Here is a 121,466-nt window from a genome sequence, read left to right on the forward strand (position 1 = left end):
TCTTCCATGCATATTTCAGTTTTTCAATTTTCGGAATTCATTAAATTTATGATTTTCCATTTTTTTTTCATTTTCGATTTTCCAGTTTTTCGATGTTTCGATTTTTCAATTATACGATTGTTCAATTTCTCGATTTCTAAATTTTTAGATTTTCCAATTTTAATTTTTTTTTTTTTTTCATTATTTGAACTATTTATTATTGCTAAAAGTAAAAGTAAAAAATAACTACCAAAATTGTGACTAAAAATATGTAAAAATTAATAGAAAATAGAACACATTGCTGCTAAAACATAAAAATAACTGTACTTTCCCAAAAAAATCTATTGCATGATTACTGTTCCACTAGTATTGCTAATTTAGGACGTTAGTATCAAACGCAATGAAAGTATTAATTCTTAGTTAAACAAAAAAATTGTTGAGTGTCAAAATCGAGTGAAACATGTGAGACGTGTGTAAACAAAATCATCTAAATAATAACTATTTCCCGCAGAATTTCTGGAGGCTTATAGAGTCGACATTGGCCTGAGCGCGCTCCGATCTGTGGATCATACAAGTTCTCGGGCGATGATGTATCTAACGAGGGAGTTGAAATACCTGAAAAATTGTACAATTAAAATTTTTTATTTGCATTCGCGTCATGTGTAGTTCATATGTATAAATCTTTTGCCCTTCTAGTATAAACACACACAGGAATAAATAGTAATATTGGAATAGGTTTACTGAAGATATCACATGAAAAACGTGCTTATAATACTCTACCTCATTGGTGGTGCGGAAAAGAGTATCAAAAAATTAAATTTAAATAAATATGATTGTTCAGGTAAATAAGTGGTTAGTGAAGTGACGAGAATCTAAATCTTGTCAGTTTTGTGTATTGATTAATATATAAAATGACAGATTAATAAAAAATATTTGAATAATTTTTTCAAAGAAAATATTTTAGTAGAATATATAAAATTATAAAAATTTGCATATTTTTAAATCAAATTATGTCAGCAATGAAAGAAGTCGACTTGTAAAAGAGTTTCAACAATGTTGGTCAGCTAAGAGTATTTATGAGTTTTATGACCTAAATTACCTGGACTGATTATTACCTGGAAGGGTCGGTCGGCAAGGCTCCCTGCTGTGTAAAACTCAGCCATTTATTGAAACGGAAAACTTTAAAATAGGGTTGCCTAGTTTCACTTTATTTTCATTAGTCAGTATTTTTTTAAAAAGCAAATATTTTGATAAATATAAATTTTAAACAAAAATGACCGGGTCTTCCCCATAGAGCTCAATGTTGTCTTTGCACTGATATAAAAGTTGAAGCGAAAAATGCTCTCTCCTCGTCTAAAAATGCAATATCCTTCGAAGAGTGAACGATTAATTAAACACTAAACAATCACTTATTTTAAAAAATATTGTGTCTTCCCCAGAGATTTAGACATAATCCATCAATTGAAATGTCGATCTTTTTTTCCAAGTTGAAATTACGCCCGTAAAATGAAAATCTATTTAGCTCATTTTTTGGTCGGCTACTGGGCACCCTTAAGAAAAAAAAGGCAAAATATAGAGGCGGAATAGTTGGATAAGTAAGTTTTATTTCGTTAAATAATACTCCTAATGTACAATTTTTTATTCCACAGGTTTGTCCTACCACACCACATATAACTTTATATAATGGAAATAACACAATATTGTAATCTATTCATTAAATAATTGTTTCATCAATTCTTGACGCTTAATTTTTCCCAAATAAGTTCTGGGGATATTTTCAACAAATCGAACCCCTCCATGTAAACGTTTCTCGTCACTAACAAACCCTGCCAAGTATTCACAAATTTCTTTTTCTGTAACTTCGGCACCTTCTTCCTTCACAACAACCGCAGTTGGTAATTCCCCGAAGCGTGGATCAGCTTTACCGATAACAGCGACGTCCTTAATCCCTTCGAATTTAACTAAAATTTGCTCCAGTTCGGCTGGAGGTACCTGCCAAGTTTTGTATTTAATAAGTTCTTTAATCCTTCCACTTATATAAAAGCACCCATCGTCGTCATAATAGCCAACGTCTCCGCTATGAAGAAAGCCTTCCGAGTCGATTATTTCTTTGGTTTTTTCAGCATTTTTGAAATATCTTTTCATAATTTGGCCTTTGATGCAAATTTCTCCGTTTTGAAAAGGTGGAAGAGCGTGTCCTTTTTCCAGATCAACGACTTTCATTTGATAACCGCAAAGAAGTTTGCCACAGCTGTTGGTCTTGAAAGGACTGCATAAAACTATACCTGCTTCCGTCATTCCGTAACCGTGTTGCAGTCTTTGCAAATTCAACCTGAAACAATTTTCAATTGGAAACAAAATCTTCAAAAAAAAAAAACAGAATGTACCTATTTTGAAACAGTCGCGCATCTTCTTCAGACAGACAATTTCCTCCACATATAACAGATTTAAGACTCGACAGATCGTACCTTTCAACTAGTGGACTGTTAACGAAAAAGTTAACCAAAGTCGGCACCAGAATCAGAAGCTTTACTTTATAGTTTTGAATTGTTTTCAGAAAAAGGTCCGGTTGGAAAGCGTCAAGTGGTATTATGGTTGTTCCGGTATATAAAGCGGCATTGAGGGCACACATGCCGTAAATATGGAAGAAGGGCATTATTAAAAGATTTCTGTCTCCAGTTTTCATGTCAAAAATATCTGGGCTCCTGCAATAATTTTAGCATTTTGGTAATTCCCGAAAATATTTGTTACCTTCCATTAGTAAAGTGTAATCGCAACATCTCGTGGTTAATCATGACGCATTTTGGGAAACCGGTGGTTCCCGACGAGTTGCAAATCACTGCAATGTGTTCTTCTGTGTCAAAATTATCTTCGACTTGAAAGCCACTTTCGTGTGAGCACGCAGACAACATTTTTTCCACGTCCAAACAAATTAGCGTTTTAATGTAGTCTAAATCTTTTGCGACTTCTCTAACATTGTGGTGGGTTTTTTTCGTACAAATTAACAAACACGGTTGCGATAAACTCAAAATATTTCCTAATTCGTCTGAAATTGATATCAGTATATGTAGAAGTGATAGTTCGTGGAATTAAAACCTACATGGTGTGAACTTAGAGTTGATCAGATGTACGGGTACCGCGATAAATAAACTTGCCAGATAAGCAATCATGAACTCTGTAGAGTTTTCAGCCACCAGTCCAACTATATCACCTTTCGATACTCCCAAAAGTCGAAGACTCGTTGCTAGATTTTTACTCATTTAGCACAATTGTGGGTATGTGAGGGAAGCCCCAGTGGTCGCACTCACCTAAATTCATTGTAGAAAATTCAAAATGGGGCGTGAGATTTCTTACCACAGCGATGGCGTTTTTGTCGAAAGTACTAAAAGCATCAATGAGTAGTTTTCCGATGGGTTTATGTGGGATTCCCGAAGTGTCTTGGGGTCCGTTTACCACGAACTTGTTCATTATAGTGCTTTTTTTGGTAGTGATTTTCAAAAATCTCTCTTTTTTGTATTAAAAATGAAACAATTTCACACGGAATGATGTTCTCGTGACAACTGCCTCGGAAAGGAATTGGAAAATGAGTAGTCGTTGCTTAGACTAGCACAGAAATGAGCACTGTATTCATTTTGAGTTTGAGGGATTTAATTTCAACTGCGCATGACATTTTCTAAATTGCTAGCTGTGTTAGTCTAGCTTTTGAAACATGATTTTTTGGGGGGGATGAGAATGTGCATCTTGTTGCCCACGGAAGCAGCTAAAAAGGCCTTTCTTAACATCTTCCACTAATAATTTTCTCTTATGCTGTTAGGGATGATTTGAAAATTTAACATTTTAGGAAACTGACAACGTGCCAAATGTTTTCAGTCATATAAACAACAAGTTAAAAAATCCCTAACGAATGACGCACAGGCATCCAACATTATCCTAAATTTGGCAGGGTTACTGCAAAGTGAATTAAGTTTAAATACATAAGTATATATAGCATAATCGCACGTACAACCTATAAAACGATGCGTAACAAGTGGCAGTTCACATTATGTTAAAAGTAAATTATAAATTACCTATTATTATCAAATCTTAACATCTATTAAGCTGAAAGCTTTTGACTTTGCACCTACTATTTTTAGAAATAAAACATAAATTTAAATTTAAAATCGTCGAAAAAGATCTGCATGCAAATAAAACGCAAAGAGAGGATCTACGTTGTGTTCTAAGAATACTACTGCTTTGATATCGTCATCAGGCATTTCTAACTTGGAGAAAAAAATTGTACCGAGTGACTATTAATCTTTGTGAAATTGATATAACTGTAGAAGTAATAGTTACAATGCGGCGCAAAATTTCTTACCACAGCGATGGCGTTTTTGTCTAAAGCACTAAAAGCACCCATGAGTAGTGTTCCGATGGGTTTATGGGGGATTCCTGAAGTGTCTTGGGGTCCACTTACCACGAACTTATCCATAATGATGATTTTTCGTGCAACTAATTACCAAAAATCTCGATTTTTTATTAAAAATAAAAACGATTTCACTCGTTAAACGCTTTATAATATTTTAAATTAAGGGCCGGTTGGATAAACGCAAATCAAATTTAATCTCTGATTAACCCCATAGTAACGATTGTTATTATCATAGTTACAATTGTTCTTAATCAGAGATTAAATTTGATTTGCGTTTATGCAACCGGCCCTAAGAGTAGAAATACTTACCACGGAATGATGTTTTTCTGAGAACTACCTCACAACGGAAATGAAAAATAAGTAATCGTAACAAAAATGAGGAATGGTCTTTTATGGATTCATTTTTATTAATATTATTTCCAACTGCGCATGACATTTTCTAAATTGCTGGCTCTATTACATTCACTTGTAGGTTTTTAAAAGCATATTGATATTTTTTTCTTCATAAAAAAAATAAATTATTTATATAAGCGATAATATTTGCACTAAAAGGAAATTTTTGTTAATTTATAGGTGGTAAATAAATGACAATTTTCTGGGAAATTGATTGAATACTGTAAGATGCTATCACTGTCTTTCTCATGGTGGTATCTTCACAACAGGAAAAGGGAAATACATCAGGAAATCCAACGCCAACTGGAATACCATTTTTTATCACACGTTTTTAACTAAATGTCTGGAAAAAACAACAGTATGAATTTTTAAGGTCGTGTCGGTCCTACTTAAATTATCCCAACACTTGACATATGAATATATTGTTACGAAATAAACCCATACGCCACCCCAGTACGACGCCTATGGGTTTTCTCGAGGGCTTTCTAGTATGTACAGCGATGAACTCATCACCGGTGACGGCAGCCGGACGGCGTTCGCTAAAGAAAAGCCTGGAAGCGGAAGTCGCGATGGGTACTCAAGAAAAGCTCGATCGCGGAATATCTAGTAAGGAAGTGCGTGTTTAAATAGAGACCACCTTCGGGAGCGATCCATTGAGTGAAGAAGACGAATCCAGTCGATGTTGAGCGACTTCAGTCAAGTATTTTAATCGTCACCTTACGCAAATTTGTATACGCTTTTTTTTAAGTTTTGTTGTGTCACATATTATTTAACAGTTAATATTTGCAGAAAAATAATTCAACCGAGATCACATTGTGTACATGGTATTTAAAATAAAATGTAAAGGTACGACAGACAATAATGAATTTTTGGAGTGAAGACTCCAACTTAATGTAAACTTAGTTCACGTTGCATCGACCCTTTCAAGGTCACACATTTATATTTTTTAGCAGTGTGACTGTGGCTTCTCTTTTTCTTCACCTGTGTACCTAACACACAAGGGTCGATTTAGTGACCATGTTAATCATTATGTGACTGATGGTTATGTTTGAAATTGTCAAATGAAGGCGTGTTTGGCTACAATATTTGTTGGTATTATCTACTTCACTACTTTTTTCTGTCAGGCATGATTTGAAAATTTAACGTTTGAAAAAACTGACAACGTGTCAAATATATTCATATAAACGTGACGATAAAAAATCCCTAAGGAATGACGCACAGGCATTCAATATTATCCTGAATTTGACAGGTTATTGCAAAGTGAAGTAAGTTTACATATTTATATTATTCTCGTACATACCTACATCGTGTAAAACTTTGCTTAACAGGTGACAGTTTAGATTATTTTAAATGGAAAATGAAAATTACCTAGTGTTAAATCTTATCATCTAATTACTGGACAGTGTCGAATAAATAAAAAAGGCATTTCTAAATTTGTGAAGAAAAATGTACGGAATGCCTTAATATTTGTGTCTTTTTTTTGTCAGGATGGCCACATATTTAAAATTTTATAATGAATAATGAGTGACATACCTGTCACATCAAAAAGTGACGGTTATTGAAAATTTAACAACAAAATACTGTTAGTCTAGAAAATATTTCCTCATGTTAGTGCAAAATCTGCTTAACACAGAATATTGAAATATAATTAATAAATAATTACGTTATTATTACACCCACAAATTATCTGCTAGCCGACACCTTTTCGTCAACATAAGCATTTGAAAAATGTTGTTGGTAGCACTATTTCAAAATTCATTTATTTTTAAAAATGCAAGTGTTGAGTTGACAAGTTACTTTTGAAGTATAATGTATTACCCCTGGCCTAGTTAATTATGCTATCCCGCATTATTCTGCCCACGTATTGCACTGACCGATCAGTTTTACTTAATCGGTGAATATGGAAGAAAATATTTTGTGAGGTTATGTTGCGAGTACCGATAGATTGTAGTAAATTTTTATTACTAAAATCTCATTAAAATGCTATGTTCTCCTACGATTACGTGAAAAAGCGAGGGCCTTCTTGTTCTTCAATGGTTAATTTAATCAGTGAGTAATAACTTGCAACAATTTTTTCAGTATTGTACTTTACTCCGGCGTAATGTAGTCGTATTTACAATGTAATGTCATGTACATTGAGTAATTATCTTTAACAAGAGGCAATTCAGATTACGTTAAAAGTAATAATATTACTTACTACTATTTTTAGAAAATGACGATTGTCTGACAGGTAGTTTTATTTTATTAACTAACGTACACTCTTGACCCAAAGATTAACATGAGATAATTTTCTATTCTATATTGTTGTACCATAACACCAAATAATAACGTACTTTAATCTAGTCATTAAAAAGCTGTTTTCGTCAATTCTTGACGCTTAATTTTTCCCAAATTAGTTTTGGGGATAGATTCAACAAATCGAACCCCTCCATGTAAACGTTTTTCGTCACCAACAAACTTTGCCAAGTAGTCACAGACGTCTTTTTCCGTAATTTCAAAACCTTCTTCCTTCACAACAACCGCTGCAGGTAATTCCCCGAACCGTGAATCAGGTTTGCCAACAACAGCAACTTCTTTGATCCCTTTGAATTTCATTAAAATTTGCTCCAATTCTACTGGAGCTACCTGCCAAGATTTGTATTTAATGAGTTCCTTAATCCTTCCGCTTATATAAAAACACCCATTGTCGTCATAATATCCAACGTCCCCACTATGCAGGAAGCCTTCCGAGTCGATTATTTCTTTGGTTTTTTCAGCATTTTTGAGATACCCTTTCATGATGTGACCTTTGATGCAAATTTCTCCATTTTGAAAGGGAGGAAGGGCGTGTCCTTTTTCCAAATCAACGACTTTCATTTGATAACCGCAGAGAACTTTACCAATGCTGTTGGCGTTGTCTGGATTACATAAAACTATACCTGATTCAGTCATTCCGTAACCGTTTTGCAGTTTCTGTAAACTTAACCTAAAACAGTTTTAAATTGCAAGCAACATTTTCAGAAACAAAAAATGTTTGTACCTATTTTTCAACAGGACCACATCTTCTTCAGGCAGACAACTTCCTGCACATATAACGCGTTTAACACTCGAGAGATCATACCTTTCGACTAACGGACTTTTAGCGAAAAAGTTAACCAAAGTCGGCACAAGAAGAAGCAGTTCTATTCTGTGGTTTTGAACTGTTTTCAGAAAAAGATCCGGCTCGAAAGCGTCAAGTGGTATTATGGTTGTTCCAGTAAACAAAGCAGCGTTAATGACACCCAGTCCATAAATATGGAAGAAAGGCAGAATTAGGAGGCATTTGTCTCCAGTTTTCATGGCAAAGACTTGCGGGTTTCTAGAATAATCTTGAAATATTGGCAAATTTAAAAAATATCGGTTACCTTCCGAGAGTTAAGTGCAATCGCAACATCTCGTGGTTAATCATGACCCCTTTTGGCAAACCGGTGGTTCCCGACGAGTTGCAAATCAATGCAATTTGTTCTTCAGGGTCAAAATTGTCTTCGACTTGAAAGTTACTTTCATGCACGCACGCAGACAACATTTTTTCCACGTCTAAACAAAGGACAGCTGTAACGTAGTTTAAATCTTTTACAGCTTTTCTAGCATTTTGGTGGGTTTTTTTCGTACAAATTAATACGCTGGGTTCAGATAAACCCAAAATATGTTCTAATTCGTCTGAAATTAATATAGGTAGCTATAGAAGTGACAGTTTGTGGTATTAAAACCTACAGGACGTGTGCTTAGAGTTGATTAGATGTACGGGGACTGCGATAAATAAACCTGCTAGATACGCAACCAAGAACTCCGGAGAGTTTTCAGCCATCAAGCCAACGATATCACCTTTCGATACTCCCAAAAGTCGAAGACTCGTTGCTAGATTTTTACTCATTTGGCACAACTGTGAGTAAGTGAGGGAATCCCCAGTGGTGGCATTCACCTAAATTATTTTTAGAAAATTCAAAATCTGTCGTGAGATTTCTTACCACAGCGATAACGTTTTTGTCGAAAGTACTAAAAGCATCCATGAGTAGTTTTCCGATGGATTTATGGGGGATTCCCGAAGTGTCTTGTGGTCCACTTACCACGAACTTATCCATGATAATGATCTTTCGTCCAGCCAATTTCGAAAAATCTCGATTTTTTATTAACAATAAAAATTATTTCACTCGTTAAACGCTTTATAATATTTTAAATTAAGGTTAGAAATACTTACCACGGAATGATGTTTTTCGAAGAACTACCTCACAACGGAAATGAAAAATAAGTAATCGTAACAGAAATGAGGAATGGTCGTTTATGGATTCATTTTTATTAATATAATTTGCAACTGCGCATGACATTTTCTAAATTGCTGGCTCTATTACATTCACTTGTGGGTTTTTAAAAGCATATTGATGTATTTTTCTTCATAAAAAAAAGAAATTAATTATACAAGCGATAATATTTGCACTAAAAGGAAACTTTTGTTGGTTTATAGGTGGTAAATAAATGACAATTTTCTGTGAAATGTGTAAGATGTAATCACTGTCTTTCTCATAGTGTTATATTCACAAAAGGAAAAGGGAAATACATCTGAAAACCCAACGCTAACTGGAATTCTATTTTTTATCATACGTTTTTAACTAAATGTCTGGAAAAAACAACAGTATGAATTTTAAGGTGGCGTCGGTACTACTTAAATTATCCCAACACTTGACATATGAATATATTGTTATGAAATAAACCCAACCACCACCCCAGTACGACGCCTATGGGTTTTCTCGAGAGCTTTCTAGTATGTACAGCGATGAACTCATCACCGGTGACGGCGGCCGGGCGGCGTTCGCTAAAGAAAAACCTGGAAGCGGAAGTCGCGATGGGTACTCAAGAAAAGCTCGAGCCGAATCCAGTCAATGTTGAGAAACTCCAGTCAAGTTGTGCCGGAATTATTTTGCACAAAATCGCGGTGTAATTACTCAATTAATCTTGTAAAAGTTTTTTATTTTAATCGTTATTTTACGCAAATTTTTTATACGCTTTTTTTTAAGTTTTGTTGTGTCACAAATATTATTTAAAAGTTAATATTTGTAGAAAAATAATTCAACCGAAATCACATTGTATACACGACATTTACAAATATAGGTATAGGTACGACAGACAATAATGAATTTTTGAAGTGAAGACTCCAACTTATGTAAACTTGGTTCACGTTGCATCGACCCTTTCAAGGTCACACATTTATATTTTTAGCAGTGTGACTGTGACTTCTCTTTTTCTTCCCCTGTGTACGTAACACACAAGGGTCGATTTAGTGACCATGTTAAACATTATGTCACTGATGGTTATGTTTGAAATTGTCAAATGAAGGCGTGTTTGGCTACAATATTTGTTGGTATTATCGACTTCACTACTTTTTTCTGTCAGACATGATTTAAAAATTTAACGTTTTGAAAAAACTGACAACGTATCAAATATTTTCATATAAACATGAAGATAAAAAATTCCTAAAGAATGACACACAGGCATCCAACATTATCCTGAATTTGACAGGTTATTGCAAAGTGAAGTAAGTTTACATATTTATATTATTCTCGTACATACCTACATCGTGTAAAACCATGGTGCTTAACAGGTGACAGTTTAGATTATTTTAAATGGAAATCTTATCATCTAATTACTGGACAGTGTCGAATAAATTAAAAAAGCCGTTTCTAAATTTGTACAAAAAAATGTACCGAGTGCCTTAATATTTGTGTCTTTTTTGTCAGGTTGGCCACATTTATAATGAATTAATGACATATCTGACTTACAGCAGTCTGTAAAAATTCCATTGTTTAAGCCTTTTTTAGAATACAGAAAAAAATTGTCACATGAAAAACTGACGATTACTGAAAATTCAACAATAAAAGACTGTTAGGTTAGAAAACATTTCTAATGGCAGTGCAAAATCTGCTTAACACAGAATATTGAAATATAATTAATAAATAATTACGTTATTATTAGACCCACAAATTATCTGCTAACCGACACCTTCTCGTCAACATAAGGAACACCACCCCCAAGCATTTGAAAAATTTTGTTGGTAGCACTGCTTCAGAATTCATTTAGTTTTAAAAAACCAAGTGTTTTGAGTTGACAAGTTACTTTTGAAATATTATATATTACCCTTGACCTAGTTAATTATGCTAGCCCGCATTATTCTGCCCACGTATTGCACTAACCGATCAATTTTATTTAACCCGTGAATTTGGAATATCTCCCCAGATTACATGTTGCACCGCGCCCAAGCCCAATCACTGTAAAAGGCTTTAAAATTCAAATTTTGAAACTAGCGTTCGGTCCGATGTGTCGCGAAACGTTCCGTCTCAGTTCGACGCGTTTTTGGACTAGGCATGGAAAATACAAATGTCAAAGTGAATTTAGGAATTACGACGTACCAAATGTTTTCATATAACCTCGAAGACAAAAAATCCCTATCGAATGACGTATCCACATTCACTAAATTTGACAAGGTTGCTGCTAAGTGCGCCAAGTTTACATATCTATACAATATATTATACTCATACGTACCTATATCGTGTAAAACTATGCTTAACAAGCGGCAGTTTAGATTATTTTAAACCGAAAATGTAAATTACTTATTGTTAAATCTTATCATCTATTACTGCACTGTGTCGAATAAGTTTGAAAAAGAATTTCTAAATTTGATAAAAAAATTGTACCGAGTTACCATTAATATTTGTGACTTTTTTCAAGTTGACCACATATCTAAAATTTTATAACGACATTCCTGATGTCAAATTTAAGTTTTGGGCACCGATTCCGTAGCTACCATCTTCTTATTGGTTTTTAGGCTCAGTCATTGCCAATAATTCAGAATTGCCAACCCAAAAATTTGCTTCACGCGGTATTTACGAGAGTTGAATATGGGGTGTCAACAAGTTTTCGCAGATCGGTGTTAGTGTACTTTCTTTGTTATATTTGGAACAGGCGGTAAAAATTCAATTGTTTGAGGCTTTTTTATAGTGTAGAAAGAGTCGCATCAAAAACTGACGGTTATTGAAAATTTAACAACAAAATAATGTTAGGTTAGAAAATATTTTCTCCTGTTTAATAATTACGTTATTATTACACCCACAAATTATCTGCTAGCCGACAACTTCTCATCAACATAAGGAACACCACCATCGAGCATTTGAAAAACTTTTGTTGGTAGCACTGCTTCAATCTTCATTTGATTTTAAAAAAGCAAGTGACAAGTGTATTGTGCCCACAAGTTACTATTGAAATAAAAAAAAATAAATGGAATTAATCACACTCTAACGGTTATTAGAAGGATCACTTCACGACAACAGTTCTCTAAGGCAATTTTTTGTTTGTTTGGAAAATAAAAGAAAATTTAAGAAAACATCACTTTTCTGAAATTTTTGTAGCAACAATACGAAAATATTCTGCGTAATTCAGTCGGAAACAATTGAACTCATTTGAATTGAGAATTCACATAAAAGAGGACCTACGTTGTGCTTTAAGAATATTAGTGCTTCTGGAATCGTCGTCGAGCGTTTAATATGGTAAATCGGTGTTGCAGTGCTTTTAGTATATCCTATCCGTATTTCGAATGCACTTATGTTAAAGATTGTAGACATTTGTCATGAATAAATTTTATTTAATTAATTAACTTACACCCTTGAACCAAAGACTAACCAGACATAATTTTCTAATCTACTGTTTTGTTCTACCATACACATGTAAATAAAACCGTACTTTAATCTACTCATTAAACAGCTGCTTCATCAATTCCTGGCGCCTAATTTTCCCCAAATTAGTTCTGGGGATGTCATCAACAAATCGAACCCCCCCATGCAAACGTTTTTCATCACAAACAAATTTCGCTAAGTATTCACAGATTTCTATTTCTGTAATTTCGACACCTTGTTCCTTCACAACAGCGGCTGTCGGTAATTCCCCGAACCGTGAATCAGGTTTACCAATGACAGCGACGTCCTTAATCCCTTCGAATTTGCTTAAAATTTGCTCCAGTTCGACTGGAGCCACCTGACAAGATTTGTGTTTAATAAGGTCCTTCATTCTTCCACTAATATAAAAATAGCCTTCATCATCATAATAACCAACGTCCCCGCTATGAAGGAAGCCTTCCGAGTCGAGCATTTCTTTGGTTTTTTCGGAATTTTTGAGATAACCTTTCATAATTTGACCTTTGATGCATATTTCTCCATTTTGGAAAGGAGGAAGCGAATGTCCTTTTTCTAAATCGACAACTTTCATTTGATAACCGCAAAGCACTTTACCAATGCTGCTGGGGTTGTCATGACTACATGCAGCTATACCGGATTCCGTCAGTCCGTAACCGATTTCCAGTTTCTGTAAACTTAACCTAAAACAATTGTAAATTGCAAGCGAAATTAAAAAAAAAACATACTTATTTATCAGTTGGCGCGCATCTTCTTCAGGGAGACAATCTCCAGCAGATACAACACGCTTGACACTCGACAGATCGTATTTTCCGACTAACGGACTTTTAATGAAAAAATTAACCAAAGTTGGCACTAGAAGTAGCGTCTCAGTTTTATAGTTTTGAACTGTTTTCAAAAAAAGGTCCGGTTCAAAAGCGTCAACTGGTATTATGGTTGTTCCAGTAAACAAGGCAGCATTAATCATACCCATTCCGTAAATGTGGAAAAAAGGCACAATTACGACCAACCTATCTCCAATTTTTAAGTTAAGGAGATCTGGGTGCCTAAAATAATTGTGATACTTTGGCAATTTTCAAAATATCCGTTACCTTCCGATGGTGAAGTGTAATCTCAACATCTCGTGGTTAATCATTACCCCTTTTGGCAAGCCGGTGGTTCCCGACGAGTTGCAAATCAATGCAATTTGTTCTTCAGGGTCAAAATTGTCTTCGACTTGAAAATTACTTTCATGCACGCACGCAGACAACATTTTTTCCACGTCTAAACAAAGGACAGTTGTAACGTAGTTTAAATCTTTTACAGCTTTTCTAGCATTTTGGTGGGTTTTTTTCGTACAAATTAATACACTGGGTTCAGATAAACCCAAAATATGTTCTAATTCGTCTGAAATTAATATAGGTAACTATAGAAGTGACAGTTTGTGGTATTAAAACCTACAGGGTGTGTGCTTAGAGTTGATTAGATGTACGGGGACTGCGATAAATAAACCTGCTAGATACGTAACCAAGAACTCCGCAGAGTTTTCAGCCATCAAGCCAACGATATCACCTTTCGATACTCCCAAAAGTCGAAGACTCGTTGCTAGATTTTTACTCATTTGGCACAACTGTGAGTAAGTGAGGGAATCCCCAGTGGTGGCATTCACCTGAATTAATTTTTGAAAATTCAAAATGTGGCGTGAGATTTCTTACCACAGCGATGAGGTTTTTGTCGAAAGTACTAAAAGCATCCATGAGTAGTTTTCCGATGGGTTTATGGGGGATTCCCGAAGTGTCTTGGGGTCCATTTACCACGAACTTGTTCATCGTAGTGATTTTTGTGCTAGTGATTTTCAAAAATCTCTGCCTTGGAAAGGAATTGAAAAATGAGTAGTCGTTGCTTAGACTAGCACAGAAATGAGCATTGTATTCACTTTGAGGGAATTAATTTCAGCTGCGCATGACAGTTTCTAAACTACTAGCTTTTAGTCTAGCTTTTCTTTTTTGAGGGGGATGAGAATGAGCATCTTGTTGCTCACCGAAGCAGCTAAGAAGGCCTTTCTTAAAATCTTCCCCTATAATTTTCTCTTATGCTGTTAGGGATGATTTGAAAATTTAACATTTTAAGAAACTGACAACGTGCCAAATGTTTTCAGTCATATAAACAACAAGTTAAAAAATCCCTAACGAATGACGCACAGGCAACCAACATTATCCTAAATTTGGCAAGGTTACTGCAAAGTAAATTAAGTTTAGATACATAAGTATATACTTATAGTATAATCGCACGTACAACCTATAAAACGATGTGTAACAAGTGGCAGTTCACATTATGTTAAAAGTAAAATATAAATTACCTATTATTATCAAATCTTAACATCTATTAAGCTAAAAGCTTTTGACTTTGCACCTACTATTTTTAGAAATAAAACATATATTTAAATTTAAACTCGTCGAAAAAGATCTGCAAACAAATAAAATGCAAAGAGAGGATCTACGTTGTGTTCTAAGAATACTACTGCTTTGATATCGTCATCAGGCATTTCTAACTTGGAGAAAAAAATTGTACAGAGTGACTATTAATCTTTGTGAGATTGATATAACTGTAGAAGTAATATTTACAATGCGGCGCAAAATTTCGTACCACAGCGATGGAGTTTTTGTCGAAAGCACTAAAAGCACCCATGAGTAGTGTTCCAATGGGTTTATGGGGGATTCCTGAAGTGTCTTGGGGTCCACTTACCACGAACTTATCCGTAATGACGATTTTTCGTGCAACTAATTACCAAAAATCTCGATTTTTTATTAAAAATAAAAACGATTTTACTCGTTAAACGCTTTATAATATTTTAAATTAAGAGTAGAAACACTTACCACGGAATCATGTTTTTCTGAGAACTACCTCACCACGGAAACGAAAAATAAGCAAAAATGAGGAATGGTCTTTTATGGATTCATTTTTATTAATATTACGTATTTCCAACTGCGCATGACATTTTCTAAATTGCTGGCTCTATTACATTCACTTGTAGGTTTTTAAAAGCATATTGATATTTTTTTCTACATAAAAAAATAAATTATTTATATAAGCGATAATATTTGCACTAAAAGGAAACTTTTGTTAATTTATAGGTGGTAAATAAATGACAATTTTCTGGGAAATTGATTGAATAAGATGCGATCACTGTCTTCCTCATGGTGATATCTTCACAACAGGAAAAGGGAAATACATCTGAAAATCCAACGCCAACTGGAATACCATTTTTTATCACACGTTTTTAACTAAATGTCTGGAAAAAACAATAGTATGAATTTTGAAGGTCGTGTCGGTCCTACTTAAATTATCCCAACACTTGACATATGAAAATATTGTTACAAAATAAACCCATACGCCACCCCAGTACGACGCCTATGGGTTTTCTCGAGGGCTTTCTAGTATGTACAGCGATGGGTACTCAAGAAAAGTTCGATCGCGGAATATCTAGAAAGGAAGTGCGTGTTTAAATAGAGACCACCTTCGGGAACGATCCCTTGAGTGAAGAAGACGAATCCAGTCGATGTTGAGCGACTTCAGTCAAGTATTTTAATCGTCACCTTACGCAAATTTGTATACGCTTTTTTTTAAGTTTTGTTGTGTTACAGATATTATTTAACAGTTAATATTTGCAGAAAAATAATTCAACCGAGATCACATTGTATACACAGTATTTAAAATAAAATATGTAGGTAGGACAGACAATAATGAATTTTTGGTTTAGATTATTTTAAATGGAAAATCAAAATTACCTGTTGTTAAATCTTATCATCTAATTACTGGACAGTGTCGAATAAATTAAAAAAGGCGTTTCTATATTTGTGAAAAAAAATGTACCGTGTGCCTTAATATTTCTGCCTTTTTTGTCAAGTTGTCCGCATATTTAAGTAGGTCGTGGAAGCGTGCCGCCTATCACTTTATATGTATTTTACTAATGGTAAATTTACTAATTATTTTAGAACAACAACTTAAAGACAAAAGTTGTAAAGAGCAAGAAACTGTACTATATGTACTTGTTAATTTGTAGTATGTACGTTTTTATTAATCACTAATTTGAATCCATTCGTCGACGTTCCGAGCCGTGACGTCAAAAAAACTCCGCAATCTCATAATTTTGTACCACTTTAATTCATCAATAAATGAAAATGTTTATTATTGCACACCTAATTTGTGCATAAATCTTGTTTTACATGTTTTTTTTTTGGTTGTATTTATTAAGTGATAATTTGTTTATATGTATTTTTGTTTTAACATGCAAAATACCTATGTTCGAAAAACAATTGTACACCGGGTATGAAGTATTGAAAAAACATGGATAGTATTGCACTTTACACCAACTAATCTATTTATACTGTGGTATCACGAACAATTAACTACGTTTAACAAGCGGCAATTCAGGTTATGTTAAAAGTAAAAATAAATTGTGTTTGTATTATCACTTCAAAGTCACTTCGTTCAGTCTTTTACCAAAATCAGCTTTATCTTAAGAAATACTAGCCCCGCCCGCCCACCCTTTATTTTCTTAGGGATTAAGTCATTTACCAAAGTCAGTCCTATCTTGTCAGGTACTGGTGCCGCCCACTCGCGTTGTTCTCATTCTATCGGTTTTATTTTAGTTAATTATATGGTCTTTTGTAAAGTGAGAATGGGAACTAATAAAATTTAGACCGTTAAAAAAAGCGCTAATTATAATTTTAAAAATTATACACTTTTATCTTGGATGAATAAGTTTTATTTTCTTAACTGACTTACACCTTTGAACCAAAGATAACTACACATAGTTTTCGGCAGCAGTTGGTAATTCCCCGAACCGCGAATCAGGTTTACCAGCACCAGCCACGTCCTTAACGCCTTTGAATTTCATTAAAATTTGTTCCAGTTGGACTGGAGCTACCTGCCAAGACTTGTATTTAATAAGGTCTTTAATCCTTCCAGTTATATAAAAACAGCCATCGTCGTCATAATAACCAACGTCTCCGCTATGAAGAAATCCTCCCGAATCGATTATTTCTTGGGTTTTTTCAACATTTTTCAGATACCCTTTCATAATCTGACCTTTAATACGAATTTCTCCATGTTGAAAAGGAGGAAGAGCGTGTCCTTTTTCCATTATTTCGCTATGAAAATCTGTATCATCACCGTCATTTTCAAATTCAGATTCTGAATCAGATTCACCTAGCGAAATAATGAAAGGAGGTATAGATTCGTACGAAAGATTTCCCATATTTTTTCCCAATCTGCCAAAATAAGTTTTTCACGATGTTTACAAAAATTTTGCCACATGCTTGGAGTACCTTTGGAAAGCGCCTCAAGCCATAAATTCTCCACCCTATTTTTTAATGAAGGTTGAGAATTTATATGCTTGTTGTAATAGTTCTTACAAAATTCTCACGCCATTTCAAATGGATTATATTGACAATGGTACGGAGGTAATCTAAGAACTTCATGGCCACTTTCTCTTAATGTCTCGTCTACCAAATATCTTTTTTTTCTATTGTTTCTGAAGGGTTTAATTACATCCCACAACTGTTTCTTCAAAAATTTTTTGGCAAATTCAACACTATATTTAAAGAGCCATTCCTGCATTTCACATTTTTGGTTCAACTTTGCCAAAGCAGGAATGAGCTGATTAACCACCCAATTTTGAAAAATTGTCCCGTCCATCGTTTTATGATAGTCTCTATCGTTATTTTTTGAATTTAAAAAATTGTCACAACCATCCAAGAACCCCGTTGAACAACCCGCGTGGAGAATAGTAAACCTTGATCCTTCACTTTTAATTTTGGTGGGATTGCTTTTTAGATCAGTATCGTGCACCCAGCGACGAATGGACGAACCATTTTGATAGATCCATACACGAAAGTCAAATTTTCACAAGAATTTAGAAACTGTAAATATGTTCTCAAAAAAATAATTTTGGCTGCAACGACATGCTGTGCCCTCTGATAAAATAGAGAGGGCGTAAAGACAGTTATATTGCAATTAGTGTATTTAGTTTTAATTTTTTTCTAAAAATTCTGGATGTCCAGGGTGAAAATTCGACACGGATCCACACACCACAAGTACAAGAGTATCTTATCTTATAAAATTAGAAATACTTTTAATTATAAATTTTGGAGGTGACGTCATCAAGTTGTTGGTGGGGATGATTAGCCAAATTTTGGTTAGTATTTAACCATCTCATGATATTTCAAACTACTTCAAAATCTAACAAAAGGATTTCCCGAGATTCTTTCGAACTACTCCAAAAATAAAACAAAAGTAGTGTCCGAGATTTTTTCAAACTACTTTAAATACCAGACACAAAAGGGGTCCTCGAGATTCTTTTAAACTACTTCAAAAAAAAAAAACAAAAGTGACCCCCGAGATTCTTTCAAACTACTTTAAAAACTAGACATAAAAGATCGCCGAGATTCTATCAAACAACTTCAAATTCTAACAAAAAGGGTCCCCAAGATTCTTTAGAACTACCTACTTCAAAGACCAGACACAAAAGTTCCCCAAGATTTTATTAAACTACTTCAAAAATAAAACAGAAGTGACCCCCGAGATTATTTCAAACTACTTTAAAAAACCAGACACAAAAGATCCCCGAGATTCTATCAAACAACTTCAAAATCTAACAAAAAGGGTCCCCGAGATTCTTTAGAACTACCTACTTCAAAAACAAAACAAAAGTGGTCCCCGAGATTTTTCAAACTGCATACTTCAAAAACCAGACACAAAAGTTCCCCAAGATTTTATTAAACTTCTTCAAAATCTAAACAAAAGGGGTCCTCGAGATTCTTTTAAACTACTTCAAAAATAAAACAAAAGTGACCCCCAAGATTCTTTCAAACTACTTCAAAAACCAGACACAAAAGATCCCCGAGATTTTTTTCAAACTACTTCAAAAAGCAGACACAAAAGTTCCTCAAGATTTTATCAAACTACTTCGAAAACCAGACACGAAAGACCACCGAGATTCTATTTCAAAAACAAAACTAAAGTGACTCCCCAGATTCTTTCAAACTACTTCAAAATCTAAACAAAAGGGGTCCCAGAGATTCTTTCCAACTACTCCAAAAACAAAACAAAAGTGACCCCGAGATTCTTTCAAACTACTTTAAAAACCAGACATAAAAGATCCCCGAGATTCTATCAAACAACTTCAAAATCTAACAAAAAGGGTCCCCGAGATTCTTTAGAACTACCTACTTCAAAAACAAAACAAAAATGGTCCCCGTGATTTTTTCAAACTACATACTTCAAAAACCAGACACAAAAGTTCCCCAAGATTTACCAAACTACTTCGAAAACCAGACACAAAAGATTCCCCAGATTCTACTTCAAAAACAAAAGTGACACCCGAGATTCTTTCAAACTACTTCAAAATCTAAACAAAAGGGGTCCCCGAGATTCTTTCAAACTACTTCAAAAACCAGACACAAGAGATCTCCGAGATTCTTTCAAACAACTTCAAAATCTAACAGAAAGGGTCCCCGAGATTCTTTAGAACTACCTACTTCAAAAACAAAACAAAAGTGGTCCCCGAGATTTTTTCAAACTACATACTTCAAAAACCAGACACAAAAGTTCCCAGTATCAAAACAAAAGGAACCCCCGAGATTCTATCAAACTACTTCAAAATCTAACAAAAGGGGTCCCCGAGATTCTACTAGACTACTTCAAATAACTGACACAAGGGGCCCCCAAGATTCTTTCAAACTACTTCAAAAACCAGACACAAACGGTCCCCGAGTTTCTTTCAAACTACTTCAAAAACAATACACATAAACATCCCCGAGATTTTTTCAAACTGCTTCAAAAACAAGGCAAGAGATCTCTGAAATTCTTTCAAATTATGTACTTCAAAAACAAAACGAAACGTATCCCCCAGATTTTTTCAAACTACTTCAAAAACCGGACACAAAAGGTTTTATTTTACCACACCACAACAGTATACAACAAATAATATAAATCCAAACAACACAATCTTCTAATTTAATCAATAAACAGTTGTTTTATCAATTCCTGGCGCTTTATTTTTCCCAAATTATTTTTGGGAATGTCTTCAACAAATCGGACGCCTCCATGTAAACGCTTCTCTTCACTGACAAACTTTGCCAAGTAGTCACAGATTTCTTTCTCTGTAACTTCAACACCGTCTTCCTTTACAACCGCGGCAGTTGGTAATTCCCCGAATCGCGAATCAGGCTTACCAACTACAGCGACATCTTTAATCCCTTTCAATTTGCTTAAAATTTGCTCCAGTTCGACTGGAGCTACCTGCCAAGATTTGTATTTAATAAGTTCTTTAATCCTTCCACTAATGTAAACATAGCCATCGTCGTCATAATAACCCACGTCCCCGCTATGAAGGAAGCCTTCCGAGTCAATAATTTCCTTGGTTTTTTCAGGATTTTTGAGATATCCTTTCATAATACGACCTTTGAAGCAAAGCTCTCCGTTTTGAAGAGGAGGAAGAGCGTGACCTTTTTCCAAATCAACGATTTTGGTTTGGTAGCCGCAGAGAACTTTGCCAACACTGGTGGGGTTATCGTAGGCAAATAAAGTAATCCCTATTTCGGTCATTCCATAACCGTTCCCTAGTCGCTCTAAATTGAACCTAAAATAGTGTCAAATAACAACTAAATTAAAAAAATAATAATTATGTACCTATTTTTTAAAACGGTTGCGTCCTCTTCGGGTAAACACGACCCTCCACAGTAAACGCGTCTAAGACTCGACAAATCATATCTTGTAATTAATGGACTCCTAACAAAAAAGTTAACCAAAGTGGGGACTAGCAACAACGCTTCCACTTTATAGTTCTGGACCGTTTTCAAAAAAAGATCCGGCTCAAAAGTGTCAAATGGGATTATAATCGTCCCGATAAACAAACTCCCGTTGACAATACTCAACCCGTAGCTGTGGCTAAATGGCAGAATTAGGGGAAATTTGTCTCCAGTTTTCATATCAAAAAAATCCGGGTTCCTTCCATTGATAAAGTGCAATCGCAACATCTCGTGGTTAACCATGACCCCTTTTGGCAAACTGGTGGTCCCCGACGAGTTGCAAATCACCGCGATGTGTTCTTCAGTGTCAAAGTTGTCTTCGACCTGAAAGTCGCTTTCGTGTGAGCACGCAGACGAGATTTTTTCTACGTCCAAACAAATCAGCGTTTTGATGTAGTCTAAATCTTTCACGACCTCTCTGGCTTTGTGGTGGGTTTTTTTCGTACAAATTAACACACTCGGCTCGGATAAACCCAAAACGTGGCTTAATTCGTCTGAAATTTTTATAACTATAGAAGTGATAAATAGTTTGTGGGATTAATAAAACCTACACGGTGTGAACTTAGAATTGATTAGATGTACAGGTGCTGCGATAAATAAACTTGCCAGATATGCAACCAAGAACTCCGCCGAGTTTTCAGCCACCAGACCGACGATATCACCCTTCGAAACTCCCAAAATTCGAAGACTCGTCGCTAGATTTTTACTCATTTGGCACAACTGGGTGTACGTGAGGGAAACCCCGGTGGCGGCATTCACCTAAATTCATTTTGCAAAATTGAAAACGCGGCGTTAGATTTCTTACCACAGCGATGGCGTTTTTGTCGAAGGTACTAAAGGCGTCCAGGAGTAATTTTCCGATGGGTTTATGCGGGATTCCCCAAGTGTCTTCGGGTCCATTTAGCACGAACTTGTCCATCGAAGCGACTTTTATTCAAACTGAATTATATTTACATTTTACTTGATATTTGTTACGTTATTATTGGCATTTTTGTATTTATAAAAGCGTTTCTATGTTTGTTATTGCAATAATAATTTAATCAAAAAATGAGATAAACAGCGTGTATAAAATAAAAGGAAAACTCTGTTATTTTGTAATATTGCAAACGAGTGGTAATTATTGTTAACTTATAGACACATCACTTAAACCCACTTAACTTAATTCAAAATCACTTTTAAAAATTACTACGATAGAAGTTTACAAAGTATTTAGTTTTATCTTAAACGTGTTGTGGCTTTCTTGTGAAAAAGTGCATTTTGAGCTTGTAAGTATAACGGTATCTTTGCACTTTTGGACTTAGGTCATCGTTAATTTTGAACACTATTTTCGGACTCTCCTCTCATAGCGAAGTGTACAGTACTAAGAAATAGGTCTCCCGTTTCCGTCTGTGTGTCTGTTCGTCTGTCCGTCTGTCCGTAGGCCCCTGCGCAAGATAAAATGGGCTCCGTCAAGGTCCGTCGGTATTCAGCGTTTACAAATAAAACAACAATAAACATTGCGTAAACAAATTTATTCTATTTTATAAATTCATTATCACAGAACCGTCTCATTTTTTTTAATACTACAACATAAAGCTAGTTTAGATAATCTAAAGCCATCCGTCCAAACTGATCACGCGTATCTTCTTTACACCCTAAACGAATCAAAAGCTCGTAAGTCCCCCTTTGTCCCTTCCTAGCGGCACAATGCAGCCCTGTAAACCCATTACAATTCTTCACATTGACGTCAAACCCCAATTCCTTAACAATGAATTCAACCACATCGCTATAACCCGCACTACTCGCTAAATGCAATAAACTAAAATCAACATTATTCGTACAATGTAAGTCAGCCCCATTTTCAATCAATCTTCGACACACTTCCACGTGCCTCCCTAGTACCCCTTCATGCAGCGGCGTGTTCCCGCAATTGTCTCTCGCATTGACATCCAACCCCACTTTCAACAAAACCTCCACTACTTCAAGACTTCCATGTAAAGCCGCTACATGTAACACACTCCTTCCATTATTAGTACGAACTCCACAGTCGCCCCCTTTCTCCACTAACAACCCAAAAATGGCACCGCTGCCTTCACGCGCCGCCAAATGCATGCACGTCCACCCGTCTTTGTTACAGTAGTTGATTAAGCCCCCATTTTCCACCAAAACGCGTACAGTCTCGAGACACTTTTTCGTGCAAGCTAGCATCAAGGGGGTCCAATCGGCCCGCTTGAGCGCGTTAATTTGCGCCCCTTTTTCGAGCAGGAGCCGCACGACCGCCGGCTGGGAGAACTGAGCGGCTTCATGGAGGGCTGTCTTGTCGTCGTTGTTCTTGCAGTCGACGCCTGAGGGGGTGTACGATAGCAAGTACTCGACGGTGGAGAGGTGCCCCAAACGGGCGGCACAGTGCAAGAGGGTGTCCCCCGAATCCTGGTACTTGAGGGAGCTCCAGTGAAAATGGGGGCTGCGCTGCTGCAGGGCCGTGATTGTTGTGAGGTCGCCAGATTGGGCTTGTTTGAGGATTTTGGCGATTTCGCGGCGAGAAGGCGCTGACTCGGGCATCTGGGCACAAATCGGGGCTACGCGGTAACAAAAAGTAGGTTTGAGGTTATGTGGCGCGATTTCGAGGTTATGTAAAGCGCGCCTTTTTCAAAAATATTACGAGCTGAAAACTGACTGCTGATAATGCAAATTTTACAATACAAGACAATTAATAATTAAAATGCTTAAATAAGTTACATTAATATTTTAAAACATTTTAAAAGTTTTCCAATTTTTGTTACGAAACCAAAGCCTTTTTTGTTATCGCTGCATTTATTGGCTTTTATGTATGTGTAAAAGCAAAGTAATGACGCTTGTTATCGCTAATGAGTACACTTTTATTTTTACAAATGTTTAACATATAATCTTCACCTTATCAGGTATTGAGTGTACAGTTGGTTGCATAACGTCACAGATCCGGTTATCGCCGCACGAAATCCACGTATCTCTAAATTATCTTTGCGTGTTTTATGAGGTCTTTCCCCTCATGTACTCTAAACCGCAACCCCTAAATTCGATGATTCACTTATAAAATATTTAATCGATTTTTTCCGGTGGCGCCCTAACCTCACGATCACGTCCTCCGCTTAATGTCGCCGAAACCGGTTCTAAAAAATTCTGTTTCGTAAAAATTCCACTCGTTCGTTATCGCTTTGCCCTCACCTGATAGTTTTTGCAAATTCGGTGACTCACAATTCCTCTTCATCGCAAACAAATTTTTTGTCTGAGTGTCACGCGTCATAATCACAGTACGCGATCAAAATGACATGAGTAATTCGAGGGTGTTGTCTGTTTTCCGTTTAAATTCCAAATTAAAACATTGCCGGCTGTAGACCAGCTCGTATAGGTTAAGTTAAGAATATGTTCTTTTAGTATTTAGTGAATATCCAGTGAATTGAACGCGAAAAGAATGGCAGGGCTGTACCGAACGGTGATGGATACTTTTTGGAGCGAGTACATTTGGCTGCCCCCGAACACCACATGGCAGGACATAGCCCCCGACTCCAGCTCCCACATCCAGCACGCGGACTACAGGCACCTCCTGTACCCCCTGCCCATGGCGCTAATCATGCTCAGCCTGCGCTACGTGCTCGAGAAGTAATTTGAGGTTATGTCGCTCCGCCCCACAAAACTCCCCAATTCGCTTGCAGGTACTGGTTCGCGCCCGTCGGCATCTCGCTCGGGATCAAAAACACGAAACCAAAGAAAGCCCCCCCGAACCACGTGCTGGAGAAGGCGTACACCACTTCGAAGAAGTGGAAGCACAAACAGGTAGGCCCCATTTCTCCCCGGCGCCCTCACGCCTTCTTTCACGTTGCAGCTGCAGGGTCTGGCTAAGCAAGTGGACATGTCGGAGCGCCAGGTGGAGCGCTGGCTGCGGCTCCGCAAGGGCCAGAACAAGCCCTCGACCCTGACCAAGTTCTGCGAGAACTCGTGGAGGTGCCTCTACTACACCTCCAGCTTCGTGTACGGCGTCGTCGTGCTCTGGAACAAGCCCTGGTTGTGGAGCATCAACGAGTGCTGGTGAGTCAACACTAACCGTGTCAAGGCTAAACAATCACTCTGGGAAAACAGATTTTATTGTCAGGTTATTTGCTATTACATTCAGTCTTTTTGCGGCGCACTCGGAAGGAGAGGCTGCGGTTTTTGCGGACGGGTTTCTTGTCGGGCGCCGGGGGCGGCTGCAGGTTCTCGTTGGAGGCGACTCTGGTGGGCCGCCGCAGGTGGGACGCGTCGCCCTGGTCGTAGATGTCGGGGGGCGGCTTCGGCCGGACGATGAAGGATTTCGCACGCTGGAGCATGGCGGCAGACGGCGATTTTTCGGTTTTTATCGTAACTAATGTTATCTGGGTTTGTTTGATATAATCTTAAATTGGCGAGTTTTGTTGCGGATAGTTGCGATTGATAAGGTCAGGTGACGGTACGATTCGTACGATTTCACGATGATTCACTTTCGTGGATTATTGTTTTGACGGAGATAAATATTTAGCATTCAAGATTCTCATTCCCTATAAAAGTCGATGACGTCACAATCTGTCACTACACTCTGACCAGTGGCGTAGCAATAATGAAACTCAGGATTTAGATTACTAGATTAATAAAGTTTCCTTCCCCTAAATTCGCAAGTGGACGGACCCGGACGGTTTTATGTTAACGGCGACGTTTCATTGGCGCGTTCGTCTTAAAGTAAGTTTATTTTAACAATCTGTGACTAGATACAGTACATATCAGTCAACATGTTAATATAAAGTAAATACTTGATTGGTATAAAACATACGTTCGCACGACCTCCGTTATATTTGCGAAATATTAGTTTTAAGCGTTTTAACCTCGTGTTTTGGCTAATGCAAGTACCAATCGCAAGAAAAAAAATATATATTTCGACGTTATCATTGTTGTTATGTTTCAATGTCTTTCCAAATGGATGAAAGCGGCTTACAGACATGTAATTATAGACTAGGTTGAGTATACGCTTTTAAGCGTCTAAAAATAGGTAGGGGGTCATTAAGCACCCATACAATGGTAGAAATTGTTTTTAATATTTGTACATTTTTTTGTACATTCATCTGTTTTTACTTAAATTACAGTAATTTGTTATAGGGTTGTTAACCCATTTACAAATAATGGTGTTTTTTACTGTTGTTGCTACACTTAAGTCACATCGACGTGCTCTTAATTAGATATTGTATTATTCGTAAATTACGCCATTTGTCGTCGAAAGATACGTTATCTGAAAAAGTGTTTGTATGAAACGACTAATTAACTTTTATTGCGTAACCCAGACGCAAATTATGGGTTCATGTGGGCTAATAACATCTTAATGTGGGACTTAATATTGTACACTTCCGATGAATAAATTGATAATTTTTTCGTTTTTTACTGGTTTTGCTTAACGAGCGCTGATTTTATGGTTACGTGTTTAATTATAACCAAGTCATAGTGGGTGATTACCCGCTTCTACTTTTAACCGAATATTAAGAAGTAAAAGAACTACCCTAACTGGAAACAAAGTTGCCAAATACTCTCCCTAGACACGTAGAAGCCGGTCCTGCTTCCTGATTTGGGGGTGCTTGGCTCATTTTGCGAAAACGAACCTAAAGAAAAGGTAACGTATGGACAGTACGCCTACGGGCATGGAGAGAGGGTGGAGAAGGTCAGTTCGCCCCACAGCGTACGAAGAAATTCCGCCATTACGTCATTCTGAACTGTCAACGTAACGTCAACGGAGGCAAAGCTTGCTTTGTTTTTATTTTTGATGCAGGGGCGGCTCGTCGAATTTTATAAAAGCGAAATAAAGAGTATTTTATCGTAGGGTTCAGTTTCATAAAAACGTGCATCAATGTTAAAATAAGTGTCACAGTGATGTAGATATTGACAGTTTTTGTTGATAGATTTCGGACGCAACTTGATAATTTTTGGGAGGATTTGAAAAGAAGATAAATTAAAAATGTCAAAACAAGTAGCTTAAGTAATTTCGACTTAAGTAAAACAACTTAAAGAACTGAAGTACGTTATTATAACTTAGGTAATTATTATTAATATAGATATATAGCTATTAATATAATGACTATCATAAGATTTGTAGTAGTCGAGAGCATGTCAGGATACAAAGCGTTAACCACCTCGATGAAAAGTAAACTTGACATTGAGGTTATGTTGTCAACGTGCGCTTCCCTAAAGGTCGATTTATAAACTTGCCGCTGACGTTGCTGTTCGCCGTTACGTTGACGTTGGGTGTTCAACCAATGAAATTGCGGTAGTGTGCGGTGCTGCCAACTTGAAGAAAAATCTCCTGAAGTACATTTTTCCGTTCACGGAAACCCTAATATTTTAAATAGCTGCCATCACATTCGAGCTTGGGATGGATATGGGTGGAGCTTAATTTTTGGTTTCTCTTTGCCTACTCAAAGACATGTTTTTTATTTCTTGTAGAGAAATAAGGATTTTGGAGTTAACCTCCGCCCCCTTGGCTCACGACAAAAAAAAATCATCACAATTGAGATAGGGCGGGTGGGCGGGGCTTACTTTTTCCCTTGTTTTTAATATGTATAGTCATCTTTTCACAACAAGAAACTTAAAACATGCTCAAGATGGTAAATTTGTATAGAGAAATACCGATCTTCCAATTACGCTCCGCCCCTCGATCTGACAACGAATGAAAAATTCATCACGATTGAGATCGAGACGGATGGGTGGTGGTTCTCTTTTAGTTTTCTTTGCATAACACGATTACTTAAGAACATTTCACATGGTAATTTCTCATAGAAAAATAAGGATTTTACAATTACGCTCCGCCTCTCGGCTTACGACGAATAAAAAAAAAATTAGAATTCAGATAGGGCGGGGCTTATATTTTGCTTTTTTTTTATAATATATGTAGCCATCTTTTCACAACAAGAATTTTAAAACATGGTTAAAATGGTACATTTTTGCAAGGACATATGGATGTTGCAGTTATGGGGCGGAGCCTAATTGCTAATATATTTCCTTATACAAATTTCCCATTTTAAACATCTTTTCAGTTTCATGTTGTGAAAGGAAGTGTACACATATTAAAACAAAAAGGCAAAATGTAAGCCCGCCCACCCACCCTGTCTCTATTGTGATGATTTTTTTTATTCACCGTGAACCAAAAGGGCGAAGCTTAACTGCAAAGTACTCATTTTTTTCCAAGAAATTAAGAACATGTTTTTGAGTATCATGTTGTACTAAGAATACTATGTATATTAAGAAAACAAGGCAAAATATGAACCCCGCCCACCCACCCCATCCCAATTGTGATGATTTTTTTTATTCTTAGAAACTTGAGACAGGTTTAAAATGGTAATTTTTTGTAAGGAATTTATGGATTTTGCAATTAGGCTCCGCCCCTAGATCTGCCAACGAATAAAAACTTCATTACTTTTTAGATTAGGACAGGAATGGGTGGGGCTTAATCTTTGGCTTTAATTTCTTCTTAACGTATTCTTGTTGTACACTTTGAATAACACGATACTCAAAAACAGGTCTTACATTGTAATTTCTTGTAGAGAAATAATAAGGATTTTGCAATTAATTTCCGCTCCTTTGGCTCTCGACGATTAAAAAAATCATCACAATTGAGATAGGGCGGGTGGGCGGGGCTTATATTTTGCCTTTTTTCTTAATATACGTAGTCGTCTTTTCAGAACAAGAAACTTAAAACATGTTTAAAATGGTAAATTCTTGTACACAAATATGGATCTTGCAATTAAGCCCCGCCCTTCGATCTGACAACTAATGAAAAATTCATCAGAATTGAGAATTGAGTTCGGGGCGGCTGTGGGTGGAGCCTAATATTTGGCTTCACCTTTTTTCTTGATATACATAGTATTCTTTGAACAACACGATGCTCAAAAACATGTTTTTAATTTTTCGTAGAGAAATAGGTATTTTGCAGTTAAGCTCCGCCCTCTTGGCTCACGACGAATAAAAAAATCATCACAATTGAGACAGGGTGGGTGGGCGGGGCAATATTTTGCCTTTTTTTCTTAATATGTGTAGTCATCTTTTCACAACAAGAAACTTAAAACATATTTAAAATGGTAAATTTGTATTGGGAAATACCGATTTTGCAATTACGCTCCACCCTTCGGTCTGACAACGAATGAAAAATTCATCAAGATTGAGATCGACACGGTTGGGTGGGGCTTCTTTTTTGGTTTTCGTCTTTAATTAATACATTTAGTTTTCTTTGTATAACACGAGGACTTAAGAACAAACATATTTCACATGGTCATTTCTCGTAGAAAAATAAGGATTTTATAATTAAACCCCGTCCCCTTGGCTTACGACGAATAAAAAAAATCATCAGAATTGAGATAGGGTGGGCGGGCGGGGCTTATATTTTGCCTTTTTTTTAATATACATAGCCATCTTTTCATAACAAGGAACTTAAAACATGATTAAAATGCTACATTTTTGCAAGGAAATATGGATTTCGCAATTATGGAGCGGAGTCTAATTACAAAATGAATATTTCCTTATACAAATTTTCCATTTTAAACATGTTTTCAGTTTCATGTTATGAAAAGAAGTGTACACATATTAAAACAAAAAGGCAAAATGTAAGCCCGCCCACCCACCCTGTCTCTATTGTGATTATTTTTTTATTCATCGTGAACCAAGAGGGCGGAGCTTAACTGCAAAATACATGTTTTTGAGTATCGTGTTGTTCAAAGAATGCTATATTTAAAAAAAAGCCAAACTATTAAAACATCTCAATTGTGATGATTTTTTTCATTCTTAAAAACTTAAGACACGTTTAAAATGGTAATTTTTTGTAAGGAATTGTGGATTTTACAATTAAGCCCCGCCCCTCGATCTGGCAACGAATGAAAAATTCATCACAATTGAGAATTGATATCGGGGCGGGTATGGGTGGGGCCTAATCTTTGGCTTTATTTTTTTTCTATTATACATAGCCTTCTTTGAACAATCCGAGACTCAAAACCATGTTTTTAATTTCATTTCTTGTAAAGAAATCCGGATTTTGCAGTTAAGCTTGGCTGACGACTAAAAGAAAAATCATCACAATTAAGATAGGGCGGGTGGGCGGGGCTACATTTTGTCTTTTTTTTTCTCAATATGTGTAGTCATCTTTTCACAACAAGAAACTTTTTAGAGAAGAAAATGGTAAATTTGTATAGGGAAATACCGATTTTGCAATTACGCTCCACCCCTCGGTCTGACAACGAATGAAAAATTCATCACGATTGAGATCGACACGGATGGGTGGGGATTCTCTTTTGGTTTTCTTTTTTAATTAATACATTTAGTTTTCTTATACGATCACTTAAGAACATATTTCACATGGTTATTTCTCGTAGAAAAATAAGGATTTTACAATTACGCTCCGCCTCTCGGCTTACGACGAATAAAAAAAAATTATTAGAATTGAGATTGGGCGGGGCTTATATTTTGCTTTTTTTCATCATTTATATAGCCATCTTTTCACAACAAAAAATTTAAAACATGGTTAAAATCGTACATTTTTGCAAGGAAGTATGGATTTTGCATTTTTGGGGCGGAGCCTAATTGCTAATTGATATTTCCTTACACAAATTTTCTATTTTAAACATGCTTTCAGTTTCATGTTGTGAAAAGAAGTCTACACATATTAAAACAAAAAGGCAAAATATATGCCCGCCCACCCACCCTGTCTCTATTGTGATGATTTTTTTTATTCACCATGAAGCAAGAGGGCGGAGCTTAACTGCAAAATACTTATTTCTTTACAAGAAATTAAAAACATGTTTTTTAGTATCGTGTTGTTCAAAGAATACTATGTATATTAGGAAAAAAAGCCAAAATATTAACTCCGCCCACCCACCCTATCTCAATTGTGATGATTTTTTCATTCTTAAAAATTTAAGACACGTTTAAAATGGTAATTTTTTGTAAGGAATTATGGGGCAGGTATGGGTAGGGCTTAATCTTTGCCTTGAGTTTTTTCTTAATATACATAGTGTTCTTTGAATAATACGATACCCAAAAACATGTCTTACATGGTAATTTCTTGTAGAGAAATAACAAAGATTTTGCAATTTAATTCCGCTCCTTTGGATCTCGACAATTAAAAAAAATCATCACAATTGAGATAAGGTGGGTGGGCGGGGCTTATATTTTGCCTTTTTTCTTGATATACGTAGTCGCCTTTTCAGAACAACAAACTCAAAACATGTTTGAAATGGTAAATTCTTCTAAACAAATGTGGAGCTTGCAATTAAGCCCCGCCCCTCGATCTGACAACGAATGAAAAATTTATCACAATTGATAATTGAGATCGGGGCGGGTATGGGTGGGGCCTGATCTTTGGCTATATTTTTTTCTATTATACATAGTATTCTTTGAACAACCCGATACTCAAAAACATGCTTTTAATTTCTCCTAGAGAAATAAGGATTTTGCAGTTAAGCTCCACCCCCTTGGCTGACGACGAATAAAGAAATCAACACAATTGAGACAGGGTGGGTGGGCGGGGCATATATTTTGCCTTTTTTTCCTTAATATGTGTAGTCATCTTTTCACAACAAGAAACTTAAAACACGTTTAAAATGGCAAATTTGTATAGGGAAATACCGATTTTGAATTACGCTCCGCCCCTCGGTCTGACAACGAATGAAAAATTCGTCACAATTGAGAATTGAGATCGGGGCGGGTATGGGTGGGGCCTAATCTTTGGCTATATTTTTTTCTATTATACATAGTATTCTTTGAACAACCCGATACTCAAAAACATGTTTTTAATTTCTCCTAGAGAAATCAGGATTTTGCAGTTAAGCTCCACCCCCTTGGCTGACGACGAATAAAAAAATCAACACAATTGAGACAGGGTGGGTGGGCGGGGCATATATTTTGCATTTACATAGTATTCTTTGAACAACCCGATACTCAAAAACATGTTTTTGATTTCTCCTAGAGAAATAAGGATTTTGCAGTTAAGCTCCACCCCCTTGGCTGACGACGAATAAAAAAATCATCACAATTGCGACAGGGTGGGTGGGCGAGGCATATATTTTGCCTTTTTTCCTTAATATGTGTAGTCATCTTTTCACAACAAGAAACTCTGTCTAACGTTAGATGTACCGGAAAAAATTTCACATTTTAATAAAGTTCATCAGAATCCGAAAAACTTGAGTTCAATATTATTTACTGATCGAGAAGAAAAAAGGAAAAAAACGGTTATTTCTCGTAGAAAAATAAGGATTGTACAATTAAGCTCCGCCCCTCGACTTAAGACGAATAAAAAAATCATCAGAATTGAGATAGGGTGGGTGGGCGGGGCTTATATTTGCGGGTGTTTTTTTTTACTTAATATACATAGCCATCTTTTCACAATAAGAAACTTAAAACATGGTTAAAATGCTACATTTTTGCAAGGAAATATGGATTTTGTGATTATGGGGCGGAGTCTAATTGCAAAATCGATATTTCCTTATACAAATTTTCCAATTTAAACATGTTTGAAGTTTCATGTTGTGAAAAGAAGTCTACACATAAAACAAAAAGGCAAAATGTAAGCCCGCCCACCCGCCCTATCTAAATTGTGATAATTTTTTTTATTCACCGTGAACCAAGAGGGCGGAGCTTAACTGCAAAATACTCATTTCTTTCCAAGGAATTAAGAACATGTTTTTGAGTATCGTGTTGTTCAAAGAATACTATGTATACATATTAGGAAAAAAGCCAAAATATTAACCCCGCCCATCCACCCCATCTCAATTGTGATAATTTTTTTAATTCTTAAAAACTTAAGACACGTTTAAAATGGTAATTTTTTGTAAGAAATTATGGATTTTGCAATTAGGCTCCGCCCCTAGGTCTGTCAACGAATGAAAACTTCATTACTATTTAAATCAGCGCAGGTATGGGTAGGGCTTAATCTTTGGCTTGAATTTTTGTTAATATACACAGTATTCTTTGAATAATACGATACTCAAAAACATGTCTTACATGGTAATTTCTTGTAGAGAAATAATAAGGATTTTGCAATTCAGATAGGGCGGGTGGGCGGGGCTTATATTTTACCTTTTTTCTTGATATACGTAGTCGTCTTTTCAGGACAAGAAACTTAAAACATGTTTAAAATGGTAAATTCTTGTAGACAAATATGGATCTTGCAATTAAGCTCCGCCCCTCGATCTGACAACGAATGAAAAACTCATAACAATTGAGAATTGAAATCGGGACGGGTATGGGTGGGGCCTAATCTTTGGCTTTATTTTTTCCTATTATACATAGTCTTCCTTGAACAACACGATACTCAAAAACAAGTTTTTAATATCTCCGAGATAAATAAGGATCTGGAGTTAAGCTCCGCCTCCTTGGCTGCTGACGAATAATAATAAAAATCATCACAATTGATATTGGGCGGGGTGTCAGTTTGCCTTTTTTTTTCTTAATATATATAGCCATCTTTTCATAACAACAAATTTAAAACATGGTTAAAATGGTACATTTTTCCAAGGAAAAATCCAATTATGGGGCGGAGTCTAAATTGCAAAATCGATATTTCCGTATACAAATTTACCATTTTAAACATGTTTTAACTTTTATGTTGTGAAAACAATTCTACACATATTAAAACAAAAATGCAAAATGTAAGCCGCCCGCCCACCCTATCTCAATTGTGATGATTTTTTTTATTCGCCTTGAACCAAGGGGGCGAAGCTTTAAGTCTATTGTTGTTGAAACAAGTCTACACATATTAAGAAAAAAAAAAGGCAAAATATATGTCCCGCCCACCCACCCTATCTCAATTGTGATGATTTTTTTATTCGTCGTAAGCCAAGAGGGTGAAGCTTGACTGCAACATACTTATTTCTTTACAAGAAATTAAAAACAGGGTTTTGAGTTCGTGTTGTACAAAGAATACAATGTATATTAAGAAGTAAAGCCAAAATATTAACCCCGCCCACCCACCCCATCTCAATTGTGATGCTTTTTTTTATTCTTAGATACTTAAAACACGTTTAAAATGGTAATTTCTTGTAGAGAAATAATAAAGATTTTGCAATTAAAATCCGTTCCTTTGGCTCTCGATGATTAAAAAAAAAAAATCACCGCAATTTAGATAGGGCGGGTGGGCGGGGCTTATAATTTGCCTATTTTCTTAGTATATGTAGTCGTCTTTTCGGAACAAAAAACTTAAAACATGTTTCTTGTATATAAATATGGATCTCAGAATTGAGGATTGAGATCGGGGCGGGTATGGGTGGAGCCTAATCTTTGGCTTCATTTTTTTCTTGATATATATTGTATTCTTTGAACAACACGATTCTCAAAAACATGTTTTTAATTTCTCGTAGAGAAATAAGGATTTTGCAGTTAAGCTACGCCCCCTTGGCTCACGACGAATACAAAAAAATCATCACAATTGAGATAGGGTGGGTGGGCGGGGCTACATTTTGCCTTTGTTTCTTAATTTGTGTAGACTTTTTTAGACAACAAGAAACCTAAAACATGTCTTAAATGGTAAATTTTTCTAGTAATCCACGTTTCTTCTACAACCCCTTTAAATACGGCAAAAGCTCTAAAAGCAACGTCAGCGGGAACCGCAACACAAATAAATAATAAACAACGAATATCACTAGGTGAAATTTTCCAATAAAAAATAAAACCTGTGTTTTGCTTAGCTTAAGTAAAATATTGTTGTGTCAATAAACGTTTAAATCTCGCATTGTTTTGTTTTGTTTTTTGTGTTTAGGAACGGTTTTCCGCACCAGTCCGTCACGAGCGACATTTGGTGGTACTACATGATCTCGATGTCTTTCTACTGGTCCCTCTGCGTCAGCCAGTTCTTCGACGTAAAACGCAAAGACTTCTGGCAGATGTTCATCCATCACATCGCCACCATCGTCCTAATGTGTCTTTCCTGGGTGGTGAACGTTTTCCGTATAGGTAGCCTCGTCCTAGTCGTCCACGACAGCGCCGACATTTTCCTCGAAGCGGCAAAAATGGCCAAGTATTCCGGATACCAAAAGGTGTGCGACACCATCTTCGGTATATTCACGGTCCTGTGGATCGTGACGAGACTGGGGATTTATCCGTTCTGGATAATAAAAAAGTGAGCGAAAAGGGGGTCGTGGGCGCCGTTTTTAACGCTTTTTTTGCAGTACTTCGATCGACGCGCCGAAGATCGTCCCGATGTTCCCTGCCTACTACATTTTTAACAGTCTGTTGTGTCTTCTGCTAGTTCTTCACTGTTTTTGGACGTACTTGATACTGAAAATCGTTGCGAATTCGCTCAACGCAGGCAAGATGGAGGGGGATATAAGGTCCAGCAGCGACGACTACAGTGCAGATTCTAAATCTCAATGATACATCGTAGGAAATCGGTGTTTTTATCGTACTTGGCAGAGCTTCGGTGGCTTTAAACGTATCGGGCCAGCAACAGTTTGATTTTTTATTTCAACACTACACTTGTACAAAATATTGTTTTTGTACTTATTTATAAAACAAATTTCTCTTTATCTGAACTTACAAGTTATTGTGAATTCTGTTTAGTTACGGTTGTTTATAAATGGAAGTCCAAAGTTTACCAAAAATGTGTTTTGGAGATGTAGGAGTTTTTGTACCTACCTAGTCCACATATCCCGATTTTTAGAAACTTAAGTATATTTTCAGTGGCAAGTGATACAATGGAAAAGGCGATTGAAAAAGTACTCACTGGTGTTCCTTTTTTAACAGCAATATGTTGTGGTTGACACTAATAAACTGGTGATACTGTAGACTTCGTTCTACTTTAAAAATGCACCCTACCGTAAAAATGGTAATAACAAATTTAATGGTTAAATGTTAATTTATGTTTTGTTTACATTATTTTGAAGTTTTCTAACATTGATAATAATTTTTTGTGTGGAACCTTGTAATATTTAGATTAGTAATGGCTTAACTTGTACCACATAATCGAAAAAAAAGTGTCTAGCTACCACTGAAAATTAATGCTAAAAAAATAATTTCGACAAGTCTGACTTTTTAAGAAAAGTTTTTTGTCTAGTGTATGTTGGTGACAATGACATTGTCAACCTTGTACTCACTTGCCATTTGACAGGTAGGAACGTAAATCACCACTGACAGAAAGTGATACCAACTTATAAAATAAAGCTATAAAAGCCCTGTCATCAGTTCTGACCAGCGAAAAGGTAAGTCTCGGGTGTTATTTAACCTATTATTAACTTTCAGCTTTACAGTAAGATGCTTCAAGACTTATACCAGAGTTCTAGAGCTTTTCAGCAAACGTTTTTCCCATGTAAAAATTATAATAAAAACAAGTTAATTCATGTAAATTTATTGAAAACGATTACGTAAAATTATAGTTTGGAAGTGCAAATAATATTTCAGAAAATTTACATTCACGACTTGTCATAAACAGTTTCAAACATCACATCGTTATCATTAACTACAGTGATTATTTCATGTCCCAGATATACATACAAAAATTTGGAACTCACGTTAGCTAAATTAAACAAAAACCAAATTTAATAATCTCCAATTACGTACTTTCCATATTTTGTTCCATTTTTTATTGCATTTATTTCGCCTTATTTTTGGTTTCTGTGTACACGCAATTTACGTTCAACATTATTCCAGTTTAGTAAAAACGCAAAATACCAGTCTGATAAGTTTTTAATTTAGTCGAGAAGGTCCAAAACAGGTTTTTGTCCGTGTGCAGGTATGTGCATTTTTGCAATTCTTTAAGAAGCTGTTTTAATGAATTCGCAGCAAACAAAAAGTTGAACTTGTTTCATATAATTTCAAGGTGTTTTTGCATTGTTTGATACTACATCTTCGGTTGCGTTGAGGGAGATACGCAATTTTAACTTAAATATTCGTTTTTGTTTTTGGGAAGCGTTGTACCAAAATGCCAAAAGCTGTAACTCCAATATCGTTTTAAAAATGAAATTCATAGCTTTTTGGACAAGTTTTTTTTTATTCAAGATTTAAGATCAGTATTCAGTATATGTTTTGTCATTTGCATTCAACACTAGTAAATTTTCCATAAGTTATTTTTCATGAATTTAAAAATAGCACAAAAAATCAATGAATATTTGAAATATTTGATTATAAAATGTAGTAGAGTCATCTCGAGGCACCGATGCAGATCTTTAATTTGCCCCTAAAACTTAAACCCATTTTTGGGCGACAAAAGAGACAAATTTTTCTTCCTTTTCAGCAAGTCTCGTCGTAACCTATCCAACTCTAGTTTGTTTTTGAAATTTTTGAAACGTTATTCCTATTTTATTGAATATTTATTGCAAATTATATTGCAGATAAACAGAGGGACGCTCTTTTTGTGGAATCAATCGAATCAAATCTTAATTTACACAGTGTTTAATAAATAATTCTAAAAATTATATGTTTAGTTGTTTTTAAATTATTACTGCAAAATCCTTATTTCTCTACGAGAAAATAAAAACATGTTTTAAATTTCTTATTGTCGAAATAATTCTACACAAATTAAGACAAAAAGGAAAAATGTAGCCCCGCCCACCCGCCCTATCTCAATTGTGATGATTTTTACTTCCCGAGCGTAAGCAAAGGATGTATTGTAATCGAGTCCGTCGGCCGACTCTCTACTTTTACGTTTTCTCGATCTTTCATGACCCCTAGAAGACGAAGAAATAGGTCTCCCATTTCCGTCTGTCTGTCCGTCTGTCCGTCCGTCTGTCCGTCCGTCCGTCCGTCTGTCCGTCCGTCTGTCCGTCTGTCCGTCTGCCCCCGGATTTTTATTAGACAGATAATCTCCGAAAGTACTCGACCGATTGTTGTGAAATTTTGTACTTATATTAAGAATATCATGTAGATGGTAAAACGCTAACCAAAATTTGTCTAATCATCCCCACCACTAATGCGATGACGTCACTTCAAAATTGTACATAGTAAATGGGTTTTCAATTGTATAAAATAACATAGTCCTACACATGTAGTTTACAACTCTGAATCGACTTTTCACCCGAAACGTCCAGATTTTTGGAAAAAAAATCAAAATTATAAAACAACATTTTGAAATTTAATTTTTAATCTGCTAACCAGAATGCTTTGAAATGTTGCAGATGTTTTAAGGCTATAAAGAGCATCATAAATCTTTAGTCAAAAAATATTTGCTTATCCCCTCCAAAAACTTGATGACGTCAGCTCAAAAGTTTGTGGAATAAATGATATCTAAAATGTACAAAATATGATGAGTCTGTACTTGTGATCTATCACTCCATTCATATTTTTTGGATTTGCATATACAGGGTGACTCAAAAAAATTAATGAATGCGTAAATATATTTTATTGATTTAATCAGGAACTACAAAACCGAATGCTCTGAAATCTTGCAGACGTTTTAAGGTCATAAAGAGCATAATAAATGTTTAGTCAAAATATATTTGCTTATCCCCTCCAAAAACTTGATGACGTCAGCTCGAAAGTTTGCCGAATAAATCATATCTAAAATGTACAAAATATGATGAGCCTGTACTTGTCATTTATCACTCCATTCATATTTTTTGGATTTGCATATACAGAGTGACTCAAAAAAATTAATGAATGCGTAAATATATTTTATTGATTTAATCAGGAACTACAAAACGGAATGCTCTGACATCTTGCAGATGCTTTAAGGTTATAAAGAGCATAATAAATGTTTAATCAAAATATATTTGCTTATCCCCTCCAAAAACTTGATGACGTCAGCTCGAAAATTTGCCGAATAAATCATATCTAAAATGTACAAAATATGATCAGTCTGTACTTGTGATCTATCACTCCATTCATATTTTTTGGATTTGCATATACAGGGTGATTCAAGAAAATAAATGAAAGCGTAAATTTATTTTACTGATTTACTCAGGAACTACAAAACCGAATGCTTCGAAATCTTGAAGATATTTTAAAATTATCATAAGCATGGTAAATTTTTGATCAAAACGTATTTGGTCGTCCCCCCTAAAAAATTTATGATGTCACCACAAAATTTTGCTGAATAAATCCTATCTAAAATGTACAAAATATGGTGAGTCTCTTCTAGTGATTTATCATTCCATTCAAATTTTTTCGATTTGCATATACAGGGTGACTCAAAAAAATTAATGAATGCGTAAATTTATTTTATTGATTTAATCAGGAACTACAAAACCGAATGCTTTGAAATCTTGCAGATGTTTTAAGGTTATAAAGAGCATAATAAATTTTTAGTCAAAATATATTTGGTTATCTTCTACAAAAAACTGATGACGTCAGCTCAAAAGTTTGCCGAATAAATCGTATCTAAAATGTACAAAATATGATGAGTCTGTACTTGTGATTTATCATTCCATTCATATTTTGGATTTATTTTATTGATTAAATTAAAGGCAACACTTATTATTAGTATTACACCCCAACCAACCCAATTTGGTAGACACAAAATTTGTTAAAGGAAAAACTCGGTTGAAACATAAGGGTAGCACACTTATTTACATCGACTTTAACATTACAGACCTGCATTTGTTTTATGCCGTCACTTGGTTCCGCGAATATGGAATAGACATGTTTATAATCAACCAATTGTGAATTTCACCGTCAAGAATTAAAATAAAACCCAATGTTTTATATAATAAGCGGAAGTCGAAGCAATAAAACCGATGGTCGTTTTGTTTACAGTTTCTCTGTTGGACTCTCACGTATGCTGTTACGCTTGTCATCTTAAATTAAGAATGTTTATACATAAACGATTTTCAGTTGCCTTTCATATTACCAGACAGCGGATTTTTGTCGGGCTACGTCACGTTTAATCGGTACTAATTCCATAAATATAATTAACGATTTATTAATCAAACGGCTAAGTAAATGAGAACGGGAATTAACAGCAGAGTGCAACGAAACAGCGTTATTCTAATCTCAAATAAACGAAGTGCAGTCCGCAACCGCAATGAATTCGCATCCCTTAACGAGCCGTACCGAGTTTGGCCTTGCCTAGCCCGACAGAAATCCGCTCTCTAGATATTACACACCGGCGCCGTATACGTGAGTAAATTGTTTCGTTATTTTATTGATTATAAGAAATCAATATTCAAAACGACCCAATTCATTTTCCCGAAAATTTGGGAATACAATAATTTTATTCTTAGTATTACACTACATCTATCCCAACTGAAATACGTGTCCTTGCAAAAATGTTGATGACGTCATCACAATTTTTTTTTAAATTCCCACTACAAAAATGTAATGAGAAAAAAAAACACAATAGACATGCAGTCGTCAAGTTTCCGACAGCGAGGGAAGTACTGTCTAAACTCTTTAGACCAATTTTTGTTTTTGGGAAGCGTTGTACCAAAGTGCCAAAAGCTGTAACTCCAATATCGTTTTAAAAATGAAATTCGTAGCTTTTTGGACAAGTTTTTTTTTTATTCAAGATTTTTTCCCCATCAGCTTAAGATCAGTATATGTTTCGTAATTTGCATTCAACACTACTAAATTTTCCATAAGTTATTTTTCGTAAATTTAAAAATAGCACAAAAAATCAATGAATATTTGAAATATTTGATTATAAAATGTAGTAGAGTCGTTTCGAGGCACCGATGCAGATCTTTAATTTTCCCCTAAAACTTAAACCCATTTTTAGGCGACAAAAGAGACAGAAATTTCTCTTCCTAGGCTATCCAACTCTAGTTTGTTTTTGAAATTTTTGAAACGTTATTCCTATTTTATTGAATATTTATTGCAAATTATATTGCAGATAACCAGAGGGACGCCTTTTTGTAGAATCAATCGAATCAAACTTTAATTTACTTTGTTTAATTTGTTTAATAAATAATTCTAAAAATAATATGTTTATTTGTTTTTAAATTATTACTGCAAAATCCTTATTTCTCTACGAGAAAATAAAAACATGTTTTAAATTTCTTATTGTCGAAATAAGTCTACACAAATTAAGACAAAAAGGAAAAATGTAGCCCCGCCCACTCGCCCTATCTCAATTGTGATGATTTTTTTTATTCGTCGTGAGCCAAGAAGGCGGAGCTTAACTGCAAAATTCTTATTTCTCCACAAGAAATTAAAAACATGTTTTTGAGTATCGTGTTGCTCAAAGAATACTATGTACATTAAGCAAAAAAATAAAGCCAAAGATTAAGCCCCACCCATAATAATGAATTTTTCATTAGTTGGCACACCTAGGGGAGGAGCCTAATTGCAAACTCCATATTTCCGCACATACATTTTGCTTTTTTTTTTTAATACATGTAGACTTCTTTTCACAACATGATAGTTAAAATGTGTTCAAAGTGAAAAATTTGTATAAGGAAATATCGATTTTGCATTTAGACTTCGCCCCATAATTGCAAAATCCACATTTCCTTGCGAAATGTACCATCTTGACCATGTTTTAAGTTTCTTGTTGTGAAAAGATGGCTGTGTATATTAAGGAAAAGAAAGACAAAATATAAGTCCCGCCCTATCTCAATTCTGATGATCTTTTTACTTCCCGAGCGTAAGCAAAGGAAGTATTGTAATCGAGTCCGTCGGCCGACTCTCTACTTTTACGTTTTCTCGATCTTTCATGACCCCTAGAAGACGAAGAAATAGGTCTCCCATTTCCGTCTGTCCGTCCGTCTGTCCGTCTGTCTGCCGTCCCGGATTTTTATTAGACAGATAATCTCCGAAAGTACTGGACCGATTGTTGTGAAATTTTGTACTTATATTAGGAATATCATGTAGATGGTAAAACGCTAACCAAAATTTGTCTAATCATCCCCACCACTAATGCGATGACGTCACTTCAAAATTGTACATGGTAAATGGGTCTTAAATTGTGTAAAATAACATAGTCCTACACATGTAGTTTACGACTCCGAATTCAGTTTTTACCCGAAACGTCCAGATTTTTGGAAAAAAAATCAAAATTATAAAACAACATTTTGCAATTTAATTTTGAATCTGCTAACCTGAATGTTTTGAAATGTTGCACATGTTTTAAGGCTATAAAGAGCATCATAAATCTTTAGTCAAAATATATTTGGTTATCCCCTCCAAAAACTTGATGACGTCAGCTCAAAAGTTTGTCGAATAAATCCTATCTAAAATGTACAAAATATGATGAGTCTGTACTTGTGATCCATCACTCCATTCATATTTTTTGGATTTGCATATACAGGGTGACTCAAAAAAATTAATGAATGCGTAAATATATTTTACTGATTTATTCAGAAACTACAAAACCGAATGCTTTGAAATCTTGCAGATGTTTTAAGGTTATAAAGAGCATAATAAATGTTTAGTCAAAATATATTTGCTTATCCCCTCCAAAAAATTGATGACGTCAGCTCGAAAGTTTGCCGAATAAATCCTATCTAAACTGTAAAAATATGATGAGTCTGTACTTGTAATTTATCACTCCATTCATATTTCTTGGATTTGCATATACAGGGTGACTCAAAAAAATTAATGAATGCGTAAATATATTTTATTGATTTAATCAGGAACTACAAAACCGAACGCTCTGACATCTTGCAGATGTTTTAAGGTTATAAAGAGCATAATAAATGTTTAGTCAAAATATATTTGCTTATCCCCTCCAAAAACTTGATGACGTCAGCTCGAAAATTTGCCGAGTAAATCATAGCTAAAATGTACAAAATATGATCAGTCTGTACTTGTGATCTATCACTCCATTCATATTTTTTGGATTTGCATATACAGGGTGATTCAAGAAAATAAATGAAAGCGTAAATTTATTTTACTGATTTACTCAGGAACTACAAAACCGAATGCTTCGAAATCTTGAAGATATTTTAAAATTATCATAAGCATGGTAAATTTTTGATCAAAATGTATTTGGTCGTCCCCCCTAAAAAATTTATGACGTCACCACAAAATTTTGCTGAATAAATCCTATCTAAAATGTACAAAATATGGTGAGTCTCTTCTTGTGATTTATCATTCCATTCAAATTTTTTCGATTTGCATATACAGGGTGACTCAAAAAAATTAATGAATGCGTAAATTTATTTTATTGATTTAATCAGGAACTATAAAACCAAATGCTTTGAAATCTTGCAGATGTTTTAAGGTTATAAAGAGCATAATAAATTTTTAGTCAAAATATATGTGGTTATCTTCTACAAAAAACTGATGACGTCAGCTCAAAAGTTTGCCGAATAAATCGTATCTAAATTGTACAAAATATGATGAGTCTGTACTTGTGATTTATCATTCCATTCATATTTTTGGATTTGCATATGCAGGGTGACTCAAAAAAATTAATGAAGGCGTGAGTTTATTTTATCGATTTAATCAGGAACTACAAAACCGAATGCTTTGAAATCTTGGGAATATTTTAAAGGTATTATAAGCATGGTAAACTTTTGTTCAAAATGTATTTGTACATCCCTCCTAAAAAAATTGATGACGTCACCCTTAAATTTTGCTGAATAAATCCTATCTAAAATGCAAAAAATATGATGAGTTTGAACTTGTGATTTATCATTCCGTTCATATTTTTTAGATTTTCTTAAGAGGTGGTTCAAAAAAATTAATGAAGTCAATTTATTTTATTGATTAAATTAAAGGCAACACTTATTATTAGTATTACACCCCAACCAACCCAATTTGGTAGACACAAAATTTGTTAAAGGAAAAACTCGGTTGAAACATAAGGGTAGCACGCTTATTTACATCGACTTTAACATTACAGACCTGCATTTGTTTTATGCCGTCACTTGGTTCCGCGAATATGGAATAGACATGTTTATAATCAACCAATTGTGAATTTCACCGTCAAGAATTAAAATAAAACCCAATGTTTTATATAATAAGCGGAAGTCGAAGCAATAAAACCGATGGTCGTTTTGTTTACAGTTTCTCTGTTGGACTCTCACGTATGCTGTTACGCTTGTCATCTTAAATTAAGAATGTTTATACATAAACGATTTTCAGTTGCCTTTCATATTACCAGACAGCGGATTTTTGTCGGGCTACGTCACGTTTAATCGGTACTAATTCCATAAATATAATTAACGATTTATTAATCAAACGGCTAAGTAAATGAGAACGGGAATTAGCAGCAGAGTGCAACGAAACAGCTTTATTCTTATCTCAAATAAACGAAGTGCAGTCCGCAATCGCAATGAATTCGCATCCCGTACGAGCCGTACCGAGTTTGGCCTTGCCTAGCCCGACAGACATCCGCTCTATAGATATTACACACCGGCGCCGTATACCTGAGTAAATTGTTTCGTTATTTTATTGATTATGAGAAATCAATATTCAAAACGACCCAATTCATTTTCCCGAAAATTTGGGAATACAATAATTTTATTCTTAGTATTACACTACATCTATCCCAACTGATATACGTGTCCTTGCAAAAATGTTGATGACGTCATCACAATTTTTTTTTAAATTCCCACTACAAAAATGTAATGAGAAAAAAAAACATAATACGCATGCAGTCGTCAAGTTTCCGACAGCGAGGGAAGTACTGTCTAAACTCTTTAGACCAATTTTTTTAATATATGTAGACTTCTTTTCACAACATGATAGTTAAAATATGTTTAAAGTGAAAAATTTGTATAAGGAAATATAGATTTTGCATTTAGACTTCGCCCCATAATTGCAAAATCCACATTTCCTTGCGAAAGTATGTAATCGAGTCCGTCGGCCGACCCTCTACTTTTACGTTTTCTCGATCTTTCATGACCCCTAGAAGACGAAGAAATAGGTCTCCCATTTCCGTCTGTCTGTCCGTATGTCCGTTCATCTGTACGTCTGTCCGTCTGTCTGCCGTCCCGGATTTTTATTAGACAGATAATCTCCGAAAGTACTAGACCGATTGTTGTTAAATTTTGTACTTACATTAAGAATATCATGTAGATGGTAAAACGCTAACCAAAATTTGTCTAATCATCCCCACCACTAATGCGATGACGTCACTTCAAAATTGTACATAGTAAATGGGTCTTAAATTGTGTAAAATAACATAGTCCTACACATGTAGTTTACGACTCCGAATTCAGTTTTTACCCGAAACGTCCAGATTTTTGGAAAAAAAATCAAAATTATAAAACAACATTTTGCAATTTAATTTTGAATCTGCTAACCCGAATGTTTTGAAATGTTGCAGATGTTTTAAGGCTATAAAGAGCATCATAAATCTTTAGTCAAAATATATTTGGTTATCCCCTCCAAAAACTTGATGACGTCAGCTCAAAAGTTTGCCGAATAAATCCTATCTAAAATGTACAAAATATGATGCGTCCGTACTTGTGATATATCACTCCATTCATATTTTTTGGATTTGCATATACAGGATGACTCAAAAAAACTAATGAATGCGCAAAATTTATTTTACTGATTTACTCAGGAACTACAAAACCGAATGCTTTGAAATCTTGAAGATGTTTTAAAATTATCATAAGCATGGTAAATTTTTTATCAAAATGTATTTGCTCTTCCCCCCTAAAAAATTTATGACGTCACCAGAAAATTTTGCTGAATAAATCCTATCTAAAATGTACAAAATATGGTGAGTCTCTTCTTGTCATTTATCATTCCATTAAAATTTTTTCGATTTGCATATACAGGGTGACTCAAAAAAATTAATGAATGCGTCAATTTATTTTATTGATTTAATCAGGAATTACAGAACCGAATGCTTTGAAATCTTGGAGATGTTTTAAAGTCATCATAAGCATGGTAAATTTTTTATCAAAATGTATTTGCTCTTCCCCCCTAAAACATTGATGACGTCACTCCAAAATTTTGCTGAATAAATCCTATCTGAAATGTACAAAATATGATGAGTCTGTACTTGTGGTTTATCATTCCATTCATATTTTTGGATTTGCATATACAGGCTGACTCAAAAAAATTAATGAATGCGTGAATTTATTTGATCGATTTAATCAGGAATTACAAAACCGAATGCTGAGAATTTAAAGAAGACCAAAAGAGAAGCCCCACCCATCCATCTCGAACTCAATCGTGATGAATTTTTCATTCGATGTTAAACCTAGAGGAGGAGCCTAATTACAAAATCCATATATCCGCACAAAAATTTATCATTTTGAAAGTGTTTTACGTTTCTAAGAATAAAAAAATCATTACAATTGAGGTTTATACTTTGCCATTTTTTCTTAATGTACATAGTATTCTTTGAACAACACGATACTCAAAAATATGTTTTTAATTTCTTGTAAAGAAATACGTATTTTCAGTTAAGGTCCGCCTCCTTGGTTGACGGCGAATAAAAAAATAATCACAATGGAGATGGGGTGGGTGGGTGGGGCATAGATTCCGCCCTATAATTGCAAAATCCATATTTCCTTGCAAAATGTACCGTATTAATCATGTTTTAAGTTTCTTGTTGTGAAAAGATTCCTAAGTATGTATATTAAAAAAAAGACAAAATAAATGCCCCGCCCACCCGCCCTATCTCATTTCTGATGATTTTTTTTTAGTCGTAGTAAGCCGAGGGGCGGAGCTTAATTGTAAAATCTTTATTTTTCTACGACAAAAAAACAAGTTTTCCCTTTTTCTTCTCGATCAGTAAATAATATTGAACTCAGGTTTCTAGTGTTTCGGATTCTGATCAACTTTATTAAACTGTCAAAAATTTTCCTGTACATCTAACGTTACTTTATTATTATCTTTTTAATATTTTTTTAAAATATGTAGTTCAGTTAGCAATAATATATTTTTTTTAAAGTAAGAAAAGTATATTATATATCTTCAAAAATTTTAAAACAAATATATTTTATTTCATTCAAAAACAACAAAATAATTCAAAAATTTCTTTACCTGTAAATGCGTTCCTTAGTTTTTAAAAATTTTTATCGATTTTTGGACACCGTGCAAAAAACGATTAAAGAAATAGACGTCCTTGATCAATGTTTTGTTATTGCTTGTTTATATTGTTATCACTACGAGTAATATTTTTGTTTTTTTTTATCACAAACTATTACATTACAAACAAAAGAAAACGTTAATTCATATACGAACTGTTGTGGATGTTTTATATTATGTGTAAACGCATTTCATGGTTCGAGATTTTTCCCCACCAGCTAAAACGTTCCTTTAAAGTGACTGAAAAAAAACGAAAGGTAATGAAAACTCGAAATACTCGATTTCTTGGTGGTATCGTATTCTCGTTGCACCGATGAAGATCGTCAATTTCACTTTAAACTTCGACCCATTTTTGGGTGACCAAAGAGAGAGAAATTTTTGGGAACTGTTGTACCCGTTAGGAGGAAGTTTCATCATCTTGTCTTTACGCCTGTTTTTAGTCAAGTTGGTAAGTGTTTGGTTTTTTTTACAAAACTAACTGTGTTTTCGAGGTTTATATTCACCCGGGTTGGGGTATGGTGCGGACTCGAAAAAGTTACACCCAAGAAACCAGCACCCAACCCAGCTTTAGAAAAAGCGTATTCAAAATCAAAAAAATGGTCCGAACGTGAAGTATGTATAGAAAGCTAAATTTGACACCGGTTGTGACGCCCGATATCTTAGATTTTAGGTCTTTCTAAACAGATAGATGTGGACTACACGAAAGTAAACGAGTGGTTTAAATTGCGAGCAGCCCAAGACAAACCCTCCGTTTCAGACAAGTTCGGCAACAGTTGTTGGGAATTTTTCTACTTTACGGGTGCTTGCACTTGGGGTTTTTTAGTCCTGAAAGATAAACCGTGGTTGGTGGATTTTAATCAATGTTGGTACGACGTTTAGTTTTTTTAGTGACTTTGGTTAACCGCGATTTGTAGGACCGACCACTACAACCAAACCGTTCCCGATGACGTCTGGTGGTACTTCATGTTATGTTTCTCTTTCATAGGAGGGCAACTCCTTGGACTCGCTTTAGACATACCAAGAAAAGATTACTACGTCATGGTTGTGCACCATCTAGTCGGAATTTTGTCGTTACTGATTGGTTGGACCACTTATTTTTATAAATTTAGCACACTTTTTGTACTCGTTTCTGACACCTGCAATGTGTTTCTTGAGGTTGGTACCGAATTTTAGGTATGAGTCCGTCTAAACGGAAATGGTTTTCAGGCAACGAAAATTTGCAAATATTTAAACTTGCGCAAGCTCTCAATTCTTGTTTTTGTTTTGTTTACGTTGGTTTGGGTTTCTATAAGAGGAGTTATCCATATTTTTCTTTTGAAAAGGTAAGCTATATAGTACTCAAAATATTTATAACTTTATAACTTTTTTTTTTTTTTAGTATAACTTTGGACGCCCCGAAATATTTGCCCGCAGTTCGTAGTAACGTTCTTTATTATATTTTCATTTTTTGTGGTCTTGGGTTCGGTCTTATGAATCTTATGTGGACTTATTTTTTGGTCAAAGTTATTGCGAATTTTTGTAAAACTGGAGCCATGGAGGACGCCAGGTCGGACGTCGACGACTAAAATAAATACTTATCCATCTAATTAGTTCCCACAGTTTTACTCGTATACTATAACTTATTTTTGAAATTCCGATGCGACGTTGCCACATTATTCCAATTTTATTGCACTCACTATAGATTGATATTCAATTTTATTTACATCACGGAAAATTAGAATACCGTGGCAACGTCGCATCAGAATTTCAAAAATAAACTGAACGACGAGACCAAAAAAATTATACTGTCGTCACAACAAGGACAATTTTAAAGAAACTGGTTTATCTGTGAAATAAATAATACATCATACTAGTTTTTTAATTTTTAGACAATAAAAAAAATAATTTAATCAGTACAATGATTAGTTGATTACACTTCGGACACAAGAATTATAAAAGAAATCCATAAAATTAACGAATACAGAAATGTTATTAGTATTACGCTGCACCTATTCAAATTGGTAAACATGTCCTTGCTAAAATGTTGATGACCTGATGCTTATTTACCTTCTTTAATTCTGTCTAGGCAGATAATCTGACTACTGGCCTGATTGTTGTAAAATTTCATCACGATTGAGATCCAGACGGCTGGGTGGGGCTTCTTTCTCTTTTGGTTTTCTTTTTTAAGCTCCGCCTCCCGACTTACGACGAATAAAAAAATCACCAGATTTGAGATAGGGCGGGTGGGCGGGGCTTATATTTTCCTTTTGTTTCTCAATATACATAGCCATCTTTTCACAACAAGAAATTTAAAACATGGTTAAAGTGGTACATTTTTGCAAAGAAGTATGAATTTTGCAATAATGGGGCGGAGTCTAATTGCAAAATCGATATTTTTTTAGAGTATCGTGTTGTTGAAAGAATACTATGTATATTAAGAAAAAAAGGGTAAAATATAAACCCCGCCCACCCACCCCATCTCAATTGTGATGATTTTTTTTATTCTTAGAAACCTAAAACACGTTTAAATTGGTAAATTTTTGTAAGGAAACATGGATTTTGCAATTACGCTCCGCCCTTCGGTCTGACAACGAATGAAAAATTAATGACGATTGAGATCGAGATAGATGGGTGGGGCTTCTCTTTTGATTTTCTTTTTTAATTAATACATTCAGTTTTCTTTGTATAACACGATTACTTAAGAACATATTTCACATGGTAATTTCTCTCTAACTCTCTCTAACGTCAGATGTACAGGAAAAATTTTTGAGATTTTAATAAAAAATTAATCAGGATCCGAAAAACTAGAAACCTGAGTTCAATATTATTTACTGATCGAGAGGAAAAAGGGAAAAAATTGGTTATTTCTCGTAGAAAAATAAGGATTTTACAATTAAGCTCCGCCCCTCGGCTTACTACGAATAAAAAAAATCATCAGAATTGAGATAGGGCGGGTGGGCGGGGCTTATATTTTGTCCTTTTTCTTTCTTAATATACATATACATACTTTTCACAACAAGAAACTTAAAACATAGTTAAGATTTTACATTTTTGCAAGGAAATATAGATTTTACAATTATCGGGCGGAGTCTAATTCCCAAATCGATGCGAGGGAAGTTCTGTCGAAACAACTTTCGACCAATTTTTAAAAATTGCAATATTTCAATTGACGATTCTGGAAAACATTGGTTGGAGTTAAAAATAAAATTCGCAAACTCAAATTTTATAATTTTTCGAAAAATCTGGATTTATTTATTTTCCATCAACTTTTTGATATCATAATTTTTCGTTTTTCCTTTTTCTTCGATTTTGAATTTTCCATATCACAGTTTTTCGATTTTTCAGTTTCTCGTTTTTAATTCTTCGATTTTTCAATTTTTCGTTTCCTCAATAATTGAAGAATTATTCTTCAAGGTTGTGATTTTTGTTTTTCATAATCGCGATTTTTGATTTTCATTTTCTAGATTTCATATCACAATTTTTCCGTTTTACAATTCCTTTATTTTTTAATTTTATAATTAATTCTTGGCAAGTACTAGCCCCGCCCACCCACCCTCTATTTTCTTAGAAGGTATATGATTTGCCAAAATTAGTTTTATCTTAGCATGTACTAACCAAAAAAATTAAAAATTGAAAAATTGCAAATCCAAAAATCGTGGAAACGGAAACTTGATAAATCAAAAAAGTGAGAAATTCAAAATTGAAAACTCGCGAAATTGTAAATTGAAAATTTTCAAAATCTGAAAACTGAATCATCCAAAAATTAGAAAATCGAGAAAGTGAAAAACTGAAGAAAAAAATTAAAAATTGAAGAATTGAAAAATTCAAGCAAAAAATCGAGGCGAGGGAAGTTCTGTCGAAATAATCTTCGATCAATTTGTTGATATGTATTTCAATTTTTCATTTTTTCCAGTTTCTCGTTTTCAATTTCTCGGTTCCTTAATTTTTCAATTTTTTGTTTTTCATATGCTCGGTTTTTTGATTTTTATTTTCTCGATTTCAATCACAATTTTTTCTTTTTACAATTGCTTTATTTTTTCAACATTTCTTTCGATTTTATAATTTTAAAATTGAAAGATCGAAAAATTGAAAACTGGTGAAATTCTCGAAGAGTCGCTTATCTTAAAAATGAAAAAACAAAAAAAAAAGAAAAACAGAAAAATTGCAAATCGAAAAATTGAAGAAACTAGAAACTGAAAAAATTAAAATTCAAGAAACAAAAAATAAAATAGAAACACTGAAAAATCGAATAAGTGAAAAAATAACGAAAATATAAAGAACCGAAAAATTGCAAAATGTAAAAATTGAAAAAATCTAAAGTTGGAAAACCGAAAATTTTAATCTTGAAAACTCGAAAAATTGTAGATCGAAAAACTGAAGAAAAATATGAAAAATTGAAGAATTCGGAAAATCGAGGCAGGGGAAGTTCTGTCGAAATAATCATCGACCAATTTTTTGGTATTAGAATTTTTGGTTTTTCCTTTTTCTTCGATTTTTAATTTTCCATATCACAATTTTTCGTTTTTTCATTTTCAATTTTTCAATTTTTAATTTTTCATTTTTCGATTTTTCACTTTGTCGTTTTTAATATTTCGATTTTTCTATTTTTCGTTTCCTCAGTTTTTGAAGTTTTTAATTTTTGTTTTTCATATTCTCGATTTTTTGAGTTTCATTTTCGTGATTTCATATCACAATTTTTCCTTTATTTTTAAAATTTTTCTTTCGATCTTATATTTTTAAAATTGAAAACAGGTGAAATTCTTTCTTCACAGCCAATAAGAATGAATGATGAAAACGGAATAAGGGTGGGTGAGAGGGGCCCCCAAGTACTAGCCCCGCCCACCCACTCTCTATTTTCTTAGAGGGTATATGATTTGCCAAAATTAGTTTTATCTTGGCATGTACTTAACTGCAAAATACTTATTTCTTTACAAGAAATTGAAAACATGTTTTTGAGTATCGTTTTGCTTAAAGAATACTACGTATATTAAGAAAAAAGGGCACAATATAAGCCCCGCCCACCCACCCCATCTCAATTGTAATGATTTTTTTATTCTTAGAAACGTAAAACACGTTTAAAATGGTAAACTTTTGTAAGGAAATATTGATTTTGCAATTACGCTCCGCCCTTCTGTCTGGCAACGAATGAAAACTTCATCACGATTGAGATCGAGATGGATGGGTGGGGCGTCTCTTTTGATTTTCTTTTTTAATTAATACATTCAGTTTTCTTTGTATAACACGATTACTTATGAACATATTTCACATGGTAATTTCTCTCTAACTCTATAACGTTAGATGTACAGGAAAATTTTTTGACATTTTAATAAAGTCGATCAAAATCCGAAAAACTAGAAACCTGAGTTCAATATTATTTACTGATCAAGAGGAAAAAGGGAAAAAATTGGTTATTTCTCGTAGAAAAATAAGGATTTTACAATTAAGCTCCGCCCCTCGGCTTACTACGAATAAAAAAAATTATCAGAATTGAGATAGGGCGGATGGGCGGGGCTTATATTTTGTCCTTTTTCTTTCTTAATATACATAGCCATCTTTTCACAACAAGAAACTTAAAACATGGTTAAGATTTTACATTTTTGCAAGGAAATATAGATTTTACAATTATCGGGCGGAGTCTAATTCCCAAATCGATGCGAGGGAAGTTCTGTCGAAACAACCTTCGACCAATTTTTAAAAATTGCAATATTTCAATTGATGATTCTGGAAAATATTGGTTGGAGTTAAAAATAAAATTCGCAAACTCAAATTTTATAATTTTTTGAAAAATCTGGATTTATTTATTTTATATCAATTTTTTGATATTATAATTTTTTGTTTTTTCTTTTTTTTCGATTTTGAATTTTTCATATCACAATTTTTCGATTTTTCAGTTTCTCGTTTTTAATTCTTCGATTTTTCAATTTTTCGTTTCCTCAATAATTGAAGAATTATTCTTCAAGGTTGTGATTTTTGTTTTTCATAATCGCGATTTTTGATTTTCATTTTCTCGATTTCATGTCACAATTTTTCCGTTTTACAATTCCTTTAATTTTTTAATTTTATAATTAATTCTTGGCAAGTACTAGCCCCGCCCACCCACCCTCTATTTTCTTAGAAGGTATATGATTTGCCAAAATTAATTTTATCTTAGCATGTACTAACCAAAAAAAATTAAAAATTGAAAAATTGCAAATCCAAAAATTGAGGAAACGAAAACTTGATAAATCCAAAAAGTGAGAAATTCAAAATTGAAAACTCGCGAAATTGTAAATTGAAAATTTTCAAAATCTGAAAACTGAATCATCCAAAAATTGGAAAATCGAGAAAGTGAAAAACTGAAGAAAAAAATTAAAAATTGAAGAATTGAAAAATTCAAGCAAAAAATCGAGGCGAGGGAAGTTCTGTCGAAATAATCTTGGATCAATTTGTTGATATGTATTTCAATTTTTCATTTTTTCCAGTTTCTCGTTTTCAATTTTTCGGTTCCTCAATTTTTAAATTTTTTGTTTTTCATATGCTCGGTTTTTTGATTTTTGTTTTCTCGATTTCATATCACAATTTTTTCTTTTTACAGTTCCTTTATTTTTTCAACATTTCTTTCGATTTTATAATTTTAAAATTGAAAGATCGAAAAATTGAAAAGTGGTGAAATTGTCGAAGAGTCGCTTATCTTAAAAATGAAAAAACAAAAAAAAAAGAAAAACCGAAAAATTGCAAATCGAAAAATTGGAGAAACTAGAAACTGAAAAAATTAAAATTCAAGAAACAAAAAATAAAATCGAAACACTGAAAAATCGAATAAGTGAAAAAATAACGAAAATAAAGAACCGAAAAATTGCAAAATGTAAAAATTGAAAAAATCTAAAGTTGGAAAACCGAAAATTTTAATCTTGAAAACTCGAAAAATTGTAGATCGAAAAACTGAAGAAAAATATGAACAATTGAAGAAAATCGAGGCAAGGGAAGTGCTGTCGAAATAATCATCGACCAATTTTTTGGTGTTAGAATTTTTGGTTTTTCCTTTTTCTTCGATTTTTAATTTTTCATTACACAATTTTTCGTTTTTTCATTTTCAATTTTGCAATTTTTAATTTTTCATTTTTCGATTTTTCACTTTGTCGTTTTTAATATTTCGATTTTTCTATTTTTCGTTTGAAGTTCTTAATTTTTGTTTTTCATATTCTCGATTTTTTGAGTTTCATTTTTGTGATTTCATATCACAATTTTTCCTTTATTTTTAAAATTTTTCTTTCGATCTTATAATTTTAAAATTGAAAACAGGTGACATTCTTTCTTCACGGCCAATAATAATGAATGATGAAAATGGAATAAGGGTGGGTGAGAGGGGCCCCCAAGTACAAGCCCCGCCCACCCACTCTCTATTTTCTTAGAGAGTATATGATTTGACAAAATTAGTTTTATCTTGGCATGTACTTAACTGCAAAATACTTACTTAATAATTGTAATTGTTGTATGTTAAGAAAAAAGGGGCACAATATAAACCCCGCCCACCCACCCCATCTCAATTGTGATGACGTTTTTTATTTTTAGAAACTTAAAACACGTTTAAAATGGTAATTTTTTTTAGGAAATATGGATTTTGCAATTAGGCTCCGCCTCTAGGTCTGGCAACGAATGAAAACTTCAGTACTTTTTGGATCAGAGCAGGTATGGGTGGGGCTTAATCTTTATCTTTAATTTTTTCTTAATATACGTAGTATTCTTTGAACAACACTATACTCAAAAACATTGTTTTTATTTCTTGTAGAAAAATACGGATTTTGCAATTAAGCTCTGCCCCCTCATCTTACGACGAATAAAAAAAAATCATCAGAATTGAGATAGGGCGGGTGGGCGGGGCTTATATTTTTCTTTTTTTATTTTTCTTTTTTCTTTATACATAGCCATCTTTTCACAACAAAAAATTTAAAAGATTTTGGGTAGATTTTTGCAAGGAAGTATGGATTTTGCAATTATGGGGCGGAGTCTAATTGCAAAATTGGTATTTTCTTATACCAATTTTCCATTTTAAACATGTTTTAAGTTTCGTGTTGTGAAAAGAAATCTACACATATTAAAACAAAAAGGCAAAATGTAAGCCCGCCCACCCACCCAATCTCAATTGGGATAATTTTTTTATTCGCCGTTGACTAAGGGGGCTGAGCTTAACTGCAAAATACTTATTTCTTTACAAGAAATTAAAAACATGTTTTTGAGTATCGTGTTGTTCAAAGTATACTATGTATATTAAGAAAAAAAAGGCACAATATAAACCCCGCCCACCCACCCCATCTCAATTGTGATATTTTTTTTATTCTTAGAAACTTAAAATATTTTTCAAATGGTAAATTTTTGTAAGGAAATATGGATTTTGCAATTAAGCTCCGCCTCTAAGTCTGGCAACGCATTCATTACTATTTAGATCAGGGCAGTTATGGGTGGGGCTTATAGTTTGCCTATTTGCTTAATATATGTAGTCGTCTTTTCGGAACAAAAACTTAAAACATGTTTAAACTGGTAAATTCTTGTAAACAAATATGGATCTTGCAGTTAAGCCCCGCCCTTCGATCTGACAACGAATGAAAAATTCATCAGAATTGAGAATTGAGTTCGGGGCGGCTGTGGGTGGAGCCTAATCTTTGGCTTCATTTTTTTCTTGATATACATAGAGTATTCTTTGAACAACACGATTTTTTGCAGTCAAAAATCATCACAATAGAGACAGGGTGGGTGGGCGGGGCATATATTTTGCCTTGTTTTTCTTAACATGTGCAGACTTATTTCGACAACAACAAACTTGAAACATGTCTAAAATGGTAAATATTTGTAGTAATCAACTTAAATCCTCCACTTTTCTTCTACAACTCCTTTAAATACGGCAAAAGTTGACCATTATATTTAACGGCAACTTGGCAACGGAGTTTATAAATGACAATTTTCAGTTGAACTGACGTCAACAGCAAGTTTATAAATCCCGCTTTATACTTCTAAACTACCTGTTGGAAATGTATTGAAACGTTTTAAATTTACACAGATTAATATTTTTTTAACAAATTAATTCCTTAATTGTGATTAGTTCGTCGTTTAATCAACTGTTGTGCCATTTGCTGGAATATTCCGTAATATATTAGCGTGACATTTGAGCTTTATAAACGAAAAGTGGTAACCATTTCGGGAACAACACCTTAACTATTTTTGAATGCCGCCCCTGCATCAAAAATACAACAAAGCAAGCTTTGGCTCCACTGACGTTCCGTTGACAGGTCAGAATGACATAAATGGCGGAATTTCTTCGTACGCTGTGGGGCGAACTGATCTGGCTGTTAGCACCGGGTCGGAGAAAAGACCCCGAATTCCCCCATGTCTCCTGCGCGAACCTCCTCTACCCTCTCCCCATGGCCGTAGGCGTACTGTCCATACGTTACCTGTTCTTTAGGTTTGTTTTCGCAAAATGTACCACCTTAATCGAACCGTGTCCACCAGGTACTGCTTTAAGCCCTTGGGAGTGTACCTGGGAGTCAAAGACAAGAGAGCCAGAATGGCACCCCCAAATCGGGTGCTCGAACAGGCTTATGTTAAGTGGAAAAAAGTGCCGCATTCTGAAGTAATGTATATGTAATGTATATAAGCCGATTTTTTTCTTATTGTTGTTACGTAGATTGTAGGTCTGACCAAGCACATGGATATGAGCGAAAGACAGATCGAACGATGGCTGCGTCTGCGGAAGAAGCAGGACCGGCCTTCGGTTTTAATCAAGTTTTGTGAAGGTTGTTGGAGATTCACGTATTATTCGTGCATTTTCGTGTATGGCGTGGTGGTGCTGTGGGATAAGCCGTGGCTTTGGGACATCTCGCAGTCTTGGTACGAAGTCATCATCAGCTAGCTTTTCGGTCTAATTCTTCGTCGCAGGGTCGACTACCCGCACTCCCAGGTGGTCTCCAGCGGCCTCTGGTGGTACTACATGATCGCCCTCTCCTTCTACGTGTCCCTCTTCTTCAGCCAGTTCTTCGACGTGAAACGCAAAGACTTCTGGCAGATGCTCGTGCACCACATCGCCGCCATCCTCCTCATCGCCTTCTCGTGGCTGGCGGGCGCCTGTCGGGTGGGCTCGCTGGTGCTCGTGGTGCACGACTGCGGCGACATCTTCCTCGAAGCGGCGAAAATTGCAAAATACGCCAACTACCACCTCGTCTGCAGCGTCTGCTTCTGCATTTTCGCCACCTTGTGGATCATCACCCGCCTGGGCATTTTCCCGCTGTGGATCATTAAACAGTTGGGGATTTACTTGGAAGTTTTTTAGGATGATTTTATTTGTGATGTTTGCAGCACTCTAATCGACACCCCGGAGCTAGCGCCCGACTTTAACGCGTTTTATATTATTAATGGGATGCTGATAACGCTCGAGGTGCTACATGTTTATTGGACTTATTTGATTTTGAAAATTGCGGTGCAGGCGGCGGGGGAGGGGAAGATGCAGAAGGACGTGCGCTCGAGCACCGACGACGACACGAACGAGAACTGATTTTTCGGCATAGGTTGTGGTTTATTAAAAGTTAATACGCAAAAAAGTGTTTTATTTGACAGAGGAGTCCGATTCCTCCACGAAAGCAATCTTGCCAACTTAAATTTAAAAGCCGTGATTTTTTATCAAGTAATGCTTTAAGCAATCTTGAATGCTAATCAATGACATTTTGCATAAATATTGTCTGATAAGATTTAACAACCGTGGTACTACAATCGAGCTCGTGTAGTAGTCGACGAAATAGTACCCAGCCATGGTCAGTGTATTATCTCTATTGCTCTATCCCGTTCCAGGAGGTTTAGCATTTTTATGTGTCCGTTATCTACTAGCAAAGTTAGCAACAATGTCGTACCACGAAACCAAAAATTGATTACCTTTTTCAGATTTTTATTTAAACCTTTTGGTTTATGGTTCGGATTAAGAAATTCCAAACCGAAACAAGTACCACCGAATCTAGTTTTAGAACGAGAATTTTCTCAGTCGAAAAAATGGGACCACCACAAGGTTGTTGGTTTGTCCAAACAGCTAGATATGTCCCAGGAAAAAATCGAAGAATGGTTGAGTTTAAAGCAAGCCCAAGTCCATGGTTCGGTTTTAGACAAATTCTGTGACAGCGCCTGGAATTTTTTTTATTACGTGACGGAAACCACACTGGGGTTTTTGGTACTATGGGACAAACCGTGGTTGTGGGACACGGATGAGTGTTGGTGGGTTTTGTGCAAAATTCCAACCATCCATTGTTAAAAATGGCGGAGTTGCGAATTACTAAACATGGCCATGTTTTAGGAGAAATTTTTACTCTCAGATAGTTACAAGAGATGTGTGGCTGTATTTTATGTGGTGCTTAGCCTATGGGTGGTCACAGTTATTTGGTCTTACTTTCAATATAAAAAGAAGAGATTTTTACATAATGGTAATTCACCATGTGGCTTTTGTTACATTATTGACTCTGTCTGGGACGTATGACGCTTTCAGATTAATAACAATAACGATATTTGTATGTGACTCTACTGATGTACTACTCGAGGTTCAACATTGAAACTGTTGTTTCTTTTTACTTTAACCTCATGTTTAAGATTTCGAAAATAGCTAAATATTTGGGATACGAAAAGTGTGCATTTTACGCATTCTTAGTATTTACGTTCTGGTGGATAGTAGTTAGAGTGGTACTGTTTCCATGTTGGTTATCCAAAGGGTAAGTAGCTGATTTTCAAGCTTCTCTAAATTAACTATTAAATTTCAGCTTCATAGTGGACCTTCCAAGAATTTACCCATTTGTAACCGAAATGTGGATTTATTACGTAATAACCATTTTATGTTTCGTCTTTGGGGTAGCAAATCTTATCTGGACTTACTTCATCGTGAAAACATTGATCCAGTTTTGTGTTACCGGCACATCAAAAGATGCAAGATCTGATTGTGATGAATAAACTTAAACCTAAATCAACAAACTTACTGACTATTTGTTGTAAAAATAAAGATATGTTATCATTGTTCTTATTATTAAAAAAATATCCTCCCTTTGGCTACAAGTTACGAGACGCCACTGCTTCGTCGTACGTCAGAGAGTACCAAATAGCGACAGGCTGAGGTTTGAGCGAAAATGACCCACAACGACCACTTGCATAACTTTGTGAGTCGTAAAAAAACAACTACTACCACGACAATATTGAACATTTTATTGTAAATTAAAACCCCACAGGCACTCAAATATATCTAAATAGGAATAAAAAAACCCAAAATTGCACAACGTGAAAGCATATTAATCCGAATCCGACCTTGAATCATTTGGTTTACCGATAATAAATATGGCAATAGCGGCTTTTATGATAAAGTAGGTCCAAACCAAATTTATCATAAAGAATATCACATTTAGAGTGTTTACGGCATAGTAAACAAAAAGTGTATCTAAACCTGGTACAAATCTTGGAGCGTCCACCACAAACCTACAAAAAATGTTAATTTCCAACTAGTTCCAATCTTTTGTGATTCTTTGTACTTACGTTTTAATTAATCGGAACGGAACGAATGCCAACCTTACAATTAGCCACCACACTGTGAACATTAAAAAACCATAAACTGCTATTTTGGCATATCCTAAATAATGAGCCACCTTGGATAGCTAAAATTACTATTAAGTCAACAAACCGAGACTCGGGAGACAAAAACCTCAAGAAAAACGTCATTTGAATTGGCTAGAAACGCCGCTACTGTAACACCTCTGAAAATATTTGACCCTCCGCAAAGAGTCATCAGGGATATAAAGGCCAAGTGGTGGGCTACCATCAGAAGAAAATCTTTCCTTCGTACGTCTATAGTTACAGCGATGAGTTGTGACCAGGCACATGACGTGCAGAGTATGAAATACAACCACACATCTTTTGTGACAGTTTGGTTAGCAAGGTCTCGCCTGGAAGCAGAGAATGACAAAGACAAACATATATGTTACAAAATTGTAAACCTACCACCATTCGTCCGAGTCCCAGAACCATGGTTTCTGACACAAAACCACAAATCCAAATAAAGTTTCACAAGTGTAGTAACAAAGTTTCCACGAACTTTCAGAAAATTTTGTCAAAACCGAAGTCTTATTGTGGGCTAACTTTAGTCTTAACCAGTCTTTGATACTTTCTTCTGATATATCGAGTTGTTTGGACAACGCCACGATCTTTAACAGCAGAGTAGAAAAAAAAAAGAAAAAATCGACCAATACCTGACGCTGGTCCCATTTTTTCGTTAGCGAAAACTCCCTTTCTAAAACTAGATTCTCTGGGGGTTTTTTCGTTGGACAGTTTCTTAGTCCGAACCACAATCCAATGGGTGTGAATACAAACCTTAATGTGAAAAGATTACCTCTGCAATGCAATAAACGACAACGATAGTACCAACCTTACTAACAAAAAACGGAGCAACAATAAGCCAAAACATCCTATAATAGGGTACAAAATTAACAAAAAATATTCCATTGTGATACGGACTGCAGTCGTTTAATGCAGCGACTGGTAGACAGTATAAAGTGTAAAAGTTGTTTATTGGGTGTTAATCAACATTCAAAAATATTTAACGAGGTTAAAGCGCATTTACTTTCTTACCATTAGTCATGGAATTTTAAAAATTCATGAATTAGTACTTTATGGCGTTTTAGTAAGGTCCGGGTTTGCAAAACAGTGTTGACTTGTGTTTAATATAATTCTAAGGCAATATAGAGGACTAAGTGATAAAAAATTAATGGGATTTATAGATATGTTCCAGGAAAAACTGTCGATATGTCTAGGTTATCTTTACTGTTTCCAAGAAAATACTCTATAATAATAATACTCTCATGAATATATTTATTTCACATTTTAGTATAAATTAAAAATATCATCTAAACACTGTACATTAATCGGAATTCGATCTTGAGTCTTTTATTTTACCAGAAACGAAAAGCAGCCTCGCGGCTTTTAAGACAAAGTAGGTCCAAAGAAGATTTACGGTAAAGAATACCACAATCAAACAACTTATGGCATAGTAAGTAAAATGTGTACTGAAACCTGGTATCATTCTTGGAGCGTCCACTATAAAGCTACAACAAATGGTTAGTTGGCAACACTGTAACACCATCTAGTTCCAATCTTTTGTCCTCACCTTTTCATTACCCGGAACGGATGCAGTGCCAACCTTACGACTATCCACCACACTGTGAATATTAAAAACAAATACATTGAGGTTTTTTCGTAACCTAAATACTTAGCCACCCGAGACGCCTAAAATTATAAAAGTTAATAAACACAAAATCGTGTATTAGTAACGACCTCGATAATCACGTCGGACGAATCAGACATAAATATCGCCACGGTAACACATCTGAAAAAATTTGAGTACCCAGAGAGAGCTAGTAGTAATATCAAGGCCAAATGGTGGCTTAACGTCACATAAAAATCCTTCCTTTTTTCGTCTAAAGTTAGACCGATTAGTTGTGACCCAGCACATGATGCGCACACTATAAAATAGAATAAGACGTCGTTCGTAACAGTTTGGTTGGCAAGATCTCGCCTAAAAATACAGAAAAATAAAGATTTTAATTAGAAATGAAAATAAACCCACCAACACTCATCCATATCCCACAACCATGGTTTGTCCCACAACACCACGAAACCACACAGCATTTTAAAAGTGTTGTAGAAAAACTCCCACGAACTGTTGCAACATTGTCCCAAAACTGAAGGCTTAGTTTGGGCTAGTTTTAACCTTAACCAGTCTTTGATACTTTCTTCGGATATGTCGAGTTGTTTGGACAAACCCGAGATCTTTAATAGGGTTAACTGAATGAAAATTGAAACAAAAAATTACGAATACCTGGCGGCGGTCCCATTTTTTCGATCGAGAAAACTCCTTTTCTAATATTGGATTGTCTGGGGGTTTTTTCGTTGTTAGGTTTCTTAGTCCGAACCACAATCCAAGGGGTGCGAATAAAAACCTGAACGGGAAAAGATGACTGGTTGCAATGCACTAAAACGTGTGTTACCAACCTCTCTAATACAAAACGCAGCAATAATAAACCGGAGCAACCTATAATGGGGTAGACAACTAACAAAAAATGATCCATGAATAAATTCTGCGTGTTCAACTAAGTTAACGTGGTCTAACACTTTATCTAATTTAATCTGATAATATTTTATCTGTTTGATAACAGAATAAAATATTAGATGTCATATGGGGCGCACAATATGTTGGACCCGACCCTGTAATGAGGCGTCAGTTGTGCAGGCAACCAGTTAAACACCTATTAATTGAAAATTAAAACCTCAATTCTTAATCGTGGTTACAGTAGGCTATAAATTTACTAAATTTCTCTTCAACTTAGTTGATTTTACGGTTTTTGTTAAAAAAAAAGGTCCGAATTGCCCCAAATTCAAAATTCCCGCCCGCTCCTGTCACCCGTCAATCAACAATCACTCCTCGCTCTCGGCCGCTATCCACTAATCTCCGGCTAATTTCCACCAAAAATGCCCCGCTTATCGACCTCCACAACCCCCAGCCGCCCCCAGTAACCCGCCGCCCCCTCAAGCCCCCGTCCCGCTCGACCAATCAAGAGTGCCCATACCGGAAGTACGTCAAACAAATACGCATCTGCATTGACAGCCATTTTACTTCGGCGACAAGTGCGTGCATCGAGCGTATTTACAAATACGCTTATATTTTTAAGGTGTGTGACTGTGTGTGAGTGAGTGAGTATGTCGGTGGAGTACCTGCAAGTGGCCGAGGACGAGGGCGAAGAGCCCATCGAGCTCCCCACCGAGGACGACGGGACGTTGCTCCTGAGCACCCTCTCGGCACAGTTCCCGGGCTCCTCGGGGCTCAAGTACAGGAATCCCGAGACGAAAGCCATGCGTGGAGTGCGTCTGAGCGAGGGGCGGCTGCATCCGCCCCCGGAGATCGGATGGGGCTCGCAGATCTTCTACTGTGTCTTTCCGAAAGGTTGGCTTGTTTGTGGTACGGGAGGGCCGAGGGGCGCGGGGTTGGGGCGCGGAGGCGGCTGCTGGCCGATATTTGTGTTTGCAACAAGGGGGCGGGAGCTGATTTTGTTTAATAACATAGTGGGCCTTGATTTGCGTTTGTGAGGTTGGCGGAACTTGCGCCCGGATTTGACGTTTCGTCGCCAACGTGATGTCGGAGTTTTTGCAATTTTCGGGGTTTTGCGTAGGTTTTTCGCCATAAAAACTGGCGATTATTAATTTAAATCGTCGGAAGTGGCGGCAGGTGTGGGTGGTTACAGTTGTTAATACTTGTTAAATTAAGAAATTTGAGTTAAATACGCGGTGGACAATTTCCTTCCCTCGACTTTTTTTATACAGGGTGAGTCGCTAAGTTCGCGCCTCACAAATGATTTCGGCCCAGTTTTGTTTAATAAGATCATAATTGTTATTATTAGTTGGTTCTAACCGCTAATTTTTGTTGTGTCGTTTGTCAAACGTCATCGTTGTCATCCTGTTGTAGAGAATAAACGCAAGTCCGACGACAACCTAGAGAACTCAACGGCGAAAACGAAACGTATGGAGACTAAGTTGAGGTGTACAGATTTAATAGTGTTGGGCTTGCCATGGAAAACCACAGAGCAGAATCTGCGGGAGTATTTTGAAACTTTTGGAGAAGTCTTGATGGCTCAAGTATATATCTGTTTTTGAAGTGAGTTCTTGTTCTAATTGTGGTATTGTTAGGTTAAAAAAGACCCCAAAACTGGACAGTCGAAGGGCTTTGGGTTCATTAGGTTTGCTTCGTATGAATCACAGATGAGAGTGTTGGCGCAAAGGCATATGATTGATGGGCGGTGGTGTGATGTGAAAGTACCGAATTCTAAAGTAAGTTTATTTTTGTTCTTGTCGTCATGCCATGATTTTCAAAAAGACTAAGTTTTGGTTGTGCATGGAACGAATATAGTTTATCGAACAGATGGAGTGATTTTTTCCTGACCACGTTTGTGTTTTTGTTGTCTTCAGGAAGGCTTGATCCAGCAAGTGCCGTGCAAAGTCTTCATAGGCCGCTGCACTGAAGAACTGACCGCCGACGACCTCCGCGAGTACTTTGGGAAGTACGGCGAGGTCACCGACGTGTTCATCCCGAAACCGTTCCGCGCGTTCAGTTTCGTCACCTTCCTCGACCCGGAAGTAGCCCAGAGTCTCTGCGGCGAAGACCACATAATCAAAGGCGTGTCGGTGCACGTATCGAACGCCGCCCCCAAGTCGGAGACGAGAGGTGGCGGCTACGGGGGCGGCGGTCCCCGCGGCGGCAACCACGGCAATAACCGGAGCGGTCCCGGTCCCGACGGGCCCGGCATGTACCAGCAGAGGTACAACCCGGGGCCGAATCAAGGCAACTGGAACAACCAGGGGCCCAGGGGGAACATAGACATGCCCAACTTGCAGGCACTCGGTGAGTCTCGCTGCAGCCAATCCCTCAATTTGTTACCGTTTTCTCATTGGTCTAGTCAAGCTGTTAAGCCCCGCCTCCTTTGTTAACCCCTCCCCCAAACTCCCGCTCACCAAGCTCTGACGTCCGTGCAGGTAATTCCGCTTTTTCTGTTCTTACACACCTAGCCGTTAAGTTCTGTTCAGTGATTGTAGGTTGATGGTTGTTTTTTTGAAGAATTTTGTGTTTGGTAGTTGTGGCACTTGAATGAGTTGTAGTTTGGTCACGTAATAAAGTGTTTGATGTTTGAATGATGGTTACTAAAAAAAGGAGAAAAGAAAATTGATGAATGTGATGCGGTTCTGTAGGTATAACCGGTCAAGGGCAGCAGAGTAGTAACCAGCAAGGTTGTAACCCACTCGGTTTGGGTTTGAATTTGAGCGCTTTACCAATGAATCCCGCTCTGGTCGCTGCCGCATTGAATCAAGCCGGCTGGGGGCTTATCGGTAATTTGCAGAATCAACCCGAACCTAATTTCAATCAGGGTTTCAACAACGGCCCCAACAATAACAGCGGTAAGGGTTCAGTACACTGTTGCTTGGACGGGTTGTTCGAAGGGTTTGTTGAGGCTCTACCGTTATCGAAATTACTAAATTATGCGGCTAAAACTTAAAACGAGCACGAAAGTTGAACTCCATCTGTTCGGTAAACGAACTATACTTTCGCCAGTGCTAGTGTTAAATCGAACTTGTGCGACCGTTGCTGGGTTAGAAGCAATCCGATTGGCTTTTAAAATTTTGTTTTCAGCAGAAACGTGTTTTCTACGTTTCGCTGACCAAATTAATAAAAAATATGCGGTAGAGCCTCGACAGATCTAGAACTTGAACCGAATCTGCTCCGACAGTGGTAATTTAGTTGAATTTTGACGTTTCGTGTTGCAGGCAACACGCCGAACGGCAGCAACCAGGGGGGTAGCAGCAATCCGGGATTCCTGAATTGGATGAATCAGGGCGGTCAAAACCAAGATGGCGGCCAGTGGCCGAGGCCGCCCCCCCAGCAGGACCAGGCAAACAAGGGATTTCTCAAGTACGACTAAATCAAATATAGTTTATCCTCCACCCCATCCAGTAACTCTATCTCTCGTTTCCTTTTTTTTTTTTTTGGTGTTTTTTCTCTCTCGAAATCGCCACTAGTGTGTGTCTCAACTTTAAAAATAATATATACATATTTCACAGACAAGCACAGAGCAAAAGTTTCGGAAAGCGCGGCTTGTGTGAATGCGTTTGAAATTTTTCGTTTTTGACAGTGAATCATGAGGACTAGTCAATTTTTTTAACATACTCTCAGTGCGCGTTGTGCGGGATCTTGTACATATTGTGGATACTTCGGACTTTCCGGAAGATTTGCTCGTCGTAGTTTAGGTGGTAGGAACATGTAACACTTTTGTTGTTGGTACTGTTTTTATTTTTTCAACCGGATCCGGTTTCTTTAGTTTTATCCTTTCTACCAACAGCGTGCATCACGACGTTTGGATTTTCTCGACGTAAGATTTTTACTAAAAGTGAAGAAATGTATCGTGACTGTATTTTATGCGCCTGTTTATTCTGTTTGACTGGGTTTTTTAAAAATGTAAAAGAGGTGATCTTATTATATGAGTGCAGATGATCTGTGTTTTGTTTTTATTTTTTCAGAAAAATCCCTGTGACTGTAGTAGCGAGCGCAACGCTAACTAGCGGGAGAAATGTGCACGCGGGCTGTTTGATACGTTTCACACCCGTGCAGATTTTTCCCTAGATACGCTTAATCGTGTGCGCGAGCTCTCCTCTCTTCCTGTCTCTTAAGTATCATACGTTAGTTTGCATGAAGAGACTAAAAGACTACTGTTAAAACAGAGTGGTTTAAAAGTGTGGTGAATGGTAAGGAACTGTCTAAACGTTGAGTGCTGAGTGCGTCTTTTTTTTGTGTAGTCATTTGCTTAAATGGGGGACGAATGGTGGAACATGCGGGGTGTGAAGACGTCTGACTGAGTAAGTTTGATTCAAATTTATGGAACATTAATACACTTGGTTTTATTGACGATAAGGGGGGCAACCCCACACGAAACACTCGTTAAGTTTGGACGCTTTCACCTACTAATTCTCTTTTTGTGTAGGTTCCTGGGATTGGTGTTGAAGAGTGGCGCGTCTGGCCGACTGAAGACTGATTTCGTTTGGAGAATTTTGAAGAAGATTTTCATAAGATTGATAATAAAATATTTGATTTTGAATAGTGTGTTTTCTTTAATGGAAGAACGAGCGTTTTGTGGATATTAATTAATTGAAGCAGACGGAAAATCGGAAGAAGAAGGTTCAAAGCAAGGTGGTACCTGTCACAAGAATAGGTTACATGTTTTGTACATTTGACGAATACATTTTTTTTTTTTACATTTTTGGTGCCGCTTTCCCAAGCTGTGATTATTGTTCTCTAGGACTGTATTCTCACTGTCTGGTGTTTGATATCGCTTTCTCTAGAACTCGGTTGTTGTTCTCTAGAAATTGATTTTCGCTATGCTGTTCGAGTTGAAAGTTATAAATTTGCTACCCAAACAATTGAAAATTTCACAATATGTTAAAAAAATTCAACTCCAATTGAGTTAACATGTTAAATTTTGGCGATTTACGGAACGTTAAATTTAGGTCAAGAATGTTTATAGCAGTAAACTTAATAAATAAATATCAATAAATAAAGAAATCTATTAATTAAAATTAATATGCGAAAGGAGCACTAGAGTACGCTAGTTTACGGTCACTTCATGGCTTACTTTTCTGTACTAAAAAAAAAGCTGTACGGAACGGTCACATCTCTTTGGAAATTAATGGATTTGGCCAAGCTCTAGGACTTAATTATTGTCTCTGAGTCACATTTGTCACTTTTCCCAGAGCTTTACTATAGCACCGTCTAGGACTTTTATACACTTGCTGTACGACTTGATTATTGCTCTTTAAGACTCGACTGTCACTATTTCTGGAACTCGACGATTGTTCTCTTCAGAATTCAGTTGATACTCTATAATATAATAATAATATCTGTAGAACTTGATTATCACTTGTTCTAGGACCTTTATTCTAGCTCTGGATAATTTTCTATTTCGCCTCTATAGGATTTGAGTATCACTCTGTAGGACTTGATTATTGGTGTTCCTTGATTTATTGTCACTACATTTACGATGTTATAGTAGGTGTTTTTACGATTTGATTATCGCTCTTTCTAGGACTCTTGTGACCGCTTTGTGTAGGTTTCGATTTTTGCCCCTATAGGACTTTCTCTCTAAAACTTGGTTATTGCTGTCTCATAATTTTTTTACTGTAATTTTTTCTAGGATTCTATGACTTTACTTATTATCGGAGGTTTTAGAACTTAATTAATTAATTAACGCTCTTTTTCTAAGGTTCTACCATCACTTTCTCTAAGACTAATATGGCTTTTTCTAGAAATTTATTGAGATCTGTACGGCTTTATTATCATTTTGTTTAAAACTGGATTATTATTATCGCTTGTTCTAGGACCCTTATTACCGCTCTAAATAAGTTTCGATTTCCGCCTCTATAGAATTTGATTATCCCTCTCTTGGTTATTGCTTTTTCTAGGACTCGATTATCGCAGTGTCTCTTGATTTTACTGTCACTATTCTAGAACTCGATGGTCGTTCTCTTTGGAACTCGGTTGTTCATTTACGATTTTATACGGTGTTTTTAGGACTTTATAATAAGCGATAGCTCTCTCTAATGATGGTCAACATTCTCTTTAACACTCCTTTCGCTCTTTCTAGGACTCTTGTTACCACTCAGTGTAGGTTTCGATCTATAGGATTTGAATATCGCTCTCTTGGTTATTGCTTTTTCCAGGACTCGATTGTCTCGGTGTCTCTAGATTTTACTGTCACTATTTCTAGAACTCGGTGGTGGTTGTCTTTAGAACTCGGTTGTTCATTTACGCTTTTATAATCGGTGTTTTTAGGACTTGATTATCGCTCTCTCTAAGGTTTGAGCATCATTTTCTTTAAGACATGCTCTTTCTAGGACTCTTGTTACCACTCTGTGTAGGTTTCGATTTTTGCCTTCATTTCTCTGTAGGACTTGCTTATTGCTCTTTCTAAGACTCGATTATCACTGTTTCTTGATTTTACTGTCACTTTTTCTAGGATTCGATGGTCGTTCTCTTTAGAACTCGGTTGTCTCCCTATGACTTAATTATCGCTGTTTTTGTGACTTGAACATCTCTCTCTCTCTCTCCCTAAGGTTTTAACATCACTCTACTTAATTATGCCTCTCTGTAAGTCTTGGTTATTTCTAGGACTCGATTATTGGTGGATTTTAGATTTTATTGTCACCAGTTCTAGAACTCAATGGTCGTTCTTTTTCGAACTCGGTTGTCCCTCGACGACTTCATAATCGGTGTTTTTAGGACTTGATTATCGCTTTCTTTAGGGTTTTGCCATCATTCTCTTAAAGACTAGTATCGCTTTTTCTAGAACTCTGATAACCGCTCTGTGTAGGTTTCGATCGTTGCCTAACTATATAGAACTTAATTGTCTCTGTGTAGGACTTGCTTATTGCTTTTTCTAGGACTCTTGTTACCACTATGTGTAGGTTTCGATTTTTGCCCCTATAGGCCTTCATTTCTCTGTAGCACTTGGTTATTGCTCTTTCTAGAACTCGATATTGCTGTTTTTTGATTTTATTGTCACTTTTTCCAGGATTCGATGGTCGTACTCTCTAGAAGTCGGTTGTCTCTCTATGATTTGGGTATCGGTGTTTTTATGCCTTCAATATTTCTCTCTCTAGGGTTTTAGCACACTCTATGAGTAATATCGCTTTTTCTAGGAATTTGTTATCGTGATCTAGAGGGTTTGATTATTACTTTCTTTAAGACTGTTTATTACTCTCTCTAGAACTCGATTATAGCTCTGTGTAAGTCTTGTTTATTGCTTTTTCTAGGACTCAATTATCGCTGTATTTTAAATTTTATTGTCACCATTTCGAGAACTCTATAATTGTTCTGTTTGAAACTTTGTTGTTCCTCTATAACTTCATAATAGGTGTTTTTAGGACTTGATTATTGCTCTCTCTAGGGTTTTGCCACCATTCTCTTAAAGATTAGTATCGCTTTTTCTATGACTCTTATTATCGCTCTGTGTAGGTTTCGATTATCGCCTATGTGGATCTTGATTATCTCTCTGTGTAGAATTTGGCTATTGCTTTTTCTAGGACTCGATTATTGCCGTTTCTTAAACTTTATTGTCACTGGGGCTTGATTATCAGTTTGTTTAAAACTGGGTTATTATCGCTTGTTCTAGGACTTTTTTTATTACCGCTCTGAATAAGTTTCGATTGCCGCTTCTATAAGACTTAATTGTCTCTTTCTGTAGGACTTGGTTATTGCTTTTTCTAGGACTCTTAGAATTTACTGTCACGATTTCTAGAACTTGATGATCTCTTTAGATCTCGGTTATCAATCTACGAGTTGATTATCGGTGTTTTTAGGACTTGATTATCGAACTCTCTAGGGTTTTGCCATCATTCTCTTAAAGATTAGCATCGCTCTTTCTAGGACTCTTATTATCGCTCTGTGTAGGTTTCGATTATCTCCTATGTAGATCTTGATTATCTCTCTGTGTAGGACTCGATTATCGCCGTTTCTTAAACTTTATTGTCACTAGGGCTTGATTATCAGTTTGTTTAAAACTGGGTTATTATCGCTTGTTCTAGGACTGTTATTACCGCTCTAAATAAGTTTCGATTACCGCTTCTATAAGACTTAATTATCTCTTTCTGTAGGACTTGGTTATTGCTTTTTCTAGGACTCTTAGAATTTACTGTCACGATTTCTAGAACTTGATGATCTCTTTAGATCTCGGTTATCAATCTACGAGTTGATTATCGGTTTTTTTAGGACTTGATTATCGCTCTCTAGGGTTTTGCCATCATTCTCTTAAAGATTCGCATCGCTCTTTCTAGGACTCTTATTATCGCCCTGTGTAGGTTTCGATTATCGCCTATGTGGATCTGGATTATCTCTCTGTGTAGGACTTGGCTATTGCTTTTTCTAGGACTCAGTTATCGCCGTTTTTTAAACTTTATTGTCACTAGGGCTTGATTGTCAGTTTGTTAAAAACTGGGTTATTATCGCTTGTTCTAGGACTTTTATTACCGCTCTGAATAAGTTTCGATTACCGCTTCTATAAGACTTAATTATCTCTTTCTGTAGGACTTGGTTATTGCTTTTCCTAGGACTCTTAAAATTTACTTTCACGATTTCTAGAACTTGATCATCTCTTCAGATCTCGGTTATCAATCTACGAGTTGATTATTGGTGTTTTTAGGACTTGATTATCGCTCTCTGTAGGGTTTTGCCATCATTCTCTTAAATATTAGTATCGCTCTTTCTAGGACTCTTATTATCTCTCTGTGTAGGTTTCGATTATCGCCTACGTGGATCTTGATTATCTCTCTGTGTAAGACTTGGCTATTGCTTTTTCTAGGACTCGATTATCGCCGTTTCTTAAACTTTATTGTCACTAGGGCTTGATTGTCACTTTGTTTAAAACTGGGTTATTATCACTTGTTCTAGGACTTTTATTACCTCTGAATAAGTTTCGATTACCGCTTCTATAAGACGTAATTATTATCTCTTTCTGTGGGACTTGGTTATTGCTTTTTCTATGACTATTGGAATTCATTGTCACGATTTCTAGAACTTGATGATCTCTTTAGATCTCGGTTATCAATCTACGAGTTGATTATCGGTGTTTTTAGGCCTTGATTATCGCTCCCTCTTGGGTTTTACAATCACTCTCTCCCAGACTTCTATCGCTCTTTCTAGGAATTTATTATCGCGCTCTGTAGGGCTTAATTATCACTTTTTGTAAGACTTGGTTATCACTCTTCTAGGATTCTATTACTACTTTTTGTAGGACTCAATTATATTTATTATTTACTGTCACTATGTCTAGAACGCGATGGTCGTTTTCTTTAGAACTCAGTTGTCACTTTTGGACTTGATGTTTTTAGAATTTGATAATCGCCGTCACTAGGGTTATACTATCGCTTTTTCTAGAAATTTATTATCGCGATCTATAGGACGTGATTATAACTTTCATCAAAACTTGGTTATTGCTTGTTCTAGGATTCGATTACCGGTGTGGGAAGGTTTCGATTATCGCCTCTATATGACTTGATTATCTCTCTGTGTTGGATTTGGTTATTGCTCTTTTTAGGACTCGATTATCGTTGTCTTTTAGATTTTACTGTCACTATTTCTGAAACTCCTTGGTCATTCTCTTTAGAACTCTACGACTTCATAATCGGTAGTTTTAGAATTTGATTATCGCTATCTGTAGAATTTTACCACCACTATCTCTCTAAGAGTACTATCGCTCTTTCTAGGACTCGTATTACCACTGTGTGTAGATTTCGGTTATCGCCTTTATTGAACTCGACTGTCTCTATGTGTAAGACTTCGCTATTGCTCTTTCTAGGACTCGATTATCGCTGTTTTTTTAGATATTACTGTCACGATTTGTAGAACTCAATGGTCGTTTCCTTTAGAACTGGATTATCACTCTACGACTTGATTATAGGTGTTTCTAGGACTAGATTGTCGCTTTCTCTGGGATTTTACCATCTCTCTTTCTAGGAATTTATTATCGCGGTATGTAGGACTTGATTATGAGTTTCTTCAAAACTTAGTTATCGCGTGTTCTAGGATTTGATTACCGCTGTGTGAAGATTTCGATTATCGCCTGTATAGGACTTGGTTATTGCTCTGTTTAGGACTCGATTATCGCTGTCTTCTAGATTTTACTGTCACTATTTCTAGAACTCGTTGGTTGTTCTCGTTAGACCTCGGTTGTCCCTCTACGACTTGATAATCGGTGTTTTTAGGACTTGGTTATCGCTATCTCTAGAGTTTTATCATCACTCTCTCTTAAGACTAGTCTCGCTTTTTCTAGGACTCGTATTACCACTCTGTAGATTGCGGTTGTCGCCTTTATTGTACATGATTATCTCTATATGTAAAACTTTCGCATTGCTCTTTCTAGGGCTTGATTATTATCACTGTTTTTTATATTTTACTGCCACGATTTGTAGAACTCGATGGTCGTGCCCTTTAAAACACGGTTATCACTTTACGACTTGATTATCGATGTTTTAGGACTAGTTTTTCGGTTTCTCTAGGGGTTTACCATCGCTTTTTCTAGAACCAATGGTCGTTCTCTTTAAAACTCAGTTGTCACTCTAGGACTTGGTTTTTTTAGGTTTTGATTATCGCGCTCAATAGGATTATGCTATCGTTCTCTCTAAGGCTACTATCGCTCTTTCTAGGAATTTATTATCGCGCTCTGCAGGGCCCGATTATCACTTTCTTCACAATTTGGTTATTGCTCGTTTTAGGACTCAGTTATCGCTATTTCTTGGACTTTACTGTCACCATTTCTAGAGCTCGGCGTTCTCTTTAGAACTCGGTTGGTACTGTACAATTTGATTGTCGATGTTTTTAGGGCTAGATTATCGCTATCTCTAGAGTTATACCATCCCTGTCTCTAAGACTACTATCGCTCTTTAGATTTCAATTATCGGCTTTATGAAACTTAATTATTTCTTTGTGTACGACTTTCGTATCGCTCTTTTTAGGAGTCGATTATCGCTGTACCTTACACTTTACTATCACTAGTTCTAGAACTGATGGTTGTTCTCTTTAAAACTCGATTGTCACTCTAGGACTTGTTAGGATTTGGTTATCTGCCTCACTAGAATTATACTATCGCTGTTTCTAGGAACTTACTATCGCTCTCGTAAGCCTTGATAATTACGTGCTTCAAATCTTGATTATCGGTCTTTCTAGGACTGGATTATCGCTATTTCTTGGACTTTACTGACACCATTTCTAGTACTCGGCGTTCTCTTTAAACTCGGTTCACACTTTACGACTTGATTATCGCTGTTTTTAGGACTTGATTATCGCTGCCTCTAGGGTTTTACCATAAATCTCTAAAACTGCTATCGCTTTTTTATGAATTTATTATCGCGTTTTGTAGGGCGTGATTATCACTTTCTTGAAGACTTGGTTATCGCTAGTTACCTCTTCTCTGTGTATGTTTCAATTATCAGCTCTGCAGGACTTGATTGTCACTCTGAAGGGCTTGGTTACTGCTCTTTTTAGGACTTAATTATCGCGGTCTCTTAGACTTTATTGTCGCTATTTCTAGAACTCGATGATCGTTATCCTTAGAACTCGGTTGGCACTCTGCGATTTGATTATCGCTTCTAGGAATTTATTGTCGCGCTCTGTGTGGTTTGATTATCGCCTGTATAGGACTAAGATTTGATTATTGGACTCTGTAGGACTCAAGTATCATTCTGTCTAGGTAAAACTCGTTTAATACTTTTTCAAATACTCTATTAGTACTTCCTAGGACTTGATTATCGCTCTCTCTAGTACTTTGTTATCGCCCTTTTTATGAGTTTACTATCGCCTTTAATACCGCTCATTACAGGGGTTGACTGTAGCGTTCTGTAAGGTTTGTTTATCGTTCTCTGTAAAACTTGTGCAGGTAGGACCGCTTTTTCTAAAATTTAATAATCGCTCTTTTTAGGACTTTCATCGTTTTCTAGTAGTCTCTGTAGAAAGTTTCCTCAAAGGCCCAAACACAATACCCGAAATAAAAAATAAAAATTTTCAGTACGTACAAATGAAACAAGGAATACAACAAATATTTTTTATTGGTTATTCCTGGTTTTTTCTATTGTGTTTGGGCCTTTGGAACTTTGTTGCTCTATTTGGAGCTGTAATCGAGTCATAGTTTTCTATAGACTTCTTTTTATGTTTAATGTTTCACTTTTTTTTGTTTTGTTTTTTTTAGTCTTTGTTAAGACTTGTATCTCTTTCTTTAGGTCTGTTGTATCTTTCACAAGGATTCTCTTTATTGCTTGTTCTAGGAATCTTTTCTATTGTTTTTTCACTATCCTTGTCTTTGTTTTGACTCCCCTTTTTTTAACTATCACATTCCCATTACCCCCCCCCCCCCACAATTGAAACTCCAATCTCTTTAAAAAAGTAAATTTATTCAAAAATTCTCTTTAATCATACAATACTTTCTTGACAAAATTCGGCAAAACGAAGGCCGCCGAGTGCACCTCGCCGTTATAATACCGCAACCCCATCTCCTCCACCTCCGTCTCGCCCACCCTGAACTTCGGCACCGCGGGATCCGCCTTCCCCGCCGCCGCCACGATGAACCCGATCTGCCCCGACGGGTACGTCGGCACGCTGGTCACCGCGTACTTGACCACCGGGAAGTGCTTCCTGCAGTGGTCCAGCGTCTCCTTCACCTTGTCCAGCTCCGTCCACACCGTCCCGTTCTGCGAGCAGATCACGCCGCCCCTCTTCAGCGCCCCCTTGAGCAGTCGGAAGTACGACTCGGTGAAGAGGTTGACGGCCGGCCCGATGGGGTCGCTCGAGTCGGTGATGATGACGTCGAACTCGTTCTTGTGCTCCTCCATGTACTTGAAGCCGTCGCCGATGGTGAGCGTGAGCTTGTCGCTATCGAAGCCCTGGGCCATGAAGGGCAGGAAGCGCCTGCTGGCGTCCACCACCTTGGAGTCGATCTCCACCTGGACCACGTGCTCGACGAGCGGGTGCTTGTGGCACTCGCGGGCCACGCCGCCGTCGCCGCCCCCGACGATGAGCACGCGGGAGGGGGCGGGGTGCGCGCACAGCGGGAGGAAGGAGATCATCTCCTGGTAGGAGAATTCGTCGTGCTCGGTGCATTGGATTATGCCGTCGAGGATGAGGGCCCGGCCGTGGTGTTTGCTGCGAACAAAGAGTTTTTTAAATTAATTAAGTGATAACTGATTAATAACTTAGGGAAAACCTTGGAGAGTTGGCCTTAAAAATTCGCGGACAAACACAGCATAATCCAGCCGCTGTTAAATTTACCGCTGCGCCAGCAGTCATCACAAAGTAAACAACACCTCACCCGACCTTGATTTACTAAACGTGGACACATCCAACCCAAAAAAAAAACACACAGACAAACACTTACGTCTGCAGAACTAGCACGTCTTGGAAGTCGGACTTCTCATTCAGCAGGACCTCTTCCACTTGAAGGCTCAGGCACTGGCCGGGCCATAGTTCGTTAATTTCGCTGAACCATCCGTTCCTGATCTGATCCATCCCGAGCACCGCACAGAAATGAGAGTAATTTTTAAAAATTCCGCTTTGTATACGAGTTTTCTTGAACTTTATCGCCTCGTAGCACACATAAACATGATACGAGTTCAAGGTCGCCAGCCCCATGAATTATGTTAATGTGTTCGGTCAATGGTAATGAGAGTGATAACGATAATGGGCATTGATTGTTTTTGATAAGGCTGTTTGTTAGAGGATGCGGGTATCTGGTTGGATAGGTTGGTTTCTATGGAAATTTTCGGCTGGGCAGAGGTTGTGAGGGTTTTAGGGGTCCAAAGTGTCTTGGATGCAGATATGGAGAGTAAATTGTAGATTAGTTGTTGACTGCATGCTTAATATAACTTGTGATAACGAGTTATCTTTTATGAATGGATTTTGTGATGCATGGTTTGTGGAAATGTTATTTTTAAATACCGAAAATTAATTATTAATTAAACTAAGAATTTTTTATTATTTTATTTTTTATTAAATCGTTAAGCCTACCTGTTTTCAAAAATGTAAAATGTAAGATTTTTAGAAATCTTAGATCTTTAAAGATAAAATTTAATTGCATAAAAATGTTTCCAGAATTTAGAATTTTTCAGATTTTTTTTGTGTAAAATTGTAGAAAATGTAAGTGTTTTTTTATTTCTGAAAATTCCAGAGATCTAGAAATTGTAGTAATCTTTACAGCATGCCTCCAAGGTGTCCAAAATTCGCGCTTTGTTTAAAACTATTTTTTTTATTTTCAACTTTCAACATTTTTGACGATTTTTGGAATTTTTTAGAATTTTAATTTTTGACGTTTTTACAATCGTATTTTCTACGATTACTCTGTGCAGCATCAAAAGTGCTAAAAGTAATTGACTGTAAAACTCATAAAATGTAATCAACTTTAAAATTTTGAATAGGTTAACCACTGTTCCAAAATTTTCAAGGCCCTAAAAATTCTAATAAGCTCTACCTCCTGGACATGTTAAATTTTTAGGGACGTCTTATTTATTATTATCAGTTTTGGCAGTCTTTGAAATTTTGTAAAATTTACGATTTTCAATTTTCAAAATTTTTTAAGATTTTTGAAGTTAAAAAATTTTAATTTTTGAAGTTTTTGCAATCATATTTTCTATTAATAGCTTGTGTAATACGGGAAGCACTAAAAGTATTAGACTATAACATTTGTAGAAATATATTATAATCAGCTTTAAAATTTTAAATGTGTAGATGACGGTTCCAAAATTTTCAAGGTCTTGCAAATTTTAATAAACTTCAATTCCTAAACATGTTAAATTTTTAGAGACGTCGTATTTATTACGATCAGTTTTGGCAGTCTTTGAAATTTTGGAAATATACATACGATCTAAAAATTGTAAAATCTTAAAATCTGCAAAAATTCTTCTATTTTTTTAAAAACAAAACCTCAGGAGCCTTAAAAATTCTTTCAAATTGTTTCCAAGACGAACACCAAGAGCCCTAAAGATTCTTTTAAACTTGTTCGAAATCGAAAATCCGAGGAGCCCTAACGATTCGTTTAATCTTTGTCGAAAACGAAACACGAAGAGCTCCCAAGATTCTTTAATTTTTTTCGAAAATGAAACGCCAGGAGCTATTAAGATTCTTTTCAATTTTTTGGAAAACGAAACATCAAGAGCCCTGAAGTTTCTTTCAAACTTTTTTTTTTAACAAAATACCAGAAGCCCTAAATATTGTTCTAATCTTTCTCCAAACCGAAACACGAATAGCCCTCAAGATTCTCCGATTTTTTTCAAAAATGACAAAACCAAAAACCAAGAGCTCCGAAGGTCCATTAAAACTTTTTCCAAAAAAAAACAGGAGGAGCCCTTGAGATTCTTTTAAATTTTTTCGAAAAAGAAATACCTGGAGCTCTTTTGTAAAGTTTTTATTTAACTTTTTCGGAAAAAAAACACCAGGAGCCCTAAAGATTTCTCTAACCTTTTTCCAAACCGAAATACGAAAAGCCTTCAAGATGCTTCTAATTTTTTCGAAAATGAAACACCAGGAGCTGATAAGGTTCTTTTCAGTTTTTTCGAAAACGAAACACCAAAAACCTTGAAGGTTCTTTTAAACTTTTTTTTTTAAACCAAACACCAGGAACCTTAAAGATTTTTTTTAAGATTTTCGAAAAAGAAACACGAGGAGCCCTCAAGATTTTTTCAAATTTTTTCTAAAAAAAAAAACACGAAGAGCCCTCTAGATTCTTTAAATTTTTTCGAAAATGAAACACCAGGAGTTCTTCAGATTCTTTTCATTTTTGTTCGAAAACGAAACACTGAGAGCCCTGAAGGTTCTTTTAAACTTTTCCTAAAACAAAACACCAGGAGCCCTCAAGATTCTTTCAAATTTATCGAAAAAAGAACAGGAGCCCTTGAGATTCTTTTAAATTTTTTCGAAAAACAAATACCTGGAGCTCTTTTGTAAACTTTTTATTTAACTTTTTCGGAAAAAAAAACACCAGGAGCCCTAAAGATTTCTCTAACCTTTTCCCAAACCGAAATACGAAAAGCCTTCAAGATGCTTCTAATTTTTTCGAAAATGAAACACCAGGAGCTCATAAGGTTCTTTTCAGTTTTTTCGAAAACGAAACACCAAAAACCTTGAAGGTTCTTTTAAACTTTTTTTTTAAACCAAACACCAGGAACCTGAAAGATTTTTTTTAAGATTTTCGATAAAGAAACACGAGGAGGTCTCAAGATTCTTTCAATTTTTTTCGACAACGAAACACCAAGAACCCTAAAGATTCTTTTAAATTCTTTCGAAAACGAAATACCAGGAACTCTTATGATTCTTTTAAACTTTTTCGGGAAAAAAACATCAAGAGCCTTCAAGATTTTTTCAAATTTTTTCTAAAAAAATATACGAAGAGCCCTCAAGATTCTTTAAATTTTTTCGAAAATGAAACACCAGGAATTCTTAAGCTTCTCTTCATCTTTGTCGAAAACGAAACACTAAAAGCCTCGAAGATTCTTTTAAACTTTTCCTAAAACAAAAACCAGGAACCCTCGACATTCTTTCAAATTTATGGAAAAAAGAACAGGAGCCCTAAAGATTCATTTAAATTTTTTCGAAAATGAAAAGTCGGGAGCTCATTTGTTAAGTTTTTTTTTTTAACTTTTTCGGAAACAAAACTCCAGAAGCCCTAAAGATTCTTCAAACCTTTTTCCAAACCGAAACACGAAGAGCCCTCAATATTCTTTAAATTTTTTCGAAAATGAAGCACCAGGAGCTCTTAAGATTCTTTTCAGTTTTTTGGAAAACGAAACATCAAGAGCCCTGAAGGTTCTTTCAAACTTTTTTTTAACAAAACACCAGAAGCCCTCAAGATTTTTTAAAAGGTTTTTCGAAAAAGAAACACGAAGATTTGATTATTCTTTTAACTTTTTTCTAAAATCAAATACCGGAAGCTCTTTATTAAGTTTTTTTTTTTAACTTTTTCCGAAACAAAACACCAGGAGCCCTAAAGATTCTTTATATTTTTTTCGAAAACGAAACACCAGGAGCCCTAAAGGTTTTTTAAAAGTTTTTCGAAAAAGAAATACGAGGAGCTCTCAAGATTCTTTTAATTTTTTTCGACAACGAAACACCAAGAACCCTAAACATTCATTTAAATTCTTTCAAAAATGAAAAACCAGGAGATCTTAAGGTTCTTTTAAATTTTTTCGAAAACGAAATACCAGGAGTTCTTAAGGTTTTTTTTAAACTTTTTCAGAAACAAAACATCAGAAGCCCTCAAGATTCTTTTACATTTTTTCGAAAATCAAATACCGGAAGCTCTTTATTAAGTTTTTTTTTAACTTTTTCCGAAACAAAACACCAGGATCCCTAAAGATTCTTTAAATTTTTTTCGAAAACGAAACACCAGGAGCCCTAAAGATCCTTCTAAATTTTTTCGAAAACGAAAAACCAAAAGTCCTGAAGGTTCATTTAATATTGTTTTTAAACAAAACAGCAAGAGCCCTCAAATTTCAAGAGGGAACCCTAAAGACTTTTTTAAAGATTTTCGAAAAAGCAACACGGCAAGATTCTTTCAATTTTTTTCGGGAACGAACACCAAGGGCCCTAAAGATTCTTTTAAACTTGTTCGAAAACGAAATCCCAGGAGCTCTAAAAATTCTTTTAACCTTTCTCGAAAATGAGACACGAACAGCCCTCAAGATTCCTTAAATTTTTTCGAAAATGAAACATTGGGAGTTCTTGAGATTTTTTTCAATTTTTTCGAAAACGAAACACCAAGAGCCCTGAAGGTTCTTTTAAACTTTTTTTAAAACAAAAGACCAGAGCCTTCACAATTGTTTTCAAATTTCAATGGTGCTAAATATTCTTTTAAACTTTTTCGGAAACTAAACACCAGTAACCCTAAAGATTTTTTTAAAGTTTTTCGAATAAGAAATACGAGGAACTCTCAAGATTCTTTTAATTTTTTCGACAACGAAACACCAAGAACCCTAAATATTCATTTAAATTCTTTCAAAAATGAAAAACCAGGAGATCTTAAGGTTCTTTTAATTTTTTTTCGAAAACGAAATACCAGAAGTTCTTAAGGTTTTTTTTAAACTTTTTCAGAAACAAAACATCAGAAGCCCTCAAGATTCTTTTAAATGTCTTCGAAAATCAAATACCGGAAGCTCTTTATTAAGTTTTTTTTTTTTAACTTTTTCCGAAACAAAACACCAGGATCCCTAAAGATTCTTTAAATTTTTTTCGAAAACGAAACACCAGGAGCCCTAAAGATCCTTCTAAATTTTTTCGAAAACGAAAAACCAAGAGTCCTAAAGGTTCATTTAATATTGTTTTTAAACAAAACAGCAAGAGCCCTCGAATTTCAAGAGGGAACCTTAAAGACTTTTTAAAGATTTTCGAAAAAGAAACACGAGAAGTCTTCTAGATTCTTTCAAATGTTTTCGGAAACGAACACCAAGGGCCCTAAAGATTGTTTTAAACTTGTTCGAAAACGAAATCCCAGGAGCTCTAAAAATTCGTTTAATCTTTCTCTAAAATGAGACACGAACAGCCCTCAAGATTCCTTAAATTTTTTCGAAAATGAAACTTTAGGAGCTCTTGAGATTGTTTTCAATTTTTTCGAAAACGAAACACCAAGAACCCTGAAGGTTCTTTTAAACTTTTTTTAAAACAAAACACAAAGAGCCTTCACGATTGTTTTCAAATTTCAATGGCGCTAAATATTCTTTTAAACTTTTTTTGAAACTAAACACCAGTAACCCTAAATATTTTTTTAAAGATTTTCGAAAAAGAAATACGAGGAGTTCACAAGATTCTTTTAATTTTTTTCGACAATGAAACGCCAAGAACCTTAAATATTCATTTAAATTCTTTCAAAAATGAAAAACCAGGAGGTCTTAAGGTTCTTTTAAATTTTTTCGAAAACGAAATACCAGGAGCTCTAAAGATTCTTTAAATTTTTTACGAAAACGAAACACCAGGAGCCCTAAAGATCCTTCTAAATTTTTTCGAAAACGAAAAACCAAGAGTCCTAAAGGTTCATTTAATATTGTTTTTAAACAAAACAGCAAGAGCCCTCAAATTTCAAGAGGGAACCCTAAAGACTTTTTTAAAGATTTTCGAAAAAGAAACACGAGAAGCCCTCAAGATTCTTTCAATTTTTTTCGGAAACGAACACCAAGGGCCCTAAAGATTCTTTTAAACTTGTTCGAAAACGAAATCCCAGGAGCTCTAAAAATTCTCTTAATCTTTCTCGAAAATGAGACACGAACAGCCCTCAAGATTCCTTAAATTTTTTCGAAAATGAAACATTAGGAGCTCTTGAGATTTTTTTCAATTTTTTCGAAAACGAAACACCAAGAGCCCTGAAGGTTCTTTTAAACTTTTTTTAAAACAAAACACCAAGAGCTCTCACTATTGTTTTCAAATTTCAATGGCGCTAAATATTCTTTTAAACTTTTTTTGAAACTAAACACCAGAACCCTAAAGATTTTTTTAAAGATTTTCGAAAAAGAAATACGAGGAGTTCTCAAAATTCTCTTAATTTTTTTCGACAACGAAACACCAAGAACCCTAAATATTCATTTAAATTCTTTCAAAAATGAAAAACCAGGAGGTCTTAAGGTTCTTTTAAATTTTTTCGAAAACGAAATACCAGGAGCTCTAAAGATTCTTTAAATTTTTTACGAAAACGAAACACCAGGAGCCCTAAAGATCCTTCTAAATTTTTTCGAAAACGAAAAACCAAGAGTCCTAAAGGTTCATTTAATATTGTTTTTAAACAAAACAGCAAGAGCCCTCAAATTTCAAGAGGGAACCCTAAAGACTTTTTTAAAGATTTTCGAAAAAGAAACACGAGAAGCCCTCAAGATTCTTTCAATTTTTTTCGGAAACGAACACCAAGGGCCCTAAAGATTCTTTTAAACTTGTTCGAAAACGAAATCCCAGGAGCTCTAAAAATTCTCTTAATCTTTCTCGAAAATGAGACACGAACAGCCCTCAAGATTCCTTAAATTTTTTCGAAAATGAAACATTAGGAGCTCTTGAGATTTTTTTCAATTTTTTCGAAAACGAAACACCAAGAGCCCTGAAGGTTCTTTTAAACTTTTTTTAAAACAAAACACCAAGAGCTCTCACTATTGTTTTCAAATTTCAATGGCGCTAAATATTCTTTTAAACTTTTTTTGAAACTAAACACCAGAACCCTAAAGATTTTTTTAAAGATTTTCGAAAAAGAAATACGAGGAGTTCTCAAAATTCTCTTAATTTTTTTCGACAACGAAACACCAAGAACCCTAAATATTCATTTAAATTCTTTCAAAAATGAAAAACCAGGAGGTCTTAAGGTTCTTTTAAATTTTTTCGAAAACGAAATACCAGGAGCTCTTAAGTTTTTTTTTAACTTTTTCGGAAACAAAACATCAGAAGCCCTCAAGATTCTTTTAAATTTTTTCGAAAATCAAATACCGGAAGCTCTTTATTAAGTTTTTTTTTTTAACTTTTTCCGAAACAAAACACCAGGAGCCCTAAAGGTTCTTTAAATTTTTTTCCAAAACGAAACACCAGGAGCCCTAAAGATCCTTCTAAATTTTTTCGAAAACGGAAAACCAAGAGCCCTGAAAGTTCTTTTAAACTTTTTTTAAAACAAAAGACCAAGAGCTTTCACGATTGTTTTCAAATTTCAATGGCGATAAATATTCTTTTAAACTTTTTTTGAAACTAAACACGAGGAACCCTAAAGATTTTTTTAAAGATTTTCGAAAAAGAAATACGAGGATCTCTCAAGATTCTTTCAAATTTTTTTAGACAACGAAACACCAAGAACCCCAAAGATTCTTTTAAATTCTGTCGAAAACGAAATACCAGAAACTCTTATGATTCTTTTAAACTTTTTCGGGAACGAAACATCAGGAGCTCTCATGATTTTTTCAAATTTTTTCTAAAAAAAATACGAAGAGCCTCAGGATTCTTTAAATATTTTCGAAAATGAAACAGCAGGAGTTCTTAAGCTTCTCTTCAACTTTTTCTAAAACGAAACACCAAAAGCCCCGAAGATTCTTTTAAACTTTTCCCAAAACAAAACACCTGGAGCCCTCGAGATTCTTTCAAATTCATCGAAAAAAGAACAGGAGCCCGTAAGATTCTTTTAAATTTTTTCGAAAATGAAATGCCGGGAGCTCTTTTGTTAAGTTTTCTTTTTAACTTTTCGGAAACAAAACACCAGAAGCCGTAAAGATTCTTCAAACCTTTTTCCAAACCGAAACTCGAACAGCCCTCAAGATTCTTTAAATTTTTTTCGACAACGAAACCCCAACAGCCCCAAAGATTCTTTTAAATTCTAGCGAAAACGAAATATCGGCAACTGCTAAAGTTTTGTTAACTTTTTCGGAAACAAACATCAAGAGCCTTCAAGATTTTTTCAAATTTTTTTCTAAAAAATACACGAAGAGCCCTCAAGATTCTTGAAATTTTTTCGAAAATGAAACACCAGGAGTTCTTAAGCTTCTCTTCAACTTTTTCGAAAACGAAACACCAAAAGCCCCGAAGATTCTTTTAAACTTTTCCTAAAACAAAACACCAGGAGCCCTCGAGATTCTTTCAAATTTATCGAAAAAAGAACAGGAGGCCTAAAGATTCTTTTAAAATTTTTCGAAAATGAAATGCCGGGAGCTCTTTTGTTATGTTTTTTTTTTAACTTTTTCGGAAACAAAACACCAGAAGCCCTAAAGATTCTTTAAACTTTTTTCCAAACCGAAACTCGAATAGCCCTCAAGATTCTTTAAATTTTTTTCGACAACGAAACTCCAAGAGACCCAAAGATTCTTTTAAATTCTTTCGAAAACGAAATATCGGGAACTGTTAAAATTCTTTTAAACTTTTTCGGAAACAAACATCAAGACCCCTCAAGATTTTTTCAAATGTTTTCAAAAATGAAACACTAGGAGCGGTTAAGATTCTCTTCAACTTTTTCGAAAACGAAACACCAACGTCTCCGAAGATTCTTTTAAACTTAAAAAAAAAAAAAAACACCTGGGGCCCTCAAATTTTTCGAAAAAAGACAAAAGACGCCTTTAAGATTCTTTTAAATTCTTTCGAAAACGAAATACCAGGAGCTCTTAAGGTAAAGAGCAAAATATGAACCTCGCCCACCCACCCTGTCTCAATTGTGATGACTGTTTTTATTCGTCCTGAGCCTGAGGGCGGAGCTTAATTGCAAAATCCTTATTTTTCTACAAGAAATTATCCTATTAAACATGTTCTTAAACAATCGTGTAATTTAAAAAAAAAAAATTAAGCCCCACCCATTTGTGGAGAAAAAATATCTGCCCCGCCCACCCACCCTATCGTAATTCTGATGATTTTTTTTCTGCTCGTCGTAAGCCGTGGGGCGAATCTTAATTGCAAAATTCTTATTTTTATACAAGAAATTGCTGTATGAAACATTTTTTTGAGTAATCGTGTTGTTGAAAGCAAACTATATGTATTAAGTAAAAAAAGAAAGGCAAAAGATAAGCTCCACCCATTCGTCTCCACCTAAATCTGGCTTTAATCTTTACTTAATATACTTAGTATTCCTCGAACACGATACTCAAAAATATATCTTACGTGATAATTTTTTTGTCGAGAAATAAGGGTTTTGCAATTAAGCCTCTTTGCTCACGACGAATAAAAAAAATCATCACAATTGAGATGGGGCGGGTGGGTGGGGCTTATATTTTGCCTTTTTTTCTTAATATACGTAGTCATCTTTTCACAACAAAAACTTAAAACAAGTATATTATAAAAAAAATATCAGCCCCGCCCACCCACCCTATCTCAATTGTGATGATTTTTTTTACTCGTCGTAAGCTGTGGGGCGGAGCTTAATTGCAAAATCTTTATTTTTTTAACAGCAAACTATATGTATTAAGTACAAAAGGAAACAAAAACATAAATCCTGCCCATTCGTCTCCATCTCAATTTGGCTTTACTTTTTACTTAATATAGTTACTATTCTTTGAACAACATGATGCTCAAAAATATATCGTACGTAGTAATTTTTTGTCGAGAAATAAGGGTTTTGCAATTAAGCTCCGCCCTCTTGGCTAAACAAGAATAAAAAAAATCATCACAATTGAGACAGGGTGGGTGGGCGGGGTTTATATTTTGCCTTTTTGTTCTTAATATACGTAATCATCTTTTCACAACAAAAACTTAAAACATGTATATTATAAAAAAGACAAAATATCAGCCCCGCCCACCCACCCTATCTCAATCGTGATGATTTTTTTTACTCGTCGTAAGCCATGGGGAGGAGCTTAATTGCAAAATCCTTATTTTTCTACCAGCAGACTATATATAGTAAGTACAAAAGAAAACCAAAACAAATCCTGGCTATTCGTCTCGATCTCAATCTGGCTTTAATTTTTACTTAATATAGTTAGTATTCTTTGAACAACATGATGCTCAGAAATATCTTAGGTGGTAATTTTTTGTACAGAAATAAGGGTTTTGCAATTAAGCTCCCCCTCTTGGCTCACGACGAATAAAAAAATTCGTCACAATTGAGATAGGGCGGGTGGGTGGGACTTATATTTTGCCTTTTTTTCATAATATACGTAGTCATCTTTTCACAACAAAAACTTAAAACATGTTTAAAATGGTAAATTTTTGTACAGAAAAACGCTCCCCCCCTTGGCCTGGCAACGAATGAAAAATTCAACACGAGATTAAGCCCCACCCATACCTGCCCGACCTCAATAGTGTTAAAGTTTTCATTCGTGGTCAGACCGAGGGGCGGAGCGGAATTGCAAAATCCACATTTTCCTACAAAAATTTACAATTTTAAACATGTTTTAAGTTTCTTGTTGTGAAAAGATCACTACGTAAATTAAGGAAAAAAGGAAAAATTTAAGTTTAATCTATTGGAATAATTGTGGTGAAAACTTCTGCTTAGTTTTCAGATTACAGGCTATTTTTGTAAAATTAGATGCAGATGGAGAAATATACAGAAACTAAACTAGAAATTCGTGAAGAATAAGGAAAATAAATTAAATGGAACAATGAATGAAAACATGATCTTTAAATTTTTAGAATAACCACCAAATTTTTTTAACTCGAGAACAGGTTAAATGGTAACACAATTTATTTTTCACCCCTCCAAAAAATTGATGACGTCACCCCAAAATTAACACATTTAGGATGCTTGGTGTCGTCCTTGCAAAAAATTTAGCCCAATTCCTAGATATTTTACACATTTTAATGTAACCAATTAGAGAAAAAATCACACTGTTTCAAATAAGCAAACCATATAAACCGACCGATATTTAAACAATAATAAAAAAACCAATGATCTCAGACGTCACTGAACCTGATTTACAACTTGCATTTAAATATTCCATTATCTCTAACCTTCAAAAATACACACTGGTTTCGCACTCATCACTTATTCATACTTACTACAAAACAACAAGATCTGAAAACCGATTTAAATAAATGAATATTAATTAAAAAAGTGAATCGCAGCATTCTGACGTTTCCTTTCGCAATCGCGACTGATAAACATAAAACACGCAACCTTATCACCATAATTACGGTCACCCATCCTACAACAGTTGAAAGTTATTAATAGCCACCTCAGACCGGTTTTTTAACACAGCAGAGTCATCTAAAGACCAATCCCTGCACTCAAAAGCAGCTGTGATGCGTTATTTTTATCGATAAACTAAAACACAAATGGCCCGACAACAGGTACGTATTCAGTTTAAAAATTCACCCGCAAATTTTTGTAATTTAGAACACCCCCGGCGTCGGCGTCGAGTACGAAATCTCCGTCCCCGCCTACTTCGCGCTTAACCTCAACAACAACAGTGACGTCAGAGACTTTAATGTGCGAAGCAACGTAGCGGTGGAATTCGGGAATATGGATGACGTCATCGTGGATATAGAGATGGTCAACGGGACAAAACACTACTTCGCCATCCAGCTGAAGCACAAAGAAAAGAAAAACAAGAAGTTGTTGCCGACGAACTTCGAGGCTAAAGGCAACTTCAGTCTGGAAAAGTATTGTAAAGCGTTCAAGGACATCGAAAAGCGGAACAAAAATTATCGGTTTATTTTGTACACCAACAGCGAGTATAACTCGAGTCGGAAGGAACAGATGACGAATTTTCGCATGTCGAAGGAAGATAAGTGTGAAGGGAAAGTTTTCTTTGATACTAGTTCGGGTCGGGATGGTGTCTATAGATTCGAAGTCAATGACAATATTCCAGACGCGGAAGTTACTAAGTCGGACTATGAACAGTTCTTTCGCCGGTTTACCGTCTACGTTGGTCAGAAAAATTTCGAAGACCTCGAACAAGAGATTTTTCGTATTTTGAAGAATAAGAGTGCTGGGTTGAAATATCTAGATGTGTTCAGGCGGTGGCACCAGAATAGATTTACTAACAAGACCATTGACAAAGAAACTGTCAATATCCACCTAGTTGATATTTTTGTGTCCGAGTTTGTGATCGCCAGCCACATTTCGAACGACTTGTTTGGACGGATTGTCAAAGAGTTCGACGTGACGATAATCGACGAAAGTGTAGACAATATAGATTCGTTAAAACGTTGTGAAGGCGATGATCGAAACGTTGATGACGATCTTCATTTGGCTAAAAAGTACAAAATTGTTGATAAGTCAGTCTACGAGTTGGACTGTGGCACGAAAAGAAAAATCTTGCAGTATTTCTTCCTGAAGGTCGTACTTATCAATTTCAACCAATCGTCGGAAGACAATTTATATCAAATGCTGGAACATTATCGGTGCAGCGACAATAGAATCAAATTTGTTCTAGTTGGAAGAGGAATCGACACGGCGAAACTATCAAACTTCACGATCTTCCAAAACTTGCAGCAGTTATCAAAGTTTGATAATTTATACGCAGAAGTTTTAAAGACTTGTCAATTAAGTATGCAAGGGAAGGATCCAATTACTTTGGAAGAGCTGCTGCGAATTTGTGACGACGTGGACTTCGTAGGACCAAAAGAAATACTATTTATGTTGACTAGACCTCTGACAATAGGTGAAGACAAAGAACTTCTTCCTCCGGTCTATATCCACAGACGGGTATCAACCGAAGTACCCAGATTGATACACCTATTAAACCCATCTATCGTCAAACGCCACACTCTGGTCATCGACTTTAACACCCACTTGGACCAAATCAGGACCCAATTCGAAGAAAAAGGTATCACAATCGTCGACATTGACGACTACTACAAACTAGAAGCCCCACCTCAAACCCCCGTGATAATCTCAGTCCACGACGAACACTCCTTCGAAGAACTCGATTACATCCGACGCAAAAACAACACCCACGCTTTGTTGTACCTGAAAATGGTCAACCCCAAAACCTTCATTCCTGTGGTCCACAACTCCACCGAACCCTCCCTCTTTGAAAAAATCTTTATCGACGAAAACAACATCCACGAACTTTTCGACAACAAAATGAACATCTTGTGCGCACAACCCGGAATGGGCAAATCCACGATGTTCAAACTTCTAAAAAACCAAACCCGTTTGTGGTCGGTGGTAGTCGACTTGAAAGCCCACAACACGTTTCTGAAAACCAAGCGACCTTTGAGTGACGTTCTGGCCCACTTTTTCGTCACCACAGACGCGTTTGTGGCTAAAGTCAAAACTGCCTTCTTCAGAAAGAAGAAAGTGGTTTTCTTTTTTGACGGTCTAGACGAACTTGACGATCAATGTGTAGACAACGTCTTGGATTACAGTGAGGAGATGGTGGAGTTGGGGTTCCGGGTTTGGGTGTCGTCACGGGAAAACTTGAAACCACGACTTGTGTCCAGGTTTAAGAAGATGACGATAGACGTGGTGGAGGTGGGGGAGAAAGAGCAGACGGAGTACATTCGGGGGCGGCTGCATTCCCACTACACCGACGACGAAATTGAAGAAATGGTCGACAATATTTTCGGTAGCACGGATATCGTCAACAATCGTCAGATTCTGGGGATTCCGCTGCAGCTGTACATCATCACGCAGATTTTTCTGGATGATCGGCAGCAGTACGACGAGATGACGAAGAACTTTTTTGTGTTGACGAAAATGTATAGGTTTTTTTTCGACGGGAGGTACAAGCACGCGACTGACAAGCAGGAGTCCAAGAACCCCCATTTGGTGATAGGGGAGCCTGAAGACTACTTCGAGAAGTACGAAATTTTGGCGTTGCAGTTTCTTCTAGATGACGATGTTGTGCAGCGGCTGAACCTTGACACTAGACGAAGTAGGAGGTTTTTGGATAGAATCAAAGACAAGAAGGACCCTTTGGGTATCGTCGTTGGGGTCACCAACGACAAGGCGGTGTTTGAACATTTCACCTATGCCGAATATTTCGCCTGCGTTTTCTTGTCTTTCAACTTCGACAAGTGCAGACTTTTGCAAGACGAACTGTTTTCAGACCGCTACAAGAACTTGCTTCAGATGTTCAACGTGATGTTGGCGGAGGAAAATCCCCTTCATCTAGCTGTGATTTACAAGGACCGCTTTCAAGTACAAGCACACATAGACGATGACAATATTTATGACAAAGCGGGTCGAAATCCTCTTCATCTCGCCGTCACTCAATGCTTGAAGTATCCAGGATATTTCATTCGTACTGAGACCGGGTGGACCACGATGACATCAGACATCATCAAACACATCGAAGTCAATGTGCTCAATAGACAATTCTTGAACCACGTGGCCAAATTCGACCCTCTGACACGCGACAAACTTTTCAACTGGAATTGTCTTGACTACGCTTTCGAAACCCGTTGCCTTGTCGCCGTCGAGGTGATCTTGACGAAACACCAAGTTCTAGACGAAGCCATCGAACATCTTCAGGTTTACAGAGACGACGGTCTTTTTCCTGGGTTTTGTACGTTTAGTGGGTGTCTAAATCTGGTGAAGGCGCTTCTGGGTGACAATCCAGTCAACACTATGACAAATTGGCTCCAAAAAACTCTTCTACGTGATACCATAGCATATTGCTTCTTTCAGAAGATAGAAATGGTGCGTTTTTGGCTTGAACGTGGCGTTTCTGTGGATTTTCTGTGGGAGGGTGAGACGGCTTTACATCTAGCAACCAGGCAAAAATTGCTTGATGTGGTGACTGTTTTGGTGGAGGGGGGAGCATCTATGGATGTTAAGACTGACAATGGAGACACTGTGTTGCACTCTGTTTTTGCCATGGGAATGTCACAGATTATGGACACCGTGGCAAAAGGGATTTGTCATTATAAAGACGAAGTCGCTGAAGTTTATTGTACTTATAAATGTAAGAAAATAGATCTCGTGAAGCTGTTTGTTGAGAGAGGAGTTGAAGTTAACTCGAGGAATAAACAAGGTGAAACGGCTCTAGATCTAGCTGTGGCCAGTGGAGACTCGGAAGTGGTTGACTTCCTACTACAGAAGGGTTCAGATGGTACTATTTGTAACAACGATGGGTTAACGAAATTGATGTAGCATTGTAAAATTTCATTAAATACCCACATTTTAGTGTTAAGTTTTTTGGTAATACAGCACCAAATTCACAAGTTTCTGCGTCACCACAAAATCCGCAAAATTCCCCACATTTGTTAGTAATCTATTTTAGGTTGTGCAACCACATAACCACAATGTGAGGTGTGCACACTTAGCTGATAAGCCCGAAGATATAAAATGGTGTGAATCGTGACTGATACGTACAAAAAAAAATGGCGAAGCAACACGTGAGTCCTTATTGATAATTTTTGTTGTAAAGGTTACATATTTCGTTCTTCTGGTAGTGTAAATAATGAAATTTTTGTCTCGACTTGAAGGTTACTGTGATAAAAATAGTCTCAGACTGCGCGTAGACAAAGAACTGAATAATCAATGTTATGCGAATTATGCAACCAACTATACAAACCCTGAAATTGATTTTTGTAAATTTTCATCTGTGTGTGATTTTTTGTGAGTTGATGGCGCTCGCTAAAAGTATCTATCGTGATTATTACCGTATAATCGAGAAAAAAAAAACGTCTCAAGAGCTTTGAAAATTTCAATGTTATTGAAATTATGTTGACAACACCAATATGATAGTTGATCGGTAAGGTTACTAAATTGGCGGGTATTATGAAATAGTAATTTTTACTCGAATCGGGAGTTAAAATTTGTATGTCTTGCTGCTTATTATTGGTCTATAATGGCGTGGGTTTCAGGTGCGTTTTTGGCCAATTAATACCCAAGGGCGTTAAGACTAGTTGTCATAGTAACGTCAACAGAAAACGCAATCTGTTAGAAACCAATTATTATTTACTGTATTGTTGGTTGTGTAAATAAAAAAAATCCAAGACAGCTAAGAAACCTAAAATACTCAAGAAATCCAAAATTTCAAAAAATCCAAAATAATCCAAATCCAATAATTCGGAAATTCGAAAATATTCATCAAATTAAAAAAGACGAAAAATCAAAGAATTTAAGAAATCTAAAAAATCCAAAAAAGCCAAGACACTCAAAAAATCAATAATCTAAAAAATTGAAAATATCCGAAAAAAAAAACAAAAGTCGGGAAATAAAAAACAAAAAAATTAAACTTGACCAAAAAAATGTAAATAAAACATTTAATAAATCGAAAAAAACTAAATTTCCAAAAAATCCGAAAATTTCGAAATACCGAATAATCGGAAAAAAGATCTAAAAAGATCCGAAAAATCAAAAAGCCCAAAAAAATCACGTGATCCCAAAAATAAAAAAATATGGAATAATAAAAATTCGAAAATCCAAAAAATTTAAAAAGTCCGAAAAATCTAAAAAATCGAAGGAACCCAAGAAACTCAAGAAATCCAAAAATTAAAAAAATCGAAAATATTCTAGAAATCAAAAAAAAAACAACAAAAAATCGGAAAATAAAACAAAAAATTAAACTTATCCAGATAATGGAAAAAATGTAATAAACCCTAAAGAACAAAAAAATTTGAAAAATCTAAAAAATCGAAAAAACCCAAGAAACACAAGAAATCCAAAAATTCAAAAAATTGAAAATATCCTACAAATCCAAAAAAAAAAATCGGAAAATAAACCAAAAAAATTATATGTTTCCAAATAATGGAAAAAATTTAATAAACCTGAAAAAACAAAAAAAAATCCGAAAAATTGGAAATATCCGAAACAAGATCCGAAACATCAAAAAAATCCATATAATCCCGAAAAATAAAAAGAATGAAAAACCAAAAAAATCCGAAAAATCCAAAAAAAGGAAAAAACCCAAGAACTTCATGAAATCCAATTATCCAAAAATATCGAAAATATTCTAAAAATAAAATAAAAATAAACAATAAGTTTCAAAAATCTATAAATTCAAAAATATACGAAAAATCCAAAAAATCTAAAAAATGAAAAATATCTGAGAAAACTGAAAAATCGGAAAATAAAAAACCAAAAAAAATTAAACTTATCCAAAAAAATCGAAAAAATTTAGTACATCCAAAAAAATGCAGAATAACCGAAAAATTCGAAAAAAGATCCAACAACCCAAAACATCCAAAAAATCAAAAAATTGGAAATATCCTACAAATCCAAAAAAAAAAAAATCGGAAAATAAAACGAAAAATTAAACCAAATAATGGAAAACATTTAATAAACCTAAAAAAACAAAAAAATCCGAAAAATTGGAAATATCCGAAACAAGATCCGAGACATCCAAAAAATCAAAAAGTACAAAAAAATCCATATAATCCGAAAAAAAAAAAATGAAAAACCAAAGAAGTACGAAAAATACAAAAAATGGAAGAAATCCAAGAAATCCAATTATCCAAAAATATCGAAAATATTCTAAAAATAAAAAAATAAACAAAAAATGAAAGGATTCACGAAATCAAAGAAATCTAAAAAAATTGAAATTTCAAAAATTGAAAAATTCAAAAATATCCGAAAAATTAAAAAATATCCGAAGAATTCAAAAATTCTAAAAAAATCTGAGAAAAACAGGAAAAATACTGAAAAAACCCAAAATATCGAAAATATCTAAAAAATCTGAAAATAAACAACCAAAAAAAAATTAAACTTATCCAAAAAATCGAAAAAATTTAGTATATCCAAAAAAATGCAAAACAACCGAAAAATTCGAAACAACTCAAGAAATCCAAAATATCCAAAAACTCAAAATGCCCAAAAATCCACATACTTAATCCGAAAGATAAAAAAATGGAAAAATCCAAAAAAATGTAAAATCCAAAAAAAATCTAGAAAAACCTAAAAAATCGAGAATGAAAAAACAAAAAATGAAACATCCAAAAAGTGGAAAAAATTTAATAAATCCAAAAAAACTAAATTTCCAAAAAACCGAAAAATTCGAAACACCAAATAATCGGAAAAAAGATCCGAAAGATCCGAAAAATCAAAAAGCCCAAAAAAATCACGTAATCCCAAAAATAAAAAAATAATAGGTAGAATAAAAATTCGAAAATTCAAAAAATTTAAAAAGTCCGAAAAATCTAAAAAATCGAAGGAACCCAAGAAACTCAAGAAATCCAAAAATTCAAAAAATCGAAAATATCCTAGAAATACAAAAATTCAAAAAATTGAAAATATCCTAGAAATCAAAAAAAAAATCGGAAAATTAAACAAAAAATTAAACTTATCCAAATAATGGAAAAAATGTAATGAACCCTAAAGAACAAAACCCCCCAAAAAAAAAACCCGCAAAATTCGAAATATCCGAAACAAGATTCCAAAGATCCAAAAAATCAAAAAGTCCAAAAAAATCCATATAATATATAAAATAAAAAAAACAAGTTTCAAAAATTTATAAATTCAAAAATATACGAAAAATCCAAAAAATCTAAAAAATCTGAGAAAAACAAGAAAAATACTGAACACAATCCAAAAATCCAAAATATCGAAAATATCTGAGAAAACTAAAAAATCGGAAAATAAAAAACCAAAAAAAAAATTTAGTACATCAAAAAAAAAACGCAAAATAACCGTAAAATTCGAAATACCCGAAAAATTCGGTAAAAGATCCAACAATCCAAACATCCAAAATATTAGAAAAATCCAAAAAATCCAAAAAATGAACTAAAAATATCCTAGAAATCCTAAAAAACCTAAAAAATCGGGAATGTAAAAAACAAAAAATGAAACATCCAAAAAATGGAAGAAATTTAATAAACTCGAAAAAATTCTACAAAAATAAAACAAATCCGAAAAATTCAAAATATCCGAAGAAAAATCGAAAAAATTCGAAAGATCCAAAAAATCAAAAAGTCCAAAAAAAATCCACATAATCTGAAAAACAAAAAACCAAAAAAATCCGAAAAATCCAAAATGTAATAAAAAAAAAACAAAAAATGAAAGGATTTACGAAATCAAGAAATCCAAACAAAAAAATAAGAAATCCGATAATTTCAAAAATTTAAAGACTCCATAATATCCAAAAAATCTGAGAAAACCAAGAAACTCAAGAAACTGAATAAATCTAAAAAATCGAAAATATCTCAAAAATCCAAAAAATCGGCAAATAAAAAACCAAAAAAAATTTTAACTTATCCAAAAAATCGAAAAAATTTAGTACATTCAAAAAATTCCAAAAGACCCGAAAAATTCGAAACAAGATTAAAAAAAAATCAAAAAGCCTAAAAAAACTCACATAATCCGAAAAATTCAAAATAGAGGTAATCCAAAAAATTAAAAAGTGCGAAAAATGTAAAAAATGAACGAAACTCAAGAAACTCAACAAATCCAAAAATTTGAAAAATCGAAAATTACCGAAAAATCCAAAAAACCAAAAAAACCGGAAATTAAAAAAACAAAAAAGTAAACATCCAAAAAAATGGAAAAAATTTAATAAACTTAAAAAAACAAAAAAAATCCGAAAAATTGGAAATATTCGAAACAAGATCCGAAATATTCAAAAAATGGAAGAAACCCAAGAACTTCATGAAATCCAATTATCCAAAAATATAAACAATAAATTTCAAAAATCTAAAAATTCAAAAATATACGAAAAATACAAAAAATCTAAGAAATCTGAGAAAAACAAGAAAAATACTGAACACAATCCAAAAGTCCAAAATATCGAAAATATCTGAGAAAATTAAAAAATCCGAAAATAAAAAACAAAAAAAAATTAAACTTATCCAAAAAATAATCTAAAAAAAAACAAAAAATGGAAGGATTTACGAAATCCAAGAAATCCAAAAAAACTTAAGAAATTCGATAATTTCAAAAATTTAAAGACTCAAAAATATCCGAAAAATCCATAATGTCCAAAAAATCTGAGAAAACCAACAAACTCAAGAAACTGAATAAATCCAAAAAATCGAAAATATCTCAAAAATCCAAGAAATCGGCAAATAAAAAACCAAAAAAAATTAAACTTATCCAAAAAATCGAAAAAATTTAGTACATCCAAAAAAATCCAAAAGAACCGAAAAGTTCGAAACAAGATCCAAAAATCCAAAGGGGCCTAAAAAATCCACATAATCCGAAAAATTAAAAAACGAGGTAATCCGATAAATTAATCCGAAAAATCCATAATATCCAAAAAATCTGAGAAAACCAACAAACTCAAGAAACTGAATAAATCCAAAAAATCGAAAATATCTCAAAAATCCAAGAAATCGGCAAATAAAAAACCAAAAAAAATTAAACTTATCCAAAAAATTGAAAAAATGTAGTACATCCAAAAAAATCCAAAAGAACCGAAAAATTCGAAACAAGATCAAAAAATCCAAAGGGGCATAAAAAATCCACATAATCCGAAAAATTAAAAAACGAGGTAATCCGATAAATTAAAACGTGCGAAAAATGTAAAAAATGAACGAAACTCGAGAAACTCAACAAATCTCAAAATTTAAAAATTGAAAATTACCAAAAAATCCAAAAAACCTAAAAAATTAGCAATTAAAAAAGCAAAAATGAAACATCCAAAAAAATGGAAAAAATTTAATAAATACAAAAGATAAAAGAAAAACAATTCGAAATATCCGAAGAAACATCCAAAAAATCCAAAAAAATCCATGTAATCCGAAAAAAAATGAAAAACCAAAAAAAACCAATAACTTCAAAAAATTAAAAAAGTCCGAGAAATGTAAATAATCGAACATATCCTAAAAATTAAAAAAACAAAGAATGGAAGCAATTACGAAATCCAAGGAATCCAAAAAAGACTTAAGAATCTGATAATTTCAAAAATCTAAAAATTCAAAAATATCCGAAAAATCAAAAATATCCAAGAAACCTAAGAACCTCAAAAAATCCTTTAATCCAAAATCCCAAGATTCTAAAAAATTCAAGAAAGCCAAAAAACTAAAAAAATTTAAGAAAGCCAGTAATTCTAAAAATCCAAATAATCGAAAATATCTCAAAAATCCAAAAATCGGTAAATAAAATAACACAAAAAAAATTAACAACAACTGAATAAGGTCAAAAACAAAACACAAAAAACCAAAAAATCTCATAAAACCGAAGCATTCCGAAAAATCTGGAAAATCTGGAAAATTCGAAAAACCCAAAAAAAATCCATAAGATAATAGAGATCCAAAAGATCCAAAAAATCAAAATATCCGCATAATCCGAAAAATCCGAAAAACCCGGAAACTCCAAAAAATGCAAGTCACCCTCAAGAAATCCAAAATTTCCGAAAATTCAAATAATCGAAAGTATCCCAAAAATCCAAAAAATCGGAAATTTAAAACAAAAAAAATGTGCAATATAAAAAAATGAATCAAAAAGCCAAAACTCCGAAAAATCCAAGTATCCAGAAAATCCAAAAAATCCAAGAATAAACTCCAAGAACCTCAAAGAAAATGTCCAAAAAATTAAAAAAAAAACAAAAATCAAAGGATTTAAAAACGTCAAAATATCTAAAAACCCAAGAAACTAAAAAAACTCAAGAAGTCCAATAACACTGGTCAACAAAATTTAATTTTTTCTCTCTAACTTTGACATAATTGTAATGTTTTCGTTTAATTTGTCTCTGTGTTTGTAACAAAGGGCATAAACCTTGTAACTTAGCTCAATTAAAAAGAAAAATGCATATTTGATGTTAAAAACAAAAAATCAGGTAAAACAATGTAATTTTTGTATCTTTAACGGGAAAAAGTGATGTATTAACAAAAGAACAACCATAATTAAGAAAAAAACGATTGTAGTTTAAAAAACGAAAAAAACAAAAGAAACAGCTAAGACCGACGTTTTTTCGGTTGCCTCCGATAGATTTCATTGAAGATCTCTCGCTTGATGGTCCCGCAGTATTCTGCAAGCATTTAGGTGTTCCATCGATCTTGGTAACGTTTTTCTATCGACAAAATGCCCCGATGGAAGCGTTCTCCATGTTCGTCACTCACGTCGTCATAATTTTTGGGGAAAAAATCAAGATGCGAATGCATAAAATGCACTTTTAAGAATATGTTAATTTTAAATTTTTTATATGATGATAACATGTTTTCTACTTGCTAAACGTAGTTTTCTTATTGTTTCCCAAGAAGTTTGTAGCAATTTGATCACAAAAAATACACCTTATAGAAAGTTTCCTATTACTTAATAGTACGATTTTTGTATTTTTCAAAGGATAATATTTTAACATTACTTTTAAATGAGAGCTAAGTTTTGGTTTAGCCGTTTATAATATCATTTAAAATTGTTAATTAAATAATAATTGGCTGCTATAATAAAAGTTAGAGCTTAGCTGTTGACCAGTGAATTAGAAAAATGCAAAAAAAACAGAAAGTCCAAAAAAAACGAAAATATCCCAAAAATAAAAAAAAATCGGAGAATAAAAAAACAAAAAAAAAACAAAAATTATCAAATCATCCAAAAAAGTAAATAAATCTAAGAAAAAATAAAAAATCCCAGAGATCCGAAAAATTAAAAAATTCCAAGTCTTCAAGAACCTTAAGAAATCCAATAATACAAAAAAAAACACGAACATTTTCAAAAAAATCTAAAAAATCCAAAACTACAAAAAATCAAAATGGTAAATGTCAAAATAACTCTTAAATTTTATACTTTAACAGCATTTTCTCCCACAGGCTCCAGGCTTTGGCATCGAGTACGAAATCCTAGTCCCCGCCTATTTCGCCCTAACCCTCCACCAAAACCCCACCGTCAAAGCCTACTCCATCCGCAGCAACGTCCCCGAATTCGGCAACATCGACGACGTCGTAGTGGACATAACCACGACGGACGAGTCCACACACCGCTTCGCCATCCAGCTGAAACACAAAGAAAACCGCTCAACGAAACTCCTACCCACGAACTTCGAAGCCAAAGGCGACTTCTGTTTAGAAAAGTATCACAAAGCTTTCAACACCATCGACGCCCAAAACCAACACTGCCATTTCATTCTTTACACGAACAGAGAGTTCAATCCTTGTAGCAAACAACAGCTGAAGCACTTCCGGATGGTCGAAGACCGCTGTTTTGGTGAAGCTTTCTTCAACACTGGCGTGGAATCAGAAAGCGTGTATAGGTTCGAAGTCAACGACGAAACAGTCAAGGATTACGGGAGGTTTTTGGAAAGGTTTAGGGTGTACGTGGGGCAGAAGGGCTTCAAGGGGTTGAAAGAGGAAATTTTTGACAAGATGGACAGGAATGAACATGCTATGTTGAGTTACTTGGAGGTGTTTAGAACGTGGCACCAGAATGGCTACACGAACAAGGTTATGGATCAAACCACCGTCAATTTCCACTTGGTGGATATTTTTCTGGACAGTTTTACCATCACGGGTGTCCAACTTTCACGAAAAGGTGACCACAAACTTGAGTTGTTTGAAACAATAGTGAGACAATTTGACGTCACTATAATTGACGACAATATTGTCGAAGTGTTGCCAAAGTGTGACGATGAGGAAATTTCTGAACACACCACACAGATTTTGCGTTGGTATAAAGAAGAATACAAACTAGAAGTGACGGACCAAGACGATATTGACGATACCATGTTAGTGTATATGCTTTATCTAGGAAAGAAGTACAAATTTCTGGATAGGTACTTCACCAAAGATCGGTTGGCACTAGATACTAGAAAAAAGAACCAATTTTTGCACTACTTTTTCGATAAACCACTTCTCCTGGAGTGGTGTGAATCGTCAGCCCGAAATTTTGACCACGCGATGACTCTTTATCGCAACGACGGGAAAAACGTGAAATTCGTCTTAGTCGGTCAAGGAGTGGACGTGACCAAGTTGTCAAAATTCACGATTTTTGAAAATTTGAACGATTTATCAAAATCGAGCGCAGAGTATGCAGAAATCGTCAAAACGTGCACCTTGTCGTTACAAAATAAAGACAAAATCGTGTTAGAAGATTTACTTAGTTGTCTTGGAAGCGTTGACTTTATTAGAGTCAAAGAACTATTCCTCATGTTGTGTGACAATTTCGTGATTGGCGACGACACCGAAGTCCTCCCTTTGAACCACATCCCACGCCGAATTTCGATTTTCGTGCTCAAACAAGAATCCCTTTTGAAGCGAAATTTCCTCTTCAAAAACAACATATTCGTTATTGATTTTGGGGGGAAGTTTGAAGAGTTGAGGGAGGTTTTTGAAGATAATGATATCCCGGTTTTTGAATTACCGGGTTTCTTTAGGTTGACCACGCTTCCGCAGAAGTCGGTTGTGATACCACTGGACGACGAGTGTCCTTTGGACACTTTTGAACAAATCCGTGTCAAAACCAAAAGCAAAAATTTGTTCTATTTGAAGATGATTGATTTTGATACGTTCATCCCTGTGGTGTTAGAAAACACCGATCCTGCGTTTTTTAGCGAGATAGATGTAGATGAGAAGGAAATCCACAACTATTGTGACACTACAGTTAATGTTCTGTGTGCTCAAGCGGGAATGGGAAAATCCACTCTGTGTAAATCGCTGCACAAGCAGCTGCCAAATTTTTGGACTGTCATCGTCGATCTGAAAGCACACAACGGCTTCCTCAAAGAAAAACACTTCATTGACGACGTCCTACACCACTTGTTGACAATCACGGGAAACAATTTTCTTGACAATACGAAGACCGCGTTCCTCCGAGCCAAGAAAGTCGTTTTCTTCCTCGACGGTCTAGACGAACTTGACAGCACCTGCATTGACACCCTTCTGGCTTACGCTAAAAAGTTGTCAGCCCTCGGCTTACGAGTGTGGATCTTCTCCCGCCAAAACCTGGAAGCCGGCCTCATCACCTATTTCAAAAAATTCACCGTCAAGCTAACCGAAGTCGACCGAAACGAGCAAATCCACTACATCAAGAACCGACTTCGTAGTAAATCGTACCGCGACGACGAAGTCCAAACAGTGATTGGAAAAATCTTCAACAGTACCGAAGTCGTGAATAACCGCCAAGTCCTCGGTATCCCCCTCCAGCTCTATATTATCACCCAAATCTTCCTCGACGACGAAGACAAGTTCAAGTCCACCGCTGACAATATCTTCGTTTTGACCAAAATGTACCGACTGTTTTTTGACGGAAGGTACAAGCACACGGTTAGCAAACAAGAGGCTAAAAACCCCCACATTGTGGTTGGAGAAGCCGAAGATTATTTCGAGAAGTACGAAATTTTGGCTTTGGTGACGATCCTAGACGACGTGGTTTTCCGGGAGTTGAATTTGGACTTAAGGAGGACTCGCCGGTTTTTGGACGAGATTAAGAGGACGAGGGACCCTTTGGGGATTGTGGTCCATGTGAACAGTGAGAATAAGGCTGTGTTTGAGCACCAGACGTACGCTGAGTATTTCGCGTGCATGTTCTTTTCGTACAACTTCGACAAAGTTCGGGTTTTGAAGCAACACCTGTTTTCGGACAGGTACAAGAATTTGTTACTCATTTTGAATATCATGTTGGCTGAAGAAAGTCCCTTGCATTTGGGGGTGATTTATATGGATCTTCAACAGATTGAGAGACATTGTGGGGGTGGTAAGGTCTACGATAGAGCGGGACGGAATCCTCTGCATCTAGCTGCTTGTCGAGGGATGGAATATCCGAATTGGAGCGTCTTCGATTGCTTTTTTCACACGTCCCGGTTTTTGAGGTTTATTGAAGAGGTGATTACGAGTAGACGGATCGTTAGTTTTGTCCTGGAAAGCGATCCTCTGGAACGGGACGAACTTTTCAGCTGGAATTGTCTGGATTACGCCAACCAAACGTCGTCCCTGTACGCGATGGAAATGATTTTGCAGAAATATCCAACGACGAAGGAAATCACCAAAAACGCCCCCTTTGTTCCAGACATAAACTTACCTTTGTTCCTCGTGATTACAGGGTCTTCAAACTTGTTGGCGACCATGAACCACCCACTAGTCAAGTCGTTGCCAAAGCTCACGCTCCACATGACCATAATGTACTGTTGCTTCAACAAAATGGAGATGTTGACGTTCCTTATTCAAAATGGCGCCGACTTAGAGTACAGTTACAAAGGAAACACAGCTTTGCAGCTCGCCACTCGAATGAAAAAACTGACAATTGTGACTCTATTGACAAAATGGGGGGCAAAAAGCGACGTTGTGGCACAAAATGGAGACACTATTTTACACTGTGCCGTGCGTAGCGAAACATTCGAACACGAACTGTGTTTCTCTGGGGATGTTCGCGAACTACTTGGAGACACTACGACCGGAGAACTGTATTTAAACAAGTGTAGCAGTATCGACTTGGTGGGTTTTTTTCTCGACAAGGGGGTGTCCATTAATTCGCAGAACAACGACGGGGAGACACCCTTACACGTGGCTGCTTTGAACGCAGACTTTGATGTTTGCGAACTTTTGTGCGCGAACAACGCGGATGTTAATATAGTGACGACGAGGAAAATGAGCGTTTTGCACTATGCTGTGTTGGGTGGTGATGTACAGGTCGTTGCTTTCGTTGCGTCTAAGATTGTTGATGTTGATATTGAAAACGACAACGGGGAAACCGCGCTTGTGGTAGCTATAAAAATGAAGAATTTTAAGATAGCGGAGTTTTTGTATGACACAGGGGCAAGAGTTTGTGTTGACAGAGTGCATAGAGAGTGGATTTGGTGTCTTTTCGAAACAGGGGAATGCGATGTGGAGTTTATTAAAAGCGCGGTTTCTTCTGGGGTTTTGGGTGTAAACGCTCTTGGTCGGAACGGAGTGACTTTGATACATGTAGCTGCTAAGACAGACTTGGAATTAACTAAGTTTCTGTACGAAAAAGGGGCAGATGTGGATTGTTTGACGTATAATGGTGTTCATGCCATTCAGTTGGCTGTTTATAGTGGGAAAGTGGATATTGTTGAGTTTCTTTGGGAGAAGGCGGATTTGATGCGCGTTGTTAAGGATCATAAGGTGTATCCGTTAGTGTTTGCTACGGAAGGGCACTGTTTGTATCGAAATTTGCTGCTAAAGGGGGCTGCTATGGTTCAGTCTTTGGAAGATAAGCGACTTTATAATGTTCGTCGAGCCCTCAGGACTGAATTTTTGAAAAATAAATGACATGGTTTTATTGTGTTGCGTTTTATTACTTTGTCATCTCGTCAACCCCTACTTGTTCAACTACGCCTTCTCAGTGGCTCTCTGGACGTTGATGGGTTGAAGCGGTGGAGCAATAGGGTTTTGGATGTCATTCAGAAGGGGACGGTGATGAATATAGGTGGTATTTGAATGTTTTGCTTTGTTTTGGTAATCGTTGTCGATTTTGACAGGAAAAAGGACAAACGATTGAGTTGGGGCAAAATCCTTATTTTCCAACGAGAAATTAAAAACATGTTTTTGAGTATAGTGTTGTTCAAAAAATACTTACTATGTATATTAAGAAAAAAATAAAGCCAGAGATTAGGCCCCACCCATACACGCCCCGATCTCACTTCTCAGTTGTGATGAATTTCTCATTCGTTGTCAGATCGAGAGGCGGGGCTTAACTACAAGATCCACATTTGTCTACAAGAATCTACCATGTGAAACACATTTAAGTTTCTTATTCAGAAAAGACCACTACGTATATTAAGAAACAAGACAAAATGGAAGCCCCGCCCACCCACCCTATCTCAATTGTGATGAATTTTTTTATCGCCGAAAGCCAAAAGAGCGGAATTTAATTGCAAAATTCTTATTATTTCTCTACAAAAATTTACCATTTCAAATGTGTTTTAAGTGTCCAATAATAAAAAAATCATCACAATTGAGATAGGGTGGGTGGGCGGGGTTTATATTTTGCCTCGTTTTCTTATTATACCTAGTATTCTTTGAACAGCACCATACTCAAAAACATGCATTTAATTTCTTGTAAAGAAACAAGTATTTTACAGTTACGCTCCCCCCCTTACTTCACGGCCAAAAAATATAATTCCAATTGAGACAGGGTGGGTGGGCGGGCTTATATTTTGGTTTTTTGTTTTAATATGTGTAGACTTCTTTTTACAACATGAAACTTAAAACATTTTTAAAATGGAAAATTTGTGTAAGGAAATATTAATTTTGCTATTAGGCTGCGCCTCATAATTGCAAAATCCATATTTCCGTGCAAAAATGTACCATTTTAACTATGTTGTGTGTCTTGTTATGAAAAGAATGCTTTGTATATTAAGAAAAAAAGGAAAAATGTAACCCTGCCCACCCGCCCTATCTCAATTGTGACGATTTTTTTTATTGGTCGTGAGCCAAGAAGGCGGAACTTAACTGCAAAATCCTTATTTCCTTACGAGAAATTAAAAACATTTTTTTGAATATTGTGTTGTTCAATTCAAAGCATACTATATACATTAAGAAAAAAATAAGGCAAACATTCGGCCCCACCCATACCCGCCCAGATGTCAATTCCCAGTTGTGATGAATTTTTCATTGGTTGTCAGATCGAGGGGCGGGGCTTAATTGCAAGATCCATATTTGTCTACAAGAATTTACCATTCTAAATATGTTTTAAGTTTCTTGTTCTGAAAAAACGACTACGTATATTAAGAAAAAAGGCATAATATATGCCCCGCCCACCCACCCTATCGCGATTGTGATGATTTTTTATTGATCGTGAGCCAAGAAGGCGGAACTTAACTGCAAAATCATTATTTCCCTACGAGAAATTAAAAACATGTTTTTGAGTAGTGTTGTTCAAAAAATACTTACTATGTATATTAAGAAAAAAATAAAGCCAGAGACTACGCCCCACCCATACACGCCCCGATGTCAATTCTCAATTGTGATGAATTTTTCATTCGTTGTCAGATCGAGAGGCGGGGCTTAACTACAAGATCCATATTGTCTATAAGAATTTACCATTTGAAACACATTTAAGTTTCTTATTCAGAAAATACGACTACGTATATTAAGAAACAAGACAAAATAGAAGCCCCGCCCGCCCACCCTATCTCAATTGTGATGATTTTTTTTATCGCCGAAAGCCAAAAAAGCGGAATTTAATTGCAAAATTCTTATTATTTCTCTACAAAAATTTACCATTTTAAACGTGTTCTTAGTTTCCAATAATAAAAAATCATCACAATTGAGATAGGGTGGGTGGGCGGGTTTAATATTTTGCCTTTGTTCTTGATATACATAATTCTTTGAACAAAAACATACTAAAAAACATATGTTTAATTTGTTCCAAAGCAATAAGTATTTTGCAGTTACGCGCTGCTCCCTTGGTTCACGGTGTATAAAAAAAAATCATCACAAATGAGATAGGGCGGGTGGGCGGGGCTTACATTTTGCCTTTCTGTTTTAATATGTGTAGACTTCTTTTCAAAACATGAAACTTATAATATGTTTAAAATGGAAAATTTGTATAAGGAAATATCGATTTTGCAATTAGGCTCAGACCCATAATCGGAAAATCCATATTTCCTTGCAAAAATGTACCATTTTAACCATGTTCTCAGTTTCTTGTGTTGACAAGATGGCTATGTATATTAAGAAAAAAAAAGAAAAATATAAGCTCCGCCCACCCGCCCTTCTGATGTTTTTACTTCCCGAGCGTAAGCAAAGGAAGTATTGTAATCGAGTCCGTCGGCCGACTCTCTACTTTTACGTTTTCTCGATCTTTCATGACCCCTAGAAGACGAAGAAATAGGTGAATAGGTCTCCCATTTCCCTCTGTCTGTCCGTCTGTCCGTCTGTCCGTCCGTCTGTCCGTCCGTCTGTCCGTCTGTCCGTCTGTCCGTCCGTCCGTCTGTCCGTCCGTCTGTCCGTCCGTCTGTCCGTCTGTCCGTCTGCCCCCGGATTTTTATTAGACAGTTAATCTCCGAAAGTACTCGACCGATTGTTGTGAAATTTTGTACTTATATTAAGAATATCATGTAGATGGTAAAACGCTAACCAAAATTTGTCTAATCATCCCCACCACTAATACGATGACGTCACTTCAAAATTGTACATAGTAAATGGGTTTTCAATTGTATAAAATAACATAGTCCTACACATGTAGTTTACAACTCTGAATCGACTTTTCACCCGAAACGTCCAGATTTTTGGAAAAAAAATCAAAATTATAAAACAACATTTTGAAATTTAATTTTTAATCTGCTAACCAGAATGCTTTGAAATGTTGCAGATGTTTTAAGGCTATAAAGAGCATCATAAATCTTTAGTCAAAAAATATTTGCTTATCCCCTCCAAAAACTTGATGACGTCAGCTCAACAGTTTGTGGAATAAATCATATCTAAAATGTACAAAATATGATGAGTCTGTACTTGTGATCTATCACTCCATTCATATTTTTTGGATTTGCATATACAGGGTGATTCAAAAAAATTAATGAAAGCGTAAATTTATTTTACTGATTTACTCAGAAACTACAAAACCGAATGCTTTGAAATCTTGCAGATGTTTTAAGGTTTAAAAGAGCATAACAAATGTTTAGTCAAAATATATTTGCTTATCCCCTCCAAAACACTAACATTGCTGATTTAGTGATGACGCTTATCAAAGAAACGACTCCTATTAAAGGTAGAAGTTGCCGAGGAAAAAAAGGAAAATGAAGGAAAAATTTGTTAACAACTTGTCTTCACATTTGTCCTTATAAATAATAAATTAAATGTAATACATTTTTGTTTCCTTAAGAAAACAAAGTTAACAAAGTTAGTTGAGTTACAAAAGTCTCTTTTGCTCCACGTTGGCCACCAACGAGCGATTTTCAAGATTTTTGTGAAACTTTGCTGGTTTTGAATTTGAATTTTCTGTCCTCGATAGTTGATGCTCAGCAAGAACCACGGGAAGGTCTGGAGCAGATCTCGCTAGGAAAGGAGAGGGCTAGGATTTGTTAATGAGGGATAGAACGTTATACAGTACAATACAAAAGAAATACAATACAGGTACCTACAATGTAACTACAATACAGAATACACTACAGATACAGATACAATTTAGATACAAAACAAATGCAAAGTTAGTACCCAATTCATCACCGGAAGAAATTGCACCAAAAATTGAGAATGTTGCAAAATGAAAACCCAAGCAAGCACACCGATGGAACTCGGAACGAAATCTATTGGTCGCAGTGCTCGTTCGCCCAAGGCAGGAATGCAGCCGCATAAATCCAAGGCCGACTGACCTCATCCTTATAGGATGATGCGACCCAGCGTCTAAGGGCCAACAGAACCCCCCCAGACCAAGAGCTCCTGACGACATGGAGAATTCAGACCTGGAACCAAAGGATGCGCTGTTGCAAAATGAAAACCCAAGCAAGCACACCGATGGAACTCGAAACGAAATCTATAGGTCGCAGCGCTCACACGCCCAAGGGAGAACGCAGCCGCATAGATACAGGGCCGACTGACCTCATCCCTTTGGGATGATGAACCTCATCCTTTTAGGATGATGACCCAGCGTCTAAGGGCCCAGAGAACCCCCCCAGGCCAAAGCGTCTGACGACATGGAGAATTCAGTCTCGGAACCAAAGAATGCACTGTTGCAAAATTAAAACCCAAGCAAATGCACCGTGAAAACAAAGCATTTGCACCACTGGAGCTAAATTGGCAAGACCCAAGTTAAGTTAGTAACACATACAATATACAGTACAAAATGGTTCAATTACAAAAGTTACAATATACAAATTTCTCCACGTTTGCCACCAAAGAGCGATGACTGTGCTCGCTCGTTGTTGTTGCCCAGCAAGAACCAAACAATACGAGGAGGTCTGGAGTGCGTCTTGCCATGAGAAAAACAATAAATTAGAAATTCGCGAACACGGGCTACTTTTAAGCGAAAACGGAGCTCCGAATGCTCAGATGTTGCTGCCACCAGACCGAAATCAAAACTAACCGAAAACCGCAATATTTGTTCAGGTGGCTCTCGTGACAGTGATGTCATCAAACATCACGATGAGATTGCAAACATTATTTTTCATATTTTGACTGGAACATTGCACGTTTTTAATATGTTCACGTTTGTAGGAAAACGGCTTTAATTATATTAATTAATACTTATCATATTTAAACAGTATATATAAATTAAAACTACAACCGTATTTACTCCGTTTTTGGGAATTTTTGGAAAAATGCACACTTTGTTTCGTGTTCACAGAGCTAATGCAGAACATTTTCATTAATATTTATTATCAATGAATTAGAAATTCGTGAAAACGCGGTAGTTTTACGCCAGAACGGGGCTCCGAATGCTCCGACGTTGCTGCCACCAGATCGAAATCAAAACTGAACACAACGGACCGAAGACCGTGCCTTTGCTCAAGTGGTCACGTGACAGTGACGTCATGGTGTGTCACCATGAGATTACTAAAATTATTTTTCATACTTTGCCCGGAAAATTGCAATTCAACAATGTTTAAACAAATTGAATTGTTTAAATATTATTTAATTGTGTCATGATAGTTTCTTAGCAGTGTTTGCACGAGTTGATTTCATTAATAATTGTAAATCTGTCATTTATCACCATGTGTTATTATATACAACGAATAATTTTAAAAATAAATAAATAAATAAATTCGCCACTTAGTTGCGAAATTGTTTCCTTACTTTCCTTATTCGGAACAGACGTCTTCACGTGGTGAACGTTCAACTCAGACTGCCCAAAAGTGGCCGCCGACCTGTATATATACCGGTTGGCTGACGCAACAAGACGTTCGCGAATGTTCGGGAAGCTATTCCTTTGTCTGAATACGTCGTGACGTCACGATTCGCGACGTCACAATATGAATCTTTAATTTATCAATGTATTATTAGCAACTGAAATGTTTATATAAATCTTTTTAAACATTGTTTGTTTATATTTGTTAATTTACAATGAACAGGCTAAAAAAATTGTTAAATACTGGTTGTCTGACACAACAACACGTTCGGGAATGTTCGAGAAGCTATTCCTTTGTTTGAATATGTCGTGACGTCACGATTCCCGACGTCACAATTTAAATCTTTAATTTATCAATGTATTATTGGCAACTGAAATGTTTATATAAATCTTTTTAAACATTGTTTGTTTATATTTGTTAATTTACAATGTACAGGCTAAAAAATTGGTTGAATACCGGTTGGCTGACGCAACAACACGTTCGCGAATGTTCTAGAAGCTATTCCTTTGTTTGAATACGTCGTGACGTCACGATTCGCCACGTCACAATATGAATTTTTGATTTATCAATGTATTATTAGCAACTAAAATGTTTATATACATCTTTTTAGACATTGTTTGTTTATATTTGTTAATTTACAATGTACAGGCTAAAAAATTGGTTAAATACCGGTTGGCTGACGCAACAAGACGTTCGCGAATGTTCGGGAAGCTATTCCTTTGTCTGAATACGTCGTGACGTCACGATTCGCGACGTCACAATATGAATCTTTAATTTATCAATGTATTATTAGCAACTGAAATGTTTATATAAATCTTTTTAAAAATTGTTTGTTTATATTTGTTAATTTACAATGAACAGGCTAAAAAAATTGTTAAATACTGGTTGTCTGCACAACAACACGTTCGGGAATGTTCGAGAAGCTATTCCTTTGTTTGAATATGTTGTGACGTCACGATTCCCGACGTCACAATTTAAATCTTTAATTTATCAATGTATTATTGGCAACTGAAATGTTTATATAAATCTTTTTAAACATTCTTTGTTTATATTTGTTAATTTACAATGTACAGGCTAAAAAATTGGTTGAATACCGGTTGGCTGACGCAACAACACGTTCGCGAATGTTCGAGAAGCTATTCCTTTGTTTGAATACGTCGTGACGTCACGATTCGCCACGTCACAATATGAATTTTTAATTTATCAATGTATTATTAGCAACTAAAATGTTTATATACATCTTTTTAGACATTGTTTGTTTATATTTGTTAATTAACAATGTACAGGCTAAAAAGTTGGTTAAATACCGGTTGGCTGACGCAACAAGACGTTCGCGAATGTTCGGGAAGCTATTCCTTTGTCTGAATACGTCGTGACGTCACGATTCGCGACGTCACAATTTGAATCTTTAATTTATCAATATATTAATAACAACTAAAATGTTTATATAAATCTTTTTAGACATTGTTTGTTTATATTTGTTAATTTACAATGTACAGGTTAAAAAAATTGTTAAATACTGGTTGGCTGACGCAACAACACGTTCGGGAATGTTCGAGAAGCTATTCCTTTGTTTGAATATGTCGTGACGTCACGATTCCCGACGTCACAATTTAAATCTTTAATTTATCAATGTATTATTGGCAACTAAAATGTTTACATAAATCTTTTTAGACATTGTTTGTTTATATTAGTTAATTTACAATGTACAGGCTAAAAAAATTGTTAAATACTGGTTGGCTGACGCAACAACACGTTCGGGAATGTTCGGGAAGCTATTCCTTTGTTTGAATATGTCGTGACGTCACGATTCGCGACGTCACAATTTAAATCTTTAATTTATCAATGTATTATTGGCAACTAAAATATTCATAGAAATCTTTTTCTAGACATTGTTTATATTTGTCAATTTACAATGTATAGGCTAAAAAATTGGTCGAAGGCTATTTCGACAGAACTTTCCTCGCTTCTGAAATACAGCCCAACAAATACTGCTTTTCTGAAAAATTATACCCATAAAATTTGATTTTAAAAAAGCCTAATTTTGACAAATTACGCTAATAAAATAGATTCTAATAAAATAGAGGGTGGGCGGGCGGGGTTACTGTCTGTAAATAAAAGATTGTAGAAAAAAGTTAAACTTAACCCCGCCCACCGTGTTCTTTCATTTTTACTTCCCGAGCGTAAGCAAAGGAAGTATTGTAATCGAGTCCGTCGGCCGACTCTCTACTTTTACGTTTTCTCGATCTTTCATGACCCCTAGAAAACGTAGAAATGGGTCTCCTATTTCCGTCTGTCTGTCCGTCTGTCCGTCCGTCTGTCCGTCCGTCTGTCCGTCCGTCTGTCCGTCCGTCTGTCCGTCCGTCTGTCCGTCCGTCTGTGCGTCCGTCTGTCCGTCCGTCTGTCCGTCTGTCCGTCTGTCCGTCTGTCCGTCTGTCCGTCTGTCCGTCTGTCCGTCTGCCGTCCCGGATTTTTATTAGACAGATAATCTCCGAAAGTACTCGACCGATTGTTGTGAAATTTTGTACTTATATTAAGAATATCATGTAGATGGTAAAACGCTAACCAAAATTTGTCTAATCATCCTCACCACTTATGCGATGACGTCACTTCAAAATTGTACATAGTAAATGGGTTTTCAATTGTATAAAATAACATAGTCCTACACATGTAGTTTACAACTCTGAATCGACTTTTCACCCGAAACGTCCAGCTTTTTGGAAAAAAAATCAAAATTATAAAACAACATTTTGAAATTTAATTTTTAATCTGCTAACCAGAATGCTTTGGAATGTTGCAGATGTTTTAAGGCTATGAAGAGCATCATAAATCTTTAGTCAAAAAATATTTGCTTATCCCCTCCAAAAACTTGATGACGTCAGCTCAAAAGTTTGTGGAATAAATCATATCTAAAATGTACAAAATATGATGAGTCTGTACTTGTGATATATATACACATATTTTTTGGATTTGCATATACAGGGTGACTCAAAAAAATTAATGAATGCGTAAATATATTTTACTGATTTACTCAGAAACTACAAAACCGAATGCTTTGAAATCTTGCAGATGTTTTAAGGTTATAAAGAGCATAATAAATGTTTAGTCAAAATATATTTGCTTATCCCCTCCAAAAACTTGATGACGTCAGCTCGAAAGTTTGCCGAATAAATCCTATCTAAACTGTAAAAATATGATGAGTCTGTACTTGTAATTTATCACTCCATTCATATTTTTTGGATTTGCATATACAGAGTGACTCAAAAAATTTAATGAATGCGTAAATATATTTTATTGATTTAATCAGGAACTACAAAACCGAATGCTTCGAAATCTTGAAGATATTTTAAACTTATCATAAGCATGGTAAATTTTTGATCAAAATGTATTTGGTCGTCCCCCCTAAAAAATTTATGACGTCACCACAAAATTTTGCTGAATAAATCCTATCTAAAATGTACAAAATATGGTGAGTCTCTTCTTGTGATTTATCATTCCATTCGAATTTTTTCGATTTGCATATACAGGGTGACTCAAAAAAATTAATGAATGCGTAAATTTATTTTATTGATTTAATCAGGAACTACAAAACCGAATGCTTTGAAATCTTGCAGATGTTTTAAGGTTATAAGGAGCATAATAAATGTTTAGTCAAAATATATTTGCTTATCCCCTCCAAAAACTTGATGACGTCAGCTCGAAAGTTTGCCGAATAAATCCTATCTAAACTGTAAAAATATGATGAGTCTGTACTTGTAATTTATCACTCCATTCATATTTTTTGGATTTGCATATACAGAGTGACTCAAAAAAATTAATGAATGCGTAAATATATTTTATTGATTTAATCAGGAACTACAAAACCGAATGCTTCGAAATCTTGAAGATATTTTAAAATTATCATAAGCATGGTAAATTTTTGATCAAAATATATTTGGTCGTCCCCCCTAAAAAATTTATGACGTCACCACAAAATTTTGCTGAAAAAATCCTATCTAAAATGTACAAAATATGGTGAGTCTCTTCTTGTGATTTATCATTCCATTCAAATTTTTTCGATTTGCATATACAGGGTGACTCAAAAAAATTAATGAATGCGTAAATTTATTTTATTGATTTAATCAGGAACTACAAAACCGAATGCTTTGAAATCTTGGGAATATTTTAAAGTTATTATAAGCATGGTAAACTTTTGTTCAAAATGTATTTGTTCATCCCTCCTAAAAAAATTGATGACGTCACCCTTAAATTTTGCTGAATAAATCCTATCTAAAATGCAAAAACTATGATGAGTTTGTACTTGTGATTTATCATTCCATTCATATTTTTTAGATTTTCTTAAGAGGTGGTTCAAAAAAATTAATGAAGTCAATTTATTTTATTGATTAAATTAAAAGCAACACTTATTATTAGTATTACACCCCAACCAACCCAATTTGGTAGACACAAAATGTGTTAAAGGAAAAACTCAGTTGAAACATAAGGGTAGCACGCTTATTTACATCGACTTTAACATTACAGACCTGCATTTGTTTTATGCGCTCACTTGGTTCCGCGAATGTGGAATAGACATGTTTATAATCAACCAATTGTGAATTTCACCGTCAAGAATTAAAATAAAACCCAATGTTTTATATAATAAGCGGAAGTCGAAGCAATAAAACCAATGGTCGTTTTGTTTACAGTTTCTCTGTTTGACTCTCACGTATGCTGTTACGCTTGTCGTCTTAAATTAAGAATGTTTATACATAAACGATTTTCAGTTGCCCCTCATATTACTAGACAGCCGATTTCTGTCGGGCTACGTCACGATTATAGGGGGGGACGTGCTGGATCGCCGGGTGATAGATAATCACTGAATTTAATCGGTACTAATTCCATAAATATAATTAACGATTTATTAATCAAACGGCTAAGTAAATGAGAACGGGAATTAACAGCAGAGTGCAACGAAACAGCGTTATTCTAATCTCAAATAAACGAAGTGCAGTCCGCAACCGCAATGAATTCGCATCCCGTACGAGCCGTACCGAGTTTGGCCTTGCCTAGCCCGACAGAAATCTGCTTTCTATATATTACACACCGGCGCCGTATACGTGAGTAAATTGTTTCGTTATTTTATTGATTATAAGAAATCAATATTCAAAACGACCCGATTCATTTTCCCGAAAATTTGGGAATACAATAATTTTATTCTTAGTATTACACTACATCTATCCCAACTGATATACGTGTCCTTGCAAAAATGTTGATGACGTCATCACAATTTTTTTTTAAATTCCCACTACAAAAATGTAATGAGAAAAAAAAACACAATAGGCATGCAGTCGTCAAGTTTCCGACAGCGAGGGAAGTACTGTCTAAACTCTTTAGACCAATTTTTTTTTATTTGTCGTTAGCCGGGGGGCGGCGTTTAATTATAAAATCCTTATTTCTCTACGAGAAATAAAAAATATGTTTTTGAGTATAGTGTTGTTCAAAGAATACTATATTAAGAAAAAAAACCACAAAGAATTAAGCCCCACCCATATCCATCCCAAGCTCAATTGTGATGAATGTCACTGCTCTTCCCCATTACACCATCGACCAACTCGACTACTCCGGAATCACCGTGAGAGATATCGAGGTCCAATCCCAAGGTACTTCTTCCAACGTGTTCAACACCTTCTGGCAACAATCCGACGTGGACTTGTCCAGAGGTATGGACTTCCAGGAAAAAGGTTCCGTCTTCATCCGCTTCACCCACCTCCAACACCAACCCTTCACTTACAAGATCACCGTCAACAACGCCAACCCCGCAACGAAACTGGGTACTTGTCGCATCTTCCTAGCTCTCAAATTCGACGAAGGAGGCAGCACTTGGTCCTTCCGCAATCAAAGACTCATGTTCATCGAACTGGACAAGTTCACGGTGACGCGTAAGTGACGCCGACTGTGGCGAACCACCACTATATTGTTTTTTCAGTGAAGCAGGGTGCGAACACCTTCACTCGTGCCTCCAGTGAATCCACCGTGACTATCCCGTTCGAAAGGACTTTCCGCGACTTGGACACCAGACGACCCGGAGCAAACACCGCAGAGTTGGACCAATTCAATTTCTGTGGATGCGGATGGCCCCAACATTTGCTCATTCCTAAGGGAACCGTCGAAGGAATGGCAGGCGAACTCTTCGTGATGATCTCGAATTACGGCGACGATAAAGTGGACCAGAACATCGACGGAGTTTGCAGCGATGCCGGAAGTTTCTGCGGGATCAAGGACAAGTTGTATCCTGATCGTCGTTCGATGGGATATCCGTTCGATAGGTTGCCACGAGAGGGCGTCAACAATCTTCAGCAGTTCTTGACACCCAACATGCGCGTGGGGAACGTCACCATCAACTTCAAGGACAAGACATTCAAACCAAAGGAGGCTTTTGTTTAATCGGGATTTTGAAGATGATCTTTGTAACGACTTTGACTTGACTCGTAAATAAACATATTTAGCATGCAAATCTGTTGTATCATTTTTACTAAAACAAAAACACCGAGCATTAGAAAATTTATTTATTTATATTAAATAAGTACACGAGCAACAATCACATCTACAAACTCATCCCTAACCTTCCTTACATAAACATACATGATAAATCTGACTATATACAAATGAATACACTCCTACCTAACTAGACCTAACAATTCCAACCTATAATTTCAATCGATTTGTAAATTTTGTAGTATGGTCTTCTCATCTAGCTTTTCTGGAGCACTACCACCACTAAACAAACCCCACCAGGACGCCTTCTTAACCCTCTTAGTCTCATCGGCTTTGAAACACGCAGACTCTTTCAACCACTCCGAGTATTTATCGACCATGCTTTTAGTGTGAGTATCTAGTTCGTCGACGGATGGAGCCTTACCACCGTAGTCTGCCGGGAGGATTTCATGAGGAATTCCCTCAGGGATCATACCTAAGCAGAACTGTTAAAACTTTAGACGCTTCAGCGACAATATATTACCTTTATGAAACTTGATCAAACTTAAAATCTCCGATCGTACTAATGGTACTACGATTCTCATGATGTGGTGTATCCAGGAGGTCGTGTTCAGGATGTGGATGCCTTTAAGTCATCTGGGTGGGCGTCCTAAAAGACACAATCGAACTGTCAAGCTTCAAACACCCGAAACTTACCTGTATGTAGAACATGAAGGCTTTTAAAGCTGAAAGACTGACTCAGGCAAGATGGCCAATGCTAACCCCTCTCATATCGAAGATGACAACATAACTACAACACAAACCAAATCAGAAATGAATTAAGTACTTCAATCGTAGCATTACCCTTCAGCTAGCCCATCCTCCGACAACACCCAGTCGTTGTACATGCAAAACCCCTTGACAGCGTCGCTGAAGATCATCTTAGTAGGATCCGGATCCCTCACACTATACAACAACACCCTGTACCCCTCAGGTATGGTCTTAGGTAGCCGAATCAAATTCCTAGAATTACGCATAATCATGACAACCAAACTGTGCTGTCAAAAAAATCAAAATTAGACGTCCCATTTCCAAAAGGTCCTCGAGCTGTTATGCATTCAAAATTTTAGTATGAGTTTGTTTTTAAAAAACCTGCCAAAATACATTTTTTCATACAAGTGAGCATACACTGCATGTGAGTTGAGAGCGCAAGAAATAATAGACAAAATTAGGGAGGTCGAAATCCTTCCTTAGGAGGAAAGGACACGAAGAGCGACAGTGACTCAGCGTGCCCTTCTGGTGACTCCGTAGGGCCACGGCGTCATCGGTCTTCATTCCCAAAAACCCCCTGGGGTTTTATTCATCGAAATATTACATTTCAAACACCTTACGATATATAAAAGAAAACACTCGCGAATTGACAGACATGCACATATGAAAAAGGAACAAACGGACAATTCTATACATCTGTTTGGGATCAATGCAAATATTTGAATATCACAAATTTAATAAAACAAAGCAAAAACTGAATCAAGTAACTGGATGCAAATACACAAGTTATTACGGGCGTGTGGCGGCAGATCGTTTTTTTTACACAACTAAAGTACCCCTGGGGTGTTGTAACACAAACGGGGTTTGGGGCTACCGATCTGGAGCTGTTCTCCCCCCACGACGGTGATTCTATCTGTCGCAAAGCCTACCCCACACGCATATCTCCATTACGAACGTGCCCTGCAGAACTAGGCCATTACGGTCGCCAGACCCGCAAGAGGATCTAGGCTAGCACGAAGCCTAGAACTTTACAACATCGGCGGCCGCCCCTGAATCTATCCAAAACTGTGGATCTGTACAGGTGACACGATAAATCTCGCCAGCTCGACTAGGAACCGAACTTCGTTTCTGCCACGTTTTCTGTGTCATTTAACCTCAATTCCATTTTTAAATATTCAATCTCTTATAACTTTGATATTAACAACAACTGAACAAGAGTTAAAGTTTCAACGAGCAATAAACAACATTTAAATTCGCCAAATAATTCTTGCGTGAGATTAAAATTGGACATCAAATAATTTATATGATAGACACATTCATCAACAAAATATTTACAAAATAAAACTTAACAAGGATTTATGAAATAGAAGATCTGGTGTGAAATAAACTTGTACAAATAGAAATATTATGTGAGGTTAAAACAGTAGAACATGAGATTTACGTTCAATTAAAATTATACAACAAATAAAATTACTGAAGTTAAAACTGTGAGATTGAGAAATATTGTATGAGGTGAAAATTTGCAAAGTTAACAAAATTTACATGAAATTAATAATTGCCACACTTTATCAACGATTCAAACAAAGAGTTTACATTATGCCAAATTGTATCATGATCTAAGTGATGGGTTACTTCAAAAAACAATTTACTTTGAGATTTTAAAATACCGCGAACTGGTTACCCCAACAAAACACATAATAAACAAACACAAAAATATCCAATCATCGCTCCGAGGGAAAAAGCGTCTCGGTGATGTTATTAATCTCCAGCGTCGCGAGGACGGACCTCTATCAATCTGTAGCGTTGTGAGGGCATGCCTCGATTAATTAATCAATCTGTAGCGTTGTGATGGGATGCCTGGATGAATTAATCAATCTCCTGCGTTGTGAGGCATGCCTCGATGAATTAATCATGATAACGATGATAACCACCTAAGGGAAGAAAATATCATAACCCCCGCCAGTTCGCAGTATAATGAACTTGTTTAACTGCCGTAAATGAACAATTAGCAATCTTGTGTGAAGAATTAAGAAGTGTTATAATGTAACGCTTACGTATATGCATCCAGAAGCTTATTCGTAATTAAACAATAAGGTGTTTCTCTGACTAAGTGAATTTCATGAAATCTTCTAGCAAGTGGTTTATTTAAATAATCCTGATTGTTAAATTGTGTTTGCACTAGCTGACTATTAAGAAAAACTAACTTGATTGGTGAATTTACAAACAATGAAACAAATTTACAGCACGTGTTTCGTGTGGACCGGAAGTTCGCATTTTCCGATTAAAAGGCCGCAAGAATTGACCGCGCGGGTTGGGGACAACTGTACATTATGAAAGTTACGATTGATTGTCGTTAAACAAAGGCTTCCTCTCGTTTTATTAACTACCAAACCAACTAATTTAAACCTAGCGCTTACCACGTGGTTACACTCACACAAGCACATTCAGAATGAATCTACGCTCTCTACCAGCCAACCAACCATTAAACCCGACGTGCATATTTGGTTGCCTATGTTTAACGATTTCCTTTTTGTGATTGAATTTTTTTTCAAATTCAAATTATTCAAATGTGATTTCGCGACGCTGTTAATTAATTACAGCGCGAAAACTTTAATTTAAATTCGGTCACCACAATATATATCTATAAATAAATTAATAATTCAATAAATCCCTAACACAAGATCTAAACTTGACGCGTTTGGTATCAAATAACAAAAACAATGAGTTTGCTCCTAAATTGTTAGCGGTGGCCATCATTTTCGTAATCAGATGATTTTTAGATCTATTAGTTGTCGATATTGGAAGCCTAAAGATTGATATACTGCGTGTTATTCTGCTCTCCGGTGGAGGTATGAAAAAAGACAGCTTTCCTAGTAGGTATTAGCCCCGCCCACCCGCCCTCTATTTTCTTAGAAGGTAACTTATTTGCCAAAATTAATCTTGTCTTAGCAAGTATTAGCCCCACCCACCCGCCCTCTATTTTCTTAGAGAATAAGTCATTTGACAAAATCATCTTGTCTTAGAAAGTATTAACCTGCCCTCTATTTTCTTATAAGGTAAGTCATTTCCTAAAATCAATCCTGTCTTTTCAAGTATTAGCCCCACCCACCCGCCCTCTATTTTCTTAGAGAGTAAGTCATTGCCAAAATCAATCTTGTCTTAACAAGTATTAGCCCCGCCCACCCGCCCTCTATTTTCTTACAAGGTATCATCATTTTCCAAAATCAATCTTGTCTGAGCAAGTATTAGCGTGCCTTCTATTTTCCTAGAAGGTAAGTCATTTGGCAAGATCAATCTTATGTTAGCAAGTATTATCCCTTCCCACCCGTCCTCTATTTTCTTAGAAAATAAGTCATTTGCCAAAATCAATGTTGTCTTAACAAGTATTGGCCCTGCCCACCCGCCGTCTATTTTCTTACAAGATAAATCATTTTTCAAAATCAATCTTGTCTTAGCAAGTATTAGCCTGCCTTCTATTTTCCTAGAAGGTAAGTCATTTGGCAAAATTAATCTTATGTTAGCAAGTATTATCCCTGCCCACCCGCCCTCTATTTTCTTAGAACATAAGTCATTTGCCAAATGCAATCTTGTCTTAGCAGGTATTAGCCCCACCCACCCGCCCTCTATTTTCTTATAAGGTAAGTGATTTAGTAAAAATCAATCTTGTCTTATCAAGTATTAGCCCCACCCACCCGCCCTCTATTTTCTTAGAGAGTAAGTCATTGCCAAAATCAATCTTGTCTTAACAAGTATTAGCCCCGCCCACCCGCCCTGTATTTTCTTATAAGGTAAATAATTTTTCAAAATGAATCTTGTCTTAGCAAGTATTAGCCTGCCTTCTATTTTCCTAGAAGGTAAGTCATTTGGCAAAATCAATCTTATGTTGGCAAGTATTATCCCTGCCCACCCGCCCTCTATGTTCTTAGAAGATAAGTCATTTGCCAAAATCAATCTTGTCTTAGCAGGTATTAGCCCTACCCACCCGCCCTCTATTTTCTTATAAGGTAAGTCATTTCCTAAAATCAATCTTGTCTTATCAAGTATTAGCCCCACGCACCCGCCCTTTATTTTCTTAGAGAGTAAGTCATTGCCAAAATCAATTTTGTCTTAACAAGTGTTAGCCCCGCCCACCCACCCTCTATTTTCTTAGAAGGTAAGTTATTTGCCAAAATCAATCTTGTCTTAATATAAATAATAATAATACTACTTTATTGACCCCATTTTTACAAAATATAAATACCTATAATTCTATATAATAATAATACAAAAATAAATTAAAATAAATAAAAATAAAATGACCAAATAACTAAAAATATATATCTATAAATAAACTAATAATTCAATAAATCCCTAACACAAGATCTTAAGTCATTTGCCAACATCAATCTTATGTTAGCAAGTATTATCCCTGCCCACCCGCCCTCTATTTTCTTAGGAGATAAGTCATTTGCCAAAATCAAATTGTCTTAGCAGGTATTAGCCCCACCCACCCGCCCTGTATTTTCTTAGAGAATAAGTCATTTGACAAAATCATCTTGTCGTAGCAAGTATTAGCCTGCCTTCTATTTTCTTATAAGGCAAGTCATTTCCTAAAATCAATCTTGTCTTATCAAGTATTAGCCCCACCCACTCGCCCTCTATTTTCTTACAGAGTAAGTCATTGCCAAAATCAATCATGTCTTAACAAGTATTAGCCCCGCCCACCCGCCCTGTATTTTCTTACAAGGTAAATCATTTTTCAAAATCAATCTTGTCTTAGCAAGTATTAGCCTGCCTTTTATTTTCCTAGAAGGTAAGACATTTGACAAAATCAATCTTATGTTAGCAAATATTATCCCTGCCCACCCGCCCTCTATTTTCTTAGAAGATAAGTCATTTGCCAAAATCAATCTTGTCTTATCAGGTATTAGCCCCACCCACCCACCCTCTGTTTTCTTAGAGAATAAGTCATTTGACAAAATCATCTTGTCTTAGCAAGTATTAGCCTGCCCTCTATTTTCTTATAAGGTAAGTCATTTCCTAAAATCAATTTTGTCTTATCAATTATTAGCCCCACCCACCCGCCCTCTATTTTCTTAGAGAGTAAGTCATTGCCAAAATCAATCTTGTCTTAACCAGTATTAGCCCCGCCCACCCGCCCTCTATTTTCTTACAAGGTAAGTCATTTTTCAAAATCAATCTTGTCTTAGCAAGTATTAGCCTGCCTTCTATTTTCCTAGAAGGTAAGTCATTTGGCAAAATCAATCTTGTGTTAGCAAGTATTACCCCTGCCCACCTGCCTTCTATTTTTCTAGAAGGTAAGTCATTTGGCAAAATCAATCTTATGTTAGCAAGTATTACCCCTGCCCACCCGCCCTCTATTTTCTTAGAAGATAAGTCATTTGCCAAAATGAATCTTGTCTTAGTAGGTATTACAACCCTTTTCCCTTCCAAACTCCATCTACCACTTTCCATATCTCTTTCACTCCTTCTGTCCCGAACATCCACGCTTCGTCCTGGATTCCATCCCCTCCCGGTGCTTTTCCTCTTTTCAGTCTTTCAATCTGTCTTCCTATTTCACCTTCTGTTATTTCCGAACCTCTCCACATTTCTTCCGTCGTTGTGATTCCTTTGTTTATTTTGCAACATTTTTCTCACAACCTCCCAATAATTCCGTAAAGTGTCTTTTCCATTCTTGTATTTTGATTTTCCTACGAAGTATCTCCATACTTCCTCTTCTGTTTTCAGGGACTTTATTGTCTTCTCTTCTTCTCGTTTTTCTCTTTTTCTTTCTTCACATTTTCTCCTATAATACTCTTGCTTTTAAGTACTCTTCTTTCCTTGCCCTGAAGACGCCTTTAGCTTGACTCGTATGACACAGATGTCGCAAGCGTCGACTTAAGTCACTTTCAGGCGACCTTGCTTAAACTGCATACCAGTGCACACACCTCTAATCCCAATTAACAAAAACAAAACTACAAAAACACACATCTATTTTGACACAACTTGCGGTTACCCGATTCAAATTTCGGCAATTAAATTTTCATCTTTCATAAGAGCGTGAAATTGAATAAAAGCCGCATTTCGACACTTCATCTAGATTTCAAAACAATTATTTTGTCAGCGATGGGG

General features: G+C 35.7%; 17 protein-coding genes, 1 long non-coding RNA gene and 1 pseudogene across 23 annotated transcripts; 9 read left to right on the forward strand and 10 right to left on the reverse strand.

Moving 5' to 3' along the window:
• Positions 1 to 1,686: 1,686 nt before the first annotated feature.
• On the reverse strand, positions 1,687 to 3,447 carry LOC135139923 (uncharacterized). The gene is made up of 5 exons (XM_064070290.1): positions 3,288 to 3,447; positions 3,080 to 3,223; positions 2,731 to 3,025; positions 2,367 to 2,684; positions 1,687 to 2,311 (listed from the first exon to the last, which is right to left on the reverse strand). The coding sequence occupies exons 1-5, from the start codon at positions 3,445 to 3,447 to the stop codon at positions 1,687 to 1,689; spliced, it is 1,542 nt and encodes a 513-aa protein (XP_063926360.1).
• A 3,676-nt stretch (positions 3,448 to 7,123) lies between these two features.
• Positions 7,124 to 8,877, reverse strand: LOC135139924 (luciferin 4-monooxygenase-like). Its single transcript, XM_064070291.1, has 5 exons — positions 8,764 to 8,877; positions 8,510 to 8,717; positions 8,161 to 8,455; positions 7,797 to 8,114; positions 7,124 to 7,742 (listed from the first exon to the last, which is right to left on the reverse strand). Exons 1-5 carry the CDS (start codon positions 8,875 to 8,877, stop codon positions 7,124 to 7,126), a joined length of 1,554 nt encoding a protein of 517 aa, XP_063926361.1.
• Positions 8,878 to 11,087: 2,210 nt separating this feature from the next.
• On the reverse strand, positions 11,088 to 14,279 carry LOC135139926 (luciferin 4-monooxygenase-like). Its single transcript, XM_064070292.1, has 6 exons — positions 14,166 to 14,279; positions 13,912 to 14,119; positions 13,563 to 13,857; positions 13,200 to 13,517; positions 12,534 to 13,154; positions 11,088 to 11,301 (listed from the first exon to the last, which is right to left on the reverse strand). Exons 1-6 carry the CDS (start codon positions 14,277 to 14,279, stop codon positions 11,088 to 11,090), a joined length of 1,770 nt encoding a protein of 589 aa, XP_063926362.1.
• A 2,978-nt stretch (positions 14,280 to 17,257) lies between these two features.
• On the reverse strand, positions 17,258 to 17,596 carry LOC135139927 (uncharacterized). Its single transcript, XM_064070293.1, has one exon. It carries the CDS (start codon positions 17,594 to 17,596, stop codon positions 17,258 to 17,260), a length of 339 nt encoding a protein of 112 aa, XP_063926363.1.
• A 2,821-nt stretch (positions 17,597 to 20,417) lies between these two features.
• Positions 20,418 to 36,060, reverse strand: LOC135140261 (luciferin 4-monooxygenase-like). The gene is made up of 5 exons (XM_064070754.1): positions 35,974 to 36,060; positions 22,069 to 22,202; positions 21,815 to 22,022; positions 21,145 to 21,757; positions 20,418 to 21,094 (listed from the first exon to the last, which is right to left on the reverse strand). Exons 2-5 carry the CDS (start codon positions 22,180 to 22,182, stop codon positions 20,470 to 20,472), a joined length of 1,560 nt encoding a protein of 519 aa, XP_063926824.1. The 5' UTR covers positions 22,183 to 22,202; positions 35,974 to 36,060; the 3' UTR covers positions 20,418 to 20,469.
• On the reverse strand, positions 22,756 to 24,182 carry LOC135140263 (ankyrin repeat domain-containing protein 16-like). Its single transcript, XM_064070757.1, has one exon. It carries the CDS (start codon positions 23,802 to 23,804, stop codon positions 22,839 to 22,841), a length of 966 nt encoding a protein of 321 aa, XP_063926827.1. The 5' UTR covers positions 23,805 to 24,182; the 3' UTR covers positions 22,756 to 22,838.
• On the forward strand, positions 24,694 to 35,864 carry LOC135140262 (ceramide synthase 6-like). 2 transcript variants are annotated; one of them, XM_064070755.1, is made up of 5 exons: positions 24,694 to 24,881; positions 24,935 to 25,055; positions 25,105 to 25,307; positions 35,011 to 35,370; positions 35,420 to 35,864. In XM_064070755.1, exons 1-5 carry the CDS (start codon positions 24,694 to 24,696, stop codon positions 35,622 to 35,624), a joined length of 1,077 nt encoding a protein of 358 aa, XP_063926825.1. In that variant the 3' UTR covers positions 35,625 to 35,864. The 2 variants fall into 2 exon arrangements, with proteins under 2 accessions (XP_063926825.1, XP_063926826.1); XM_064070756.1 differs by having other exon boundaries at positions 25,111 to 25,307.
• Positions 36,061 to 36,354: 294 nt separating the features above from the next.
• LOC135140125 (ceramide synthase 5-like) lies at positions 36,355 to 57,629 on the forward strand. The gene is made up of 7 exons (XM_064070539.1): positions 36,355 to 36,448; positions 36,497 to 36,555; positions 56,225 to 56,529; positions 56,577 to 56,697; positions 56,752 to 56,954; positions 57,003 to 57,365; positions 57,420 to 57,629. The coding sequence occupies exons 3-7, from the start codon at positions 56,372 to 56,374 to the stop codon at positions 57,613 to 57,615; spliced, it is 1,041 nt and encodes a 346-aa protein (XP_063926609.1). The 5' UTR covers positions 36,355 to 36,448; positions 36,497 to 36,555; positions 56,225 to 56,371; the 3' UTR covers positions 57,616 to 57,629.
• On the forward strand, positions 47,364 to 48,822 carry LOC135140134 (ceramide synthase 6-like). Its single transcript, XM_064070551.1, has 6 exons — positions 47,364 to 47,558; positions 47,606 to 47,726; positions 47,778 to 47,980; positions 48,029 to 48,269; positions 48,321 to 48,436; positions 48,493 to 48,822. The coding sequence occupies exons 1-6, from the start codon at positions 47,428 to 47,430 to the stop codon at positions 48,677 to 48,679; spliced, it is 999 nt and encodes a 332-aa protein (XP_063926621.1). The 5' UTR covers positions 47,364 to 47,427; the 3' UTR covers positions 48,680 to 48,822.
• Positions 57,630 to 57,868: 239 nt separating the features above from the next.
• On the forward strand, positions 57,869 to 59,111 carry LOC135140223 (ceramide synthase 5-like). The gene is made up of 5 exons (XM_064070678.1): positions 57,869 to 57,948; positions 57,999 to 58,322; positions 58,402 to 58,642; positions 58,692 to 58,810; positions 58,859 to 59,111. Exons 1-5 carry the CDS (start codon positions 57,869 to 57,871, stop codon positions 59,043 to 59,045), a joined length of 951 nt encoding a protein of 316 aa, XP_063926748.1. The 3' UTR covers positions 59,046 to 59,111.
• A 173-nt stretch (positions 59,112 to 59,284) lies between these two features.
• Positions 59,285 to 60,664, reverse strand: LOC135140128 (ceramide synthase 5-like). The gene is made up of 6 exons (XM_064070542.1): positions 60,505 to 60,664; positions 60,329 to 60,449; positions 60,081 to 60,283; positions 59,785 to 60,025; positions 59,619 to 59,737; positions 59,285 to 59,561 (listed from the first exon to the last, which is right to left on the reverse strand). Exons 1-6 carry the CDS (start codon positions 60,579 to 60,581, stop codon positions 59,378 to 59,380), a joined length of 945 nt encoding a protein of 314 aa, XP_063926612.1. The 5' UTR covers positions 60,582 to 60,664; the 3' UTR covers positions 59,285 to 59,377.
• A 257-nt stretch (positions 60,665 to 60,921) lies between these two features.
• On the reverse strand, positions 60,922 to 62,479 carry LOC135139989 (ceramide synthase 5-like). Its single transcript, XM_064070365.1, has 6 exons — positions 62,127 to 62,479; positions 61,954 to 62,074; positions 61,702 to 61,904; positions 61,410 to 61,650; positions 61,243 to 61,361; positions 60,922 to 61,180 (listed from the first exon to the last, which is right to left on the reverse strand). The coding sequence occupies exons 1-6, from the start codon at positions 62,201 to 62,203 to the stop codon at positions 60,997 to 60,999; spliced, it is 945 nt and encodes a 314-aa protein (XP_063926435.1). The 5' UTR covers positions 62,204 to 62,479; the 3' UTR covers positions 60,922 to 60,996.
• Positions 62,480 to 62,565: 86 nt separating this feature from the next.
• Positions 62,566 to 66,926, forward strand: LOC135139987 (TAR DNA-binding protein 43-like). Of its 5 annotated transcripts, none has more exons than XM_064070363.1 (8): positions 62,568 to 63,090; positions 63,595 to 63,764; positions 63,816 to 63,956; positions 64,095 to 64,527; positions 64,872 to 65,078; positions 65,445 to 65,589; positions 66,471 to 66,530; positions 66,656 to 66,769. In XM_064070363.1, the coding sequence occupies exons 1-7, from the start codon at positions 62,832 to 62,834 to the stop codon at positions 66,514 to 66,516; spliced, it is 1,401 nt and encodes a 466-aa protein (XP_063926433.1). In that variant the 5' UTR covers positions 62,568 to 62,831; the 3' UTR covers positions 66,517 to 66,530; positions 66,656 to 66,769. The 5 variants fall into 5 exon arrangements, 4 of the variants coding, with proteins under 4 accessions (XP_063926431.1, XP_063926434.1, XP_063926433.1 ...); XR_010282221.1 differs by having other exon boundaries at positions 62,571 to 63,090; positions 65,445 to 66,419; XM_064070361.1 differs by lacking the exon at positions 66,471 to 66,530 and having other exon boundaries at positions 62,566 to 63,090; positions 66,656 to 66,926.
• Positions 64,537 to 64,814, forward strand: LOC135139990 (uncharacterized). The gene is made up of 2 exons (XR_010282222.1): positions 64,537 to 64,658; positions 64,710 to 64,814. It is a non-coding gene; the product is annotated as an uncharacterized LOC135139990 (long non-coding RNA).
• A 7,661-nt stretch (positions 66,927 to 74,587) lies between the features above and the next one.
• On the reverse strand, positions 74,588 to 76,055 carry LOC135140011 (spermidine synthase). The gene is made up of 2 exons (XM_064070384.1): positions 75,587 to 76,055; positions 74,588 to 75,354 (listed from the first exon to the last, which is right to left on the reverse strand). Exons 1-2 carry the CDS (start codon positions 75,838 to 75,840, stop codon positions 74,622 to 74,624), a joined length of 987 nt encoding a protein of 328 aa, XP_063926454.1. The 5' UTR covers positions 75,841 to 76,055; the 3' UTR covers positions 74,588 to 74,621.
• Positions 76,056 to 86,690: 10,635 nt separating this feature from the next.
• LOC135140270 (uncharacterized) lies at positions 86,691 to 90,750 on the forward strand. Its single transcript, XM_064070764.1, has 2 exons — positions 86,691 to 86,916; positions 86,963 to 90,750. The coding sequence occupies exons 1-2, from the start codon at positions 86,902 to 86,904 to the stop codon at positions 90,668 to 90,670; spliced, it is 3,723 nt and encodes a 1,240-aa protein (XP_063926834.1). The 5' UTR covers positions 86,691 to 86,901; the 3' UTR covers positions 90,671 to 90,750.
• Positions 90,751 to 90,785: 35 nt separating this feature from the next.
• Positions 90,786 to 102,625, forward strand: LOC135140269 (uncharacterized). Its single transcript, XM_064070763.1, has 2 exons — positions 90,786 to 90,915; positions 98,200 to 102,625. The coding sequence occupies exons 1-2, from the start codon at positions 90,901 to 90,903 to the stop codon at positions 102,610 to 102,612; spliced, it is 4,428 nt and encodes a 1,475-aa protein (XP_063926833.1). The 5' UTR covers positions 90,786 to 90,900; the 3' UTR covers positions 102,613 to 102,625.
• An 11,057-nt stretch (positions 102,626 to 113,682) lies between these two features.
• On the forward strand, positions 113,683 to 114,585 carry LOC135139930 (phenoloxidase 1-like). Its single transcript, XM_064070297.1, has 2 exons — positions 113,683 to 114,049; positions 114,097 to 114,585. Exons 1-2 carry the CDS (start codon positions 113,683 to 113,685, stop codon positions 114,552 to 114,554), a joined length of 825 nt encoding a protein of 274 aa, XP_063926367.1. The 3' UTR covers positions 114,555 to 114,585.
• A 128-nt stretch (positions 114,586 to 114,713) lies between these two features.
• On the reverse strand, positions 114,714 to 116,504 carry LOC135139931 (uncharacterized; annotated as a pseudogene).
• Between the last annotated feature and the right edge of the window lie 4,962 nt (positions 116,505 to 121,466).

The sequence above is a fragment of the Zophobas morio genome, unplaced genomic scaffold (assembly GCF_036711695.1).
Source record: "Zophobas morio isolate AGI-343-1 ecotype UQ-CSIRO unplaced genomic scaffold, CSIRO_AGI_Zmor_V1 ptg000038l, whole genome shotgun sequence".
NCBI lineage: Eukaryota > Metazoa > Arthropoda > Insecta > Coleoptera > Tenebrionidae > Zophobas > Zophobas morio.

Coding starts and splice junctions, on each gene's coding strand:
- LOC135139923 (XM_064070290.1), bottom strand. CDS start 3,447: ATGAACAAGTTCGTGGTAAACGGACCCCAAGACACTTCGGGAATCCCA. Junction 2,685..2,730: donor TTACACTTTACTAATGGAAG/GTAACAAATATT, acceptor AAATTATTGCAG/GAGCCCAGATATTTTTGACA. Junction 2,312..2,366: donor GCGCGACTGTTTCAAAATAG/GTACATTCTGTT, acceptor AAATTGTTTCAG/GTTGAATTTGCAAAGACTGC.
- LOC135139924 (XM_064070291.1), bottom strand. CDS start 8,877: ATGGATAAGTTCGTGGTAAGTGGACCACAAGACACTTCGGGAATCCCC. Junction 8,115..8,160: donor TTGCACTTAACTCTCGGAAG/GTAACCGATATT, acceptor AGATTATTCTAG/AAACCCGCAAGTCTTTGCCA. Junction 7,743..7,796: donor GTGGTCCTGTTGAAAAATAG/GTACAAACATTT, acceptor AAACTGTTTTAG/GTTAAGTTTACAGAAACTGC.
- LOC135139926 (XM_064070292.1), bottom strand. CDS start 14,279: ATGAACAAGTTCGTGGTAAATGGACCCCAAGACACTTCGGGAATCCCC. Junction 13,518..13,562: donor TTACACTTCACCATCGGAAG/GTAACGGATATT, acceptor CAATTATTTTAG/GCACCCAGATCTCCTTAACT. Junction 13,155..13,199: donor GCGCGCCAACTGATAAATAA/GTATGTTTTTTT, acceptor CAATTGTTTTAG/GTTAAGTTTACAGAAACTGG.
- LOC135139927 (XM_064070293.1), bottom strand. CDS start 17,596: ATGGAAAAAGGACACGCTCTTCCTCCTTTTCAACATGGAGAAATTCGT.
- LOC135140261 (XM_064070754.1), bottom strand. CDS start 22,182: ATGGACAAGTTCGTGCTAAATGGACCCGAAGACACTTGGGGAATCCCG. Junction 22,023..22,068: donor ACAAAAACGCCATCGCTGTG/GTAAGAAATCTA, acceptor AAATGAATTTAG/GTGAATGCCGCCACCGGGGT. Junction 21,095..21,144: donor GCAACCGTTTTAAAAAATAG/GTACATAATTAT, acceptor ACACTATTTTAG/GTTCAATTTAGAGCGACTAG.
- LOC135140263 (XM_064070757.1), bottom strand. CDS start 23,804: ATGCCCGAGTCAGCGCCTTCTCGCCGCGAAATCGCCAAAATCCTCAAA.
- LOC135140262 (XM_064070755.1), top strand. CDS start 24,694: ATGGCAGGGCTGTACCGAACGGTGATGGATACTTTTTGGAGCGAGTAC. Junction 25,056..25,104: donor AGAAGTGGAAGCACAAACAG/GTAGGCCCCATT, acceptor TTCACGTTGCAG/CTGCAGGGTCTGGCTAAGCA. Junction 35,371..35,419: donor CCGTTCTGGATAATAAAAAA/GTGAGCGAAAAG, acceptor CTTTTTTTGCAG/TACTTCGATCGACGCGCCGA.
- LOC135140134 (XM_064070551.1), top strand. CDS start 47,428: ATGAAGATCGTCAATTTCACTTTAAACTTCGACCCATTTTTGGGTGAC. Junction 47,981..48,028: donor GTGGATTTTAATCAATGTTG/GTACGACGTTTA, acceptor CGCGATTTGTAG/GACCGACCACTACAACCAAA. Junction 48,437..48,492: donor CATATTTTTCTTTTGAAAAG/GTAAGCTATATA, acceptor TTTTTTTTTTAG/TATAACTTTGGACGCCCCGA.
- LOC135140125 (XM_064070539.1), top strand. CDS start 56,372: ATGGCGGAATTTCTTCGTACGCTGTGGGGCGAACTGATCTGGCTGTTA. Junction 56,698..56,751: donor AAAAAGTGCCGCATTCTGAA/GTAATGTATATG, acceptor GTTGTTACGTAG/ATTGTAGGTCTGACCAAGCA. Junction 57,366..57,419: donor CCGCTGTGGATCATTAAACA/GTTGGGGATTTA, acceptor TGATGTTTGCAG/CACTCTAATCGACACCCCGG.
- LOC135140223 (XM_064070678.1), top strand. CDS start 57,869: ATGGTCAGTGTATTATCTCTATTGCTCTATCCCGTTCCAGGAGGTTTA. Junction 58,323..58,401: donor TGGGACACGGATGAGTGTTG/GTGGGTTTTGTG, acceptor GCCATGTTTTAG/GAGAAATTTTTACTCTCAGA. Junction 58,643..58,691: donor CTACTGATGTACTACTCGAG/GTTCAACATTGA, acceptor CTCATGTTTAAG/ATTTCGAAAATAGCTAAATA.
- LOC135140128 (XM_064070542.1), bottom strand. CDS start 60,581: ATGGAATATTTTTTGTTAATTTTGTACCCTATTATAGGATGTTTTGGC. Junction 60,450..60,504: donor CTCCGTTTTTTGTTAGTAAG/GTTGGTACTATC, acceptor TTTCACATTAAG/GTTTGTATTCACACCCATTG. Junction 60,284..60,328: donor AAAAATGGGACCAGCGTCAG/GTATTGGTCGAT, acceptor CTGCTGTTAAAG/ATCGTGGCGTTGTCCAAACA.
- LOC135139989 (XM_064070365.1), bottom strand. CDS start 62,203: ATGGATCATTTTTTGTTAGTTGTCTACCCCATTATAGGTTGCTCCGGT. Junction 61,651..61,701: donor TGGGATATGGATGAGTGTTG/GTGGGTTTATTT, acceptor CTGTATTTTTAG/GCGAGATCTTGCCAACCAAA. Junction 61,362..61,409: donor CGTCCGACGTGATTATCGAG/GTCGTTACTAAT, acceptor TTATAATTTTAG/GCGTCTCGGGTGGCTAAGTA.
- LOC135139987 (XM_064070361.1), top strand. CDS start 62,832: ATGTCGGTGGAGTACCTGCAAGTGGCCGAGGACGAGGGCGAAGAGCCC. Junction 63,957..64,094: donor TGAAAGTACCGAATTCTAAA/GTAAGTTTATTT, acceptor TGTTGTCTTCAG/GAAGGCTTGATCCAGCAAGT. Junction 65,590..66,655: donor GCAAACAAGGGATTTCTCAA/GTACGACTAAAT, acceptor CTTTTTGTGTAG/GTTCCTGGGATTGGTGTTGA.
- LOC135140011 (XM_064070384.1), bottom strand. CDS start 75,840: ATGGGGCTGGCGACCTTGAACTCGTATCATGTTTATGTGTGCTACGAG. Junction 75,355..75,586: donor GACGTGCTAGTTCTGCAGAC/GTAAGTGTTTGT, acceptor CTTTGTTCGCAG/CAAACACCACGGCCGGGCCC.
- LOC135139930 (XM_064070297.1), top strand. CDS start 113,683: ATGAATGTCACTGCTCTTCCCCATTACACCATCGACCAACTCGACTAC. Junction 114,050..114,096: donor GGACAAGTTCACGGTGACGC/GTAAGTGACGCC, acceptor TTGTTTTTTCAG/TGAAGCAGGGTGCGAACACC.